Source organism: Abramis brama (assembly GCF_963993115.1).
Source record: "Abramis brama genome assembly, chromosome: 6".
NCBI lineage: Eukaryota > Metazoa > Chordata > Actinopteri > Cypriniformes > Leuciscidae > Abramis > Abramis brama.
In genome coordinates this window covers 45,441,340-45,576,684 of record NC_139968.1, presented here as the reverse complement: position 1 = coordinate 45,576,684, position 135,345 = coordinate 45,441,340, and the positions used below count along the sequence as shown (strand labels likewise).

Below are 135,345 nucleotides of genomic sequence, written 5' to 3'. Positions count from 1 at the left end.
AACATGGTGGTTATAATCTAAGATAAATCACTTATCACTTATGTAAAAAGAATTCATTACATTTGGTTATCTGTATCAGAAATTGAAAGTTCTCTTACGAGAGGTTCTCTCGTATTGCGTAAGTTGCTTACGCATCGGGAAAGTCTTCTTTCTTCGAGATCTGAAGCCAAAAATTATCCTTAATTTTGTATTCATTGTCAACGCAGTGCGGCAGCCAGCAGACCATGGCAGGCTGTATGAGCGTGCTCATTGGCTGCTCAGCGGCAACTGCTTAAGCCTACCAGTGAGCCCTGAGTGATGTCACATCCAATGAGGGCGCTTCGCGCCCTCCACACCCCTCTAACCGTCAAGATGGGTGTGGCCAGTGTGTATATAGGCAGGGCTCACAGGCTGAAATTCTGATTTTCTTGTCTTCAGCGAAGCTCTTCGCATCGCTGGATCTTGAGAGCCGCCGCCGTCGAAACCAGCAACCAGCAAGCCTAGGACAGCGCCTGAAGAAGCCGGCCGCCTTTGCCGCCTTCAGCCATCCGTGCCTGCTACGCTATCCGGCGACATATCCTTTTATTACTGCTGTGTGTGCTCGCCCTGCGACACACACTATCTCTCACTGTTCTAAAAGAGCACGAGGCGTTTTTGTCAAAACGCCTCGTTTTTTTCCTGCGGCTCGTGCCGCGCCCCGCTCAGCAACGGAGACCGCCACCTCTTCTGCGCTCTCTGCCTGGGCCGCGAGCACGCCGCCACCGCACTCTCTACGGGCGGCTGCCCCGAGTGCTAAGAACTTTCAATGTCGACCCTGCGGGCTCGACTTGAAGTTTTCGACCAAGCTGTCGCTCCGCCTGTCCCTGCCGGGCCGCGCAATAGGAAGCGCCGCTCGCAGAGACCACCGGAGACTGATATGACTGAGGAGCTCGCCGGAACCTCTCCCTCGAGCTTCTCTCTCGCTCTCTCCGCCCCCCCTCCCGGCCGCTCAACCGCCGGCTCTCGCCCGCGCCGCCGCCGCGTCAGGGGATGAGGCGAATGAGATGGACACCCTCCCTCTGTTCGAGCCGCGCTACTGCGCCGCTCACAAGGGATGGCAGAAGTGGACGGTCTCGGAGCGAGCTTCCTCTCCCTCTGTTCGAGCCGCGCAAACTGCGCCGCTCACAAGGGATGGCAGGAACGGACGGTCCTGGAGCTCTCTTTACGTTACAAGAAAGCTACTCCGTCCTCGCGCGGACCTACCTCAATTTCTCACACATTTCTCAGTCCCCTCTTAAGTTCAGGCGACTGGAATTGTTCATATTGCAGTATACGAGCCTGTTATAAATACACTGTGGCTCAGTGGCAGAATATTAGGCTTTTTGTTGCCACGGCTACTGCAGATGTTTACCTCGCAGCCAACGATATATCGGTATATCTACCCGCTCGCCTGCGCGCAACCACCGTTCTCACGGCGACCCAGAGAAACCTCAAATGAGCATAATGTCCGGTTGCACAGCTCACGCCGTATGTGTTTCAAATGCAGTGAATGTGCCCACGTTTCCGTGTTCACCCCTGCACACAAGCACTATAAATCCTGTGTCTCTCACAGAGCCCACTCTCATAAAGTAGGCAGAAGCCGCTCGAGTGTTAAAAGTAGGTCACGTGTCCACCTCACCGTGCCCACACCTACTCACTGCCCGCTCTGTCACACGGCCTCTCACGACCGGTCATGTTTTAAATGTAAATTCTGTGCCCGCCCTCGAGCGCTCACACATACTAACGAACATTTCGCCCCCGACGCCGCCCCTCACACTATATGTTCCCCGTCCAAAGCCACCGGGACACTGTGTGTAAAACGGCCAGCTATCGCTGTGTGCGATCCACCGTATCTAAGCACCGAGAGCGCGCGCGCTGCGCCCGCCCCTCCTTTTCGAGCTCTCGAGCCCGCGATGCGCGGCGATCAGAGCCCGGAGGCCATTCTGCCCCTGGCTGCACACGCAAGAGCGTGGGAAGCTCTTCCAGGCGCATCAGAATGGGTGCTAAGCACAGTAAAACTAGGCTATACTCTGCAGTTCGCTCGCCGCCCCCCGCGCTTTCGGGCGCGTACCGAGACGAGAATGAATGGGGAAGTAGCACATCTACTTCGAGCAGAAATAGCCACACTTCTGTGCAAAGGGGCTATAGAACCGGTTCCCCCTTCTATGAGCGAGTCGGGCTTTTACAGCCGATATTTCCTCGTTCCCAAGAAGGACGGAGCTCTCAGACCGATTTTGGATCTGAGATATTTGAACAAAGCTCTTATGAGAAGACCGTTCAAAATGCTCACAACCAGGCAGATCCTCGCGCAAATTCACCCGAGGGACTGGTATATCTCTCTCGATCTAAGGACGCATACTTTCAGATCCAGATAATACCCCGTCACAGGCCATTCTTGAGATTCGCCTTTGACGGTCAGGTATATCAATACACCGTCCTGCCGTTCGGCCTGTCTTTGGCACCCCGTACATTCACGAAGTGCATGGACACGGCTCTCGCTCCCCTGAGAGGTCAGGGGATGCGAATTTTGAACTATCCGGACGATTGGCTGATTCTAGCACAGTCAGAGGCCGAACTCATCGCCCACAGAACAGTGCTTCTCAGCCACCTGGAAAACCTGGGGCTCACGGTCAACTGGACCAAGAGCTCATTAGTGCCCAGTCAATCAACCTCTTCCTGGGTTTGGATCTGGACACTGTGGCAATGACGGCCCGCCTATCGCCACGGCGCGCGCGCTGCGTTCAACGCCTGGCTGCGTCTTTCCAACCGGGCAGCACCGCACCTCTCAAGACATTTCAGAGGATGCTGGATTGTATGGCTTCAGCTGCAGCAGTGCTTCAGCTGGGTCTATTGCGTATGCGCCCGCTGCAACGCTGGTTGAACGCCCGAGTGCCTCACAGAGCCTGGGCTTCCGGCGGCATTCGAATCAGAGTAACTCAGAGCTGCGTTTCAGCACTGAAGCCCTGGTTAGCGGCCGACTGGTACCAGCGGGGAGTGACAACGGTCTCACACCGCAAAGTTATCTCGACGGACGCTTCCACCTCAGGTTGGGACGCTCTTTTCGAGGGCAAACCGGTCTTTGGCCTGTGGTCAGACCAAGAGAAACGCCTCCACATAAATTGTTTGGAGATGATAGCGGTCGACATGTCACAACATGTCTGTGGTGTCCTATGTGAACCGACAGGGCGGTGTCAGGTCCAGGAACCTGTGCAACCTGACAGAATGCCTTCTCGTGTGGGCTCACCGCTCGTTGCGCTCGCTGAGAGCCGTGCACGTGCCGGGCCATTTGAATGTCGGCCCAGACAGACTGTCCAGAGACATTATTCCCCCGGGAGAATGGTCCCTGCACCCTCATACAGTCCAGTTCCTCTGGCGCCTATTCGGCGAGCGGAGGTCGACCTCTTTGCGTCGAAAGACAACGCTCACTGCCCGATATTTTTCTCAAAGCGAGGACGCGCTGTCCCAAACCTGGCCCAGCCTCCCGCTGTACGCTTTCCCTCCGATCTCCCTGTTACCACAGGTCATAGCGAGGATCAGGGAAACGCACCACCCAGTGCTTCTCATAGCCCCGCGTTGGGAGAACCAAGTCTGGTACCCAGAGCTAGTGAGGCTGTCGCACTCACCCCCATGGCCGATCCCGGTGAGAAAGGATCTCCTCTCTCAAGCCGGTGGATCGATCTGGCATCCCCATCCGGAGCGATGGTCTCTGCATGCATGGATAATCAACGGATACATGTTGACCTGCCAGAAGGGGTTGTGAACACGATCACACAGTCTAGAGCTCCCTCCACGAGATGGCTCTATGCATCTAAATGGTCAGTGTTCTCTAAATGGTGCGCTACCAAGAGCTTCGATCCACGTACATGTGGGGTCCCGCGAGTGCTCTCCTTCCTACAGGAGCTGTTGGATAAGGGCAGGTCCCCTTCCACGCTCAAAGTGTATGTGGCGGCTATCGCAGCGTTCGCTGAGACGACGCGCAGCCGGGCAATAGGAAGGAACGAGCTTATTATCCGTTTCCTCAGAGGAGCTAGACGGATGAATCCCCCGCGGCCCCCTCGGTTCCTATCTGGGATCTGTCCTTGGTCCTGGAGGCCCTGAAGGCTTTTCCCTTTGAACCACTTGAATCCGTGGATCCAAAGTACCTTTCGCTCAAAACCGTTTTTCTGATAGCTCTGTCTTCAGTAAAACGCGTGGGGGATCTGCACGCGCTATCTATTAGCCCTGCATGTCTTGAGTTCGGACCAAATGACTCAAAGGTCATTCTCAGACTGAGACACGGTTACATCCCCAAAGCGATTGGAACCCACTTTAGGGCACAAATCATCTCCCTTTCGGCTCTGCCAGCATCCGATAACGGGGACAGTGATAACCTCCTATGCTCTGTTAGGGCGCTGAGAGTTTACATCACGCGCTCCGCCGCTTTCAGGCGTTCCGAGCAGCTCTTCGTTTCTTTTGGCGGACACACCAAGGGTCTCGCCGCCTCGAAACAGAGCCTGTCCAGGTGGATAGTGGACGCGATTGCAGCAGCTTACGCCTCCAAACACCTGCAGTGCCCTTTGGGTATCAGAGCCCACTCCACTAGAGGCATGGCCTCTTCGTGGGCCTGGTCCAGCGGAATTTCTATTCACGATATTTGTATGGCAGCGGGCTGGGCCTCCCCATCGACATTCGTGAGGTTTAATAACCTGGAAGTTCCTGCCTTGCAGGCTAAACTATTATCAGTATAAGTGGCATGTATGCTCTGCCCAGTCGATTATGCGCAGACTACGTTCACATACTGGTGATATTTCTGGTATGGCACCAAGGGAAGGAGTATTTTGTGCTCAGACCGGCTGTGCCGCTCTGTTCCTTTATTCCCCGTTACGCGCTTGTGTACTGGTGCTGGCCGCTGGCCGCCCGCCCTACACTCTGTCGCGCTGGGATTATTCTCCCAACAAATAGACTGTGAAACCGCTCTATTTCTTTCCCTAATATGTGCTTATGTACTGTGTGGGCCCGTGCTGCCGGCCGCACTATTTACATTGATATGTATAGACCGGCTGTGCCGCTCTATCTATCTACGAAGTGAAGTGCTTTGTACATGTGTTGGCCCGTTTCTCCGACCGGCCACCTGTTTTCAGCGTTATGTTTTCCCCGGTCTCCCTGGGATTCATGTGCTGGATGCTCGGCGCGCACGGCGTTGACAAGGGGTTCCCGATGCGTAAGCAACTTACGCAATACGAGAGAACCTCTCGTAAGAGAACGTACTCGGTTACCTAATGTAACCTCGGTTCTCTCTAGAAGAGGGAACGAGTATTGCGTAACCTGCCGTGACGCGCCACAAGCTTTTGCGCTTCAGACTACGAAAACCAGAATTTCAGCCTGTGAGCCCTGCCTATATACACACTGGCCACACCCATCTTGACGGTTAGAGGGGTGTGGAGGGCGCGAAGCGCCCTCATTGGATGTGACATCACTCAGGGCTCACTGGTAGGCTTAAGCAGTTGCCGCTGAGCACATACAGCCTGCCATGGTCTGCCGGCTGCCGCACTGCGTTGACAATGAATACAAAATTAAGGATAATTTTTGGCTTCAGATCTCGAAGAAAGAAGACTTTCCCGATGCGTAAGCAACTTACGCAATACTCGTTCCCTCTTCTAGAGAGAACCGAGGTTACATTAGGTAACCGAGTACGTTCTAATGAAACTATCTACAGAATCTGTATCTATAGATATCAATAGATGTACCAAATAATTAATTGATTAACCATTAAGTTCAGTTGAGTTAAATAATAGACAAATGTATTTAACTGATACTTTGTGATTTTGTGTATTGTACTAACACAATTGAAAACATGCTGAAATGCACTTTTGATGATCTATTGAAACTTTGCCAACTGCTTGTGAAAACTGCATCAATCATTTTTCTGGGTAACTCGGGCTCATTTTAATGCTATAGTCTTCAGTTAACAGACTGATCTCACAGCAAACCAAAAGGAAGTGGAATTTTGTTTCTGCTGAGATCAGCCTCTGCTCTCAGAACATCTGAAACTGGAACTTCAGATCGAAGGATTTTGTCAATCTTTGGAAATCTGTAATATTCTTGTATTTGAATGACACAAAACACAGAAATATCTTCAACAACAATACAGAGATAATTTTCTAAATAGAGTAGGTTACTGTATCAAAAGTACAGTTGTAGCGTCTGACGTCACTGATGTGATGAATAAATTAGATCAAATGACGGACTGGAATTTTTTTCAGTGAATGACAACTTATGTTATAATAAGTATAAACAAAAAAAGTTATCGTACGGGTTCAGAAGCCTTGGAATGTAGGCCAAGAGCTGGATGAAGTTTATTGTTCTGTTTTGCATTGCACAATGTTCTCATTGGTCTTTGAAACAAGCCTCTGAAATGCAATGTAGGCTATCTGTATGTATATTTATGAATGTGAACACATTTTGTCCAGTAGTGAACTTCAATTTTTACGTGTTCAGGGAGAACACTGCATAGGCTCCCTCAATCAGAGCTTGTGTAGATTTATGGAGTAAAAAGTCTTGACTGCTTCATTTTAGTGTATATTTGCATCATTTTACTATTACACATCTGATCAATCTTGACATGCTTTAAGAGTGTGTCGCTACGTTTGCATCACTATAAGCTTAAATTAAATTGTCAACCTTTGGTTGTTAATTCAGATTTAAAAATGCTAAACTATAATAACATTGGCTGAGAAAATAGAACTGATGTGTAAAAATTAATGTGAAATGTAGCCTTTTATACAAGTCAGTTATTCTTCTTCCTGTTGTTCAATGCCCCTTTTGAACATAAATATAAGAGCATGAAATAAGTAAAAGAAGTAAACCATTGTCTGCTGTTGGCTAATATTTCATAAACACTGCACAAATCATTGAGGAAACTTTGCTGCATAGACTATATTTGTGCCTTAATTTGATTCTTACCTGAACTCGACGCCATTTCAACACCAGCACCTTGAAATCAAAACAGAAAGACAAACGCCGAAAGATGAGACTCACCTGTGCCACGCCTGCAGAGGTTAGAAAAAATTAATTTGACATTTTTCTGTCTATTCATTTTTCCGTCTATTCATTTTTCCATTATTAAACCATAAATGTAATACGGAAGATGCAGTTTATTCTTCAACTCTGGTGAATTGAATAAGTTAACAAATGAATAATAGAACAAACTCATTTTCATTATTCAAAATTCTTATTTCATATACAGTACTGGTCAAAAGTTTGGAAACATTACTATATATATATATATATATATATATATATATATATATATATATATATATATATATATATATACTATATTGCATCAGTGAATTCAGGTGTTCCAATCACTTCCATGGTCACAGTAGTATAAATCAAGCACTGGGCATGCAGACACTTCTACACACATCTGTGAAAGAATGAGTCGCTCTCAGCTCAGTGAATTCATGTGTGGTACCGTGATCGGTTTCCACCTGTACAATAAGTCCATTCGTAAAATTTCCTCACTACTCACTACAATATTCCACGGTCAACTGTTAGTGGTATTATAACAAAGTGGAAGCAATTGGGAACAACAGCAACTCAGCCACGAGTTGTGGTAGGCCACGTAAAATCAAAGAGCGGTGTCAGCGCATGCTGAGGCACACATTGCGCAAAAGTCACCAACTTTTTGCAGAGTAAACAGCTACAGCCCTCCAAACTTAGTGTGGCCTTCAGATTAGCTCAAGAACAGAGGAGCCGAGTTGTTGTTCGCAAGAACAGCCCTTACGAAAAAGAAGTATACTTAAAGTTATTTTTATGAAGTATACTTAAGTAATGTTCAAGTATATTTTTAAGTATACATTTAGTAAGTATACTAATGTCAATATGTGATAGTAGTAAACTTGTAAGTATACTATTTTAATACCGCTTGGGACTAAATTGGCCAACTTTTAGTAAATAAAAGTATATGTTTAAGTGTACTATAAGAGTAACAGTAGTAAACTTTAAGTGCACAACTAGTTCATAATTACGTTTCTTCATTTGTACTGCAAGTGAACCTAAGGATATACTAGTAGTTTACTATTTTAATACTTGTAGCATCTTTGAAATATACTCTCAGTAAACTACTAGTTTAGTAGTTTTATACTACAAGTTTTCTTTAAGTGAAATTAACATCATACTTATAGTTTACCATTTACAGTGAGGAGAACAAGTATTTGATACACTGCCGATTTTGCAGGTTTTCCCACTTACAAAGCATGTAGAAGTCTGTAATTTGTATCATAGGTACTCTTCAACTGTGACGGAATCTAAAACAAAAATCCAGAAAATCACATTGTATGATTTTTAAGTAATTAATTTGCGTTTTATTGCATGACATAAGTATTTGATACATCAGAAAAGCAGAACTTAATATTTGGTATAGAAACCTTTGTTTGCAATTACAGAGATCATACGTTTCCTGTAGTTCTTGACCAGGTTTGCACACACTGCAGGGATTCTGGCCCACTCCTCCATACAGACCTTCTCCAGATCCTTCAGGTTTCGGGGCTGTCGCTGGGCAATATGGACTTTCAGCTCCTCCACAGATGTTCTATTGGGTTCAGGTCTGGAGACTGGCTAGGCCACTCCAGGACCTTGAGATGCTTCTTACGGAGCCACTCCTTTGGTCTAGGGGTATGATTCTCGCTTGGGATGCGAGAGGTCCCGGGTTCAGATCCCGGACGAGCCCCCATTTGTTACGATCTCTTCTGAGTCGCAACAAAAACAAGGGAGTCACCACACACCACAGCTAATTAATCAATGAATTTATTAATTCATGTAAGACAAAACGACATTAAGAATCAGTATAAATGACAATCAGTGTGTCAGTAGTTGTGTGCAAATGTATATCACTCATGAAAAGTAACGGTCCAACCATCCCACGGGAGATGGAACAAAAGGCGGCGGTGATCTCCCATATCCCTCACATCTCTTCAGTTCTTCAAACCGACAAGAGTTCCAATATAGCGCAAACGAAACCTGCACAAGATCAGCCCAAACTCAGCCCGCCCGCTCTCCTCTCTGTCCCAGTCTTTAATAGAGCGTCATAATTACGTTCAGGTGTACAACCATACACTTCAGCCAATCACCTGCAACTCAGAGATAACAGGTTAATCACTGAAACCGTCACACCTGGCTGTGTGTTTCGGGTCGTTGTCATGCTGGAAGACCCAGCCACGACCCATCTTCAATGCTCTTACTGAGGGAAGGAGGTTGTTGGCCAAGATCTCGCGATACATGGTCCCATCCATCCTCCCCTCAATACTGTGCAGTCGTCCTGTCCCCTTTGCAGAAGAGCATCCCCAAAGAATGATGTTTCCACCTCCATGCTACATTTAGAATTGATTGTGATTTATTAAGGGAAAACTGCGTAGGATGTGCGTGCGCACGGTTTTATAAATCCGAATATTTCTGTGCGTACGCACATCCTATGTTTCATCCGTACGCCACTTCTGACGCAAATCCTACGCAAAGTTTTATAAATGAGGCCCCAGGAGATTGTCTTGACCAGGACCACACCCCTAAATACATTAAAGCAACTGCCATGTGATTGGTTGATTAGATATTTGCATTAATGAGAAATTGAACAGGTGTTCCTAATAATCCTTTAGGTGAGTGTATATTAGTCTGATGTACACTGAACAAAATTATAAACACAACACTTTTATTTTTGCCCCCATTTTTCATGAGCTGAACTCAAAGATCTTAGACTTTTTCTATGTACACAAAAGGGCAATTTCTCTCAAATATTGTTCACAAATCTGTCTAAATCTGTGTTAGTAAGCACTTCTCCTTTGCCGAGATAATCCATCCTCCTCACAGGTGTGGCATATCGCTATGCTGATTAGACAGCATGATTATTGCACAGGTGTGCCTTAGGCTGGCCACAATAAAAGACCACTCTGAAATGTGCAGTTTTATCACACAGCAGCTGTATATTGTGTTGGAGTATTTATTAGTCTGATGTAGTATCAGGAGTGATGTGAGGTTGGATGTTCTGATCCGTTTGATGTGTGGGTCTCTATCATTTCTCAGGATAACTGAGAATTTTAATGATAGTCCTTAGTTAACAGACTGATCTCACAGTAAATCACCAACAGGAAGTGAAATTTTGTGTCTGCTGAAATTGGCCTCCAGAATATCTGAATCTGGAAAAGGATTTTGTCGATCTTTGGAAATGTTCTGATATTTTCTTATGTTTGAATGACACAAAACACAGAAATATATTCAACTACAATATTCAGAGATAATTTTCTAAACCTAAACCCTAAATAGAGTAGGCTACTGTATCAAAAGTACAGCTGTACAGCGTCTGACGTCACTGATGTGATGAATAAATAAACTGAAATTATGGACTGGAATATGTTTCAGTGAATGACAACTTATGTCAGTCTTCTCCTCAACCAAAGTTATCGTACAGGTTCAGAAGTCTTGAAATGCCGGCCAAGAGCTGGATGGACTAGTGTATTGATCTGTTTCTCACACAAACCTAATGGAAATGGTTTCACAAGTCTTGGAATAAAGTACATTGCTGTATGTACTGGTTTAATGTTGCTGTTTTTAGGGGGGGGGGGGGGGGGGGGGGGGGGGGGTTTAATAAAAAGTGTAGTATTATTATTAATCATAAAATGATCATCATTATCATCCATTTTTGCTATATGAAAAGTAGCAGTTTAAATGTTTTGTGTTCAGTATATATTTTCACAGACCTTTCATATAGTTTAAAAGACTTAAGGCCCATTCACACCAAGAACAATAACTATAAAGATAACTATATTAGCGTCTACACCAGCGGACAATATCAGTCTTTTTATTTTAAGCGTGTGCTTGTCTGTCGCTTTAAATTTAATCTCGTTACAGAAGGATGGATTCTGATTGGCTGTCAATGTTTTTATCGTTCATCAGCTGGATAAAATTATTCTGAAAGTGATTCCAGCGATGTTGTTTCTCTGTGCCATTATCGTTAAAGCTGTGTTGTGAAGTCTGCTATTCTTTAATATGGAGAACAATTTTTAGAACTATATCGTTATCGTTATCGTCCTTGATGTGAACGGGCCTTTACCCATAATGTTTCATTAAAGGAACACATACATTCACATCTTCATTTCACTGCCAGTGATTTAATTCACTTACTTTTAGGACGATCAAAGTTTGGACTTCTTCTACCTGCTGCTGGAAAAAAAAATCACACTTTTAACTATTTATTTAAGTACACTTAAAAGAAATGATTTACAGGGAAATATACTATAGATGCAGTCAAATACATGTACAAAATCATGGACCAGTGGCATACAGCAGATCTTCACAATATTAAGCGTCACTCAGTTGTTATGTATGCAAGTAAGATATGACGGCTGCCTATAATAGCAGATAGAGCACAGTACTTAATTGGCAACAGTACATTGTTCCTTGTTCACTTTAGAGTACCTACTGCCATAAATAATAAATACCTACTGCCATTTATTAAATAATAAATTAATATTTATTAATTGTACTTTTTAATAAAAGTATTTTATTTACACCATTGCTGAGTAGTAACCAAAGACAGTCTCAAAAACACGCTTTGAAATCGCTGGTGTTTCTGACGTCACAAACTACCTTGTAACCAATCAGATCAACGTGTGATCGTCAACCAGTGGATCTCTGAGCTGAGTGAGTGAGTGGAGGCGGGGCTCATTTGCATATTCATAGAACCGCGTATACTAAATGAGGCAAGGGTGTGACATGAAGACATTTTTTTTCAAGGAAAAAAATCAAAGATGAGTTTTAAGGAATAAAACTATTGACTACAGGGGGACTTTAAAATCAAAGAGAGATTTGCAGGTTTGATCTGTCTCACGTGATTTTTTTCCCCCAAACTAGTTCAGCGGAAATCCCGCCCTGAAGCTAATTTTATTGTTTAAGTTTACAGTGATGGGTAGGTTTAGGGATCAGTGTTTGGTGTAGGCAATCAGTACAGTGATTGACATGACCAATGAAATCTTTAGAATTAGCTGCAGGGCGGGATTTCCGCTAAACTGGTTTGGGGGAAAAATCAAGCATCTGTCTCTCCTCCTGCCTGTGTTTTTGTTTTTTACATGTCGTGCTCGCACTGACAGCTGTTTCTCATGCTTTTCTGATGTGTTTCTATTTCTACCCCTTAAGTGTTTTGTCTGTTTGACTACATGTTTATTTTAATTGTCTTGTTTTTGATTTTTGTTCTTTTGTTCATTCAGCCCGTTTTCCTTTGCCAGTGATTCCTGCTACCTCTGGCTAGTGACTTGCTCCAATGAATTATTTTTATCTGTTCCTGTCTACGCTTTAACATGTGTCAAGTGATCGTCTGTCTGGGTCTGAAACTCTGTCTGTTTTTATGGACCGTATAAACTGGCTGCCGGCTCGGATTTGGATTCCTGTTCCTGTTTTTGTAAGCTGTCTTACCTGAGGGACGTGCTCATCTGTTTGCTTCCTGACCTCTTCCTCTGTTATCTAGTCGCCTGTATGGACTTTGATCTTTTGCTGGGACAATGATTGACTGTTATTACTCAATAAATTTTGAGTAATAAAAACTACTTGAGATCCCCGACAGATGTTTAAAAATCAGGGGCTTAAGCCACTAAAGTAGCTACTCACCAATAGCAGACACTGAGAGTATAAATATTAAATATAACAGAGATAATAAATTACTGCAGTTGCATTGCACAATATTCTCCTTGAACTTTGAAACGAGCCTCCGAAATGTAATCTGTATGTATATTTATGAATCTGAACGCATTTTGTCAGGTAGTGAACTTCATTTATCACTTGCTCAGGGAGAAGGGAACACTGCATAGTCAATCCTCAATTGGCGCTTGTGTAGATTTATGGAGTAAAAAGTCTTGATCAAACTCAACATGTTTTAAGAGTGTGTCGCTACGTTTGAGTCACTGTAAGCTTAAATTAAAATGTCTACCTTTTGGTTGTTAATTCGAATTTAAAAATGCTAAACTATAATAACATTAGCCTAGATAACAGAACTGATGTGTAAAAATGTATGTGAAATGTAGCCTTTTATATATGTCGCTTATTCTTCTTCCTGGTGTTCACTGCCACTTTTAAACATACATATAAGAGCATGAAACAACTAAAAGAAGTAAACCATTGTCTGCTATTGGCTAATATTTCATAAACACTGCAAAAATCATTGAGAACATTTTTCTGCATAGACTATATTTGTGCCTTAATTTGATTCTTACCTGAACTCGACGCCATTTCAACACCAGCACCTTGAAATCAAAATGAAAGATGAGACTCACCTGTGCCACGCCTGCAGAGATAAGAAAGAAGTCATTTTACATTATTCTGTCCATTAATTATTCTATTATTAAACCATAAATGAAATACCGAAGATGCGGTTTATTCTTCAACTCTGATTAACAGAATAAGTGAACAAATGAATAATAGAACAAACTCATTTTCATTATTCAAAATTCTTATTTCATATACAGTAGCGGTCAAAAGTTTGGAAACATTACTATATATATATATATATATATATATATATATATATATAGATTAAGATAAAATAAATAAATAGATTAAATTAAAGGAATTTAACCTTTACATTCTTGTCATGCAGAAAGACTTTTGTAAGAGGTTTTGTGTCCTTGCATGATTCAGCCAGAGGGTGGCGCTCTAATGCTGAATAATAGGCTCTTACCTTTAGTATTCAACTTATCCTGAAGATCTTTGGTGCTTCTCAATACTCGAATTGATGCTTCCTCGTTTCTCCCTCTGCCTATTTGTCTTCTTAATAGTGCTGTCAATCGATTAAAAAAATTAACTATAATCATATAATTTTCTCTGTGATTAATCACAATTAATCGCAGTTAAAAGTATTTATGTTTTTTATCATTTAATAATTTCACAGTTAATCTACAGATTAATGTAGAAACAACATAAAGACAGTATATTTCCTAATTGAAGGGCAGTATCACTGATACTAATACAGCTACTGATGTCTCGATAAACATGACCCCCCCATTTTAAACATTTATTAGGTTTCAAAAATAAAACAACATTTAATTTAAGTGAACTTAAAACAATCCTCACATAAACCCATAATTTATGTGAGGTGCATAAATACATTTTTCACATAATTTTCCAAACTCCCTGAAAACTGCAGTTGTCAAGCCCCTCCTGAAAAAGAACAATCTGGATTTTTTTGTTTTGTTTGTTTTTTAGTTTATTTCAACAGGGACAATGTGCAAAAAAACATTCATTAAAGATGCTTTGCACCAGATTTAGCTTGAGCTAGTTTCCATCTGCAGTCCCCGAGCAGGTGAATTACAATACAAAATGTACAATATAAAATGTATTTAACCACTCAAATACAACTATTAATTCATTCAACCATTCACCCGTTACAGCCTTCAGACCATATATTAAGCAACTATAGATATATAGATATATACAACTAACATATATATAAGACCATATTAAGCAACTATAGACCGATCTCAAATCTTCCTTTCAAGATCAAGATCATGGGCGTCAGTTTGGTTTGAGATGTGCTGGGGACAGAGACACATTCGGTAGTGCATTTTCAGAAGTGCTGGGTACAGTGACGCAATGACGGTTTGAAAGACGCTGTCCTGATCAGTAAGACTCACTTACTGATGTAAATAGATAAAAATGTATACAAAAATCTGATGATGTCCGATTCGTTTTATGAAGAAGAAAGCCTTAAGTTTTCAAAAAGCATTAGACATATGACTCACTATTCTGCTTCACAAGTACCATGTTGACAATACAATATGACGTGGTTTAATGTACCTAAACAACGATCTTCAAATTTCTCTCATATTGCTCCTCATAACCACTGAAAAAGGTCAAAAAATCGAACCAAAAGTAAAATTATTATGGACGTAATCTGACATTAAGCGTTTCTGCTTCATTAGAGCCTATTGTAAGGAAAAAGCTTAACATGGTTAAACATCTACCTAAACAACGATAAATGATCCCCAAATATCTCTCTCATTTTGCTCCTCATAACCACTGAAAATTGTCAAAAAATCTAACCCAAAGTATAATTATGTATTTATGCACTTTATCTGACATTAGGCGTGCTTCACATTTTCAGCAGGACAGCGGAGCGGCTGTGGGTTGACTCCCCACAGTTCTCATGGGCTTTATAAGTCCTAACGTGAAAAAGCTTTACGTGGTTTAATGTACCTAAACAACGATCACCAAATTTTACTCTCATATTGCTCCTCATAACCACTGAAAACTGTCAAAAAATCTAACCCAAAGTCCAATTATTATTATTAAAAAAGTGGTGGGTACAAAATAACTCATGACGAAATCTGGAGAGTTCGCGTACCCTCGCCCCCACCGAAATCAACGCCTATGTTTTCGACGATAACCCACTACTCCCCCACAGCGCCCCCACCTTCTCATGAGGGCGCCTGCTCTTGCCTGTTAGTCCTCTAAAATGTTATATAACATTGAGGTAATGCAGAAATGATTTAGAAACGCACAACAGCAGCTATATATAGTAAATACCAAAAAAATAATTGTAAAATTTATTTATTTATTTATTTATTTATTTTTTAACCATCGCTTTGACGCCCCCATGGTGCTGCGCCCCTATGCGCCGCGTATAGCGCATACCCACTTTTTGTGCCACTGTCCATACACAAAACCCCCATGAGTAAAGTCATAGCTTTTGACTTTATCACATCAGACATGTGACACTTCGCTCACAGCTGATTGGTCCAAGTTGCAACCTCTCACCTGGAACATCACCTGTCCCGCACCAGGTTAGCCGTGGAGTGTGAGTCACTATGGCGATGAACACGCTAAAAGCCAAACCACTTTCATGGTGCCTAAACCCAGGGTTGACGCACACTAAACTGAAACACACCTGGCTATCCTCCTAAACCGGCTTCATGGTACTGGCCCCGGGTTGAAGTTATGCAGGCTATCAACTGAGAAAGGAATGACAAAATAATCACAACTGAATCACACTTTATTATGCCACCACAGATACATTTATACAAGTTTTCAAACAAAACTATTTTAAAAGACCATCAAAGGAAGACAGAAGTAGCCTACTATATAATTAAAACAAGCTTGATGGATTTTGGCTCATTTACTCTGAGCCTATAGGCTTACTAACAATAAGCCACTGGCAAATTAGTGGCTGTAATCATTAAATTATATCACTTACATGAACAAACAATTGAGTATACATAAACAGTTATAAAATAAATAAATAAAAGCTTAACTTCGTTCTTCGCTGAAATTACTTTACAGAAGACAGTTTATGTAGAGGAGCGTGCACTAATATTTTCAGTGTCAGTTTAAACACAAAACAGGAAACTCATGAATATTCATGAGGGCTCCGCCCAGCGACCCATATCGGTGCATGTCTCTTTAAATGATAATGAGCAACTTCTCATCCCCCTCACCCCTCTGTGGGGCGTCTCGACACAAGACACGTAAAGCGATGCCTTGGCGGACAGTATTGACCCCTTCAATGTAAACATCGAAAGCCTAGGTTGGGTGTACGCGCAGGCATGGGGTCAGAAAAATGGCGCAGCCAATAGACCGGCACTGTCTTTGCCACCACAGGAATGGGAACAGTACCATAATAAACTTGTTTTAGCTAATGGCGATTGTCTGCCTGAACATTAGCAAGTGGCCAGATATTCACTGGCCCGCCATAAACAGCTATCTGGTGGACAAGCCGAGTGTTTACACATGCAAAAAACTAAGAGCCTACAAATCGCTAGACGCTTATAATTACTTAGTCTGTGGGCATGTCCAGACGGTTTTATATAGCAATATAGGCGATGACTTTTGTGTGTTAAAAGCGGAGGTTTTACCGAGCCAGCGCCAAGGGAAAAACACCACTATGTACCGAGCCTGAGTTGTGATCAACAAGCGGGAAGGCTACATCCATACTGCAAATTGCACCTGCAAGGCAGGGTAAGTATTTATCATTGGAGACGAAAGCACCAGTTATCGTGGAGATGCGTGGAAATCGCGTCAGTGTGTGATGAGGTCAAAGGAAAGAATTTTTTTTTAAATACTCGGACAAGTCATTAAGACACATAACACACGGTTAGAACAGGCATATGTAGCAACATGTACTTAGTAGCCTACTTTTAATTTTTCATAGTAGGCATATTAGTAGTATTTAGTATTTTGTCTGTAGCCTATGTCTTATGAATGTAAGTATGTCTAGTAGTATGTCTTACCTGCACACCCATTTGATGAGAGCAAGTGTAATTTCAAAACCCACTCATAACATGAAGGATAGTGGTTTGACATGTAAATTATATGCAATTTATTTCAGGCTTGGGTCATGCTGCAGTCATGAAGCTGCAATTTTATTCAAAATTGAAATCTGTGTTAGAATGGGTTAGGCAGAGAAACCAGCAGTCACTTCTGGAGAGTCCAAGTGCAAAGACTTAAGCAGGAAAGAAGTCGAACCAGCTCCATTAAAGAAAATCAGCTTCCAGGAACGGTCAGGAGTAGGTCTAGTGCCTCGGCCACAGGCATGTAATAGTTGACAGAGCATAAGATTCCTTTTGCCAAAGTTCATTTAGTTTATTTTCGTTACTCCTCCCAAGTTTTTTGACATTGTAATGTCACATAAGGGTCAAGTTTGTTCTACAGCCATCTTACACTGTAATGCATGCATTAATGCCATAGGCTACTGTATAGTGTTATGGTAGTTTGATTATGTGTATATCCCAACATTCTGGAAATAAGAGTCTCTAGATTGTGTACTAACCATTTAAAATGATATGTTATTATACAAATTGAGGGAGAGAAAGACAAAAAATGTTGTTGAAATGTGACTATACTGTTGTAAATGTTGTTTGTTTTTTTTACTTTATTTTTTATACATTTTAACAAATGACAACAACGAACTAAACATTCCTTGACAACCACGGTGGCCCAAAGAAAAAGAAAAGAAAAAGAAAATACATAAAGCACTATACAATAGTAGAATGAAAGAAAAGAAAGAAGAAAAAAATATATATATCTTTTTCTTCTTTTTTTTATACAACAGGGAATAATTAAAAGTTTCACACCAATCAGTTCAGTTCACCCTCAATGCCTCCATATATATACTGTCTAATAGGTGTCCACCTTTGTATGAAAGTGTCCATTTTCAGTTGGAGTTGGGCAGTCATATGTTCCATTCTATAAATAGATATACGTTTTTCTCTCCATTGACTCATTTTGGGTGGGTGTGGTTTCATCCAATTAATTGGAATGGTTTATATATATCAGAATATATCTCTGGTCTTGACTACAAAAATCTTGGGGTATTCCTTCAAGCAAAAAATACAGGGGATTAAAAGGCAGATCTACATGCATAATTTTCATAATCTCATCCTTAACCCCTTGCCAGAATGTAAATAATTTTGGACATTCCCAAAATATGTGTGTGTGGTCTCCTACCTTCCCACACTCCCTCCAACATTTATCTGCTTCTGGATTATCCACAAATTTTGATATCACCTGTGGTGTTCTAAAAAACCTGATTTTTGTTTTCCAGTCAAACTCTTTCCAGTTATGACTGTTGATGCCTTTATGAACATAGATATCATATAATAAAGGCTAGATGTCTCGTGCGCGCTGCTGGCCAATGGAGGTCGACTTCCGCACGTGGCGGCCATCTTGCCACAGGCAGCTCGCTCACTCGTTTAATGGTGCATGTACTTTTAAATAACCATAACTTGCTCAATTTTCTAATGATTTTCATCTTTTAAAAATAGCATCCCATCTAGAGGGTAAAAACTCAGGGCTATCTGCCTGATATGGTTGCCACTCCTTTCAGTTTCTTCTGAACTGTTGTCCACACCCTCAGAGTTTGCTTAACCCATATATTTGTTATTTTCATCTTTTTCTGGGATTGAGGTGTCATAAAGGCTAGTATTGATAAAGGGGCATTTGGTACAGAGCTCTGTTCTATGCTAACCCATCCTGTTTCAACATCGTTGTTAATCCATGCCACTATCGATGTTAGCTGGGCAGCCCAATAATAATATCTTAAATTAGGGAGACGCAGTCCTCCTCTATCTTTTCCTAAAGTCAATGTTTTTAATTTTATTCTGTGTCGTTTATTCTGCCATATGAACTTTGATACTAGTTTTTCTAGCATATTAAATGTAGTTGCAGGAATCCATACTGGGAGGGATTGAAATAAAAAGAGCAATCTAGGCAAAATATTCATTCTTACTGTCTCAATCCTACCAAACAGCGAAAGTGGCAACACTTCCCACTTTAATAAATCCTTTTTAATGGTATTAATTAGTTTATTATAATTTGCCTGATACAACTGTGGAAGTCTAGGTGTAACAGTAACTCCTAAATATTTGAATCCCTGTTTAGACCATCTAAAAGATGTTCTATTGTTTAGTTCTACGGGCCAGACTCCAGTGATCATAAGTGCTTCTGATTTGGTTGAATTGATTTTGTATCCAGAAATGGATTCATATACTTCAAGGCAATCAAGAAGAGCTGGTATTGATGCAATTGGATTTTCAATAAATAATAGAATGTCATCTGCATATAAGGCAATCTTGTGACTGTTTCCCTCATAATCAGTTATTCCTTGTATATACTGATTACATCTTATGCTCTCGGCCAAGGGTCCAATGCTAAGTGCAAACAAAACCGGGGACATAGCATCTCCCTGTCTTGTTCCCCTCCCAAGATCAAAAAAGCTCTGAACAGTGGGCGTTCACCCTAACTCTTGATTTAGGATTATGGTAAAATGTTTGTATCCATGCAACAAATCTGTCATGAAAGCCCATATGTGTCAGTGTTTGTTTTAAATATGTCCAATCCAGTCTATCGAACGCCTTCTCCGTGTCTAAACTAAGTAACATGGAAGGGACCTGTCTCTTTCCTGCAATCATCTGTATGTTCAGAGCTCTCCTAACATTGTCGGCACCATGACGTCCACTAACAAATCCTGTTAGAATTGGAATAGAATTGGAACAAATCCTGTTAGAATCGACACAGAATTGGAGTTAATTCATTTATGAAAGCTTTATAAAATTCTCCCGGGAAGCCATCTACTCCTGGCGATTTGTTATTTTTGAGTTTGCCAATACTTTTCTGAATTTCTTCCTCTGTTATGGGATTAACCATTGTTTCAGACTCCTCTTTCGTAAATCTATTTAATTTAACAGAATCCAAAAAGTTTTTAATTTTTCTTTCCTTGTTTGGCTGTTTATCCCCTTCGTATAGTTTTTTATAGTAGTCTTTAAATGCATCTGCAATTCCTTTAGGTTGTGTTGTATTAATAACTGTATTTGGATGTCTAATTTTCGGAACAACTCTAGATTGGGCTTTGCGTAGTTGGAAAGCAAGCAGCCGACTTGCTCTTTTACCAAATTCATAATATTTTCTGCTTGTATACCTGAGAGCCCCCTCTGCCTTGGGTCATCAGGTCATCTAGTTTCTAGTTTCTGTCTATTTTGTTTCAATAGCTATAGGTTTTGTGTTCACATTCTAACCTTCTTATTTCTTTCTCCAATTCCAATCGTTTAAGTTCCCTTTGCTTTTTTATTTTGGATGTAAGTGCAATAATCTTTCCCCTTATTATTGCTTTCTGTTGTAAATGTTCTATAGTTTATAGTTCTATAGTGTTCTATATTTATTACATGGCTTGGTTGAATTCCAATGTAGAATGCGGTGTGTTATTTCTTGATAACAGACGCTGCTAAGTATATCACACCGTTGCCATGAAAAACAGAGCGTTGCTATGGACGCGGAACGGACTATTTTCTTTGGCGGAAGCAATACAATCGTTTTTAAATCAATAAACTCCTTTTTAAATCAATAATTCTTGTCAAATTATTTATTTATTTTGTAGGTAGCCATGTAACAACCCCGTTCCCGTTCAGCCTGTCGTGGTTGTTATTCGCTATAACGACCGCCTCTCTATACATTATCCCTTACATAATTGTCTAGTTCTCCTTCCCCAGTGTTGACAGATGATGACATCCAAGAGTTGCAGATTATAGCCCCTGGTGCTGCTGTACTGACAAGTCTAGAAAATAGTGAAACAGACACAGCATCCGATACTGATACAGAGGAACACTCAAACTTGCCCGAGCCCTTGACTGCTTTATTTGATGGAACACTCAGGAAACTCTTACCACAAGAATTGCAGATGAAAAGTGAGGACACATTTCACACACTGAAGAATAAACCACAACCTCATCAGTGTGAAAGGCTGGAATTTGTCACACGACAACAGTCAAGCTCAAAGGATTGGCAAACCTACTGGGCTGATCGAATTACAAGTACTAGGTTTTATTGTGTGGCTACAGCTGACAATATCAGCAACACCTACCTGAGTGAGATAATGCAGTACAACCAAACACAGCTGAATGTCCCATCTGTTCTCTGGGGTAAGGCCATGGAAGAAACTGCAAGACAAGCCTACACGTCCCTTATGGTCGAAAACCATCAAGACTTCAGTGTAAGTTCCTGTGGCCTAGTGGTGCGGCCTTCTGAGCCACACCTCGGATCGTCACCAGATGGCATGGTAAGATGTACCTGTTGTGGCAAATGTTTGGTAGAAATGCAACGCATCCTTAAAAACGCAGTTTCTGCAGGAGAATTTGTCAAAGGCTCAACATGCCTTCATTTCAACTGTGTTGCCTGATATCCTAACAGGAAGACATGACTCTTCCTTGCGGCCACAGTCAGTCTGAAAAATCTGTGAAAGGCCAGATTTCGGGAAAATGATCAACTGGTGAAAAGTGTTGACTAATTACCATTTCACTCATGTGTTCTGTTGTATTTCCTGAATGTATTTTGTTGTCTGTATACAGATGCACTTGTTTCTTGTTTGTATGCAGATGCACAAACATTTTTAAGACATTTACAATTCCATTTCATCATCCAGTAGCTTTAATAAAACAAGTGACAGTAAATGTTACACTCTTCCATAATATGATTTACTTTAATGGAACATGTCCAGAAACAATGGTACATTTTGACAATATACAAAATACATAAAAGTATAAACTGTAAAATAGCATTAATCATTAAATATTTCAAATTAATGACTTTTTTGGGAACTCTGCTTTTAGGAACCACACTTTTACAGAGGTTTGTTAGTGCAGCGCACACAATCACTGCAACATCTAGCATATCAACCTGAGACACAGGAATAACAGTTTGTAAAATCTTGAAGTTTTTCCACCGACCAATGACTCGTTCAACATGAGTCCTAACCCGAGACAGTTGTCTGGATGTGTCTACTTCTTGTGCAGACAGTTGCTTTTTCCCTTTAGTAAAATGAGGGATATGAAGAGTGGCACCGCAAGCTGCAAGCTCATCCCGTATTAAAAATCCCCTATCAGCTAAAGCCTCGTCCATAGGCTCCAACACTTTGTAAAAGAGTCTGCTAACAGACTTTCTCAGAATGGCATTTTCTTATGCACACGTGTTTCTGGAACAAAGCAACAGAACAGGAATTCACCCATCCTCCATGAGATGACGGAAGCAGAGATGCTTGAGCTAGTGCGGAAGATGAGCATCAACGACTGTTAGAAGCTATGGCGTTAGAATTGCTTTGCAGAGCTATGCTGTAATAAGTGTGTGGAAAACGATTGCAAAGATAGAACCTGAATTCGACTGAATTCAAGACTATATAAGACGCAAACAAAGGAGGATATATTGCTCTTCCTTGCAAATGCCAATCTGGTACTCCAGCGGTTACTAGATGCAAGAAGCATGCTAGCTTTAGCTATTTTTTACATCTGTTAGTTAGTACTCATTTATAATCTGTAACAAGTATTCTTTTCATTTGATTATTTTAATAAAGTTTGTTAAACATTTATTATAATCATCTGACTGGACCTTGGATTCTTTGAGTACCGTTTTCTTCTGCCTGAATCAGGAAGTCCTTTGTGGAGGAAACGCACGAGGGGTGAGCATTCTTTTTGATAAAAGAATAATTACCATGTGTCCTGATTTGATCATATAGCCTAGCCAAAGAGGCAGCATTTAACATGATTGTTGTTATATTGCAAAAAAGATTTAAGAAGTACCGCAAAAGATAGACTTATAATACTGGTGATATCTCTATTATTTTTCATAGTAGAATATTAACTTGTATAGACTGATCATCTAACTTCTTAAGGGCACGACTAAAGGATAGGCTCTTTAGTTACCGCAAGATTATCTCTATAAACTTTGAGCATGGTTTTAGGATAATTGGGAACGGTATTAATCGTGATCCATTGCAACTTCCAGGAAACCTGACTCTTCTGTGATCTGTTTATCAGAAACCCACCCACCCTGGAGACAAACATGAAATTGCCCCAGCAGGTGAGATGGCAATCAAATATTTCAATGTATTATTATTGTGTTTGTAATTAGACCAGGTCTGGGCCCTTGCAGTCAAATTACTACGTCGAGCATAAACATTTCTGTGCAGTCGTCTATGCAGCGGCATTTTTTGAAGTGTCGTTTGAACGTTTTGGGCATATTTTTAAGTATAGCTCCCTTATTTGGCCATTTAATTAATGGCTTGAGGACCACAGACATTACAGAGATCCAGCTCCGATAAATATTTGAAACAGTGCTTATTGTTACATGAAATCGATATGCCAGGTCAGTGTTACTGAGGCCCATCCTTCATTTCATCAAGACCATCAACAATTGGTCCTCTAGAGGAAGGGCTTGGAGACTTATCTTAATACTGCCATCTAATTTTTTTAGGAGCCATTCAAAGATTACAGAGGTCAGTCCAGTGAAAAACAGTAATTGTCCAATGCTTCTCTTAACGTTGCTGTATGAAAATTTGGCTTTCTGTAATTCATGCCTAAGTTCTTCATTCTCACTGCGTAATTTAAAACAGTCCTGCTGCAGGTTGATGTAGTCTTCCTGCAGATAATGATGTCTAAAGCAAAGATCATCATATTCCTGTCTCAGCTTCCTCCTCCTCTTGAACAGAAAACAAACAGACATATAGAAGTTCTGTGAAAAATGATGATAACTTTGGAGGGTGTAGCTTGTGGTACCACAGGGCTGGTGTATTAGACTGCATTAGTTTTAGTTTCATACCACTGCAGTGATCAAAGGTGCAGTGATCAATGGTACAGTCTTGTTGTGTTTCAGCCATGGAAGAAGCAGGTTGCATGTCAGGGCGTTTATCTCTCTTCCTTTTCCTGTGATACCTAAAGGAAAACAAGAGGAACAATTAGTGCTGTGTGAAACCATTTAATCATTGTCTAGTTAAACTAGGCCTGCACAATATTGCTGTGATATTGAAATGTTATCATAGAATTTAATACTGTATGTATGCAATTGTAATCTTTTTAATTAGATATCAGATTCTACATTGAACATATGGCCAATAACACCATTGAGGTCTTAGTATCTCCTTATGCTTATGCACTGACAAACATCAGATCAAATGAGTTTTGATTGAATTTAAACAAGGTCCACAGTCCATATAAGACAGAAGGAGAGAGAAATACACGTGACTCAAGAGAGGGCTAGTGAGAGGAGTTCAAAGACATTTTGATAAGGATTAGACTAGATGGTCTAGACCAGCGGTCCCCAACCTTTTTTGCGCCACGGACTGGTTTAATATCAGACAATATTTTCACGGACCAGCCTTTAAGGTGTGGCGGATAAATACAACAAAATAAAATGATACGACCGGCATAAAAACTGGGGTATTTTTTTAAATATAATAATAAACGTGAATCCAAAGTGTTGCCTACTTGCAACTTTATTAGCAGCGTCCTCGTAACATCGCGCCTAAAGACAACTGAGAAAGCCTGAACACAAACAAAATGCCCCCAAAAGAAAAAAACTCCATGTTTTCGGTGTTGATGCGTTCATGTAACATGTGGCGCTGCCAATAAAGCACCTAAAAGATGTCACAACGAACCGGCAAAATTAATGATTATGAATATGTAAAATATAGCAGGAGACATTTTAATTGTTTACTAATAAATAAGTGTTTTCTGTGTCAGTGTCGGCTGAAAAGATGAAGTTGACGATGCTGACTTGCGTGAACGCGCCAGAGAGAAATGCACATTTCATACGAATTACATAAGCAGAGAACAGTCAGTTTTCTTTCGTTTTGAATTGTTCTGTTTAAAAGTAGACATTTCAAGCTTTCTATATATGTCTCAGGTCTGTGAGGCAAGTAGGCTAACTTATCACTGAGTTTCAGTTCATATTTATTAAATCCAGGCAATTGGTTGATGAAACATTAATTAAAATTAAGATACAATTAATACAAAAGAAATTAAATTTAAAGAAAGGCTTTGTGCTTTCTGTTTGAGGTCTCAGTGAAAGTTTTAAAGCAGTCTTTTAGTGGCGCTTTCAGAGCGCTCACGTCCGTAACGGAGAACTGTCCCGTTTGTAACATTTTTTTTTTTTTGTGAAATAAATTTCTAAAAAAATGTGACTTATAGTCCAGTGCGACTTAGGCTATAGGCCTATATGTTTTTTTCTTCTTCATGGCACATTTTCTGACTGATGCGACTTATACTCCAGAGCGACTTATAGTCCGGAAAATAGCCTACGGTAAGTTATTTATTCTTTCTTTCTGGTATCTGTCCGCGGCCCGGGGTTTGGGGACCCCTGGTCTAGACTACTGCGCCAGTTTTCTGGACGTTCCAAGAGAGAAACAGATAAGCCTTATAGATAGATACTTTTTTTTTAATTTGTATCTTTGCATTTTTGTCTTAGGTGTCTGGCTTTGTTTTGTGTACACAAACAAGGAGGGCACAAAGTCAGAACTACTGGAGTCAAGTGATGCCTCTCCTACAAAAAAAGAATTGCACACATTGATTATAACGCTATCTACTGTTGTAAACAGTAAACAGTGTTGTAAAGTTTGTCTGCTATCTGTAGCATGACACAGGTCACAATTAATGCCAGATATCAAACTTCACCTCACTATTAAATCAGTCTACACTTTACAGAAAACATTTGTTTTCTTACCATGGCTTAAATCTACCATTATTGTCACAATGTTGGCGCAAGCCTGCGACTAACTACTAGCAGCTGGCTACGTCTGTAGCATGACACAGGTCCATGACATTTATAAAACTATTAACCTGCATAGCTTAACGTTATAGGCTAGTGTACAGAAAACTGTTCATGCAATCCAGGCTTTCGAGTTTAATCTAACAGAAAGGGATGATAAATGATGACTTTACCTGATATGAAGTGAGCACTACAAACACAAGCCTCTTTGATCGTAGCATTGTCCCAGTTTGCCCGTTTAATAGCTTGCAGTCACAGATGTTGTCATTTTTTTTTAAACAGATGAGATCCTGTAGGAATCCTGAAAAACTTGACTCCACAACTGGTTCAATTTTCACAGTCCATGATGCAACGAGTAGGCATTTTTTTCTTGACGAGAAATTCTCTGGTTAACACACAATTCAATGGGATGGAATGAACTTTCTGACCCCGACCTGCGCACTGCGAACTGCGAATTTTCCTGTGACGTCAACTGTGAAGGGGTCTATAGACCACATTTCATTAAATATTCAATGTTTAAGAGATCTCAAATGGCTGGAAAATACAAATTAAGCCCTAGAAACCCGTTACCACTTGGAATTTTACCAGTGCTGTAGTTTTTCTCACCTCATTAATTAATGTACATATTGTATTTGTTTGGCCCTTGATGGTCCCACTTTTAATCACACCGACTCAGCCTTGGTCTTCACTCCAGCTCTGCCTTGGTTCTCACTCACACCGGCTTTGAAAATGTAAGCACGGTAACATAGTGTATGTAAAAATTAACACTAAGATGAATTAGTGCTAAACAGGTTTTCATTGTCAGCTCATGTTAGTACTAGCAAAATATATTTGTAATTTGTAAAAATTCACTCTGATCTATGTAAGTGATGGTAAAAAATCTTTCAAACATAATGTGAAGATGTGTTTTATTCACGTCAAATGCAAAATGTGCAGGTAACAATAAAGCTTACACCGTGTCTACACCTGGCGTGATCGTTAGCTCTCACACCGAGTCGGAACAGCTAAAGGCTGTCTACAAGTGATGCAACAAAGCGCCCCTTGTAAAGTATTTGTCCTTCATGTCAGAACAACATAAACAGAACGAGGCATCAGTTTACTGTCAGAGATTTGTTGCTTGCACCGCATCCAGTGTAGACAGAATCATATTATAAAAGTTTTTTTGTTTTTAGTCGCGCCGCTAGCGTCAGGTGTAGACGATGTTTTACTCTATTCATCTGTTCACCAGCCATTTTAAGAGGAATGGATGAATTTAAATGTCGTAGATCTGACAGGCTTTGACTGCATGGCACCACACAAGACCCTGATCACAAGCAATCAACTATGATCACAATAAACTTATTAAAACACACGCATATATTTGAGAATCTGAATATCAGATATTTCACATTCTAGTCAACAAGTTTATGCTTTGTTACTCTCATTTACCAAATTATTATTTATTTATTTATTTAATTCCAACTGCTTGTCCTTGCATTAATTGTATGTCACACATTCAAGACAAATCCCTAGGCAGAAAACTTTAACTGAGTTAGATGGATGCCCTTAGTGAAAATAGTCAATACCTCATCTTACATGAAATTGAACATGGAAAACAAACACATTTAAAATGCCTATTATAAATGTACTATAGTAATTAATACTATGACACTGATTTGGGAAACAAGCCTTAATGACTTGTTTAAGACTTGCGTTGAGGACTTGACAACTGGACTTGGACTTGCCGGTCTTGACTTGGGATTTGAGTACAAAGGCTCAAGACTTTCTCTTCTTATTCACTTTGTCTTTCCTGTTGTTTCTGTCTCCCCATTCCTCTCATTCCTCTTTCTCTCATGATCCTCTATGTCTTTAATATCTCTTTTAAATTGTTCTTCTCTCTCTCTAAATTCCTCTTCTCTTCTCTTCTGATTCTGTCTTTCTTCCTCCATCATCATCTTCATTGTCTCTTTCACTTGTTTCAGTTTCTGATCATATTCATCCCATGTTTCCTGTTCTTTCTTTCTCTTTCTCTCATCCTCTTCTTCTCTTTTTTGTCTTTCCTGTTGTTTCTGTTTCTCCCATTCCTCTCGTTCTCTCTTCATCTCCTCTCGCATCTTTCTCTCCTGTTCCTCTCTTTCTTTAATGTCTCTTTTATATCGTTCTTCTCTTTCTCTAAATTCTTCTTCTCTTCTCTTTCTTTGATTTTGTATTTCTTCCTCCATCATCATCTTCATCCTCTTTTTCTCTTCTTTGTGTTTCTTCATCAGTTCTTCTTTCTCTCTGTTCAGTTGCTCCACTCTTTCTGTCTGAATCTTCATCTGTTTCTCTTGTATTTCTCTTTCCATCTCTCTGAACATCTTACATGAGTAGTAACTATCTCCGTTTTCTTTCACCATGTCGTCTATCTTCTGCAGTAGATCAGACACCTGTGTTCGGTCTCCAGTCTGATTATTATTGAACACATGGAATCTGTTTCCACACGCTTCAATGAGGTTTCTGATCACAGATCCAGGTTTTCCAAGCCACTGTTCAACAGATTTGTTCTTCAGATCATCTCCTCTGGTGAAGAGCACCATGGTATACATTAAAGAGTTTTCACCAAACATCTCTTGAATGATCTTCACTGATTTTTCCTCCTCTTGAGTGAATCGTCCCACTGGTATCAGTAGGAGAAACACATGTGGTCCAGGCAGGATCATAGAGATGGAGTTGCTGATTTCTCTCTGGATTTCCTCATTAGTAAGTTCAGTACCAAACAGTCCTGGAGTGTCGATCACAGTAACGAGTCGGCCGTTGATTTCAGCTCTTTCTCTCTGACACTCTTTAGTAATAGATTCATGAGATGTGTCTGATATAAATGCTTCTCTTCCTAAGATGGTGTTTCCAGTTGCACTCTTCCCAACTCCAGTTTTTCCCAGCAGCACAATCCTCAGATCATCTTCTCTTTCTCTGGAATCTAAAGATAGATCAAATAAAAATATACTGAATATAACAATATATTGCATTTCTAGAAGATTGTTCATCATCCAGGTCATCAGAGAATATTGTGTATAATTTATACTGAAGGATCATGTGCTAATCATTTTATTTCCTCTGAACTCTGCATATAATGTTATTTTTTTATCTCACAAATCTGTCACCAAACTAATTAATCCCTGCAGATTTTCTGATCATTACCTTTTGACTGAAACCACGTCTCTAATGAATGGATTTTTGTCTTCATTTCTTCAAATGTCTGCAGTTTTTCCATCTGTAAATCCAACAATGTCTCTGTGGAGAAACAAACACCACTATTTGCCTCCACCATCTGCTCTAGTTTCTCCATTAACACGGACACTTGTGTGTCGGGTTCAATGAAATGACGTCGTCCTCCAAAACTCTCAATGACAGACTGTGTTTCTTCATTTAGTTCTGCTGTCCTGTCTTCTGAATTCTGGTATATGAGGATCATGGTGTGTTTGTTGATTCTTGAGCTGAATATCTTCTGGATCTTCTCCATTTCTGCTCTGTCTTCATTATTAAGTGGAGCATCAGGAATGATGAGGATGAACACATGAACTCCAGGATCACAGAGAGACACACAGCGGAGTGTCTGACGCATCACTTCCTCCTCTGAGATCTGAGTGTTGAACAGAGCTGGAAGCTCCACCAGAGACACTAGACGTCCATGAAGCTCCACGTCTCTCCTCACACACCCTGAGCTGAGCGCTGATCTTCTGTCTCCCTGGTTCAGGATCAGGTTTGATATGAAGGATCTTAATCTTCTGTCACTCCCACACAGAACCAGATTCAGCTTCACACCCTCTGGAACTGTCAAAGGAATAAACTAGGTTAACAATCTGGTTTCATCTTAAAAGTAATGCTGCATTCACATCATGTCAGAATAACTGCAATCTGGCAACAAGAAGTGTTTACAAGCTGTGATTCTTGCCATAGCGGCAATACTTACTAATAGGAGTGTAATGGTTCCCAGAAAAAAATCAAACCGTTCCGTTCTCTGCGCACTTGCGCAGCGGTTGATCTCAAATCTGGACTCCATTTCCCATAATCCCTGTACCTGGTACTGATTGCGTCTACACCTGTTCCCTATCTACTCTACTATTTAAAGCACTCTCTAACACTCATAGTTTGCAAAGTCTTGTTTCGCCCTGGCTGACGTTACTGAGGGTTCTCTTGTTATTTTTGCCTTGCCTGTGTTCGACCCTGGACACTTTACCCTGTTTCTAACCTTTGCTGCCTGTCTTTTGTTTCTGCTTTATGTACCGGGATATATCCTGTGATCGCTTGCTGCCTGCCCTGATCTTGTGCCTGTTTTGTGACCACATCTCTGGCTGCGTCCGAAACCGCATACTTCCCTACTATATAGTATGGAAAAAGCAGTAGGCGAGCGAATAAGTATGTCCGAATCCTTAGTATCCATAAAAGAGTAGGCGAGAATTACCAGAGTGACGTACTAATTATCGCGAGATTCGGGCGTACGTATACTTATAGTGCGTCCGAATATGCCTACTTTCCTACTATATAGTAGGGGAAAACAGTATTTCAAAGGAAGTTCCCGGATGGCTTACTGTTTCAGGCCCGATTTTCGAGTTCTCGACCGATGGCTACTCTTCTATCCCAGGAGGCCACGCGAGAGGATACGTCATTATAAAACATCGCAGAGATCAGCGACGCGGGTGCTTTCAAATGTGAGTAAACACGGGTCCTTTTGTTAAAATTTCATGTGTTGAACTAATGTAGAGTAAACTGTTGAATTGTTGAAGGTGTAAAGACGTTACACAGTAGCCTATAGTTGTGATTTTGCAAACACGTTTTATTATGTAAAACGTTTGCTGACAGGGGAGCTCCAGTAAGGACACATAAGTTATGTCTCTAAAGTGGATTTATATAAACCATTTACATCTTAAAGACGCTTATTTTAAATGCCTATTTACATCTGACAGGAAAATCTTCAATAAGTATTGCAGAAGAGCACATCACAACATGAAATAGACATCTGTGATCAATGTGCGCTATTATGTAGAATAAATCTAGTAAGTAATAAACATAAGTTATCTATTTTATTTGTCCATTACTGTTGATAAATTGAGGAACATTTATGTTGGATAAAAAGTTAAAACAACCTCAAAATGTAAATGTAGTGTTGAGCTCATATCACAGAGGTAATGTGAATCTTGTCTGGATGTTACAGGGACAGATGAACAGATGTGTGTTTATCCGGTGGAGAGTGGCTCATGAAGCTGAATGCTGCCATCAAAGGATTTGAGTGAGTATACTACAGAAATGAATAACAACAACTATTTAAATCTTAAGTTGTAGTTTATTTAATTATTGTAATTTCAAACAGAGCTATTACAGCACTTTTCTGATTCTTGATTTCTGTGCATTAGCTGCACAGCTTTTGTGGTGGAGCAGGACCTGCAAGGGAAGATGATGGCGGCATTTGTGAAAAAAAAGCGTTTTTGATTTCTAAATAATACTGAAATCAAATGACATTGTGCGGTTAAAATTACTGCTTTTGTGTTATGTTTGTGCATTTTTGTGTGAGCACTGAGGATGAGGAGCCCAAAGCTGAATCCTGGAGATGGTGCCATGGACGAGAGCCTCCATCACTCCACCTGCCCTTATGAGACCCTCCATCACTCCACCAGCCCTTACGAGACCCCCAATCACTCCACCTGCCCTTATGAGACCCTCCATCACTCCACCTGCCCTTATGAGACCCTCCATCACTCCACCTGCCCTTATGAGACCCTCCATCACTCCACCTGCCCTTATGAGACCCTCCATCACTCCACCTGCCCTTATGAGACCCTCCATCACTCCACCTGCCCTTATGAGACCCTCCATCACTCCACCTGCCCTTATGAGACCCTCCATCACTCCACCTGCCCTTACGAGACCCTCCATCACTCCACCTGCCCTTACGAGACCCTCCATCACTCCACCTGCCCTTACGAGACCCTCCATCACTCCACCTGCCCTTACGAGACCCTCCATCACTCCACCTGCCCTTACGAGACCCTCCATCACTCCACCTGCCCTTACGAGACCCCCAATCACTCCACCTGCCCTTACGAGTCCCTCCATCACTCCACCTGCCCTTACGAGACCCTCCATCACTCCACCTGCCCTTACGAGACCCTCCATCACTCCACCTGCCCTTACGAGACCCTCCATCACTCCACCTGCCCTTACGAGACCCCCAATCACTCCACCTGCCCTTACGAGACCCCCAATCACTCCACCTGCCCTTATGAGACCCCCCATCACTCCACCTGCCCTTACGAGACCCCCAATCACTCCACCTGCCCTTACGAGACCCTCCATCACTCCACCTGCCCTTACGAGACCCCCAATCACTCCACCTGCCCTTACGAGACCCTCCATCACTCCACCTGCCCTTACGAGACCCTCCATCACTCCACCTGCCCTTATGAGACCCTCCATCACTCCACCTGCCCTTATGAGACCCTCCATCACTCCACCTGCCCTTACGAGACCCCCAATCACTCCACCTGCCCTTATGAGACCCTCCATCACTCCACCTGCCCTTACGAGACCCCCAATCACTCCACCTGCCCTTATGAGACCCTCCATCACTCCACCTGCCCTTACGAGACCCCCAATCACTCCACCTGCCCTTATGAGACCCTCCATCACTCCACCTGCCCTTACGAGACCCCCAATCACTCCACCTGCCCTTACGAGACCCTCCATCACTCCACCTGCCCTTACGAGACCCTCCATCACTCCACCTGCCCTTACGAGACCCTCCATCACTCCACCTGCCCTTATTGCCTCAGATTGTGAAGCACAACACATCACGCAACAACCTCAGGCACGAAGGAACGGCTCACCTCGGGCGGTCAGCTGATTCATCAGAATAAAGCTTTGTTTCATGTGTTGACTTGTATATGCATTTATTTATTGTGTGATGGTGACATTCATTCTTTTATTAATATTTCTCATTGTTGTCAGTAAATAAAATATAATTATTTAATTAATGCTTTATTTAATTGTTTGAATGAAAATGTAGATATGTTCACTATATACACATCTAGAGAGTATTCATGCACAGCTGTGTCATATGACATACATTACATTTTGTTTTATTCAATTATATCATTTTCAGTAAAAAGTAATATAATTAAGTATGGGTCAGCATTTATCGTTGTTGTTATTGTATGTTTTGGGGTGGGATAGCAATGCAATTCATTCTGGGGTAATATTAATTTTTAATAGTAATTATACTTAAAATTTTCGAGTATAAAATCAACAGTTTTCTCCAAAGGCGAATTTTCGCTCAGCTGCCCTTTGTGCAGACATTACAAACGCTGAGGAAAACCGTTCTAGGTAGGGCTGTCGAGTTACTGATGTTATAAGGTGTGTGTGTATGGGTTTGTATCTATGGTTTGCATACATAATATGAGATTTTTTACACAGGAAAAAAACCTACAAGGTTGAATATCTTAATATATATTTTCTTAAATAATTCATTATAATACATTTAAAAAATGCATTTTTTGTTATGTATAGGCCTGAGGGATGAAACGAGAGTTAAATTCAACAGGAAAAAGAGGAAAACTAAAGCAGTAAGCCGCTTTTGCTTGTGGATGAAAATGTTTGGATATAAAATAAATTAACAACATATTCAAGAGATGACAATTTTGGGATTCTGTAATAAAAATAAATAATATCGTTAAGGATAAGACGGTGGGTCACATTAGTAGGGTTAAATATAAGAACTTAAATCAACCCTAAATGTATTCACAAAATAAATGGACAGCAGTTTCTTCAAAAAGACCACAAAATGAGCAAGTTTAATCAATATCAAGATATTTACAGATAGATGAATTAAACTTCCTCCTCTGAGAGCTGGAAGCTCTATTACAGTAATCTGCCGTCCATTAATCATCCCCTCTCTCTTCACACACACTTTGCTCATCTCTTTCTGAAGGAAAAGTTTCTTTTGTTTATTTATTGTCCCTCTAAATATTTTAGACACTGTGTTCTTGAGTGTTGTATTATATCCACACAGCACAATGTTCAGCTTTGCTTTTCCAGAAGTAGTCACTGAAACAATATTTAGACACAGATGACTCAGTTTAGCTTTGGTACAAAATCTACACACAGATTGTTGTCTAATGTTCGCAGTGTCTCAAGCCTTGCTTTGCCTGTATGACAGAGCTGAGGCACATTTAGTTCAGGACATGCAGTATAAGGAGACATTGGTTCACGAAGTTCAAATATCCCAATCCCACCTCTTCATCCCAAAACTTTTCTGTCACATTCAACTGTCCTCAAAATAAAGACTGTCAACTGACCTAAATAAATCTGACCTTTACTGTAAGAATTACTTCCCACTTTTGCTGTATAGAAAAGAATCACCTAGATGTTCCATCTCAGTTTGTTTTCCAGAGGAAAGAAATCATCCGGTGGAAATATCCGGGTTTGCAAAGAAATAAAATGGTATTATCAGAATGATCATGTTTGGGTGAACAGTGACAGTATTACTCAAACTGTGTTCAGCTGAATACTCTGTCTTTCTGTCAGTGTCTGATACTTTATTTTAAAGGTTTAATGTACAAAATGTTTAGAAGCTTTTCAACCAAAGCAAAACAGATTACTAAAAATAATAAGTAACTGTTACAGTGCAGTAGAGGCAGAAAATGACAAGGTGAAAAATGAGAAGCACTACTGTATGACTGTAACTATCAGAGGACAAAATAATGTAGTTTCTTAGAGGTATTATCCAGAAAAAAGACTTTAACAAACCTCCTCCATCACCTCCTGTTTTTGTGATCTGACTGAGTTTTCCACTCCCTTTGTGATCAGACTTCACTGGATAATCCACTTTTGTTCCATCATCTTCATCCTCATACATGTTACAGACGAGAAATTCTTCATGTTCTTCCTGGAGCATCTCCTCTGTCCTTCTGATCATCTCAGAGTGCCATCCTGCGTTTCTTGCATCAAACTGAAGATGTCTTCCTCCACACTCCTTTATTAAATTATGAATAGCGTTATTTACAGTCTTATAAATCATGAATGTGCATGGCTCTCCATCAGTGGTCAGCACTATGGTGTGTTTAATGGCCTTCTCACTGAAGAGGTTCAGCACAGTTCTCACTCTTCTCAGGTCCTCATCACTGAAGTCATTAAACTGCAGGACGAGTAAGATCACATGAGGTCCTGGAGCAGACAGAGACACACACTCTCTCACTCTCTGTGTGATCTGATACTGTGAGAGATGTGGCTGGAGCAGGTGTGTGTTGATGACTGTGACGTATCTCTTCTCCACCGTTCCACTGATTCTCACACTGTGCTGCTGTAAATAAGATGAAGGAGCTTCACTGTGAAACGCTTCTGTTCCCAGTATGATGTTTCCCACTCTTCTGTTTTCTATTACATTCTTTCCCAGCAGAACAATCCTCAGATCACTCACTGAAAAAGAGCACAGACACACACACACACACACACACACATCTGGTTCACTATCTTTGTGGGGATTTTCCTTAGACTTAATGGTTTTTATACTGTACAAACTGTATATTCTATCTCCTTACACTAACCCTACCCCTAAACCTGCCCATCACAGAAAACTTTCTGCATTTTTACATTTTCAAAAAAATATAATTTAGTATGTTTATTAACCCATTTTCCTCATGGGGACCGCTGACTGGTCCCCACAATGGAGGTGATCTCAGGTTCTCTTACGAGAGGTTCTCTCGTATTTGCGTAAGCTAGCTTACGCTACGGGAAAAGTCATCTTTTCTCGAGATACTGAAGCCAAAAATTATCCTTAATTTTCATTTATTGTCCACGCAGTGAAGCAGGCGGCTAGCAGAGCTAGAGCGAGCAATACTGCGCGCTCATTGGCTGCCGCGCGGCAACTGCTTTAGCCTATCGGTGAGCCCAGCGTGACGTCATGCCCAATGAGGGCGCGCACGCCCTCGCGCGTCACAGCCCGCCAGAATGGGCGGCGTCAGAGCGTATATAAGGAAGGCTCGGAGGCTAAAACTCTGATTTCTGTCTCTTCAGCGAAGCTTACTGCATCGCTGCTCTCCGAGAGAAGCCGCCGCCGTCGAAACAGCATCGAGCCAGCTTAGGACAGCGCCTGGAGAAGCCGGTCGAGTTTTCGCCGCCTTCAGCCTGCCGTGCCAGCTCAGCTATCCGGCGACAAATATCCTTTTCTCTGCTGCTTGTTTTGTGTGTGTGTGTTTCGCTACACGCGACACTAAAAGAGCAGAGGCGTTTGGTTCAAAATACCTCGTAATTCCTGCGGCTCGTGCCGCTCTCACCTCAGCGATAGAGACCGCCATGTTATCTGCGCTCTCTGCCTGGGACGTGACCACGCTGCCGTTGCCATGGCTTCGGGCGGCTGTGAATTCTGCGAAGAACTGCCGATGTCGACCCTGCGGGCTCGACTCGCCTTGTTCAACGCTGACCCCGCTCCAGTCTCAGCGCCGCGGAAGAAAAAGCGCCGCTCCCAGAGACCACCGGAGCCCGAGACCCGAGTCAGGCTTTCGCCGGAGCCCCTCCCGCGAGCCTCGCTCTCTCCCTCTCCGCCCCCGCTTCCCGACGCGCAGCCGCCGGCTCTCGCCCTCGGTGCCGTCGCCTCAGGGGATGAAGCGGAGGACGACGCGCTTCTGGACAGCTGCTCTCTCCTGGCATCAGACAGCGAAGAGTGGACCGGTTCTCACCGCTCCGCCTCTTCCTCTACACGCGAGTCTGGTAGGACCCACGCCAGTGTGGACGCAGAGCTTCTCCGCCTCCTCACTTTGGCCGTCGAACACCTGGGTCTCGAATGGTCCCAGCCTGCGGTGCCCGCACCGAACAGGCTCGACGGGTGTTTCCTACCCAGCCGCAGCCACTCGCCAGCGTCCAGACCAGCGCCCTTCCTGCCAGAGCTCCACGCGGAGCTCTCTAAGTCTTGGGACGCTCCAGTTTCAGCCAGACTCCGCTCTCCAGCATCGTCGACGCTTTCGCACGTGGATGGAGCCGAGGCTAAGGGATATAACCACATCCCCCCGGTTGAACAGGCGGTCGCAGCGCACCTTTGCCCCCCATCCGCGAGATGGCGTTTAAAGTCTGCCCTCCCGTCTAAAGCCTGCAGGACCACTTCCGCCTTTATCGGCCACGCTTTCTCCGCCGCTGGTCAAGCCGCTTCAGCCCTGCACACTATGGCGGTGCTTCAGATCCTACAAGCCGACCTCCTCCGCCAGCTGGATGAGAAGGGCTCGGATCGGACCGCTTTTACGGACCTGCGCAGCGCAACGGACCTTTCCCTGCGCGCTACGAAGGTCGCAGCACAGGCTATCGGGCGTTCCATGGCCTCGCTCACCGTCACAGAGCGCCACCTCTGGCTCACGCTCGCTGACATGGGAGAATCCGAGCGGTCCGTCTTCCTCAACGCCCCGCTCTCCCCCACCGGCCTCTTCGGCCCCGCTGTGAGTGGCCTCGTCGATCGATTCTCGGAGGTACAGAAGGCCTCGCAGGCCATGAATCTTTTCCTGCCTCGCCGCTCGAGCTCCGCTGCAGGCCGCTCTCAGTCTAAACAGCCTCCTGCACGCAGCTCCACTCAGCGCTCGTCTCGACCTCCGCCTTCGCAGCAGCGTCAGCGTGGCTGCCCCAGGTCTCGTTCGACCAGCCAGCAAAGGCCGCCTCCCCCGCGGGGCCCCCGGCCTAAGATCTCGCTGAAACCTGAGCCTGCGAAATCCTCCTAGCGCGCGCTGGGAGGAAAAGACGGTTGAGTCCCGCCGAGGCCGGACCGCCGTCCAAACTCATCTGCCTTCCTCTGCCAGTCCCCTTAGTAAAGGCTACTGCAGTAGTGTTCTCCGCAGCCAACGAGCCAGTTTTAAAACTCTCTCGCCTGCACCCAAACGCCGTTTTTACGGCGACCCAGATAAATCACAAAATGAGCATAATGTCTGGTCACCCGGCTCATGCCGGCAGTGTTATGAGTGTAGTAAATATGCCCACTCCCAAGTGTTCATGTCTACACACAAGCACGATCTCCCCTGTGTATCCCACAGAGCACACTCACATAAAGCGCGCGGTTGCCGCTCGAGTGTTAAGTGTAGGAAATGTGCCCACTGTCCAGTGCTCACTCCCACACACTGCCCGCTCTGCTTCACAAATTCAGGGTTTAGATCACATAAAGCCCCGTGCCACCGGCCGTGTTTTAATAAAGAGTTCCGTGCCCGCTCCTCAGCGCGCACACTCTCCTGTAATCACTCTCATGCCCACCCCGCGTTCGCGCCTCGGGCTGCCCACTACAGCGCGCTCTCAGTCTCCAGAGACCGTGTCTGTGAGCACTGCTCAGCCGGTTGTTGCTATCAGCGAGCCCCCGTTTCCCAGCACCGACAGCGCGCGCGCGCTGTCACCGCTTCGGGTCCCGTGCCCCGCGCAGAGCAGCGGGCGGGACCTAGAGGCCATTCGACCCCTAGCTATGAGTGCAGATGCATGGAAAGCTATTCCGGGCGTGTCGAAAGGGGTACTGAATACAGTAATACGGGGCTATTCGCTACAGTTCATTCGCCGCCCACCGCGGTTTCGAACGCGCGTCGAGACGGTGGTGAGCTCGGAAGCAGCCCATCTGCTTCACGCAGAAATAGCGAAACTATTACACAAAGGGGCCATAGAGAGAGAGTTCACCCTTCTTTAACCGAGGCAGGCCGTTTTACAGCCGTTATTTCCTCGTTCCCAAGAAGGACAGAGCGCTCAGACCTATATTAGATCTGAGATATTTGAACAAAGCTCTCATGAGGCGGCCGTTCAAAATGCTCACGACCAGGCAAATCCTCGCGCAAATTCGCCCGAGGGATTGGTTTATTTCTCTCGATCTGAAAGACGCATACTTTCAGATTCAGATTATACCCCGTCACAGGCCATTCTTGAGATTCGCCTTCGACGGCCAGGTATATCAATCCACCGTCCTTCCGTTCGGCCTGTCTCTGGCACCCCGTACATTTACGAAGTGCATGGATGCGGCTCTCGCTCCCCTGAGATCACAGGGGATGCGAATTCTGAACTATCTGGACGATTGGCTCATTCTGGCGCAATCGGCGGAAGTGCTCGCTTCCCACAGGACGTTGCTTCTCAGTCACTTAGGAAGCCTGGGTCTTTCGGTGAACTGGACCAAGAGCTCTCTGATCCCCAGCCAATCGATCTCCTTTCTGGGAATAGAACTGGACTCGGTGGCCATGACAGCCAGGCTGTCAACACAGACACCTCGCCGCGTCTTTTCAAAAAGACAGGTATTTCTCCCTGAAAACCTTCCAGAGGATGTTGGGCCATATGGCTTCAGCTGCAGCAGTTCTGCAGCTGGGTTTACTGCGAATGCGCCCGCTGCAATGCTGGCTGAATTCGAAAGTGCCCCGCAGAGCGTGGGCTTCAGGCCGCGTTCCGGTCAGAGTGACTCAGGGCTGTGTCTCAGCCTTGCAGCCCTGGCTGGCAGCCGAATGGTACCGACTAGGAGTTACGATGGGGGTGATTTCACACCGCAAAGTGATCTCGACAGACGCGTCCAACTCAGGTTGGGGAGCGCTTCACGAGGGCAGACCGGTCTACGGCCGTTGGTCGGACCAGGAGAAAAGCCTTCACATAAACTGTCTGGAGATGTTGGCGGTCGAGAAAGCGCTGAAGTACTTTCTCCCATACCTGCACGGGCACCATGTGCTAGTCCGCAAGGACAACATGTCTGTGGTGTCGTATGTGAACCGTCAGGGCGGAATCAGATCCAGAACCTTGTGCGCTCTAGTAGAGCGCCTTCTGGTATGGGCTCAGGGCTCGCTGCGCTCTCTGAGAGCCGCGCACGTGCCCGGTCGCCTAAACGATGGACCGGACAGGCTGTCCAGGGACAATGTTCCCCCCGGGGAATGGGCTCTACACAGCCAAACAGTCCAGACGCTGTGGTGTCGCTTCGGCAAAGCAGAAGTCGACCTTTTCGCCACGAGCGAGAACGCTCAGTGCCAAAGGTTCTTCTCAAAAAGCGAGGACGCGCTGGCCCAAATCTGGCCCAACGTCCCATTGTACGCTTTTCCCCCAATCTCTATGCTGCCTCAGGTGATAGCAAAGATCAGGGAAACGCGCTGCGCGGTGCTCCTCCTAGCCCCGCGCTGGGAGAACCAGTTTTGGTTCCCAGAGCTGACGGCGCTGTCAGGAACAGTCCCGTGGCCGATTCCAGTGAGGAGAGACCTTCTCTCTCAAGCCCGAGGCTCAATTCTGCATCCCCATCCAGAGCACTGGTCTCTGCATGCGTGGGTGATCAACGGATATTCGTTGATTTGCCAGAAGGAGTAGTTAACACGATTGCGCAATCCAGAGCTCCCTCAACGAGGCGGCTCTATGCGTCTAAATGGTCTGTGTTTAACAAATGGTGCGCGGAAAAGAGTCTGAATTCTCAATCCTGTGGGGTTCCACAGGTTTTGAACTTCCTTCAGGAGCTTTTGGACGCGGGCAGGTCCCCCTCCACGCTCAAGGTCTATGTTGCAGCGATCGTCGCGTTCGCCGATTCGGCGCACGGCCGCACATTGGGAAGGAATGAACTCATTACCCGCTTCCTACGAGGGGCCAGGAGGTTGAACCCTCCACGGCCACCTCTGGTACCCATATGGGATCTGTCTTTGGTCCTAGAGGCCCTAAAAGCTTATCCCTTCGAACCCCTGGGCTCTACGGAGTTGAGATACCTGACGTTTAAAACCGTTTTTCTGTTAGCTCTGGCTTCAGTGAAACGCGTGGGCGACTTACACGCGCTGTCAGTTAGCGCGGCGTGTCTTGAGTTTGGACCTAATGACTCGCTGGTCATTCTCAAACCAAGGCACGGCTATGTCCCCAAGTTTTGGGTACCCCGTTCAGAGCCCAGGTTATTTCCCTCTCAGCTCTGCCGTCCGGCAGTGGGGATTACAGTAGCCTTCTTTGCCGGTCAGGGCTCTAAGGTGTTACGTCACGCGCTCCGCCGCTTTTCGGCGCTCGGAGCAGCTCTTTGTTTCATTTGGGGGCCGCGCTAAAGGTCTCGCCGCCTCGAAACCGACGCTATCCAGATGGATAGTGGACGCTATTGCTGCAGCTTATGCGTCCAAAGACCTGCAGTGCCCTCTGGGCGTACGGGCTCATTCCACCAGAGGCATGGCCTCATCGTGGGCATGGTCCAGCGGGATTTCCATTCAGGACATTTGTACGGCGGCGGGCTGGGCCTCCCCCTCTACATTTGTCAGGTTCTATAACCTGGAAGTTCCCGCCCTGCAGGCTAAACTTCTGTCAGTCTAAGTCGGGTCTATGTCCTGCTTATGAATGCGCAGGCTAGTTACTCGATTTAGCTCTCCTGGTCGAGCTGCACCTCAGGGTACGTCAGTGATATGTAGACCGGCCTCGCCGCTCTATCCCTTTTCCCTATGAGTGCTTATGAACATGTGTTGGCCCGCTCTGCTGGCCACCTGTTCTTCCACTTTTAAGACCCCCCGGGCCTTCCGGGGGTTTATATGTGGATGCAAGGCGCGCACGGCATTGACAATGGGGTTCCCGTAGCGTAAGCTAGCTTACGCAAATACGAGAGAACCTCTGGTAAGAGAACGATACTGGTTACTCACGTAACCTCGGTTCTCTCTAGAAGAGGGAACGAGTATTTGCGTTCCCTGCCGTGCTCGCGCCGCAAGCTCATGTCGCTTCATTCGACAGAAACCAGAGTTTTAGCCTCCGAGCCTTCCTTATATACGCTCTGACGCCGCCCATTCTGGCGGGCTGTGACGCTGTTTATGAATGCGCGCGCGCCCTCATTGGGCGTGACGTCACGCTAGGCTCACCGATAGGCTAAAGCAGTTGCCGCGCGGCAGCCAATGAGCGCGCAGTATTGCTCGCTCTAGCTCTGCTAGCCACCTGCTGCACTGTGTGGACAATAAATGAAAATTAAGGATAATTTTTGGCTTCAGTATCTCGAGAAAAGATTACTTTTCCCGTAGCGTAAGCTAGCTTACGCAAATACTCGTTCCCTCTTCTAGAGAGAACCGAGGTTACGTGAGTAACCAGTATCGTTTTACTATCCTAGTGGGGACATTTCAAATCAAATCAAATCAAGTATATTTGTATAGTGCTTTTTACAATACAGATTGTATCAAAGCAGCTTCACAGTATTAAAATAAAATAATACAACAAAGTTTGTTTCTAGTGGAATTTATTGATTGATAGAATAAAATTAAATATCCCCAAAATATCCCCAACTGAGCAAGCCAAAGGCAACAGTGGCAAGGAACCGAAAAACTCCATCAAGTGACCTTAATGGTGTCCTAAAACTCCATCAGGTGACCTAATGGAGAAAAAAAAAAACCTTGGGAGAACCCAGGCTCAGTCGGGGGCCAGTTCTCCTCTGGCATTTATGAACTAGAGGCCGGATTGTAGTTTGAAACTGTGAGATTAACAATATTATATGAATGCCTGGCTGAAAAGATGCGTCTTTAATCTAGTTTTAAACTGGGAGAGTGAGTCCGAGTAACGAACAGTATCAGGAAGGCTATTCCAGAGTTTTGGAGCCAAATGTGAAAATGCTCTCCCTCCTTTGGTTGATCTGGATATCCTAGGTATGACCAAAAGCCTCGAATTTATTGATCTTAAAGAGCGCGATGGATTATAGGGTGATAGAAGATCCGTTAAATAGACTGGAGCTAAGCCGTTTAGGGCTTTATAAGTCAGTAGCAATATCTTATAATTAATACGGAACTTTATAGGTAGCCAATGTAGTGATGATAAAATCGGTGTTATATGATCATATTTTCTTGATCTAGTAAGAACTCTAGCGGCGTAAAATATCCAGGCTTCGTGGTGGCATGTTGGAGCCGGCGTAAACGAGACCATAGCTGATCGCGGCCTCGACGCTCGTGACCGATGCTGAGTAACGCACGGAGTAGACGAGGTCGGAGTCAGCGGGTTAGTAACGTTGATCACTGATTTGTGTGCAATTGCATCGGCGCGTGATGTTTCAAGAGCTAACCGCCGGTCTATCAGCTCGGCTTTTCTCACTAAAAGGTCGTGGATCTGTTTCTCAACAGCTTCCAGCTCAGACTGCAACGCGTGTAGCTCAAATGTATCCTCACCTGCACCAAAAGGTAGACTACTTACATCTGATATATTCGCCATTTTAACAGATGGACAGTAAGTTAAGTTAGCAACGACGCTACCAGCGATGCTATCAATATTAATACTAATTTATGGCTTAAGTCTTGGATATAATCCGTCTTTTTAGTGGTACGGGTGTGGAGTAGACGCACGATAGGCGAAAAAAAAATGTTTGTTTATAAATGAGTGCGGAGAAGACGCGTTCAGCCGTGATCCACGGACGTAACCTATAAGAGTATCCAGCGTTGGATCACTAGGCTTGAGACACGTCTGCTCAACAGTCCGCGTTGTAACTATGAGGTGAGGAAAAATAGAAAATGTTCGTTGTAAGTGAGTTTAAAGAGAAATCAAGAATTATAAATCAATCGATGGAGCTCCAAAGACAACAACGCGTTCAGACGCGACGCATGACACATTTGGTTTCCACAATGTAATATAAACCAAACGCACACACACACACACACACACACACACACACACACACACACACACACACACGTGGGGTTTTCAGACAAATCGATTTTTATACTGTACAAACTGTATATTCTGTCCCCTTACACTAACCTGCCCCCTAAACCTGCCCATAACACACATTCTCTCACACACACACACACACACACACACACACACTAACCTGTAGGGATGGGTACCGAAACCCGGTATTAAACGGGCCCTGGTGCTGAATTTTGAAATACCGCTGGATCGATAAGCTCTGACGTTATCGGTTCTGCTGTCGGTACTGGAGAAATTAAGAAAGTGCTATTGCTATTAAGAAATTATTAACTTGCTAATTTAATCTCGCCAGCCACTTCTATCTATAATAATATTTAATCATTTGACTGTGATGCATTTTTGCTAAAGAGAGAGAGAGAGAGAGATCTTTAACGCGGAGCGACGGCGCGCGCAACACAACAGCCCTGCTTAATGAGTGACGATGAGGACAGAACTAAACATTCAAACGGTTAGGCTACACTTTAGATCTTTGATATTAAACTAATTTTATTTTAGATTTAGATTTTGGCTTCCAATGATTATAAAAAAAGATATTTGAGGTATAACCATTAAAAACTAAAGCCGCATTCTCTCCAGCGCAACTTCCTACCCTTCACAGCGGTGCGCTGCGGTCATTTCTCCCTAAAACCCAAACGTAACGTCAGAATCTGCACGATCGGTGATTGTTGTAAAATGTGGTCTAGGCTATACTGTTGCTAAACTGCGGGACGCGTTTAATAATAAAAGGTTATTAAAAGTACCAAAATTGAGCAATAGACGCTGTTCCGGTCAAAATGGCCGTCTTGGAGATTCACTTAAACAGTTTATTCACTTAAATACAGTTTATGTCTTAAATGGGCGTAAATAGTTGGGAGAAAATATGATGCGTAATAATGATTATCTGCATTTGGTCTTAAAGAGGCAGAAGTCTAATAAACCTGCTGACGATTGCTCCATTAATGTGAATCAAACAACAAAAGGCAAAGAGAAAATCAGCCGCAGCTCTTGAATTAATAATTTTGGCTTTTATAAGCTTTAATCTATATGATAAACTATGCAGTGTTATTTTAAATCTGACTTTATTAGATGTCTTTTTAGCCCATATTACTCCTGAACAGTAATGTCAGACATTACTGAAATTAAAGCACTGGGTATATAATTTATATATTTGTTTTATTGTATACTTTTTTTTTGTTTATCCATGTGTTTGTACTTTGTTTTTGGTGTCCTATGTCTTCTGTATATAAAACACAAAAGCCAGCACCCTTCTACATAACATAGCCTACATGTTTTATTTGTTTTGTTAAAGCATTGCTTTTTCTTTTGCTATAGATATTTATTTTACATTTCAAAATATAAAGCAATATTAATTATGTTCTAAATTATTTTTTTCCTTTTTTTTAATATAACAAAAAGAACCGATAAGAATACCGTTAAAGTACCGGATCGATAAGGAGTATCGGTAAGAGTAGTAATACCGTTAAAACCTTAACGATACCCATCCCTACTAACCTGACCCCTAAACCTGCCCATAACACACATTCTCACACACACACACTAACCCGACCCCTAAACCTGCCCATCACACACAACTTTCTGCATTTTTACATTTTGAAAAAAACTCATTCTGTATGATTTATAAGCTTGTTTCCTCATGGGGACCTCAATTTAGGTCACGCACACACACACACACACATACACAATAAGCTTGCTACGATACTCTGTGTTACACGTGTTCAGCCGTAACACCGGGTACATCACTTGCCCACCATGGCACTGCTCCCCAACGTCTTTTTAAATTTTTTTCTGCATGAAAATCCTTTCCGCAGCAGGAGCCAGATCTCAATCATCACGAGAGTGAGGAGCTGACTGACGAGACCATGGCAGGAGATCTGGTTTCAATGCGAAATCTAAAAGCACTTATTTGGCAATATTTTGGATTTAAATACAATGCTAATACTGAGCCTGCAAATGGTTAGTTGTTTTTTTCTAGTTGTGTTTTTATTAGTGTTTTTATTCACTTTGGTACTATTTTTACAGTAAGATGTGCATTTTCATAACTCTTAGTACAAAAATTCAAACTGATGCATCTCTGGCTCTGTTTACTGCTGTTATTAAGATGCGTTTTGGTCGATCGGATCTCAAGTAGACGAGACAGACACATTTCTATTTACACCTGGTGTTTTAATCTGTCTCTTTTGTCTACTTTCAACCACTTCTGTCCAATATTCTTTGAGGCAGGGCCGGCCTGAGGGCATAAGCGAACTGCTTCAATCAAGTTTTTTTAATTTTTTTTTTACATATTAATTAACTTAAACAAGTGACATAAATGAATGAATGAATAATTCAAGACAAGAAAATTCTGATTTCATGATCAATATACCTGCCTACAACTGCTGCTGTGTCTGCCAGTGTTTGAGTCATGCACATAACCTCGCGTGCATAGACAATTCGTGCGCAAAGTCACGGTGATATTAAGCCATGTCACAAAAATTTGATTTGCCTCACATGATTGACATTTAAATCAATGATTTATCCTTTAAATTGAATGATATTCAGACCAGAACAAGAATAAAAAAATAACTATAAACAAGCCGAAATGAAATAATTTAAAGCGAAAGTGAAAGTAAGCGGCGTTGGGCTCACGTATCTCTCTCATTAGAATCAAAATGTTTCAACATTCTGTAACGGATGACAGACCAGGATGTAAATGCAATAACGCTCTTTATTAGAACAGCACCAATGGTCAGACAATTACTCAGATGGTCACAACTCAGCGGGAACAGACGGGCGAACACAAACGCTGATGGAATGGTGGTGCAGGGACCTCGGTGGACAACAGGTGACGGTGCTCAGACCCAGTAAGTAATCCCTTGGTGATGGTGCTTGGTGATCCAGTGACGAGTGCAGAGAGTCCAGAGAAGAACACGACGAAGACACGGGGAATCCAATCAGACACGGGGAACACAGGAACAGGCATGGAAAACACACTGGGAAACCACAACGATCTGACAACATGAGACACCAGTTACAGACTATAAATAAGGACAGACAATTGAAACCAGCTGGCGCTACTGATCACTGATGATCAGTGACCACGCCCACAGACACACATACACACACACAACAGCACGCAAGACGAGAGAGAGACAATGAATTCGTAAACCGTGACAGTACCCCCTCCCCTAGGAACGCCTCCTGGCGTTCCCCGACGGACTTACCTGTCGATTGTAATCATCGATAAGGAAGTGATCCAGAATGTCTCTAGCAGGAACCCAACTTCTCTTCTCCGGACCGTAACCTTCCCAGTCCACCAGGTACTGAAATCCGCGTCCCCTCCTTCTCGAGTCCAGAATACGATTAACCGAATATGTTGGTTCCCCATCTACGAGACGCGGCGGGGGGGGGGAACCGGAACTGGCGGATTAATGCGTGCATGAAACACAGGTTTGATCTTAGACACATGGAAGGCGGGATGAATTCTCCTGTACGCAGGAGGAAGTTTGAGTCGGACTGCCACCGGACTAATGATCTAGGTGACAGGAAATGGGCCAATAAATTTGGGAGCAAGTTTGTTAGATACGGATCGGAGAGGAATATTCTTAGTAGAAAGCCACACTTTTTGACCAACGACGTATACGGGAGGCTTCGACTGGTGGCGATCGGCCTTAGCCTTGGTGCGCGATCCCACTTGGAGAAGAGTCTCACGGGCTCTAGTCCAAGTGTGACGACACCTCTCGACGAAGGCGTGAGCGGAGGGGACCGCGACTTCGGATTCCGTACTGGCAAAAACTGGTGGCTGGTAACCTAAACTACATTCAAACGGAGTAAGGCCCATGGATGACACTGGTAACGAATTGTGGGCGTACTCCACCATCGAAAGTTGTTGGCTCCAGAAGGAAGGATTCTTGGAAACCAAACATCGCAACACTCTCTCCAGATCATGGTTGGCTCTCTCCGTTTGACCATTGCTTTGGGGATGAAACCCCGAAGAAAGACTGACAGTCACCCCCTGTAACTTACAAAACTCTTGCCAAAATTTGGACACAAATTGGGGTCCCCTGTCGGAAACCACGTCTATCGGGAGGCAATGTAAGCGAAAGACGTGATCTACGACCATTACCGCTGTCTCCTTGGCTGAGGGTAATTTGGGCAAGGGAATAAAATGAGCCGCCTTTGAGAACCGGTCCACGACAGTCAAAACGACAGTCTTGCCCTGGGAGGGCGGGAGGGCGGTAATAAAATCTAGCGCAATGTGGGACCAGGGTCTCGAAGGGACAGACAGCGGTTGGAGTAGACCATCCGGGGGTCGATTGGAAGTCTTGCCAGTGGCACAAACCGAGCAAGCCAAAACAAAACTGCGGATGTCGCGAGCCATTAATGGCCACCAGAATCGTTGCTTAACCAAAAAACTGGTGCGATTGACACCTGGATGATACGCTATGCTGGAACAATGACCCCACTGAATGACGTCGGACCGATACTCCTCTGGCACAAACAACCGATTCGGTGGGCAGTCGGGCGGAGGCGTTACCCCTTCTAAGGCCTTTATGACCTTCGATTCGACCTCCCATCTGAGAGTGGAGACTACTAACGTCTCGGGTAAAATACACTCGGGAGTGGACGGGCATTTGGATTGGTCAAAAATACGAGATAAAGAATCGGGTTTGATGTTCTTGGAACCCGGGCGGTACGAAAGAGAAAAGTCAAAACGTCCGGAAAAAAGTGCCCACCGAGCCTGCCTAGAGTTGAGTCTTTTAGCAGTTCTGATATATTTTAGGTTCTTGTGATCGGTCCAAACGATAAAAGGTACCCCTGAACCTTCTAACCAGTGACGCCATTCCTCCAGCGCTAACTTGACTGCCAACAATTCTCTGTTACCAATGTCGTAATAACACTCGGCAGATGATAAACGATGAGAAAAAAACACGCAAGGATGCATCTTGTCGTCTGTGGAAGAATGTTGGGAAAGAACTGCTCCTACCCCCACCTCTGACGTGTCGACCTCCACCACGAACTGACGTGATGGATTAGGGGCAACGAGGATGAGAGCCGAAACGAAGCGGCTTTTGAGTTTGGCGAATACAACTTCCGCTGTATCGGACCACCTGAACGTCGTTCTGGGGGAGGTCAAGGCGGTCAGAGGTGCGGCTAGTTGGCTAAAGTTGCGAATAAAACGCCGATAAAAATTGGCAAACCCCAGAAACCTCTGTAGGGCCTTACGGGAATCCGGGCTTGGCCAATCTATCACAGCCTTAACCTTGTCAGAATCCATACGCACTCCCTCAGACGAGATGATGTAACCTAGAAAAGAAACAGACTGTGCATGAAAAACGCATTTCTCCGCCTTGACAAAAAGCCCATTCTCTAGCAACCTCTGAAGCACTCGTCTGACGTGCTGCACATGTTCCTGGAGAGAAGATGAAAAAATCAATATGTCATCCAGGTAGACATATATGAATCGGTCAACCATATCTCTCAGCACGTCATTGACGAGTGCCTGGAAGACCGCTGGGGAGTTGGACAGCCCAAACGGCATGACCAAGTATTCAAAGTGCCCCCTAGGGGTATTGAACGCAGTCTTTCATTCATCACCCTTCCTTATGCGAACCAAATGATAAGCGTTACGTAAGTCCAATTTTGTGAAGATGGATGCTCCCTGTAATCCCTCGAAGGCTAAAGACATCAACGGCAAAGGATAACTATTCTTTACCGTGATGTTGTTCAACCCTCGGTAATCAATACACGGTCGCAGAGACCCATCCTTCTTCCCCACAAAAAAGAACCCCGGCCCCGCTGAAGATGAGGAAGGTCTGATAAATTTGGATGCTAGAGAATTAGAAATATATTTCTCCATAGCCTCCCTCTCTGGAACAGAAAGTGAATATAACTTGCCCTTAGGCGGAGACTCACCTGGCACTAAGTCTATGGCACAGTCATAGGGACGATGTGGAGGAAGAGAAGCAGCACGAGACTTACTGAACACTTCACTCAGGTCCTGGTACTCCTCGGGCACGTTAGACCAATCGACTCTGGGGTTATGTTGTGACAACCAAGGATGACCGAGTACGACAGGTGCGAGGGGTGAGTTCATGAGGAAAAAGGTTATTGTCTCTGTGTGGTTGCCAGAAGTGATGAGAGTGATGGGTTCAGTAGAGTGTGAAATGCTAGGAAGTATTTGTCCATTGAGAGCCTTGACAGAAATCTTGTACGATAGAGGGGAAACAGGAATGTGAAGACGGTGAGCCAGTTCTGAGTCCATAAAATTACCCTCTGCCCCCGAATCCAGTAAAGCCTTGGTGTCGTGTGTGTGGGTTGCCCACCTTAGTCTTACCGGAAGGAGAGTAGATGATGATGATGAAGATGAGGTCTTCTCGGCGGAGATCCCACCCGATAGTAGCCTCATAGTTACTACCGGGCTTGATCCTTTTACCGGGCATGAGTGGATGAAGTGACCCGCCTTCCCGCAGTACAGACACAGTCCTTGGGATCTCCACCGTTCTCTCTCCTCCCGGGAAAGCCGAGTTCTACCCACCTGCATGGGCTCGGGATCACAAACGGGGCTGACCGTGTCCAGGTAGTTGGAGCGCAGGGTCTCCGTGCCGCGAGACGGAAGGTTCAGTTGTAAGCGACCCATTCTGTTCAGCCGAGCATCAACTCGTAACGCCAGTTCAATAAGTCCATTGAGACTGCGAGGAAGGTCCAGCATATAAATCTCCCTCTGGACACGATCAGCCAACCCATGCAGGAATCTATCCCACTGCGCCTCCTTGTTCCAACGGCACTCTGCAGCCAGGGTGCGGAACTGAATGGAATACTCCGACACCGAGCCGTTACCTTGGCAGAGATCGGCGAGTAGTCTGGCCGCCTCCCTACCCGCCACCGCACAATCGAAAACCCTTCTCAACTCCTCGGAGAGTGCCTGGAACGAGGCGCAGCATGGATCTTGATTCTCCCACACCGCCGTTCCCCAGAGAGCCGCTCTGCCAGACAGCAACGTCAGAACAAATGCCACCTTGGTCTGTTCTTGATTGAACGTCGATGGCTGTAATGAAAAGTGTATAGAACATCGAGTCAAAAATGCTCTGCAAAACTCCGGTTCACCTGCATATCCCTCTGGTGTCAGCAGTCTTGGTTCACACAGCTGTTGCTGCTCTGGTGGTGTGGGCTGAACGGGCAGTGTGGGTGGCGCAGTGGGAATTCTTAGTTGTTGAAGCTGTTGGGTAAGCTCGGACACCTGCGTCACCAGCGCTTGGATCGCACGTCCCGTGTTGGAGATGCTTTCCTTTTGAGTGTCCATTCTCGCGATGCTTCGAGCCGCAAACTCGTCCCACGTCGTAGCACCTGCTACATCCATAATGGTCAGATCGTTCTGTAACGGATGACAGACCAGGATGTAAATGCAATAACGCTCTTTAATAGAACAGCACCAATGGTCAGACAATTACTCAGATGGTCACAACTCAGCGGGAACAGACGGGCGAACACAAACGCTGATGGAATGGTGGTGCAGGGACCTCGGTGGACAACAGGTGACGGTGCTCAGACCCAGTAAGTAATCCCTTGGTGATGGTGCTTGGTGATCCAGTGACGAGTGCAGAGAGTCCAGAGAAGAACACAACGAAGACACGGGGAATCCAATCAGACACGGGGAACACAGGAACAGGCACGGAAAACACACTGGGAAACCACAACGATCTGACAAGATGAGACACCAGTTACAGACTATAAATAAGGACAGACAATTGAAACCAGCTGGCGCTACTGATCACTGATGATCAGTGACCGCGCCCACAGACACACATACACACACACAACAGCATGCAAGACAATGAATTCGTAAACCGTGACACATTTGCAATGTATTTGGATGGTAAACTGGATGGCTTTGTACTTCACTCACGTTCCAATATTGATGGAAAAAATCATCCTCTTCACACGCGCAAAAATGTGCTGTGCAAAAAAAAAATCACAGTGGAGCAGAGCTTACTGTGAATGTACGTATTGTACTACTGACTATTTAAACAGAGCAGTGTAATTTTTATATGTTAGGTTGACTATTTTATTATTATATTTTATTACGGCTATAATGAACAGGCTGCGATGTCAAGATTGCAATGCTGGAATATGTTGTGTGTGTGTGTGTGTGTGTGTGAGGCGCGGGCGCGATCGAACAGTGGAAACATAAAAACATACTCCATCATGTTCATACAAGACATTCAAACTGCAAAGTGTTGCAAAACGTTGGAGGATATTTTGCAAATAATGTATTTAATATGTTTTGTGACAGTTTGTTTTCAGAAGTTTCGAAGAGGTAGTAAAAGAGTAAAGAAAAAGTTACAACTTTTTAAGTTACAAGTATCTATTTTTTATTAAGTATTTATATTGTATTAATACATAACCTCATTGTCATTATAGCGTGACATTTGTGTCAATAATCGTCAAACAGGTGACTCCGCATGGTGGGAGGGGGCCCCCAAATCAAATTCTGCTTAGGGCCCCCAAAAGGCTCGGGCCGGCACTGATTCGAGGGGAGGGTCTATCGGGCTGTGCCAGAGTTCATTTTCATCTGTACTTCTGAACCAGCTGTTCAATTTCTGCTGTTTTTACTCTTTTTTTTGCACATACTAATAAGGTATTAAAGGTCCCGTTCTTCGTGATCCCATGTTTCAAACTTTAGTTAGTGTGTAATGTTGTTGTTAGAGTATAAATAATATCTGTAAAATTATAAAGCTCAAAGTTCAATGCCAAGCGAGATATTTTATTTAACAGAAGTTGACTACAAAAAACGGCTGGATTGGACTACACCCCTCTACTTCCTTCATTAGTGACATCACCAGAACCGTGTTACTTCCTCCGCCCACAGGAACACAGGCGTATTGATGGTGAAATGTCAACAGACGGTTGATGTTTATCTATAATCGGATACCGCAAAAGTTTAATTCGAAGTTGTTAGTTTGCTCTGTCCATTTCACCACGGACTGTTTTTCTAACCTGGGATAATATCAAGCAGGCTTCTCTCAGCGTTTCATACTGACGAAGGGCGCAATTTCAACTATATTCCAGCAAGCGGTAAGTACAAGTAGTGATTTAATATGGAAGTAGCGATCAACTTCACATCGTTTCTCTTAGTAGGATGAAAATAATCTTACTTAAACTGTGATTAATATACAGAAAGTGATCACAGAACAATCCCTTTCCAATCGCCCAAGCTGTTAATCACACAGCGCGAGTTTATCTGGACACTTGCCAAAACTCGTTATGAAATCAATGACGCTGTTACACTGCACAACGAATCTCTTACTGTATTTATATGCCTCATGTTTGCATTGGTGAAATCATTAGTGAGTGCAGAAACTGCGTTGCAATGATAAGATCTTTTTTCACGCGATCAACAGGCTGTCATCTGCTCAATGCTCATCATCACTGCAATTTTTTATGTGATTGAAATAGATCTAAATACTTAAAAAACTTCTCACGATTCGTTAATCCCGATAGCTGTAATAGTAAAAACGTATAATAGCTGTAATAGTAAAAGTTTTCCAGATAGTTCCACATGTAATGCCAGATATTTCATATGCAAGCATTTCAGCCAATCACAGCAGAGGGCGTTTACACTGAAGTCTCGCAGCAGACATGACCCTTCAAACAGAGTGTTCAAACCAGGGAATGAAATCAGGCTAGGAAATATGCCTTTTATTTCTAAATTATAACAATTTTTGATCTAAAAAACATACTAACATGATAAGGGCACCCCTGGAAACATGATAAAATAATAAAAATAATCCATGGAATGGGACCTTTAATAAGGTGTGTACAGAGTTAGTTTTTTTAATACCACCGTCGTCTTAGGTTGTGTGTGTGTGTGTGTGTGTGTGTGTGTGTGTGTAGATCGTGCCTAAACTAGCAGAATGAAAGTGTCAAAATACAGATGAATCAAATAAGATCGACTCAGAAACGAGTCAGTGAATGCATGCGTGTCACCGGATCCACAAATCTTATTTGTTGCATGCACAAATTCTGACCTACATCAAGGATTTTTTCAAAATCGAGGTTTAGTATTTACAACTATGTCTCTATTTGTACAAAATGCTGCAAATTCATGTAATTCTGGATTTTGCTCACACAACTTATTACTAAAAAGTATTTGTTTAAATGTAGTAATGCACATATAGATAGTTGTTCACACATTAAAGCTGCTCTAAGCCATGTCATGCGTTTTTTAGGCCGAAACATTTTTTGTCACATACAGCAAACATCTCCTCACTATCCGCTAGCTGCCTGTCCCCTGAACACACTGTAAAAAGAACGCAGTCTCTGTAGACACCACAGGCTCCACAAATGGCAACAAAAACAAACTGGGCTCACCCGCACCACGAAACACAACAAACTTTTCCAGCCAATAACCGACAAGAAGGATTTGGGTGTGGGGTTTGGGGGGTTAGTGCGCGGATGGGGGGGGGGGGACAAGTATTGTCAAACCGTTTTGTTTGACAATACTTTAAACGTCAACAAGAAGTGACGTCATCCAACATCACCTACAGCGCCTTTAATAATCAGCACCAGGCAGTAGTGGTTTTAGGCAAGGGCGAACCGGGCAATCGCCCGGGGCGGCATTTTTGGGGGGGCGGCGCCGTCGGCACGAGCAGAAAAAAAAAATCTGCGCCGCGAAGCGGTTTTCTATTATCTATCATTTCACTGTGTGGGGAATTGGCAAATTTGCGCCCCCTGAAGCTGCAGGCGCCCTGTGCTGTGTGCTTGCTGAGAAGATGCCGTGCACAGCCACAGAAGCTGTTTGTTTGAGAAGGGGAAAGGGGAGGGGGCGCGGAGGCGCGGGCGCGGATGACAGTTCACCTCTGGGTCTCTCCCAAATGGAACGGACAGGGGGGGGGGACGGGGGATCCATATAGTTATCTAAGTCAGACACACCTCGACTTTCTTCCAAATAACGCACATTTCATTCATAATATTATAAATACAGGCCTCTATATTTCCTGCACATTTTTGTTTTTCTGAATGGCTAATAAAAATAGGTAATACAAATCGATTACTTGGTCACCACCACCAAGGTGAATTTGTTTAGTCTTGACTTCTGGTCGTGATTCGTGACTCGTGAGTGACAGTTGGTATGGTGGGGATCAGGGGAAATCTGTTGATTGTCGATGTCGAGTGCCAAATAAGAGATGGACAAGAAAGGTCAAAGCCATCAGGTGCCAAATTTATAAACGAGCGAAAGATAAAGGTATGCAATGCAACTATGTTTTCTCTGTATGATTACGGTATCCATGTCATGAATGAAGGGGAAATATTAATTGGTGGGTATAACTCTTATTTGTTAGCCTTTTTGCTATGATTCTTGCTGTGCTTAATAATTCGTTTTAACTCTAACACGAAATCTAATTTCACCATAATGAATTTTCGTCTTGTTTCCAGTCCAAATATCAAACATTTACTTAAATAAAGATGCATAACGTTATTTTAACAAAGTGGTAAAATGACATAAGATATTAAGTCATGTTTTCTGGGGAAATATTTTTTTTTTAAATGGGGGGGGGGGGGGGGGGGGCGCTCGAAGGGGGTCTCGCCCAGGGTGTAATTCAATGTAGAACCGCCACTGGCACCAGGCCTATTCATTTCAGTTGCTTGTGTGTGGGTTGTGAAATGCTTGAAAACCGTGAAAAGAAAGTCTCAAAATCCAAATGAATCAAATGAGATCGACTCAGAAAAGACGTAAATGAATGAACGCGTGTCACCTGATCCACAAATGCACATCTACTTTGTTGCATGTGCAAATTATGATGCGCTAATACAAAAGAAAACATTTTTATTCACAAATCAGTCTCTATTTGTACAAATTGCTGCACATTCATTTAATTATCATTTCTCTGTGCCATTATCGTTATAGTTGTGGTGTGATCTCTGCTATTCTTTAATATTGAGAACATTTTTTAGAACTATATATTTATGGTTATCTTTATAGTTATTGTCTTTGGTGTGAATGGGCCTTTATCCATAATGTTTCATTAAAGGGACACATAAAAGTTTCAAGTTGACACATCTTAATATCACTGCTAGTGATTTAATTCACTTACTGTTAGGAGGATCAGAGATTGAACTTCTTCTACCTGCTGCTGGAAAAACACACACACACACACACACACACACACACACACACACACACACACACACACACACACACAGAGGTCTTTAATCCATCAACAATTACACACTTAACACAATCATTCAAAAATGTATTGTCACCAATTAAATGATAGTCATCTCATCTTCACAAACAAACCACTATTTATATGCCATTTCTACATAAATTCAACCATGTTTCCTGTGGTTTAAAAAAAAATATATATATATATATTCTACCCTTATTCTTTATTCAACGAATACTGTAAACAGACCATAACATTATACATAATGTCCCTGATTCAATTTTCAAAAAGTTCAGGGGCTTTTAACTAGGGTGACCATACGTCCTGTTTTACCCGGACATATCTGGCCAGGATTTCGAGATCGCCCAAAATGCTCGGGATTCGTCTTTTGCTTTCTACAGTCACCATTCATTATGTTTACATTATTACGTTATTTGACACTGACACGTACGTGCCAGCTTTGCAGGTCATGCATTCTGATTCACACGGATCCCGATCGAGACGAAAACACAGGAATTTTCTTAGCAATGCTTACACGCACATCAACCGATCACTTGTTTAGCGTTCATGTAAACACTACATTCAGATTAACCAATCGGAATTAATTCAGTACTACTGAATCAAAAGGTGTACATGTAAACAAAATGAATGGCGACGAGAAAGCAAAAGCCGAATCGCGGATATTTTGGGCGATCTCGAAATCCCGGCCGGACATGACCTGGAATATGGTCACCCTATTTTAACAATAATCAGGGGCTTAAGCCACCAATAGCTACTGACCAATAGGAGGTTAGGAGAGAACAATACGTCTGTTTTTATCTTCTGAATCTGAACTATTCTGAGAAGTGTCTTAAGTCCGCGGTCTTTTATTTCACATTTAATAGCGCTCATTATAATCGATCTTGATGAGGAGCTAATGCTAATATAATCGCTATTTGCTAATGTGCGCCATGCCTGGGCGTGGCCTAATTAACTCCTCCCCCATCAAGACCATTATTTTTAAAACAGCTTTTCATTTTCTTATTTTTTTATTCTAATGACTTTTTATTTTCATGAAAGTGACACTGAGAGTATAAATAATAAATATAATATAGATAATAAAGTACTGCAGTCGCATTGCACAATGTTCTCATTGGTCTTTATATGGAGCCTCTGAAATGCAAAGTGTAGGCTATGTATATTTACGAAATCTGAACGCATTTTGTCCAGTAGTGAACTTCAATAATCACGTGCTCGGGGAGAAGTGAACACTATAGGCTCCCTCAATCAGCGCTTGTGTAGATTTATGGAGTAAAAAGTCTTGACTGCTTCATTTGAGCGTATGCATTCTTTTACTATTATACTACAGGGCCGTTGAATGCTTGAATCTGATTGGTTGACGAACGCTCTAAGGTGTGCATTATTTTCAGGGAAACGCACGGCTAAAGTAGTTCCAGGCAGGTCTTGACCGCATTACAGTTCCATATCACTTCGCGTAGTCAACTGTAATAACGGAAAATAGGATACAATTCATAACAAGAAAAAGCATTTAGCCTCATGCGCTTGATCTGCAGTTTTCAATGTCTAGCTTCACAATCAATGGAAACATGCAGTTTAATTTTAATAAATAAAGTATATAGTCGTATATAATCAATAGAAAATTAAACTGAATATAGGCTAAATAAATGGATAGTCCTGCAGCACGGATTTTTATTGCAGATAATTTAACAAATAAATAATTATTGATAGGCCTACTTGTTAAAAGGGCGTTGTGTTTCATTTATTTGGCTAGTCTTCTGTCATCTGTCAATAATAGAAAAAAAAGAATGAACGAATTAATTAAAACGAATTGAATTAATAAATAAATAATAATATTGACGCGCATGATTTCGGTCTCATTATTGCAACATCTCTTTCTAATAACTGCATTAATAGCATAAAGCCTATGAATGTAATTTGATTCTTATGACTGATCATGTCCAAACGCATGTTCAGCGCGTTCAGTCTGTGTTCAAAGTCGGTGTTTAAAATCTGCTGCGATGAAAACAGTCAGAGAGTGTGTCAGCTAGTCGTGTGTCCCAGCATTAGTCTGCTATCAGTGGCTCAAACCTCCGTTACTAACTCTAAAATAACGTTTTGGAATTAGCAACAGAGGCATGGGATTAGATGCGTAAGAAATTAGTCCTACATACAACAGCGTTTTAATGACAAAAACTTTACAAACGTCTTGAAATAGCCTACATAATCTGAACAATGTTTCGAGGTGTGGTAACTGTAGTATAAGCGGAATAATTGACTTCAGGCCGTTGAATTATTAGAAAAATAATGCACACCCGAGATGTAACGGCCACTCCGTCAATTATTCCTTACTTACACTACACATCTGATCAATCTCAACATGCGTTAAGAGTGTGTCGCTACGTTTGCGTCACTATAAGCTTACATTTATGTCTAGCTGTGGTTGTTAATTCGAATTTAAAAATGCAAAACTATACATAGGCTACGCCTAGATAGCACAATTGATGGGTTCAAATGAATGTTAGATGTAGCCTTTTATATAGCCTACGTCGGTTATTCTTCTTCCTAGTGTGCAATGTCATTTAAACACATACGAGCGTGAAATAACTAAACGAAGTAAACCATTGTCTATTGTTGGCTAATATTTCATAATCACTGCTCAAATCATTGAGGAAACATTCCTTCATAGGCTATGCTTGTGCCTTAATTTCATTCTTACCTAATCTCGACGCCATTTCAACACCAGCACTGAAATCTAAACCGAAAGAAACACGATAAAGCTCATCTGTGCCAAGTCTTTATTTATAAACCACGGTGCGCTTCCTTATTTAACTCTGATGCATAGAAAAAGCATATAGTACAAACATTTAAATGATCCAAAATTCGTATTTCATTCATATATATATATATATAATAAATATATTACTGAGATAGAATTTAAGTTTCAGATTCTAGTCATGAACACTTCTGTAAGAGGTTTAGTGTCCTTGCGTTATTCAGCCACAGGGTGGCGCTCTAACAGTGAGTAATCCGATCCTGGAGGGTCACAGTCCCAGAGTTCAGCTCCAGCCTCCTGCAACATTATTACACGAGTTATCCTGAAGATCTAGAGTGTTAATGCTTCCTCGTTTCTCCCTCGGCCTGTTAGTCTTCTTAATAATGATTATAGGATATTAGCCTGTGCTTAAAAGACTCGTGTGTTCTGAGTTCGGTTACTGATGAGACTCAATCAGGATTAATGCCAAAAAGACATATAGCAAACAATACCCGACTTGTTTTAGATTGATTAGACTATAGCGAGTTGGTTAATGACAGTCTTGTTCTCTTTGTATTTTTTACAAACCTTATATAAAGTTTATTTTTCTATCTCTCATAAATCTTGGGTTTGATGATCCATTCTGCATATTTATAAGAACTCTTTACAGTAATCCCTTAAATCAGGTGTTTCAGTTTTTCTTCTTCAAGAGGAGTTGGTCAGGTTTATCCCCTTATGTATTTACTTACAGTCAAGTATCTGTCGACACGACCCTGTTTTAAAAGATGAATCACAGAGACCGATTGCCGTCAAACACATTGAATTTTCCTCTAAATCTTCTGTTTTAAATGTAGATCTTGATAAATGTGAGCTGTTAAAACCTGTTCTTCTCTCTTTAGGATATTCCAGTTCAGTCACAGGTGAATTATCCTGGAGTAAAGATGATAAAGTCAGAGGCAGACTGAACTTTGACGCGGTTGTTGAAAAAGCTAGAAGGAAATTCAGGAGATTTCTCTCTGAGAGGACGAACTGAAGAATGACGGACCCGCTCTCGCTCTAATATCCTGGATTATGTGCAGAAGCAGAAGAGGCATTAATAAATATTTAAATATGAATGTGCTGGTCTAAACTTTCTAGATTTTCCTTCCCTAAATAATAGGGGAGACCGGGGACAGTTGCAACATGTAATTTTTCTCCAATCAGAAACAAGCTAGAGTGATGACACTCATACTGCACATGCACAGTTAGTTATAATAATATTTTTAAAATAAATAATACTATAATATCATAGCAGGCCTAAAACAGTTAATATTTTCAGAATTCTATGCTCATTGAGACAAAAAACTTAAGTTAATTAATGAAATTTAAGGTATTTTTAACATGTTGCAGCCGTCCCTGGGTCGAGGTCAGTTGCAACATCTGGCTTCTTTCCATTCAAACAAATACTGTGAACGATGTGTCATATGTAATCATCTTTAAATGGTATGGGTAATTAGCAGACAGATGCAAGTTTAATATACATAATATACAATATATATTTGGTTGGTCTAGTCCAAATCGTCTCTAAGTAACTGAGAGAAATGCAAAAAGTGTTACAACCGTCCCCGGTCTCCCCTACTTTTAGGATATATTATCATATTCTTCCCAATCTTGTTCTCTAAGGTGGGAATTCTCCCTTTCTTGTTGTTATGTAACTAACATCACTAAATTGCACCATAAATGATCAAACTTTCATGAAAAAGTGTTTTTGGCTTGGCACCTATAACTTATAAACATAATTTTAATCCTCACAGTTATTTAGTTTTTTTTTTTGGAATAATTGTGATATTCCTCATACAAATAAGTCTTGCGGCTCTACTTTTCCCAGATTGGGTCAATAATAATATTATTTTGGTCAATTAATCAATGGTGATGGACACTTATATTCCTGTCCAGAGTTTTTGAGCAGGTAATATAATATAATATAATATACAGTGCTATGCATAAGTTTAGACACCCATGCTAAAGTTGACTAAAAAGAGGAATAAAAAATCATCTTTTGGAAATTGAACTTAATGCCTTAATTTAAAAAATTTGGAAAAATCCAACCTTTAAGGACACCAATTTTCTTTGTGAATGAATAATGTATCGTAAATAAATAAATGTTTTAAAACTAAAACAGGTTTTAAAATTATTTTAAAACCTGATCCTCTGCTTTCTTAACAGTTGTACATATTTTTATTCTACATTATCATCGTTTCAAACACAAGATTATTGTAATATGTAATGAGAATATTTGGTTTAATCCCCGAAACACAACAGTATGAACTTCTTTAATTTAGCACTTTTGACCATCAGTTCATTTAATAGCAAACAATGCAAGATAAATACACTTACATTACGTAACTTATGTAACATTAAATCCATAACGTTTGTATTGGGATCTATCTAGTGTGTTATCAGAAGGGTGTGATGAAGTATGACACATCCAGTGCACAGTTTTGAGAAATCTCTCGCCACGAGTTTCAACCCATGTAAATATCTCTGTATTGTTTCATGCTAGAGTTGTACAAATAAAGGTACTTTCTAACCTCTTCACACAGATCTATGTAGGCCTCCACTGTTGCTGTAGCTTGCATGCGTTCCGGATCTGTTCTGGTTATGCAGTTTTTCTTTGACTACCATGTGAATCGACAATCGACCTTGTGGATAAAGTTACTGCAAAAAAAAGTAATGCGCATGTGTGTGACCTGCGCATGCAATGTGTGGAATATCCGGCAGTGCGCATACAGTACACATGTACTCTTCTGATGACGGAATTCGCATCACGCACGTAAAAAGTGAAGATATATAAGGGTGAGTTACAGTAATGTGTCTCTACCATGTAATCACATGTCATACTGTAAAATGCTGTATTTGATGCCATCTGTGTCCCTTCTTCTGATGCATCTCTGGCTCTGTTTACAGCTGGTGTTAAGATGCGTTTTGGTCATTTGGATCACAGGGAGAAGAGGAAGACACCTTCCCGTTTACACCTCTTGTTTTCTCTGTCTCTTTTATCCACTTTCAACCACTTCTGTCCGGATTTCTTCAAGGGGAGGGTCTATTGATGGGTAAAATCTATGGGCTTTTCAGATCTTTGGATCTATGTTAAGCGATGCATAAGGGTGTAGTGTAACGACATTCCTCTCATTCTCTCTTCATCTCCTCTTGTATCTTTCTCTCTTGATCCTCTATGTCTTTAATATCTCTTTTATATTGTTCTTCTCTCTCTCTAAATTCCTCTTCTCTTTTCTTTTGATTCTGTCTTTCTTCCTCCATCATCATCTTCATTGTCTCTTTCATTTGTTTCAGTTTCTGATAATATTTATCCCATGTTTCCTGTTCTTTCTTTCTCTTTCTCTCATCCTCTTCTGCTCTTTTTTGTTTTTCTTCTTGTCTCTGTTTCTCCCATTCCTCTCGTTCTCTCTTCATCTCCTCTCGCATCTTTCTCTCTTCATCATCTCTTTCTTTAATGTCTCTTTTATACTGTTCTTCTCTCTTTCTAAACTCCTCTTCTCTTGTCTTCCTCTCTTTATAATGATTCTGTATGTCTTCCTCCATCATCATCTTAATCCTCTTCTTCTCTTCTTTGTGTTTGTTCATCAGTTCTTCTTTCTCTCTGTTCAGTTGCTCCACTCTTTGTGTCTGAATCACCTGTTGTTGTTCTTGTATTCCTCTTTCCATCTCTCTGAACATCTTACATGAGTAGTAACTGTCTCCGTTTGCTTTCACCATGTCGTCTATCTTCTGCAGTAGATCAGACACCTGTGTTCGGTCTCCAGGCTGATTATTATTGAACACATGGAATCTGTTTCCACACGCTTCAATGAGGTTTCTGATCACAGATCCAGGTTTTCCAAGCCACTTTTCAACAGATTTGTTCTTCAGATCGTCTCCTCTGGTGAAGAGCACAATAGTGAACATTAAAGATTTCTCACCAAACGTCTCTTGGATGATCTTCACTGATGTTGCTTCTTCTTGAGTGAATCGTCCCACTGGTATCAGTAGGAGAAACACATGTGGTCCAGGCAGGATCATGGAGATGCAGTTGCTGATTTCTCTCTGGATTTCCTCATTAGTAAGTTCAGTATCAAACAGTCCTGGAGTGTCGATCACAGTAACGTGTCGGCCGTTGATTTCAGCTCTTTCTCTCTGACACTCTTTAGTAATTGATTCATGAGATGTGTCTGATTTAAATGCTTCTCTTCCTAAGATGGTGTTTCCAGTTGAACTCTTCCCAGCTCCAGTTTTTCCCAGCAGCACAATCCTCAGATCATTCGCACTCTCCCTTGAATCTAAAGATAGTTCAAATAAAAATTAAAAACAGTATATTGAATTTTAAGTGAAGATTGTTCATCATCCAGGTCATCAGATAATATTGTGTATAATTTATACTGAAGCATCATGTGCTTATCATTTTATTTTCTCTGAACTCAGCATGTAATATGTTTTTCTCACATGTCTTTGTAAATCTTTGCAGCCATGAAAATGTGTTTAATCCCTGCAGATTTTCTGATTTATTACCTTTTGACTGAAACCACATCTCTAATGAATGGATTTTTGTCTTCATTTCTTCAAATTTCTGCAGTTTTTCCATCTGTACATCCATCAATGTCTCTGTAGAGAAACAAACATCACTATTTGCCTCAACCATCTTCTCTAGTTTCTCCATTAACATGGACACTTGTGTGTCGGGGCCAATGAAATGATGTCGTCCTCCAAAACTCTCAATGACAGACTGTGTTTCTTCATTTAGTTCTGCTGTCCTGTCTTCTGAATTCTGGTATATGAGGATCATGGTGTGTTTGTTGATTCTTGAGCTGAATATCTTCTGGATATTCTCCATTTCTGCTCGGTCTTCATTATTACGTGGAGCATCAGGAATGATGAGGATGAACACATGAACTCCAGGATCACAGAGAGACACACAGCGGAGCGTCTGACGCATCACTTCCTCCTCTGAGATCTGAGTGTTGAACAGAGCTGGAAGCTCCACCAGAGACACCAGACGTCCATGAAGCTCCACGTCTCTCCTCACACACCCTGAGCTGAGCTCTGATCTTCTGTCTCCCTGGTTCAGGATCAGGTTTGATATGAAGGATCTTAATCCATTACTCCCACACAGAACCAGATTCAGCTTCACACCCTCTGGATCTGTCAAAGGAACAAACTAGGTTAACATTTGTGTTTTTAACTGTTTTAAAAACCTTTCATGTCTTAGCTGAACTGAACTTATTCCTGTTGAAACATTGAAAAGAAAGTTCTAACCTCTCCCATGTGATCGTTGTGAAATCAAGTAAAAACAGGTAAAAACGGGTAGTGGCTTCGACAGGGAGTTCAAAGATCTTCATTTGAGATTTTCTACTTAAATGAAGGTGTCATCAGCCGGTCTGTGTTCTGTCATGAGCCTCTTGCTCTGATTACTGCAACTAAATCTACGATCAAAGTGCAGGCTGATTTCCAGCTGTGGTTCTCAAACTGAGAACAAATTACTGAGTTTTGCCGTTCGTTTAATTGTACTCAATCTTAAAATGCCATAAATACACACCATCCAATCAAATTACCTTATCTTTTGCAGTCAAAACTGACTGCATCCACACAAACCAGCAAATTGCGCTACATTAGTGCTGTTCTCGACAATATACCTTTGTAAAAGTGGGGATTTAGCACTTACTAGCAAGAAGAACAAATATAGACACAGACCTAGACATAGACATAGACATAGAGATTGATTCAAAGGTGCAGTGTGTAAAATTTATCACAGAGGATCTGTTGTCAGAAATCCATTATAATACACATAACTATGTTTTGAGTGGTGTATAAAGACCTTAAAAGATGAGCTGTTCTGTTTTTAGAGGCAACTTGTAAAGTAGTAGTAGTAACGTTAGTAGTGAAATTTGAACAGAGGACCACACGTATTATTTTGCACAAGAGCCGACAGAGCGTCAATCTTTGTCTGCAAAGAAAAGCAAACATGATGCAGTCAGACGAAGTCGGGACAGATTACTGCAGAAATCCCGGGTTAACATTGGTGTGGCTTTTTTTTCAGATGGAATATGCTGGGGAAATGTTTTAAAAATGATAGCAAAGTTGCCTGTTTTCTGCTGGACAGGTAAATTAGTCCAACTTTAGCAATGTAACATTAAGTGAAAACTTGTTTGGTTTCTTTGGCTACAAAATGGGCATAATCATGGCGAGAAGCAACGTTTCCCTATCAGTCGATCACTTCAGGGAGCCTTATCATCTTTGAGTATCTACAGAATGAGCCAATGAACGTTGGTGTGCATGAATTGCGTCATCCGCCCCGCCCCGCAGTGCGGGTATAAACACGGAAGCGGGAGCACACACTTTTGTCTGATTGGTCTCCCTGAAGTGATCCTCGGTTGGACGATTGGTTTCTCGGGGTGGGCCACGCTGGTTCTCAGCTTTCCGCCCCGGTGCCATTCTTCTCAGAGGTGCATGAGGAGCTTACTAGGACGTGGACGGTGCCGTATAGTACCAAAAGCCGTCCTAGTGGCTCCTCCCTCCTCACCACCTTCAATGGCGAAGCAGCTAAGGGGTATGTGGATATCCCGCCAATGGAGCGAGCCGTTGCGATGCAGCTGTGTCTGGCGTCCGCTTCCTCTTGGTGGGGTAATCCATGCCACCCATCCAGGGCCTGTAAGTTTACGTCCAGTCTAATGGCGAAGGCTTACAGATCCTGTGGACAGGCTGCTTCCACCCTCCAGGTGACGAAAGAAACCGTATGTTCCATTGATCAGGCGATGTCCAGGAACGCCACCTTTTACTCAGCCTGGCAGACATGAGGGAGACCAATAAATATTGGTTCCTGGACTCCCCCCTCTCCCAGGTTGGGTTATTCGGTGACAGTTGAGAGCTTCTCCCAACAGTTCTCGGCTGCCCAGTAGCAGATGCTGCCTCCACCTGTCCACCTGTATGCGTTTCCCCCAGTGAGCCTTCTTGCACAGACCCTGTGCAACGTCAGGGAGGACGAGGAGCAGGTCTTGCTCTTTGCGCCGTATTGGCCCAACCAGACCTGGTTCCCTGAACTAGTACTCCTCGCGACAGCACCTCCATGGCCCATTCCTCTGAGAGAGGACCTGCTCTCTCAGAGACAGGGCACCCTCTTTGCATAAATAAAGCTTAAAACTTATTTGTTGGTATTGCTTCACTACTGTGCACAAAAAGGTGTAATTTGGTCATTCAAAGGGTAAATGCCTATTACAAACATTTCATCGTTTTACCTCAAACTCAAATGATGGCTATCAGTACTACAATGGCAAACTAAAAAGACAAGTAGGTAAGATTTGAGCAGATTGCTTATCTAATAGAACAATGTTGAGAGGACTCTTGATCCTTCCCTGACTATTTCTCTATAAACTTCATCTATTATGTCATTTATAATGGACTGAGGTAAAAAAACGGTGACAATGTTTCTCTTGTTTTGGCCACCGTAGCTTCTTCAAAAGGGAGGGGTGAGAGGTGGGCTGAGCCGTTGGTTGCAATTCGCAACCAAACTGCTAGATGCTGCTAAAATCTACACACTGCATCTTTAAGACTCAAACTCTCACAGAAACATACCCTGTGCAAGTTCTTGTTTTTAATTTTGATCATATACAAGCAAGAATGAAATGTTTCCATAATATCCACACAATTTCAAATGTGACATTAGCCGCTTTCCGACCGGAGGAACCTTTTCACAGTTCCTAGAACTATTGGCTATAGTACCCGGATGTCGGCGTGTTCGCACCGCAGGAACTAGGAACGATTTTAGTTCTAGGAACTCCATTTGTAGGAACTAATTTAGGTCCTACTTCAGAGTAGGGTCTAAACCAGCGCTATAGGAACTATCCGTGACGTTAGTGTACGCTGATTGACCGAACGCTCGCGGAACACCAGCACCCGCCATTTTTAAAACAGCTAGAATGTAAACACATTGTAGCCTATATATTTACTCCATAAACTAACTATACAAACATGGAAAACAGTGATAGATGGGTCTCTAAACCTTAAATGCTGAAGAGAAAATCCAACGCAACTTTGAGGGGACCAATCCAAACATGATTATGTAGGCTAATAACCTTTTTTCATATACTGTCTACTTTCTATAACAGTTCTATCTAATATGATATTAAACAGTACTGTTAGACAGATCGCTAACTAATAAACACAGAGAATGCGAGCATTGTTTGCTCTGGCGTTTTCAGCGCCGCCAAAATAAAGGTCCGTCGCGCCTTCAAAATAAAAGTCACCGTGCTTGCGTCACTCCCTTACCCCTCCTACCAGTTCCTATGGCCACTTGGCCAGTGCGAACGCAAACAGCAAACCCGAGTTTGGGGGAGAGTAGTTCTTAGAACTGTTTAGAAGTGGACAGTTCCTAGAACTAAGTTCCTAGAACTACTTGGTCGGAAAGCGGCTATTGATTTTATACAACAGTTCAACAAACAAAAGGGTAATATTAAAGGGATAGTTCGGCCAAAAATGATATTTAAGCCATGATTTACTCACCCTCAAGCCGTTTGAGATGCATATGTCAATCTTTTTTCAGATGAACACATTTTCAGTTATTTTAGAAAATGTCTTAGATCTTTCAGTGGTTATAATGTGAAGCTATGGGGTCCACCTCCTTCAAGTCGCAAAATGTGCATGCATCCTTCACAAAAGTAATCCATCCAGCTCCAGGGGGATAAACGAAGGCCTTCTGAGGGTAATCCGTGCGGTTTTGTCGTAAAAATATACATATTTAAAACTTAAAAGAAAATAACTGGCTTGTTATAGTGCATAGTGCAAAGAAAGTCACAGCATAACTGCAGCACACAGGGGTGTTTTATGAACGAATCTGAGCCAATGATTCAATGACCCATTCATAAATACAGCCACTCGATGACTCACTCATAGAGACAGTAACTATTTAAAAGTATCACTTCGTTTTTACCATCATTGCATATTTCTCTATTGAATTTTCATTTTTATTTCAAGCATTCTTTATTTTATAAAGGTATTTATAAAAGCACTAGCATAGCCAGAAAAGAGTCTCTGGGTTTGCATAAGAAAAACTGGGTGTGCCACATTTATTGTCAGATTAATGTGCAAAAAAAACAGACTCAGACAAAAAAATAGACAGGGCTGATGTGTAAAACTATACTCGGACTCGGCACATAACCATAATACTATATCAAATATAACTCGGGGCTCGACATTAAGCCTTTTCATGTGCTTGTCCTTCGAACAAGTAAATTGATTATTCACTTTTTCAAGTAAAAAATGTAGGTTGTCTGTAACGGTCACCAGCTGGAGTGCCCTTGAGAGCCACCAGAGGGCACTCCACATCAGACACTCACGTTCACTCTCAGACTACAATTCCCATACTCACTGCCCGTACTCATCATCTCTGATCACTCATCACATTCACCTGTACCTCATTATCACTTATTGCATTCACCTGTGTCCCATCATCCTGTTAGTCTCAGTCTATTTATACCATGTTCATTCATTCACTCACCGCGAAGTCTTGTTGTACTGTTAGTCTGCATTTCCGAGCGGTTTCCCTGGTTTCTTGTCTTTTGGTTTGTTTGGATTTCTTGCCTCGTTCCCTGGATTACTCTTTTGCCTCTGGTCCCTGCCTGTTTTGTTTGTTTCTTTGTTGGTTTGTTTGGACTGCCTACCTGTGTTTTGACCTTTTGCCTGTACACTGGATTACGCCTCTGGATTACCCTCAAATAAAGCTGCATTTGGATCTTACCCTTGTGTCTCGGAGCAGTTCGTGACATTGTCTAGAATTTTTTTTAATTTATTTTAAATATAATTTTATATAATAAATATATGCTTAATCTTTCATTTTAAATTCTTAAATTTGATCGATATTTAACTAGAATAATAAGACACTATATGGCTGTTACCAATCAAATGAAATAATTTACAATGAAAAATTACAACTGCATTAAATAATGTTATGAGATATTTTTTTGAATATACAAATATGAAATATTGTAAAGAATGATACTTTTAAACATTAAACTAAACCACCAGTAGGTGGCGGCAGGTGACCGTCTTAATGAGTGAGTCATTTATTCAAACGATTCGTTCAAAAAGCTGAATCATTCAATAATGCAAAGAGCTTATGTGTTCCGGTGAGATGCGTTATGGATATGCTATGATCTTTGTTTGGAACTATTTTCGCTGCTGAAATAGAACAAGAACAGTCAATATTGTGTCTAAAATGTAAGTGACTTAATATTAATTACTTGTTTATTTAAGTTGTAGAATTTAAAATAATCTTGACTGTTTTTCTACCCCATCTTCCTACCACAATGACCATTTGGAGTTCCCAAAGACACAGATAGTGATCAAGGCCTGTAGGCCAAGATGTTTGTACTTTGGGGGTCTATGACTTGTTACGCCTTTAGTACAAATGGGGGAAGTTGTAATTATCTGATTGGTCAGTTTGAAAGTCTCACAATTGGGTTTTAGTCACATGGTCAAGGAAAGGATAAAAGAAGATTGTAACTGTTGCTCTGTCTCTTTGGTGCTCTGGCTCGCTTATTCTCTGGGTCCCTTTCTTGGGGCTTTCTCTCTTTACCTCCTCCTTACTCACTCTCTCTCTCTCTCTCTCTCTCTCTCTCTCTCTCTCAGGTAACATTTTTCATATATGCTGGGTACAATTAATAATATAAGTTATCATCATCTCATACATCTATTTTGTAACTATTTTAAGTGTAACCATAACCATATTTTGTACTAACCGTCAGTCAGGTCATGCACATCTGCCATGCTTGTGGTTTTTTAACACTTTACATGCGTTTGTAGTTCTGAACTGAATCCTCCAAAGCACAGCGGGTTGAGTGCAATATTAGCCATTATAGTGAGCACGGATCCACACTTCCAAAATCTACTGGAAATAGTAGACCATCCCAGGACTTCTGACATACTCTTTTCAACATACTATGTGTAACGAGATATGTTGTTATGGGAAGAAGGAGGCAGGAACTGGCAAACATTCAAACGTTTTAATAAAAAAACAAATACAAAAATGAAAGTAAAAGACAGCAGCCCCTCACGGACGACTGCTGTCACAATAAAACAGAAACAAAAACACAACATAAGTCTAGGCCTGTTCCTCTCTCGTCATCCTCCCACGGCCCTCGACCTCGTCGTGCTCGCCACATACCCCCATCGCCCCTCGCAGGCCGGGGGGCACCCACGAGACTGCGCCTACTCCCCCTCCCCCCCTCCCCGGGGGGACCGGTAACGGCAGCTGTGGTACCTGGGCTGGGGGTATGGACAGACGAGGTGAGAGACATGGAAACGGAAGCATGAGGAGCGACAGAGACGAGAGAGGGGAGAGAGGAAAATAAATAAATCTTGATCTGGTTCCGGGACACACTGCCGCTCGGTCCTTAACCAGCTGAGAAACTCACTCGCGGTGCCATGCGATGGTACTGGACATCTGTTGGGGGACGGCTTGACGCTCCTCCGCCTCCTGGTGGACGGCGATGGCTCCTCCGGTCGAGGGCAGCCGGCAGCGAGTCTCCCATTCCCTGCTCCGCCCCCATCATGGCCGACGGCAACAGACCCCGGCCCACGGCGAACGGGACTCCTCCGCTCCCTCTCGGATGGCAGCCACCCCTCCTCGACCCAGGAGCACGGCAGCGAGCTCTCCGTCCCACCAGAACTTCCATTGCTCCAGCACCATCTCCTCGGGCAGCAATCGGCGGCCATCGCTCCCTCGTACTGCCCGACCTCCTCAGCACCGCGATCCCCCCCAGCAGCGAGGGCTCTCCGACAGCGTGTCCCTCCTTCCTCCCAGGTTTCGGCACCAGTGTAACGAGGTATGTTGTTATGGGAAGAAGGAGGCGGGAACCGGCGAACAATCAAACATCTTAATAAATAAATAAACAAAACAAAAATGAAAGTAAAAGACAGCAGCCCCTCACGGATGACTGCTGTCACAATAGAACAGGAACAGAAACAAAAGTCCAGGCCTGTTCCTCTCTCGATCACCACTGTCGTCGCTCCTCCTTTTATGCTTCCACTCCTCCGTGAGAGATGCGAGACCGGTGCGTCGTGCTTGTGTCGCTCATTATCAATCACGCCACCGGCCTCGCGCCGTTCTCCCAAGGCCCTCAACTTCGTCGTGCTCGCCACACTATGCTTTCAGACACATTATTCTAATCTCACATCTGATGGATAGTATGGACATGGGGATACAGGGTTAGTGACTGTTATTCTGAAAGAGTCACTGAATTATTGTCTTAATCAATTCATTTAGATTATATATTTTTTTCTCTCCTTGAAATTGGTAAAGGGTGTTTATCAATGTATGGTACTGTACTGTAATAACCTGTAAGCTTATTACTGTATTCTCACAAATATGCTTTATTTAGAAAAGTAAATGAATTCACTCACCCAGTGTCTTGATCTTCTCCTGTAACTCTTTGATTTCATTATCTCTCGCACTCAGTTTCTCCTCTAGTTCATGTCTGACTCTCTTCTCTGGAGCGCTCATATACATCTGAAGTGAATAGGGTTCAGTCTTCATGTTCTCTATACAATCCAGAATCTTTGGGATCTGTCCAGAGTTTCTATCATCCTTTAACCCCATCACATAGTACCAACTCCCATAGAGACTCACGACGCTCTGAGATTCTGTGGATGCTACAAAATCTGACACACTTTTGTCAACAGTGAGTTCAGTAGTGAAAAGCACCATGAAGTGCTCATTAGAGTTAAATATTCTTTTAATCTTCTCCATTTCTGCTTTGTCTTCATTAGTCAGTGAACCGACAGGAGTAACGAGGATGAAATGATGAACTCCAGGATCACAGAGAGACACACAGTTGAGAGTCTCCCGCATCACTTCCTCCTCTGAGAGCCGAGTGAGAGCTGGAAGCTCTATTACAGTAATCTGCCGTCCATGAATCTTCCCCTCTCTCTTCACACACTCTTTGCTCATCTCTTTCTGAGGTTTACACGGTTTCCCTCGAAATATTTTAGACACTGAGGTCTTGAGTGTTGAATTAGATCCACACAGGACAAAATTCAGCTTTGTTTTTCCAGAAGTAGTCACTGAAACAATATTTAGAGACAGACTCAGTTTAGCTTTGGTTACAAAAATATAACATTAAACATAATTTTACATTATATCGAAATAGTTCAACTAAAACTGACAATTCTATCACTATATACCCATGTGGTGTAACAAACAAAATTCACCTTTTTTTTAACACAAAAGGAGCTTTTTAGCAGAATCTCAAGGCTGCCTTTTCACAATACAAAAGTGGAATGGTGTTGTCAAATGTTTCTGCATGCGTGAAATTCCCAGTCAATTCCCATTGACTGGCCATGCTCCACCAAACAAGTTACTGTGCCATCCAGATTTTTTTCCCTGTCATTACCTGTCTTTACAACACTGTAACTTTCAACTCTTCCTGTCAGCATTTACTAAAAAATTTCTGGCCAGCACCAGCATTTTTGACCATTTTCATAAATCTTTCATGGCCCCGATAATTTATTATTTATGAATATCTGAATATGCAATATATCAAAAGTAAGACAGGGCCGCTGCTTTTAAACAACGCAAAACAAAAAAGTTTTATTCTAGCTTCATGCATTAACGTGGGTACATTTCATAAAAAAGCAACATTTTGAACAAAAAGCTGAGAATATCATGTTTTGTCAAAAAATACAAACATGCGTTAGCAATGCTTCTATCACTTGTTTTCTTTCAGAAGATGTGTAATAGCGCCACCTACCGTATAACAGTAATGTAAAAATACCGAAGGTGTAGAATGGCAGGTAAAAAGTTAAAGGACAGAAAATGTAGTTCATGAGCATATTACTTTGCTTAAAAGGTTTATTCTGAAAAAAAAGACTTTAACAAACCTCCTCCATCACTTCCTGTTTTTGTGCTTTGATTGTGTTTTCCACCCCCTTTGTGATCAGACTTCACTGGATCATCCACTGATGATCCATCACCTCCATCCTCATACATGTCACAGATGAGAAATTCTTCATATTCTTCCTGGAGTATCTTCTCTATCCTTCTGATCATCTCAGAGCGCCATCCTGCGTTTCTTGCATCAAACTGAAGATGTCTTCCTCCACACTCCTTTATTAAATTATGGACAGTGTTATTTATTACTATAGAAGTCCATTTTGATGTGAGAGACTCTCCATCAGTAGTCAGCACTATAGTGTGTTTAATGGCCTTCACACTGAAGAGGTTCAGCACAGTTCTCACTCTTCTCAGGTCCTCCTCACTGAAGTCCTTAAACTGCAGGACGAGTAAGATCACATGAGGTCCTGGAGCAGACAGAGACACACACTCTCTCACTCTCTGTGTGATCTGATGCTGTGTGAGCTGTGGCTGGAGCAGGTGAAAAGTGTTGATGACTGAGAGGTTTCTCTTCTCCACCATTCCACTGATTTTCACACTGTGCTGCTGTGAATAAGATGATGCAGCTTCACTGTGAAACACTTCTGTTCCCAGTATGATGTTTCCCACTCGGCTGTTTTCTGATACATTCTTTCCCAGCAGAACAATCCTCAGATCTCTCACTGAAAAAGAGCACAGACACACACACATTGGGTTTCAATGTTTAATGTACTTTCTAAAGATATAATGATTTTATACTGTACAAACTGTGTATTCTAGCCCCTAACCCAGCACTCGGGAACCTAAGAGCCACACCTCGCACTTTTATAGAAATCATGTGGCTTGCCAGGTCTTAGGCCCCGTTTACACGTACATGGTTATTTTGAAGATTTTACACGCAAACGGATAATTCGTGTCTGAAAACGATTCTTTCAAAAAACTCCGGCCAGAGTGGAGATTTTGGAAAACTTTGTTTGCATGTAAACTGAGAAAAACTGAGTTTTAGGCAGCCGACGTCACATTATGTGACTATTTTCGGGATTGGCTAACGTGGGCTTGAGCTTCTCGTTACACTGCTCTTGACGGCATATACACGGATTCGTGTAAACTAACACTTTTCTGAAAACTGACAGGTGTGCACAACGTTATTTTTGAAAACGGAGAGGGGTGAAATGTCCGTTTATGAAAATAGCCAGTCACGTGTAAACGTAGCCTCAGTTCAGTTCAGTTTGTTCATCCCTTAGAAAATTTGGTTTGCCCAGGTGCCACACATCACATTAACACAGATCTCACACATAAACATTCAAAACAAATAAATTAAAAGAACATACATAAGAGCTTAGTAAAAAAAAATGATAAAGTAAATGGGAGGGGTGGATGGGGGATGGGGGATCCAATTACCATCAATTCAAGTATCAACATATTACCAGTGGTTACAGACGATTTATCATGGATATAGCCTGGACCTGATGACAACGCAGTGCTGAAGTGCCAACTAGTCTCTCCCTATGGAGGATCCCTTTACCACTCTACAGATAAAGCGTTGTCGGGAAAATTTGTTTCGCGTTCCTACCCCAAAGCGACAAAATAAAATAAAATTCTTTATCAAAATTTATAAGGAAAGACAAGTACTTTGTTTAGGCTTGGTTTGTAGGGAATTCCAAACCTGCACACATATATTCAAACGCACATAACTATAGAACCCATTCTTAATGCGCATGTGAACGTCATCAGCGTTTCTCACAGGTTTGCGTTTAAAGTCTGTGTAGAGAGAATGGTGTCGTCTTGGCGGCCCCTAATTTAATAACAAATGATCGTTGCGACGGAAGCGAATCAATCAAAACTGACTTAAGCTGGAAAATAACTTAATTAAAGAACCGCTATAAAGCCAAAACAATCTCCGTTACCTTAAATTATACGCTTATCTCTGTAAAGCTGCTTTGAAACAGTCTACATTGTTAAAAGCGCTATATAAATGAAGATGACTTGACTAGAAGTTGGTATAAATGAGTTCTTAAAGGGGTCATATAATGCCATTTTTGTACAAGCTAATATGATTCTTTAGGGTCTAAATTAAAAGTTTGTAATATACTTTAATTAAAAATTCTCATTAATATTGTAAGAAAACACTAATTTTACCTGGTCAAAAACAGCTCTGTTTTCAGCACACCGTTTAAGTGCATGTGTCTTTAAATGATAATGAGCCTTGCTCGCCCCGCCCCTCTGTTCTGTGGGCGTACACCGTAACACAATAACCTTAACGCGTTGTTCATTATAAACGTGGGATTATGAATTATATTGAGAACGTCGTACATAGAAAACATGCCGTAATGTACCCTGAGTGTAAACCTTAGCCACATTCATCGTGAAGCGTGCAGCAAGCGATTTGCAAATATTAATATAAATATTAATATAAAGGTTAATAAAACGTTACACCCACTTCTTCTGGAGGTGCAGCAGGAACACGAATAGTTGGTACCGATCGTTTTTTCAGGAGCAGCTTCTTAGCAAAACCAGCTTTATACTGACCCTCGTTTGTAAAGCAGTCTGGTGAAATGATTCGCGCAAACATGACAGCATTGACATTGATCGTGGGGAATATTCCCTTCGAAAACAAAACTCAGCCACTGCGTCTTCAGCTGTACAGATTTAGGAACATCAAAATGATGCTGTGTTCATTATTACACCCAAGAACAGAACACCACAATCGCTTAGAGCCATTCTGTCCATAGACAGTGCTCCAGTCCAGTGTATCAACCAGGTATCAACAATGACGCGCAGACTATGATTGGCAGCTCGCTCACGAGCGAGGGCGGGTCTGTGTTGAAATGCTGCTGTCAATCAACAATTGTGGGTGGGGCGTCCGACCGTGTGACGTCACTAGGTTGAACGGCTTGATTTGAGACAGGAGGAAACATATAAGAAAAAAAAAAAAAAACACAGGATGGATTTTTATCATTTTATGATGGTTGTGTACAGGCACTGCCAACACACATTTCAGTACAATCAACTTGTAAAAGTGCATGTACCATTATATGACCCCTTTAAACAGGCACGTGCACACATAGACATCAAAGGGGGCTTGAGCACCTGCCCTTTTTATTTCTGGAGAGAAAGTGCCCTTTTTTCTGGGGTGCTTTTTTTTTATTTTTGAAAAATAATATACAGGGTGGGCCATTTATATGGATACACCACAACAACATGGGAATGGCTGGTGACACCAAAGTCCCGTTTGTGGCACACCAGTACATGTGAGGGGGCAAACTCCTCAAGATGGGTGGTGACCATGACATATACTAATGTGCCACAAACAGGACCTCAATATCACCAACCACTCCCATGCCACCACGGTGTATCCATATAAATGGCCCACCCTGTATATTCCTGTTTGCGCACAGCTTCCCTGTCAAACAAATATATTTATTGAAGAATAGTATATCTAAATATCAGGTCAGGAGTTCTGAAGCGCTCCCTCTCTCTCTCTGCGTCTCTGCGCAGTGGTGCACATCGGCACACATCATACACACACACACACACACACACACACACATGTCTGGTGCACTATCTTTGTGAGGACTCTCCATAGACGTAATGGTTTTTATACTGTACAAACTGTATATTCTATCCCCTTACACTGCCCCTATCCCTAAACCTACCCATCACAGGAGACATTCTGCATTTTTACATTTTCAAAAAAACTAATTCTGTATGATTTATAAGCTTTTGTACCCATGGGGACCTCAATTTAGGTCCCCACGGTGACACGAGTCCCCATGAGTCTGTGTGCATTCAGGTTTAAGTCCCCACCGGTGTAGAAAAACATGTCCACACACCTGCAGGCAGCATCAGCCCCTCCCAGCAGTGTTTTTCTTGGCTTGTGCTGAGGTGAGTGGCACTGGCGATGAACAAAAGATTAAACTACCAGTACCTCGAAATTCGAGCTGTCGTGCTGCACGCGGGAGTGAACAACATCAGGCTGCGGCAGATGTTTGGGCTCAGTCATCTGAAAACTCTTAGTCATACTCCATTATTCATCCGTTGTCCACATGACTCCACATTTACAAATAGGAATATAGAGGGTTTGACCTTGATGATTATCAAACGATGCTAAATCATCATGCTATTTGATCAGGTGGTTGTGGGGGGTTTCTTTTCTCATCTCTATTAGTCTGCAACGTGTTACCATTCGTTAATGGTAAATCATTAGTGAAACCCTTAATAAAAAATAAATAAAAAAGGAAAACTAGTTCACATAGGGCTACACTGCGTGATTCTTTGCACGTCTTATACACCTCATGGCAGCCCACATGTCTAACGACTAGATCTGCTTGGGGGAATACATTTACATTTACATTTAGTCATTTAGCAGACGCTTTTGTCCAACTAAGTTGGACTAAGTTAAGCGAGTCATAGTGAAGAGGCAAAAACAACGCAAGAAGTGCTCAAAATACGAAGTTCAGGCATTATTCAGAGTCCGATAAGCGAGGATTTAAAGGGAAAGGTTTTTTTTTTTTTTTTATGAGGTTAAGTGCTCACGGAAGAGAAGGGTTTTCAGCTGTCTTTTGAAGGTTGTCAGGGATTCTGCATTCCGGATGAGGGTGGGGAGATCATTCCACCAGTATGGAACTGTGAATGAGAATGTTCTGGAAAGTGATTTTGCGGCTCTCTGTGATGGAACCACGAGACGTCGTTCTTTGACCGATCGTAGGCTTCTGGTAGGGATGTAGATTCGTAGGAGCGAGTGAAAGTAGGAGGGAGCTGAGCCTGTGATAGATCTGTAAGCAAGCGTCAATGCCTTGAACTTGATGCGAGCAACGAGAGGTAGCCAGTGCAGAGAGATGAACAGAGGAGTGACGTGGGCCCTCTTGGGCTCGTTGAAGACAAGACGAGCTGCAGCGTTCTGGATCATCTGTAGAGGTTTAGTTGGACATGATGGAAGTCCAGCCAGAAGAGCATTGCAGTAATCAAGCCTAGAAATGACCAGGGCCTGGACGAGAATTTGTGTTGCATGCTCAGTTAGGAAAGGCCTGATCTTCCTGATGTTGTGCAGTGCAAACCTGCATGATCGAGCTGTCTTTGAAATGTGATCTGTGAAGGTCAGCTGGTCATCAAATGTTACCCCAAGATTTCTGACCGACCTTGATGGGGTGATTGATGATGAGTCTAGCTGGATAGTGAAGTTGTGTTGTAGAGATGGATTGGCAGGGAGGACGAGAAGCTCAGTCTTTGCCAGGTTGAGCTGCAGGTGATGTTCCTTCATCCATGTCAAGATGTCCACCAGACAGCTTGAGATCCGTGCAGCTACTGTGGGGTCATCTGGGGGCCATGCGACCCTGAAGGACCTGTGATGCCCAGTGTTGAGAGGGTGGACATGAGGATCTGATGATTCACAGTGTCGAAGGCAGCAGACAGATCCAGGAGAATGAGGACTGAAGATTTGGAAGCAGCTTTTGCGATCTATAGGGCTTCTGTGACCAACAGTAATGCAGTCTCAGTTAAATGCCCTTTCTTGAAGCCGGATTGGTTGACATCCAGCTGGTTGTTCAGAAACAAGAAGGATGTTACTTGGTTGAAAACAGCTCTTTCAAGTGTCTTCGCAATGAATGGTAGGAGAGAGATAGGTCTGTAATTCTCTACAAATGATGTGTTTAGCGTTGGTTTTTTAAGCAGTGGAGTAACCCGAGCCTGCTTGAATGCTGTAGGGAAAGTGCCAGTATGGAGGGATGAGTTGATGATGTGTGTGAGTGATGGTAGAAGTGTGGGAGAGATGGCTTGTAGAAGGTGTGAGGGGATAGGGTCTAGAGGACAGGTGGTAGGATGACTGGAGAGGAGAAGTGTAGATACTTCTTCCTCGGTTAGCGGAGAGAAGGAGGGGAGAGGGTTATTGGCTGTGGAAGGGGTCGGTCTGGGTTCCTGTGTGTGTGGAGCTGAGAACTGACTGCTGATAGCTGTTGTTTTGTTGGTGAAGAAGTTCACAAAATCGTCAGCAGTTAAAGAGGAGGCGGGTGGTGGTGGAGGTGGACAGAGGAGAGAGTTGAATGTCTTGAAGAGTGATCGTATGTTAGAGGAGCTGTTGATCTTGTTGTGGAAGTAGGAAGATTTTGCAGCATGAATATTTACAGAAAAGGAAGAGAGGAGAGATTAATACATACTAGGGGTGGAACGGTACATGTATTCGTATTGAACCGAAACGGTACGGGCGTCACGGTTCGGTACATAAATTTACACGGAGAATACACGGTATAAAAATAAATAAAACTCGCGTGCAAATTAATGATGTAATGCGGAACTACTGTTAGATACACAGGTTCTTTAGGGACACCTAATCTGTAGCTCCGCCTTAGCTCTGAAGCAGGCTGCGAGGTAAAGTTTGCAATTTGCAATTCTGGAATAGGCTATGTTGTGTGTGTGTGTGTGTGTGTGTGTGTGTGAGAGAGAGAGAGAGAGAGAGAGAGATAAAGAGAGAGAGAGGCGCGATCGCGATTGAAAAGTCTGTGTGTGTGTAAACATAAAAACATACTCCGTCATTTTGTTTATGCAGGACATCATTCAAATTGCAAAGTGTTTAAGTTACTGTTTATTAAAGTTTTAAGGAAAACAAATATATTAATCTGAAATGTAGCAAATTAATTTTCAATTCATTCAGGTACAATTACCAAACATATCTCAAGGTATTTTTGTCTTTTTAGTAATTGAATTAATAAACTAATTATATAAAACTTATGTCAGTGCACTACAAATAAACTGGTTCTATGCCTTTACTTTATTAATAAATCTTATTTAAAAAATACAAGGCTTAAGACATTTATTTTCCTTTGGTGGTCCAGCCTGAGACATGCACAAGCCTTCTGCATTTTTGTTTTGCTTTTCCCTCCATTGTACCGAAGTCGTACCGAACCGTGATGTCTGAACCGAGGTATGAACCGAACCGTGACTTCTGTGTACCGTTCCACCCCTAATACATACTCAGGTCAGATGTGTCTTTTGATTTGCGCCATTTCCTCTCCGCTGCCCTGAGTTCGGTCCGGTGTTCACGAAGAAACTCAGATAACCAGGGGTTAGAGGGAGTAGCGCGTGCTGGCCTGGAGGAGAGAGGGCAGATAATGTCTAGAGAAGAGGTTAGAGTGGAGAATAAGGTGTCCGTTGCGGTATTCACATCCAGAGATGAGAATTGTGAGGGTGGGGGAAGAGAAGATGACACGGCAGAGGAAAGATGGGAGGGAGAAAGTGAGCGCAGGTTTCGTCTGAAAGTGACTGGTGGGGGGGTTGGAGGTGCAGGGGTAGAGAGTTGTAGACTGAAAGTAATGAGGAAATGATCTGAAACATGGAGAGGTCTTACCAAAATGTTGTCTGTGATGCAGTTGCATGTGTAAACCAGGTCCAGTTGGTTGCCTGATTTGTGAGTATCTGTGGTGATGAGTTGTGTGAGATCGAAAGAGGCTAGGAGAGAGATGAAGTCTTTTGCATGCGGCTTTTCAAGATGAATGTTGAAGTCACCGAAGACTAGAAGTGGGGTGCCGTCCTCAGGGAAAGAGGACAGCAGCACATCCAGCTCCTCTACGAAGTTACCCAGCTGACCTGGGGGGCGATAAATGACTACAATATGGATCTTCATGGGAGTTGTAAGTGTAATAGCATGATATTCAAATGCGTTGTTGTTGCATAGAGAAGAGAGTGCTGAGTATTTCCAATTGTTAGAAATGAGAAGCCCTGTACCCCCACCTCTCCCAGACTGGCGAGGGGAGTGAGAGAAGGAGAAATTGCTAGAGAGAGCAGCGGGGGTTGCTGAGTCTTCTGGACAAATCCAGGTCTCAGTCAAGCCCAGGATACTAAGAGTAGAATGAGATGCAAAGGCTGGAATAAAGTCAGCTTTATTGACTGCTGACTGACAATTCCATAGACCCACAGAAAGAGAGAGAGGTGTATGTGAGGATGAGAGACTCTTGGCTCTTCAGAGAAGCTGCAGTACATATGTTTTGCCATCTATGCCATCTCATAGATCATCTATTGATCTATTCCGCCAAGACCAAACATACAACAATGTCATACCCATTACCATCCCAATAACTCTGAGAGTTGTCATACCTCAAAAAGAGATAGATATACATATTTATATATATTTTTTGTCATTTATAATCAAGTTATTAATTGATAATCATTATTTTTGAATGACGACTTTTTCATTCAATTGAATGACGATTTATTTTATTGTTTAATTACTAGAGAATAAGATTGTCTGCACCTCTCACTGAGAGGAAGAACATGTTATCTGTATGTGTTGGGGAACTTTCCTGTTTAGAGCAGAGTGTAACGCAGTTTGTTGTTATGGGAAGGAGGAGGCGGGAACATTTAAAGACTGCTGTCACATCAAATAAAACATAAACATCAAATAAAATCCATGCCTGGCCTTTCTCGATCTCCACTGTCATCGTTCCTCCTTTTATGCTTCCACTCCTCCGTGAGAGATACGGCCCTCAGCCTCGTCCTGCTCGCCACAGCTTGACCAATTTCAACATTGACAAGGCTGGAAGCTGTGAATCTAATGTAGCTAATTTTCTTTTTTACAGGTCCTGTATTGGTAAAGTGAACAACTGGCACCCTGGAGAGCCCCCTCCGTGCCTAAACCAGGGTCTTGGTGCCATCCGGATAATCTATATGTGGCTATTTTGTTGTTACAAGAGCTGAGTGCCTAAGGCAGGGGTGGATTGCTGGTGGTCTTTTCATTACGATTGGTGTGTGTGTACGTGTGCGTGAGTGTTGATGCACAGGTGTACGGAATGCTGACTTGCCGTGGATGCCTTATTGTGCCCTTTATTCCCTCCTGTCACACCTTTCAGAATCATTCAAACTTAAGCTTAGTGACTTTAGGGAAATGTAAAATTGTTGTGGAAATGTAGGGGAGCGGCATACAAATTCCTTATGAGTCTTGAAGTTGATTTCATCTTCTGCCTGATGAAACTTGAATGAATCTTTTTTTCAATTCATTATAATTCTGACTCTTGTCTTCAGTTGTCTGCTCTTCTGACTCCAGGTTTTCATTCATCTAATCTGCTCCTTGGGTCTTTAACTGTAGATTCCCCTACACTATAAACTGTATAGTGTAAGTCACTTATACTGTAAGTCAAACCTCAAATCAGTCATTGTTCACCCACTTAATTGATAGTAATGCATGCGAAGTCGATTCTATAGAGACTGTATCTATTCCCTAAATTGTGATTTCAATAATCTACTATAGGATCTTGAAAAAATCTGATTGTGATTAAACCAGAAAATCAAAAAAAATGTGAACAAAACCAATTTCTAAATCTTGGGCTCCTAAACATTAGATACTTCTCAGTGTAACCAAACACACACATTTGAGGAAATGATTAGCAGTATGGGCATCACTTTCTCTAGTACATTAGAAACTGTTGCGCTCTAAACTATTTTAATCTGATCGGATTAAAATTTTATCTGGATTTTATCAGATTAAAATAGTTTAGAGCGAAAAGTAATGCACCATGGTACAACAGTGCTACACACACTATCATGAGAAAAACTCATAATCTAGAGTGCAAATGGAGACAAACTCACTTAGAGGTCTTTAGAATCACGTGGAAAGACAGTATTTCACATTATGAAAAGGCTCTAATAGCAGCCAGGGCTCGGCATGTCCTCAAACTCAGAAAATAACAGAAACAATCCAAGTGTCACGCTCTGCTAAGCGTGGTAGGTGTAAAAGCACGATGAAGACGATTAATGTAGAAAAGGCTTTAATAACAAAACTCACATAACCAAACTCAAACAATGACTAATAAAATTAGAAACCATGGTGACAAATTAACAAACTAACTCAGGCCGGGTGAAGGTGAAAATAAAGTTCAAACACAATGAACTGTCACAGTACGCCCCCTCATGGAAGGCGTGACCTTGCGCCGTAACAGAAAGCAGAGGAGGAGGTTTGGGAGGCGGACGAAGAGTTGGCAAAGGGATGGAAACAGGTGGGCATGCGGAACGGAGTGACCAGGGGGGTGCGGATGGCGGTAGGAGCCATTGAGGTGTTACCAATGAGAGACAGTATGGTACCCAGAGATTCGTCCAGGTGGCGACCCAAGGCAGCGTTGCTGAAGGGAGGAGCCAGGGTCGTGCAGATATAACAGTTTTACTCTGGTTGTGTTTGTTCTCTATTCAGTGAAGACGACGCTGATGAAAGAGGTCTCAGGATCTTTATTCTGAAGAAATACAGAGCACAATACATTTTTTTGGGATACACGTCTCTCCCCTTCAGTCTGCTCATACAGCATGAAGAAAGCATCACGCTCGTCAGATGAGCGAGAGAGAGCACACCCGACCCCGTCAGCAGCAAATGTGCTTCTAAAGATGGCGCTGTTCGAGGTATCATTTGCGTCACCAATATGTGCCTCATATAAAACAATATTCTGCATGAATGTTTCCCACTAGAATTATGTACATTGTACCAGATTACAACTCAGCACACAAATATAAAAACACAAAAAAATTATAATTAAGTTTTGATGAAGTTCACTAACAATCTTCATTATGTTACGTACGAGGATGGCAGCAAATATAGGCATGGAGTCATAGATCTGTTTCAATCATTTATCTGAAACCCATTTGAATTAAATTTACAGGTCACTATATCACAGTTGTTATTTCTTTCAGGTCTTAAACAAAAAGGTTCACATTCAAATCAACTCAAAACATGTTAACATTACCACGGTAACCTGAAACCTGATGATACATCTCACTGTCCTTTAGACATGGCCATCTTGATTGGCCTGCCGCACACGCACGAACTTAGTGTCTCTGTCACTGTCCCAAAAGTTTGACGGCGTGAAAATCCTGGAAAACATCCAACAGTTCGACAGCGCGAAAATCCTGGAAAACATCCAACAGTTCGACAGCGCGAGATATGTACAAAGAAAGGGATCCAAAAAGTGAGAAGACACACGGTCCAACCATGTCCCTGTCCGTCATCCCACCGAAGTCGCGCTTATCCAGAATGTTCTCCTCCCAGAAGTCACGCGCTATCGCGTGTGATCAAGAATGAACCAATCACAAAGCACAAGAGGATGAAACATTGATAACATCTTTACCACTGTATATTAGTTATTCTTATGTTATTGCAATGTACTTAATCAAACAAATAAATGACCTTATGACAAACTAAAATACAGAATCATATCAAAATAAAACAAAACATTAGAGAAATAAAATATAAATGTGGGTTCATCACACCTTCCCCCTTAAAAGGGAAAATTTTGATCCCATAGATCAAAATTTTCAGACAGGTCTATCAATAACTCTCTAACACCGAGATAGACAATCAGCAATAACATTATCTTTACCCTTAACGTGCTTTATCACAATGTCATACTCTTGCAAAATTAAACTCCAGTTTAACAATCTTCTGTTTTTGTTCCTCATCTTACTCAAAAACACTAACGGATTGTGATCAGTATAAACAATGAGGGGTTTCTGACACGTACATAAGTAAACATCAAACTGTTGTAGTGCTAGAATCAAAGCTAATAGCTCTTTCTCGATGGTTGAATAATTTCTTTGATGCCGGTTGAACTTTTTGGAGAAATATGCAACAGGGTGCTCAACACTGTCACTTTCATCCTGTTGTAACAACACCGCACCCGCGGCATCATCGCTAGCATCTACGGCCACGGAAAATGGTTTATTAAAATCAGGAGACTGAAGCACAGGGTAATGACACAACATGGACTTAAGTTTGTCAACTGCCTTTTGGCAGGATTCACTCCAGACAAACTTCTCTCTTTTCTTAAGCAAATTTGTCAGGGGTAAGGCGACATCAGCAAAGTTCTTGCAAAACTTGCGGTAGTATCCCACCATTCCCAAGAATCTCCTCAAAGCTTTCTTATTTGTGGGAACAGGAAAGGCCAATACCGCCTGGATCTTAGCATCAACTGGAACTACCTGACCTTGACCAATAACATGTCCCAGATATGTTACATGAGCACATCCAAATTCACTCTTAGCCAAGTTAACTGTTAGGTTGGCTTCTGACAATTTTTCAAACAGTCTACCAACATCTTTGAGATGACTTTCCCATGTTTCATTCCCAGTAACCAAATCATCTATGTAAGCACTAGTGTTGGGCAAATCTTTGATTACTGAATGAATCATTCTTTGGAATGTGGCTGGTGAATTTTTCATTCCAAATGGGAGAACCTTATATTCGTACAGCCCAGAATGTGTGACAAAAGCAGATATTTCTCTACCTCGTTCAGTTAATGGAACACACCAATAACCTTTTAACAAATCGATTTTAGTGAGGAACTTTGATTGTCCCACTTTGTCAATACAATCATCTACCCTTGGGATTGGAAAAGCATCTGTCTTGCTAACAGCATTGACTTGTCTATAATCTGTACAAAATCTTGTATACCATCAGGCTTGGGTACAAGCACACACGGAGAGCTCCAATTGGAGTGTGATGGCTGAATTATGTTGTTCTTTAACATGTAAGCCACTTCCTCTTCAGCTAGCCTACATTTCTCAGGACTCATCCTATACGGATGTTGTTTGATTGGTTGAGCATTACCCACATCAACATCATGAACTGCTACATGAGTTCTTTTAGGAACATCAGGAAACAAATCTTGATGCCGAAGCACCAAGTCCATCATTTGAGCTTGTTGCCAAGGCTCTAAATGTGACATTTTCACGTCAAGGTTCTGCAGAATCTCAGAATTGGACAATTTACAGGAAATGATTTCGGGTTTGATGGAGGGTTCCTCCTCCTGACAATCATCATCTACAGAACTTTCATCCTGGCTAACAACTGAGACAATCTGCACAGACCTATCATGGTAGGGTTTCAACATGTTGATGTGACATAACTGTCTGGCCTTTCTCCTATCTGGAGTTGTCACAATGTAATTGAGGTCATTAACCTTGGAATGGATCTCATAAGGTCCATGGAATCTAGCCTGTAGTGGATTGGACTGCAGTGGGAACAAAACAAGCACTCTCTCTCCTGGCTTAAATGTTCTTGCCCTAGCCTTACGGTTGTACCAAGTTTTCATCTTCCCTTGAGTAGCCTCAAGGTTCTCCTTGGCTAGTGCACAGGCTCTATTAAGTCTCTCTTTGAAATTAAGGACATAATCCAACAAATTAACATGAGTGTCGTTGTTAGTCCACTGCTCACCCAGCAGGGCTAACGGTCCTCTTACCTGGTGTCCAAAAACCAGCTCAAAAGGGCTGAAACCCAGAGACTCCTGAATCGACTCTCTAGCCGCAAACAACAACAAATGAACACCCTCATCCCAGTCCTTCTCATTCTCAAAGCAGTATGTCCGAATCATGGTTTTCAGGGTGGAATGAAATCTTTCTAAAGCACCTTGGCTCTCAGGATGATATGCACTGGAAGTGATCTGCTTGATTCCCAACTGGTAAATAACCTGCTGGAATAATCCGGAGGTAAAATTACTACCCTGATCCGATTGAATCTCTTTTGGCAGACCAAACAAAGTGAAAAACTTTATCAAGGCCCTAAAAACGGTGGCTGCTTTGATATTTCTGAGTGGAATTGCTTCAGGGAACCTTGTTGAAGCACACATGATAGTCACCATGTACTCATTTCCAGTTCTTGTTCTGGGTAAAGGTCCCACACAATCCACAATAACCCTTGAGAAAGGCTCACCAAAGGCTGGGATAGGTTTCAGTGGTGCCACAGGAGGGTCTAACTGGTGTTTACCCACCACCTGACAAGTGTGGCATGTGCGACAGAAATTTGCAACATCTTTGCGCAAACCTGGCCAGAAGAATTGCTTCATGATCTTGTTAACAGTCTTGTTAACACCAAGATGACCACCTAGAGGTAAGCTATGTGCCATAGTAAGTATGTCCTTCCTATAAACTTTAGGTACCACAACTTGATTAATAACTGCCCAATCTTCATTGGCAGGAATATCAGGAGGACGCCATTTCCGCATCAAAACCCCGTCTTCCAGGTAAAAACCAACTGGCACTTTGACAATCTCGTCATCAGGGAGAGCTTTTTCTCTCAAGTCAGCAATCTCAGGATCAGTGCTTTGCTCAGTGATTAATTGCTTTCTTGACAAAGATAAACCATCAGACACATGCAAATCGTTCCCATCTTCTTGTGGCGAACTACTAACACCTTGATCAAAGACTGCTCCAAGAAAAGTATCTGACAACTCATTAAAACATGAACTCTTACTAGAGCCACTATCTAACCTATGACCTGAACGATCAAGGTCATGCTTCAACAACGTGCTAGATTGCACAGAGTTCTCCTCTTCTCTTGCCTGGTTGGCCATAGCTCGAGTCACTGCACATGAAGGGAAAAACTCCAAGTCTAACTTAGACTCATCTTCAATGCTCGGCTTAGAAGTTAACTGAACAGAGGGAACGACTTTTCCACCAGCTAAGTCATTGCCGAGTAAAAGAGAAATACCTTTGACAGGGAGGCTGGACATAAGCCCTACTTTAACTTGTCCTGTTACTAAGTCTGACTTCAAAAACACAGAGTGCAAAGGTACGGTCACAATTCTCCCCTCAATGCCCTGAACAAGAATGAAGTCCCCTATCGCAATGTCTTCACTTTCACAGGAGGACAATGCCTCTTTCAACAAAAGCGATTGGGAAGCCCCAGTATCACGGAGAATTCGAATGGGTTGAGAAGGAGAATTTTCACTTGGAGAAACAAATCCCTCTGACACGAAAGGAAGGAACTCTTCCCTCAGAAGATCAGACGACTCAGCCTTTTTAGCATCATAAGGACAAAATGATTCACATGAACCAAACTCGATAGGCATTTCTGTGACAGACTTCACCAAAGCATTAGGCGAGGGCCCCTTTTCTCTCTTTCTTTGAAGAATTAGGCACTCCGACAAGACATGACCTGGTTTCTTACAATAATGACACGTAGGACCCGTAGGCACCTCCTTCTTGGTGTCACTAAACTTTTTCTTAACATCAGCACTTCTGTCTTTAACCTCTGTGGTCTGGGCTGAATTAAGTTTACCACCACTCTTCTTAGGTGGATATGGCCTATCATGAGACCCAAACTTAGACTTATGAGTGAGTGAATACTCATCTGCCAGCTTAGCAGCTTCATGTAGTGTGGACGCATCTTTCTCATCCAGGTACGACTTAATATCATCCTTAACACACCGCTTAAATTCTTCAACCAACATCAAGTCTTTCAATTTCTTGAAATCACTATTGACTGCTCTAGATGTACACCAACGCTCAAAGTACACCTCCTTATCATGAGCAAATTCAACATATGTCTGACTATCAATCTTTCTGAGACTCCTAAATTTCTGTCTGTAAGCTTCCGGAACCAACTCATAAGCTGACAAAATGGCTTGCTTAACCACATCATAGTTTGAAGCGTCATCAACAGACAAAGCTGAATAAGCTTGTTGAGCTTTTCCTTTTATAACACTTTGCAGCATCAAAGGCCAATACTCAATGGGCCACTTCAAACTCTCAGCCACTTTTTCAAAATGCTGGAAATATTTGTCAACCTCCAGCTCATCAAAAGGAGGAACTAACCTCACTTCTCTGCTAGCACTGAATTCGTTTGTATTTAATGGATCTGCTTTTCCTAGCTTTGCTAACTCAAGCTGTTTTTCTATTTTTTCTCTTTCCAGCTCTATTCTTTCTCTTTCAATCAGCATCCTTTCCTTTTCCATCCGTTCCTGTCTTTCTCTTTCTCTATCTTCTCTGTCTCTTTCCAATTTCAATTTATCCAGTTCAAACTGTCTTTCTTTTTCTCTCTCATCAGCACGTTCTTTTTCTCTTTCTCTCTCCAACTGAATCAGTCGTATTTTCAACTCTATGTCTGAGCCACTTCTAGGTTGAGGCTCCACATCAGACGCTCCAAATTGAGCCAAGTCTTCACTTGTAAAAACACCCTCATCATGATAATGTTGTGCTATCACCTTTACAATCTTTTCTTTCCTGCAACTTACATTCAAACCAGCTATTTTTAGCACCTTAGCAACTTCCACTAAATCAGTTTTTCTCAATTGCTGCAGACCCTTAACAGTAGGTAATTCCAAAAACTCTCTTACTGCTGCTGCCATAATTACGAGAGAAGGAAAAAAAAATATATATATATATATATATATATATCACTTGGATTCAATAAATGCTAACTTAATGCAAATGCAAATGACTCGTCACAATGGTAAACATCCCGGACGAGCCCCCAATTTTGTTACGTACGAGGATGGCAGCAAATATAGGCATGGAGTCATAGATCTGTTTCAATCATTTATCTGAAACCCATTTGAATTAAATTTACAGGTCACTATATCACAGTTGTTATTTCTTTCAGGTCTTAAACAAAAAGGTTCACATTCAAATCAACTCAAAACATGTTAACATTACCACGGTAACCTGAAACCTGATGATACATCTCACTGTCCTTTAGACATGGCCATCTTGATTGGCCTGCCGCACACGCACGAACTTAGTGTCTCTGTCACTGTCCCAAAAGTTCGACGGCGCGAAAATCCTGGAAAACATCCAACAGTTCGACAGCGCGAAAATCCTGGAAAACATCCAACAGTTCGACAGCGCGAGATATGTACAAAGAAAGGGATCCAAAAAGTGAGAAGACACACGGTCCAACCATGTCCCTGTCCGTCATCCCACCGAAGTCGCGCTTATCCAGAATGTTCTCCTCCCAGAAGTCACGCGCTATCGCGTGTGATCAAGAATGAACCAATCACAAAGCACAAGAGGATGAAACATTGATAACATCTTTACCACTGTATATTAGTTATTCTTATGTTATTGCAATGTACTTAATCAAACAAATAAATGACCTTATGACAAACTAAAATACAGAATCATATCAAAATAAAACAAAACATTAGAGAAATAAAATATAAATGTGGGTTCATCACAATTACATTTTACAATTTTTCTTAAACCAGCTACAAAAGAGAACAATGTCACCATGGGGATGAATGATGATGACCGAGCCGATTGGGACGATGATGATGTCTGACCCAGGTGGAGCCGGTAGGCCGAAGGAGTCTAGTGTTCGTGAGCCGGGTGGTCCCCGGTGAATGGCTGAGGTGGAGACACGGGATCAGCTGCCAGAGGTGGAGCTAGGGGATCTCCAAGAAGAGTCGGAGATGGCTTGCAGGATGTTCTGAGTGAATTCTCGCCACAGAGAGAAGGCAGAGGATGAACGTAGCTGACTGGAGACTGGGCTGGAAATGGAAGAGGAGGCTGGGCGGGACCAGCCAATTTGAAGACAGTACTACTGAAAAGGTAGGGATTAACTCCCTGGGGTCGACAATCACGCCGGCGTGATTTGCTCGCTTTTTTTCAAACGAGACTCCAAATACTCTGTTGACTTTGATCTTACAAACCAGTTTCATACATCAATCGATCCTGTTAAGTGTGTATTATTTTTGTGTATACTCACAATAAAAACAAAGTGTTGTGCTTTTTGCCAAATAAAGAAAAATAAACATGATGTGAGTTCTGCTTTCTCTCTGTCAGTGTAGTCCATTCTGAAATGTGTCCGAAAATGAACAATAACTCAGCGAATACTCAGTCAAACAGGCATACAGACACACGCATGAAGCTTGAATTCTCTTCTTTTAAATGAAGTAATTTTTATAAAAAACAAATATTCTCAGTTTATGTAATCTGTATGAAAAGAGAGAGATGTCAGTCGTTCTCATCTCAGCTCATTATGTTTTAATGTGACCCCGCCCACGGAGAGCGCGCGCTATTCAAACGCAAATGACTGTGAGGCAATCCACGCAAACCTGTGAACGCCCCCATATCAGCTCGAGAAAACACATCAAATTTATTCAGATCATTGTACTTGTTTACACCGTCTCGCGGCGCTGTGAGGAATAATACTATCGTAATAATAATAATGGAAAATGTACCTCAGAAGTGCTGGTATTTCGAGGAGCAACGGATCCTGAGAATACTGTAGTAAGTTTTTTCATTCTCAAGTGAATCGCGTTTCTGTGTGTGAATGAATGAACGGCAGAGATGCGCGCTGTTTACCACAACTCGCAAAAAGACGGTTTAAATTTGAATCGTGTTTCTGTGTGTGAATGAATGATCCGCTTTTAGCAAACTGTATTGCTATACTGAGTAAAAATCGACTGAAATATGTTGAAATAAAATGTATTTGTATAAGCAACGTATTAAACTGCAAATTAACATTTATATTTCTTATATAAACGAAAGACCTATGTTACAGACATATGAAAGAAAACATTTCGTTGACTAGTTTTGGATAGATTATACATTTTTACTGTAAAATATCTGCCACCTCAAATAAGCTTTTGTTTGCCAATTTTTGCTCATATGTTAAATATAGTATGTTTTGTCAAAAATAATCAAATAATATGTTATTATGTGTTTGTTCCAATGTAGCCTAGGCTATATTCAAAGTAATGTACCCTTAACTTTGAAATATGTATGATAAAATGTATACTTTAGTTTTTACAAAGAAAGATTGCACTTGAATTGTTGTTGTAATTGTAACCTTTTTAATAAAAAAATATATTTACAAGGTAGATGTAAACAAACTATTAAAAGGTAAATATAAGCCTTTTCTTTAAATAATTTTTATTGTGTTTTATTAGTGACAAATTTGGGGAGAGGATACATAGGGGAGAGCGGGGCACAAAGTAACGCTTTTTGACTTTCTCAGTTTGTGTAAATCTACTTATGGTTCAGAGTATTTATTTTTTCCCACATTAATTTCCCATATGTCTACTACAATTATGTGTTTTTGTTTTATTAATACAGTATATACTTTTTTCTTGATATACCCCGGAAGAATGGAAGTGAAATGTGACAACATGCCCCATAGGTGGGGTACATTGTAACATGTGTGGGGCACATTGTAACATAACATATGACAGCTTAAAATGTTATCTGATCTAATAAAAAAAATATACAAAACAAACTAAAATATTTTCTAAATAAAATACAATTAAAAAACTTTTTCATATAAAATAATGGCAATTTTTAATAATTAAATATAAACTCATTTTTGAGTTTTGACTACGAACACATGAAAACACAGCTATACAACATAGTTCAAAACAAATAAATAATTAGTCATTTCTGAACATTGACTCTCAGTCTTTATTCACCTTTTTTCTCACATTTTCTCAATAAGATTAATAAAAGTATAGAATATAATAGCATATTTCTAATAGGGGCTCATTGTAACGCAGTGTGACAACATGCCCCGCCTGCACAACTGGGATTTAAACCCTGCTAGTGTCTTCTGCTAGTTAGCGAAGCATTAAATAACTATCTCAACTGTTAAATAACATCTTAGAGATTAAAATAATATCAGATTTGTCTTATTTTAAATAAACACAAAAAATAGAGATGAAAAATTAACTTAAGTAAGAAATTTACTTTTGCTATGGTTTAATAAATGTCTATGGATATCTTCCAAAAAAAAAAATTTTGGCGGATTTTTTTTTTCTATATAGTGTTGATATGGCAACTAGTAAATACACAAAGTTTCGTCATCCAAGCATGTGCGGAAGTATTTAAAACAAGCGTGTTACAACTAGCCCCGCGGCTAGTGATAGTTAGCGGCTAACTGAAAATACAGTATGAGAATTAACTGCACAATTACTAGACATGTTTTCCTTGGATATTATACAATTTGCAAGCACAATTTGTGAAAAAAAAAAAAAAAAATGAGATGCTTCCAACTGTGAACCAATTTGGTAGAATATATATATATATATACATATATATATATATACATACATACATACATATTGCTCTTGCATTCTTTCATGTGGCTCAGTGACACACCTGAATGAATGGCTCATTAAGTTTGCGGGCCCCATTGTCTCCTCAGATGCGAACCACTAAATATGCATGATGGTGTTGGATCGTTGACGACAACTCGCATATTGCCTTTCCAAACAGAAAGTGTCTTGCAAAATTTAAATCAATGTATTGTTTTATGTGAATGATTAGGCAGGATGATTTTCAGATCATTTTGAAGAAAAAACTCTAGGCGACGACATCCATTAGTCAAAAGTCTTATTGACACATATTTAGTATGTGTTTTGTGGCCTTATTTCAGAAACTTTAGTTTTTAGTTTTTTTACGGAAGCCCTGAACCGCAAGGTGAGAAAAAAAAATAAAGAAAACTTATCTCGTTATTTCGACTTAATAAGTCGTTATTTCGACTTAATAAGTTGTTATTTCGACATAATATCTCGTTATTTCGACATAATATCTCGTTATTACGACATAATAAGTCGTTATTTCGACATAATATCTCGTTATTTCGACATAATATCTCGTTATTACGACATAATAAGTCGTTATTTCGACATAATATCTCGTTATTTCGACATAAATATCTCGTTATTTCGACATAATATCTCGTTATTTCGACATAAATATCTCGTTATTTCGACATAATAAGGGGACATTCTAATATGCATTAAGCTACATTTAGCGTTCTTATAATGAGTTTCTATGGGAGGAAAATGCTTAACGTCAAATTAAACGCTTTGCGTTCATATTCTGGACTTATCTGATTTTTGTAGTAGCCTATACTTTATTATGATTTTAGTATCATATTGATTAATAAATGCACGCACAATTATCCGTGAACTTGATAAATGTTGCAGATATGTTTTAGGCTACTATCCACAAACAAATTGCTTTCAATTATGTGTGCAAAATTCAGAATTCAACGAATGCAGTGCAACAACAACAATAATAGTTAAATTAATATTAGTATTATTAATAATAATAATAATAATAATAATAGTCGCAGTAGTGCTAGGCTAAGGCAGTGCAAGCCAAGTCAAGTAAAACAGAGTTTCTTTGCGTTCATAGTCTGGACTTATCTGATTTTTTTGTAGTATACTTTATTATGATTTTAGTATCATATTGATTAAGAAATGCACGCACAATTATCCTTGAACTTGATAAATGTTGCAGATATTTTAGGCTACCCATAAACAAATTGCTTTCAAATGTGCAAAATTCAGAATTCAACGAATGTGCAGCAATTTGTACAAATAGAGACATTTTTGTGTATAAAATACATTTTTGTTTTATTTTGTATTAGTGATTATAATTTGCGCGTCCATTTATTGACGTCTGAGTCGATCTCATTTGAGTGTATTCGGCAATTTGCTTAATGTGGAATTAAACGCGTATATTCTGAGCTCATCAGATTTTGTTGTACATATACTTTATTAGTATGATTATTTACTGTGTTTGGTCTGTTAGTAAATATGTTAAGGTTTGTATTCATTTCGATATGCCACTAGAGGGCAGAATAAGACCGGGAATTATAGAATGCATTGTAGTTATGTTGACCTACTGTTTTCATAACACTGGATATTCTACTAATTTATACTTTTCTAAAACGTTGCATATTAATGGCAAATAACTTATTTGGCAATTACACATAGTTTTGTGCTAGTTTTGTTGTCAGTATTGCTCTTTCAGCCAGCTTGATAGTTTATCTATTAGATTTGGTTTATTTGTTAACTTTACACAACTCAATCGCAGATAGCCTATTTTGCTTCATGCTTGGTCATTATTGGCCAGATCAGAAACTATGTTTTACTTGACTTGGCTTGCACTGCCTTATACCACTACTGCGGCTGTTATCATTTTTATTATTATTAGTGTAATTGCCAAAGTTAATTACCATTAATATGCAACGTTTTAGAAAAGTATAAATTAGTAGAATATCCAGTGTTATGAAAACAGTAGGTCAACATAACTACAATGCATTCTATAATTCCCGGTCTTATTCTGCCCTCTAGTGGCATATCGAAATGAATACAAACCTTAACATATTTACTAACAGACCAAACACAGTAAATAATCATACTAATAAAGTATATGTACAACAAAATCTGATGAGCTCAGAATATACGCGTTTAATTCCACATTAAGCAAATTGCCGAATACACTCAAATGAGATCGACTCAGACGTCAATAAATGGACGCGCAAATTATAATCACTAATACAAAATAAAACAAAAATGTCTTTTATACACAAAAATGTCTCTATTTGTACAAATTGCTACACATTCGTTGAATTCTGAATTTTGCACATTTGAAAGCAATTTGTTTATGGGTAGCCTAAAATATCTGCAACATTTATCAAGTTCAAGGATAATTGTGCGTGCATTTCTTAATCAATATGATACTAAAATCATAATAAAGTATACTACAAAAAAATCAGATAAGTCCAGACTATGAACGCAAAGATACTCTGTTTTACTTGACTTGGCTTGCACTGCCTTAGCCTAGCACTACTGCGACTATTATTATTATTATTATTAATAATACTAATATTAATTTAACTATTATTGTTGTTGTTGCACTGCATTCGTTGAATTCTGAATTTTGCACACATAATTGAAAGCAATTTGTTTGTGGATAGTAGCCTAAAACATATCTGCAACATTTATCAAGTTCACGGATAATTGTGCGTGCATTTATTAATCAATATGATACTAAAATCATAATAAAGTATAGGCTACTACAAAAATCAGATAAGTCCAGAATATGAACGCAAAGCGTTTAATTTGATGTTAAGCATTTTCCTCCCATAGAAACTCATTATAAGAACGCTAAATGTAGCTTAATGCATATTAGAATGTCCCCTTATTATGTCGAAATAACGAGATATTTATGTCGAAATAACGAGATATTATGTCGAAATAACGAGATATTTATGTCGAAATAACGAGATATTATGTCGAAATAACGAGATATTATGTCGAAATAACGACTTATGTCGTAATAACGAGATATGTCGAAATAACGAGATATTATGTCGAAATAACGACTTATTATGTCGTAATAACGAGATATTAATGTCGAAATAACGACTTATGTCGAAATAACGACTTATTAAGTCGAAATAACGAGATATTATGTCGAAATAACGACTTATTAAGTCGAAATAACGAGATAAGTTTTCTTTATTTTTTTTTCCTCACCTTGCGGTTCAGGGCTTCCGTATTTTTTCAATAACCATGCATAAACATTATTCTCTCAAAAATACAAACATGTACATACATGTTGCTCACATATTATGGTAGCCCTGTTTGTGCTAAATAGTGTAATTACACCTTTGCCATTAATATGTTTATAAGCAACTAAAAAGCACAAATGTCAGGGCATGTCAGAACATCTCAAGGACCCCAAATACACCTCAGACCCCAGAGGGTTAATGGCTCTTGGAGTCCCAGTTTCACTCAGACTGATGGGATTAGCGTCTATGCATTTTAAATGATAGTGTTATGCTGATTGGGCCTGTTTCTCTTGATTGGCCCGAATTGTTGAGCAGCCAGATAACCTGCCTAACTGGTTTTCACTTGATAGAATCAAATCACTGAAAGATTCATCCCTACATTTGCATGCTTTGTTTGAATTTTGTCTCCACCTCCAAAAGTCACTCCCCCTTGGAAGGTATATAACCTACAATGTATAATGTTTCAGTTAGACTTGATGAACTACAGACTCGGAAGTATAAATCTCTTCTGCTTATAAGATCCATCTCAAGTCTCCTGGTCTTGCTTCGATGAAGGAATAAAGAAAGTTTCCAACAACACTAACTTTATTCTCATCTGAATTATAAATAATTTATTTCTGTATAAAATAATACTACCATTAAAAACACATTTGATTTTCTTTTTTAATCAATGTAGAATGTGTAACTTAAAAATAAACTTAGTTTATTAATAAAATTAGTGCTCTGTTTGAGGACAATAAATGAAAACCAATGCAATATGATGAATGTCCAGAAGATGGCACCCACAGACAGTTTTTTAAATGGGGTTGGATAAATATTTTTTGCTTTTAAACTGTGTGTGTGTGTGTGTGTGTGTGTGTGTGTGTGTGTGTGTGTGTGTGTGTGTGTGTGTGTGTGTGTGTGTGTCTCATGGCACACCTGCATGATTTTCCAACAGCAACACCCATTGTAACTGCCAGAGTTAATGCAGGGAAGTGTATTTTGACATGGCTGACTTTTGGCTACTACTTTTGACAATGTGCCTTATAACAACAGTAAAGAGCGTGGTTAAAGACGTGCTCCAGACCGGCAGGATTTACAAACAAAGCTGGACTATTTACGACCCTGTGCTCAATCACCCAGCGGGTGGAAACAGACTTTTCAACCACTGTAAGAACACTGGGCCAGGACGAGTGGATTCTATTCCAAAATCAGGAAAGAGCACTTAGAAAGACCCTGGACACGAAACACTTTGGGGATAAACATAACGTATGGATTCAGATCCAAATAAAAGCATTCAAATGTGTGTGTGTGTGTGTGTGTGTGTGAGTGATTTTGGTTGGGTTACAGTTTGACAAGAGTTTACAGTTTGACAAAAGCACAATGTTGTGTTTTATCGCGAATGTACACAAATATAAGTAAATACTTTGCAGTTTGAATTACGTCCTGTATGAACAAAATTATGGAGTATGTTTTTATGTTTCCACTGTTCGATCGCTGGGCCAGAAGGCTGAACCCGCCTCGACCCCACTCTGTGCCTATCTGGGACCTCTCCACAGTCCTGGAAGCCATGAAAGGGGCCCCATTTGAGCCACTTCAGTCTGCTGACCTGAAGCCTCTCTCGCTCAAAACTGCTCTCTTGCTGGCACTGGCTTCAGTCAAGCGAGTAGGTGATTTGCGAGCGATATCAGTAAGCGCTTCCTGCCTTGAGTTTGGGCCCAACGACTCCATTTCGCTATCGGCTCTTCCCTTGCCAGAGGACGAAAGAGACGTGAATCTACTCTGCCCTGTCAGGGCTCTCAAGGTATATTTGAAGCGTTCAGAACAAGTTCAGACAGTCAGAACAGCTCTTTGTGTGCTTTGGCAGCCGCACCAAGGGGCTCGCGGTCACAAAGCAAAGATAATCGCACTGGATAGTGGAATCCAAGGGCCTTCACTGTCCCATAGGTGTCAGGGCTCATTCCACGAGAGGCATGGCCTCATCGTGGACATGGTCAAGTGGAATACCTATTGAATATACCTAACACCTATTATTAAGTATGCAGATGATACTGCTTCAGTGAGCCTTCTAAATGATAGGGGGGAAGAGCATGGACCGGTTTTGGATTTCTTTTTAAACTGGTGTGAGAAATCAAATCTCCTCTTAAATGCCTCCAAAACTAAGGAGATGGTTATTGATTTTAGAGTGAGAGAGCAGGATATAACCCATCCTACATTAATTAATGGGGAACAAATTCAATTAGTAACAATTTACAATTACCTTGGTATAGTCCTAGATCATAAACTCAAATGGGATGTGTGGACTGATTATATAAGAAGGAAGGCACAATAGAGGTTGTATTTCTTATAGAAATTACTGTCTTTTAATATCCATAGCAGAGTGCTTTATGATTTCCCCCCCCAGCTTTTATTAAAAGCGTTCTGACATTTTGTTTGAGTTGCTGGTATAGTAATGCTTCAGTGGCTCAGAAGAGATCGCTAAGAAAAGTAGAAACAATTATACAATTATTAATATTAATACAATTAATATATACAATATTAATACAATTAATTCCTTAAAGCTGCAGTAGGTAACTTCTGTAAAAATTTATTTTTTACATATTTGTTAAAACTGTCATTATGTCTTGACAGTAGAATATGAGACAGATAATCTGTGAAAAAATAAATCTCCTCAGGCTCCTCCCAGTGGTCCTATTGCCATTTGCAGAAATACACCGCTCCCGGTAAGATACAACCAATCAGAGCCAGGAGGAGTGTCTTAGCAGTGTCAATCATACTTGTGTACGCGCTGATCACCCCCCTCTCTCGCACAGCGCCTACAGTTGTTCAAAATCAAGATTGCCGCAGCTGTGCTAATGAGGGACAAACAACCAAAACTGCCAATTTCTCGAGTGGCACCTGCTCATAAAACAAAGACAGGTAAACGGAAAAAGACCGATGACGATAAACAAGCCTGTCGGAGCCCATTGACTCAGTGTCAAAACTCTAGCCGCATAACATACAGATAAAATGTCACGCACTGTGCAAAGCAACAATTGAAACCTGCTAATTCACTGGCTTGTCATGTTGCTGAAATAATGTACTAGCAAACCTTATTTAGCATTACACATCGCTAGAATAATTACTTACATACTGTAACGTTACCATTATATTATCTTGCTAGCTATTTATAACTTATAGAAAGAGTGCAATGTTATGAAGTTACATTACATGTATTGCAAAATACGTAATGATTTGAGGACCAAGTTTGTAGTCAAAGTATGGGCAGGCCATAGTCAATGTAAAGAATATTGTTGATGTTTCGTCCCTACCAGTGAATGTGCGATAACTGTTTATCCGCCGTCATCAGTGGCCCTGCATGTTTACTAGCCTGCGCGTTCACGGCAGGCTCTGTTGTGGGGGAGGAGCTGTGGAGGGAGGAGCTGTGGAGGGAGGGCTGTAGCGCAGCAGAGAGCGAGGGGGAGTGACCTAGCCTGGGTTTCCCCATGCTGCCTTGAGCGCAGCGCAATTTTATTCACGCTGCTAGGATAGCCTGGACACCATGGACCAGATTTTTGCCTCAGCGAGGGGACCAATCACAGAACGGGGAGGGAGCAGCAAGACGATGATGACGTCTATGCGACACACCGAAGCAGTTTGTTTATATCTATGGATCCAACATGGCATCAGACGTGAAGTTACCTTTCGATGCAGCGTTAGATAGTGTTCTGAGTAGTTTAGAACGCAAGTTTATTTCGTCTTCTTCCTCGTCGTATTTCTGTCGCTCTACATACGTCATCTGGTATAATTGAAACGATTGGCTATGAGCTACGTACAGGCGCATTTGATAGACATTCGTATAGCCCAATAAACGGCTCTGGGCATTCGTAAACCACGCCTCAAATACGAGAAAATGAACATGTGGTTCCCAGACCACGTCTCAATGAAAAAGAGGTCTGACGTTAGCCAGGCTATGAGTGACCTGTAAGTTGTGCTTGTTAAAATTTTCAGGCTAAGTCAACATTTTCTAAAAGCTCCCTACTGCAGCTTTAATAGTGGTAAAGAACTGAAACCAGACAGGGTGAAAGACGGATGAAAAACATGTTACAACCTCCCTCTGGTTGTCTCTTGATAAACGGATGTTGGCAGTCTGGATGTTGAACCTAGCCTTTGTGTGTTTGTGGAATAAATACTGCTTGCGATTAGATTCTCGCCACTCCTTTTCCCTGGTAACTATAATAGTTGTATGTACAAGTTTTGATTAATATTATTTTTAATAATAATATCAATATCCATTTTTGTAATATGAAAAACAGCAGTTTGGAGAAAAAGTCAAACGATTTTAGAACATCATGATAGTAACTAAACTATGACTAAACTAAAGTATTTTCATTTTTGGGTGAACTAATACTTTAACTGATACAAAACAGAATATTTTGTAATCACAATACTATTCACTGACCTTTTTATAAAAAGAAAACATAAATGTTTCAAGTTGACAGCGTAATATCACTGCCAGTGATTTCATTTACTTACTGTTAGGACGATCATATTTTGGACTTTGTGTTGCTGCTAGCAAAAAAAATCACACAGACACACACATACAAACAGAGAGGGAGAGAGAAAACAGGTTTAGCCATTTTACATTAATTACAACAACATTTCCCAGATAGCAAGCAATCATTGAAGCAATGTTAAGTCAATGATGATGCATCAGCACTAATTGCATTAAATCTACGTTACAAAGTGATGCCAGTTCATTTCTGATATCTTTCATCAAAATTTCAATGCTGAACCAACATACTTTAAAAACATTGAAATGAAAATATCAACCAAAATGATGGTTTGGATTAAAACTCTGCATTGTGTCACCTAGCTATGTACCATTTTGAAAATACTTTGTGATAGGTTATTCCTTTCTTTCTTACTTACTCATCTTCTCATACTTGGTGTATGTCAAAATTGCACTTAAACTCATACGTAATAATCTATAGGGGTGTTAAACTGAGCTCCTGGTCTTTGGAGTGGTGGATCTCTTACAATAATTTGTTGAAGTAAATCAGTTATTTTGAGAAAGTAAAAGAGTAAAGTGGTAATCATAGACAACAGATTTGATGTGCATTGAAAAGTTGTATATGTAAAAATGCATTCAATAAACTAAACAATTAAACCATTGCCTACTGATGGCTAATATTTCATAAATACTTAATCATTAAGGAAATTTTGCTGCAAATATTTGTGTCTGTTGATTCTTACCTGAATTCAACGCCATTTCAACACCAACAGCTTGAAATCAAATCCAAAAGTAAAATGCTGAAAGTCAAGAGCTCATCTGTGCAACGTCTGCAGAGGGTGGAAAAATAGTGATTCTGTATTTATTTGAGTGAATAACGTGTAATTTTGCACACATTCATTGAAATACGAAAGATAGGGTATCTTCTTTAATTCTGACGAATATAATAAGCATATACAAACTCATTTTCATTATTAAAAATTATTTCAATAAAAATCATAGAAATTATATACAACTTGTTTTTAATAAGCCTATATAGGCTACTGTATAAATAGCGACTCCTGGCCATAAACTTGGGGCAGATTATAAGAAAAAAATTATTAATGGAACTAGTAAAAACTATTTTTTTAAATAACAAACTATAAAAAACCTTGGCCTAACAGATTTGATGTGCAATTAAAAGTTTTATATAAATGTATGCTTTTTACGTCGGGTGCTTGTTTCTTGATGTTCATACAAATGTTTGAATAAGAGCAGTGAAATAAGAAACTAAACGAAGTAATTCCTTGCCTAGGCTGCTGTTGACTAATATTTCATAAATACTGCATTAATCATCGAGGAAACTGCTGCTGATATTGGAATGTAATTTTATTCTTACCTGAACTCGACGCCATTTCAACACCAACAGCTTGAAATCAAAATCGAAGGAAAAATGCGGAAACAAACTGAGCCTCACCTGTGCCACGCCCTGCGTCTGTAGATCAGTGCAAGACGAAACATTTTGCTTTTTTAATATTTCCAATAATTTTGTTGAAAAACACTCTTATCAGAAAAATTTCTGTTAGGCTTATGTATATTTTGTGTATAGTTAAAGCTGATGCGCTATTATTAAGCAATATCTCATATTTGTTGTTGAAAACGAAAATAAGAATGTCATTCATTACGTTTTACAGTGAAATAAGACTTCCGTGTCTTTATTAAAATCAGTACATTAATGATTTATCCCTCATCAATCCGCGACCCGAAATTGTTATTTGTTATTTGTTATTTGCAACGCGCGTTATTTGACGCGCGGACATGTTAGGTTGGGGAAAAGTGATTCCTTACTTATTTGAGTGAATTAAGAATGAAGCTTGCAATTATGCATTTTAACCCAGAAATGAAATTCGGAAGATGTGGTTCTTCCGTAGTTGTTCTGATATTAGAATGGGGAGATACAAACACATATTCATTATTCAAAATTATCATCATATAAAACTTGTTTCTAGTAGTAGGCCTAATGCAGTAGTGGCTCCTGACCATAAAAGATTAAGATTAGATTAAGATTATTTAGATTAAGTCAGGAGGATTAGGCCTTAGTTAAATTAGGATATGTAAATAGCTTTTATAAACGTGCCTTACAAAAAAAAAACAAAAAAAAAAAACATTACTGGTGTGCATGTTGAGACAAAACAATGGCACTTACATATTTTAAGATTTGTCAATGCAAGTTGCAAGTTAAAACAGCTCAACATCTAGAAAATATTTACCAATGAGCAAGCGATTAAGAGATGAGAATCACTGTAATCTAATCTAACCCGAATTCCGGAAAAGTTGGGATGTTTTTTTTTTTATTTGAATAAAATGAAACCTATAAGTCTTTCAAATCACATGAGCCAGTATTTTATTCACAATAGAACACAGATAACATAAAGTTTTAAACGGAGAAATTTTTACAATTTTATGCACAAAATTAGCTAATTTCTAATTTGATGTCTGCTACAGGTCTCAGAATAGTTGGGACGGGGGCATGTTTACCATGGTGTAGCATCTCCTCTTTTGTTCAAAACAGTTTTAAGACGTCTGGGCAACGAGTGTCTGGAGTTTTGGTGTTGGAATTCGGTCCCATTCTTGCCTTAAGGGTTCCCGCTGCTGAAGAGTTCATGGTCGTCTTTGACATATTTTTCATTTAATGATGCTCCTCTCTCTCTCTCTCTCTCTCTCTCTCTCTCTCTATATATATATATATATATATATATATATATATATGTGTGTGTGTGTGTGTGTGTGTGTGTGTATTATGTTGCTCTAAAACCTTTATATACCTTTCAGCATTCATAGTGCCTTCCAAAACATTCAAGCTGCCCATACCGTATGCACTTATGCACCCCATACCATCAGAGATGCTGGCTTTTGAACTGAACTCTGATAACATGCTGGAAGGTCTCCCTTCTCCTCTTTTGCCCGGGAGACACAGTGTCCGTGATTTCCAACAAGAATGTCAAATTTGGACTCGTCTGACCATAGAACACTTTTCCACTTTGAAATTGTCAATTTCAAATGAGCCTTGGCCCACAGGACACGATGGCGCTTCTGGACCATGCTCACATATGGCTTTCTTTTTGCATGATAGATGGCACGGCGGAGTGTGTTTACCGACAGTGGTTTCTCCATTTAGTAATGTCACTGACACTATCATGCCGATGAGTGATGCAGTGTCGTCTGAGGGCCTGAAGACCACGGGCATCCAATAAAGCTCTTCGGCCTCGACCCTTACACACAGAGATTTCTCCAGATTCTCTGAGTCTTTTGATGATGTTATGCACTGGAGGTGATGAGATTTGGAAAGCCTTTGCAATTTGACGTTCAAGAACATTGTTTTTAAAGTATTCCACAATCTTTTTACACACTCTTTCACAAAGTGGAGAGCCTCTGCCCATCTTTACTTCTGAGAGACTCTGCCTTTCGACATCCCTTTTATAGCTAATCATGTTACAGACCTGATATAAATGAACTTAATTAGTTGCTAGATGTTCTCCCAGCTGAATCTTTTCAAAAATGTCTTGCTTTTTCAGCCATTTATTGCCCCCCTGCCAACTATTCTGAGACCTGTAGCAGGCATACAATTAGAAATGAGCTCATTTAGAGGATAAAAGTGTAAAATGTCTCAGTTTAAACATTTGTTATGTTATCTGTTCTAATGTGAATAAAATATTGGCTCATGTGATTTGAAAGTCTTTTAGTTTTCATTTTATTCAAATTTAAAAAACGTCCCAACTTTTCTGGAATTTGTGTTGTACTTTTTACATGTCTTCTCCATATGCACATATGAATAAACCCCCATGAGTAACTTTTAGCTCCACCATTCAGACAGTAGGCTAAATGTGCAATACTGTGCTGGATCATTTTAGCCACTTGTAATTCCTTTAACAATATAATTGTTGTGGTGAGCTTGTAGAATAGGACTGAAACGCTGTGAAAGTGCTGCAGGGTTGCTAATTTCACCTTCTACCATGTTCCTAACCATATGGAGCACTGTGTGTTTTGTGAAAAAAAGATAAAGAATGTTTACATGCATGTCAAAAACATCAACTTTTCTCATTGTATTTTAATACTAATGTTCAGGGCCTGTACCATGATGGTAGATGAGCAAACTCAGGGTTACAGGATTAGTTACAAGACAAAACTAAACCAATCCAACCAGGCTTTGTTGGTACCATGACACTGATCATCAACTTTCTGTGTCAACTCAGGCTTTATCCTGAGTTTAGGTGTGACATCAGTAGCGAACAGCCAATCACAGGCTGAGAAAGAGAGAAACTGTACATTTACAGCAAGAAGAAAACAGCCGTCTATGAAAGAGGACAACTAAAATAAAAAGTCTTGCTATATCAGTGCAAGTAAAAGTTGTGAAGTTAGTTTATACAGTTGATAAAGGTATAGGCTAGAGAGAATTGAACATTTAAGCTCACGTAGTCATATTATAGCTTCATATATTGATTCTAAAGCGTATTTATATTACCTTTTATTTATTCTTTTAAACTGTGTGTAAAAATAATTGCTAAACTAAAATTGTACATGTGATCTATTAATAATAACATAAATCAAAATTATCTAAATCATACTAAATTATTATTCTATATAAGCATTACTAAAAGCCAGATGATTTTGTCTTTAATATCATTTGCTGTAGTGATCTTTAATTTGGAGTAGAAACAGGTGGAGTGACTTTATTCTTTGCTCACATCTGATTGGTCCAAGTTCGGTTTGCAACCTCTAAACTGGAACATCATCTGCACTCTCAGAAAAAAAGGTACAAAAGCTGTCACTTTGGTGGTACCTTTTCAAAAGGTACACCTTTGTACCTAAAGAGTACATATTAGTCCCTCAAAGGTACATATTGGTACCAAAAGTAAAAAACCTAAATGGTACATACCCTAACCCTTTTGAAGGGTACTGTCCCAGTGACTACCTTTTTTTCTGAGAGTGTGTCCCGCACCAGGTTAGCCGTGGAGCGTGAGTCACTATGGCGATGAACACGCTAAAAGCCAAACCACTTTCATGGTGCCTAAACCCAGGGTTGGCGCAAGCTAAACTGAAACACACCTGGCTATCCTCCTAAACCGGCTTCATGGTACTGGCCCCGGGTTGAAGTTATGCAGGCTATCAACTGAGAAAGGAATGGCAAAATAATCACAACTGAATCACACTTTATTATGCCACCACAGATACATTTATACAAGTTTTCAAACGAAACTATTTTAAAAGACCATCAAAGCAAGACAGAAGTAGCCTACTATATAATTAAAACAAGCTTGATGGATTTTGCCTCATTTACTCTGAGCCTATAGGCCTACTAACAATAAGCCACTGGCAAATTAGTGGCTGTAATCATTAAATTATATCATTTACATGTACAAACAATTGAGTATACATAAACAGTTATAAAATAAATAAATGAATAAAAACTTAACTTCGTTCTTCGCTGAAATTACGTTACAGAAGACAGTTTATGTAGAGGATTGTGCGTTAATATTTTCAGTGGCGGTTTAAACACAAAACAGGAAACTCATGAATATTCATGAAAGCTCCGCCCAGAGTCACCGGAAATCTCAGACACTGAATATTTCAGAACACATGACTGTGCCCTATTAGCATAGACCCCGCCCCCGAGTGAGCTGTACACAGTGTGTATCTCCTTGCCAGAGCAAACTAAAACCTATAAAAATAAAACCTAAAAATAACCTGCAGGGGATATTCTTGGTGTTCAGCTCAGCAGGACTACATTTCAAATGCCAACAGCCTGATTATTCCCTTATAATCTCACAGAAAATATGTTTTTGTTTCTTAACAGTTACTTAGACAGACTAGAGCAAACCCTTTATTTAAACCTTTATTTTGCCTGATCGACCAAATGGTTGAGCACAGAGGAGTACCTAACTTAACTCAAGCTGATTGAGTCATCCCTACCATCTGGTTGAGGTATGTTATGCCAAAAAAATCCACTAGATGTCACTGTGTCAATCAACAGCACTTGTCACAACACTTCTTCTAATATGGATGTCAGAAACAAGTAAATCACTCCTGCCATGTGAACTGTTCTTGGGGAAATTTTGCAAGGTAAGCATTTTTTTTTTTTTTTTTTTTTTTTTTGGACATATTACACTGTAAGAGCCCATTTTCTTTGTCAATGCCAGAAGCCAAGTGTTGACTAATTACCATTTCACTTATGTGTTCTGTTGTATTTCTTGAATGTATTTTGTTGTCTGTATACAGATGCACTTGTTATTGTTTCTTGTTTGTATGCAGATGCACAAACATTTTTAAGACGTTTACAATTCCATTTCAGTATCCAGTAGCTTTAATAAAACAAGTGACAGTAAATGTTACACTTTTCCATATGATTTACTTTAATGGAACATGTCCAGAAACAATGTTACACTTTGACAATATACAAAATACATAAAAGTAGAAATTGTAAAATAGCATTAATCATTAAATATTTCAAATGAATGACTTATTTAGGAAATTTGTGTTTGTAATTAGACCAGGTCTGGGCCCTTGCAGTCAAATTACTAGGTCGAGCTTTAAACATTTCTGTGCAGTCGTCTATGCAGCGGCATTTTTTGAAGTATAGGTCCCTTATTTGTCCATTTAATTAATGGCTTGAGGACTACAGACATAACAGAGATCCAGCTCCGATAAATATTTGAAACAGTGCTTATTGTTACATGAAATCGATATGCCAGGACAGTGTTACTGAGGCCCATCCTTCATTTCATCAAGACCATCAACAATTGGTCCTCTAGAGCAGTGGTTCCCAACCCTGTCCTGAAGGCCCCCCAACACTGCACGTTTTCTTTGTCTCCCTAATCAAACACACCTGATTCAACTCATCAGCTCATTATCACATGGGTTAATTGAGCTGATGAGTTGAATCAGGTGTGTTTGAGTAGGGAGACAAAGAAAACGTGCAGTGTTGGGGGGCCTTCAGGACAGGTTTGGGAACCACTGCTCTAGAGGAAGGGCTTGGTGACTTCCCAGCAAGTAATTTTGTCTAATAGCCGTCCAAACACAGCCCTGACATCTAGGCTAAAACAAGGCTAATTTTGGGCTGTCAGTGAACATTTAATAGACGACTAAATGAAGCCCAAGAATAGACTAGACATCAAATAGACAGCAAATTAATTACTACATATAATAGACAACAAAATACAACTTAAGGATTCTGTTTACTCAAATACAACACACATACATGACAATCCATCCAAAATAAATATATAAAACTTTTATTAAGAACAATATAAAAATTAACAACTTAAGATAATAACAAATGAAAAAATATAAAATTATGACACATTAATTATACAATTACAATTATGAAAATAAAATATTATAAATACAATAAAAAGTATATAAAGATTATAATAACAAATATTGGAAATTAACTTAAGATAATGAAAATATAAAGAATGACAAAATAAAATATTTTAAACAAGTATAGCTAGGTATAACTTGCATAACTGTAAAGTTTGGGTTATTTATTCTCTTAACTCTCAACAGTGAATAAATTATTAATTGGTTTTATTTCTAAAGTATTTTAAAGTGTTTTTAATTGTTTTCTTATAATGTATTTTTATATTGCCTTGCTGTTGAAATGTGCTATACAAATAAACTTGCCAAGTTAAAAAGTCCTATTTTCATATCACAATGATCTAAAGAAAAGAGTAAAAAATATTTGTGGCTTTCATAACACATTGCACATGTTTCATGTTTACCCCTTTGAATTCAGATAATTCGAGTTTAAGGGCACATGGAAACGGGTTACAGTTCACTGTACACTTTTACCCGCTAAAATGTCACGATTCCAACAACAACAAATATGAGCACGTTAAAACGAAAACACAGATACTTACAAGACAAAAGTAGGAATGTCTTTTACCTGTTCTCTTCGACCGACAGATAAGTGAATGCAATGCCCCGTCTCATTTAAAATGTTTCAAAATGGAGGAAATGTTTATCACGTGAGCGTGAGAACAGTGATCTCTAGCCTACTAATTATCAAGTCTTGCGTTGCCAGTAGTCATGTCTCAGTAGGGCTGTTGCCATCTAGCGGTTGAGAAATGTAATTGCATTTTTATTTTATTTAAAATCAAAGACATTCAAATAATATCGTAGATTATGTATGAATGTTATGTGTGACAGCAAACATGAAGCTGTGTGGGCGAAAAACATTTTAAGACTATTTTGGCCGTTAAACGTTGACTGCTGAGTGCCTCGATTTTGCCAGGTGGGCTAAAAGCAGACTACACATAGCCCGTCCAATTCAGAGCTAAATCTACAGATCGACCATGTCATGAAATGAAACTTGCACCTTGTAGATTTTATTACCAATGCGAACATAATGGGATATCAACCATCTCATGCGCTGCCTGGCCAAAAAAACTACAATTAATCAGTTTTGACTATAAGTGGGCTACAAATAGCCGGTCTGACTACGAGCTAAATCATGGCTATGCACAGCCTACACACAGAACATGTCAAACCCGCGAACAAAAAGCGAGAAAACAGCGAAGAAATCGGCATAGTTGCATAATGCTGCTTTAATGATGTCTAAAGCAAAGATCATCATATTCCTGTCTCGACACTGGGCGGTCCCCTTCAGCTTCCTCCTCATCTTGAACAGAAAACAAACAGACATACAGAAGTTCCGTGAAAAATGATGACAACTTTGGAGGGTGTAGCTTGTGGGACCACAGGGCTGATGTATTAGTTTTGGCTTCACGTTTAAGAGATTATTCACACCACTGCAATGATCAATGGTACAGTCTTGTTGTGTTTCAGCCATGGAAGAAGCAGGTTGCATGTCAGGGCGTTTATCTCTCTTCCTTCACCAGTGATGCCTAAAGGAAAACAAGAGGAACAATTAGTGCTGTGTGAAACCATTTAAACATTGTCTAGTTAAACTAGGCCTGCACAATATTGCTGTGATATTGAAATGTTATCATAGAATTTACATGAAACGAATGAATTTACATGAACAAGGAATTAAAACGCTGTAATTGTATTTTTTTTAATTAGATATCAGATTCTACACTGAACATGTGGTCAATAACACCATTGAGGTCTTAGTATCTCCTTATGCTTATGCACTGACAAACATCAGACCAAATGAGTATTGATTGAATTTAAACAAGGTCCACAGTCCATATAAGACAGAAGGAGAGAGAAATACGCGTGACTCAAGAGAGGGCTAGTGAGAGGAGTTCAAAGACATTTTGATAAGGATTAGACTAGGTGGTCTAGACTCTAGACTACTGCGCCAGTTTTCTGGACGTTCCAAGAGAGAAACAGACAAGCCTTATAGACAGATAGATAGTTTTTTTTTATTCGTACCTTTGCATTTTTGTCTTAGGTGTCTGGCTTTGTTTTGTGTACACAAACAAGGAGGGCACAAAGTCAGGACTACTGGAGTCAAGTGATGCCTCTCCTACAAAAAAAGAATTGCACACATTGATTATAACGCTATCTACTGTTGTCATAGTGAAAGTGCTAATGTAAAGCTTGTCTGCTAAGTCTGCTATCTATAGTCTGTAGCATGACACAGGTCACAATTAATGCCAGATATCTAACTTCACCTAACTATTAAATCAGTCTACAGTTTACAGAAAACATTTGTTTTCTTACCATGGCTTAAATCTACCGTTATCGTCAATGTTGGCGCTAGCCTGCGACTAACTACTAGCAGCTGGCTACGTCTGTAGCATGACACTGGTCCATGACATTTACAAAACTGCATAGCTTAACGTTATAGGCTAGTGTACAGAAAACTGTTCATGCAATCCAGGCTTTCGAGTTTAATCTAACAGAAAGGGATGATAAAGGATGACTTTACCTGATATGAAGTGAGCACTACAAACACAAGCCTCTTTGATCGTAGCATTGTCCCAGTCTGCCCGTTTAATAGCTTGCAGCCACAGAATTTAAGCCACACAGCCACACAGAATTTAAGTGTCGTAGATCTGACAGGCTTTGACAGCACGGCACCACACAAGACCCCGATCACAAGCAATCAACTATGATCACAATAAACTTATTAAAACACAAAATACATTTATTAGCATATATTTCAGAATCTGAATATCAGATATTTCACATTCTAGTCAACAAGTTTATGCTTTGATACTCTGTTACCAAAAGAAGAAAAAAAAAATCCCACTATTTGTCCTTGCATTAATTGTATGTCACACATTCATCCCTAGGCAGAAAACTTGAACTGAGTTAGATGGATGCCCTTAGTGAAAATAGTCAATACCTCATCTTACATGAAATTGAACACAGTAGACAAACACATTTAAAATGCCTAATATAAATTTACTATAGTAATTAATACTTATTTGGGAAACAAGCACTAATGTGTTTAATAAGTTTGTGTTTAACTTGTTAAACACTTGAATCTTGCGTTGAGGATTTGACATGAAAACTGGACTTGGACTTGCTGGTCTTGACTCGGGATTTGAACACAAAGGCTCGAGACTTTCTCTTCTTATTCACCTTGTCTTTCCTGTTGTTTCTGTCGCCCCATTCCTCTCATTCTGTCTTCATCTCCTCTCGGATCTCTCTCTCATGATCCTCTATGTCTTTAATATCTCTTTTATATTGTTCTTCTCTCTCTCTAAATTCCTCTTCTCTTCTCTTCAGATTCTGTCTTTCTTCCTCCATCATCTTCTTCATTGTTTCTTTCACTTGTTTCAGTTTCTGATAATATTTATCCCATGTTTCCTGTTCTTTATTTTTCTTTCTCTCGTCTTCTTCTCTTCTTTGTTTTTCTTCTTGTCTCTGTTTCTCCCATTCCTCTCGCTCTCTCTTCATCTCCTCTCGGATCTCTCTCTCTTGTTCCTCTCTCTCTTTAATGTCTCTTTTATATCGTTCTTCTCTCTCTCTAAATTCCTCTTCTCTTCTCTTTCTCTCTTTATCATGATTCTGTCTTTCTTTCTCCATCTTCATCTTCACTCTCTTCATCTCTTCTTCATGTATGAACTGAAGATCTTCTTTCTCTCTCTGTCTTCTTTCTCTCTCTCTTTTAAGTTTCTCATAATATTCATCCCATGTTTCTTTGTCTATTTTTCTCCTTCTCTCATCTTCCTCTTCTCTTCTCTTTCTTTCTTTATCTTGATTCTGTCTTTCTTCCTCCATCATCATCTTTAATCTCTCTTTCTCTTGATTATATTCATCCCACATCGCCTTTTCTTTCTTTCTCTTTCTCTCTTCCTCTTCTTCTCTTCTTTGTCTTTCCTGTTGTTTCTGTTTCTCCCATTCCTCTCTTTCTCTCTTCATCTCCTCTCGCATCTTTCTCTCTTTGTAATGATTCTGTATTTCTTCCTCCATCATCATCTTAATCCTCTTTTTCTCTTCTTCATGTTTGTTCATCAGTTCTTCTTTCTCTCTATTTAGTTGCTCCACTCTTTCTGTCTGAATCATATTTTGTTGTTCTTGTATTCCTCTTTCCATCTCTCTGAACATCTTACATGAGTAGTAACTGTCTCCGTTTGCTTTCACCATGTCGTCTATCTTCTGCAGTAGATCAGACACCTGTGTTCGGTCTCCAGGCTGATTATTATTGAACACATGGAATCTGTTTCCACACGCTTCAATCAAGTTTTTAAGTGCAGGTTCAGGATCTCCCAGATACTGTTCAATGGTTTTCTTCTTCAGATCGTCTCCTCTGGTGAAGAGCACCATGGTGTACATTAAAGAGTTTTCACCAAACGTCTCTTGGATGATCTTCACTGCTGTTGCTTCTTCTCGAGTGAATCGTCCCACTGGTATCAGTAGGAGAAACACATGTGGTCCAGGCAGGATCATGGAGATGGAGTTGCTTATTTCTGTCTGGATCTCCTTATTAGTAAGTTTAGTATCAAACAGTCCTGGAGTGTCGATCACAGTAACGAGTCGGCCGTTGATTTCAGCTCTTTCTCTCTGACACTCTTTAGTAACAGACTTTTGACATGTGTCTGATATAAATGCTTCTCTTCCTAAGATGGTGTTTCCAGTTGCACTCTTCCCAACTCCAGTTTTACCCAGTAGCACAATCCTCAGATCATCTGCTCTTTCTCTGGAATCTAAAGATAGATCAAATAAAATTTAAAAACAATATAATACATTTCAAGTGAAAATTGTTCATCATACAGGTGAATTTATACTGAAGCATCATGTGCTGATCATAATTTTTCTTCTGAACTCTGCATGCAGTGTTATTGATTTATCTCACTAATCTGTTTAGACTTTTGCGATCATGAAAAGTGTTTAATCCATACAGATTTTCTGATCATTACCTTGTGACTGAAACCACGTCTGTAATGAATGGATTTTCCTCTTCATCTCTTCAAATGTCTGCAGTTTTTCCATCTGTACATCCATCAATGTCTCTGTGGAGAAACAAACACCACTATTTGCCTCCACCATCTGCTGTAGTTCCTCCATTAACATGGACACTTGTGTGTCCGGTTTAATGAAATGACACCATCCTCCAAAACTCTCAATGACAGACTGTGTTTCTTCATTTAGCTCTGCTGTCCTGTCTTCTGAATTCTGGTATATGAGGATCATGGTGTGTTTGTTGATTCTTGAGCTGATCTTCTGGATCTTCTCCATTTCTGCTCTGTCTTCATTATTAAGTGGAGCATCAGGAATGATGAGGATGAACACATGAACTCCAGGATCACAGAGAGACACACAGCGGAGCGTCTGACGCATCACTTCCTCCTCTGAGATCTGAGTGTTGAACAGAGCTGGAAGCTCCACCAGAGACACCAGACGTCCATGAAGCTCCACGTCTCTCCTCACACACCCTGAGCTGAGCTCTGATCTTCTGTCTCCCTGGTTCAGGATCAGGTTTGATATGAAGGATTTTAATCTTCTGTCACTCCCACACAGAACCAGATTCAGCTTCTCACCCTCTGGAACTGTCAAAGGAATAAACTAGGTTAACATTTGTGTTTTTAACTTAAAAGTAATGCTGCATTCACATTATGTCAGAATAACTGCAATCTGGCAACAAGAAGTGTTTATAAGCTGTGATTCTTGCCATAGAGGCTGTTACTAATAAGGATGTAATGGTTCCCGGAAAAATATCAAACCGTACCGTTCCCCACACCTCTCCGTTCGATACGCATTTGTGCCGCAGTTGATCTCAAATCCAACGACCTATAATATGCTTTGTTGAAAAAACAATGCGTAAAACAAAGTTCTGTTAATGTATGTTTAAATTGTCGATGGATATGCTTTGCATGCATTTTACAATGGAGTAGATGTCCAATCAACTGTTAGGATGTAAATCTGTTGCTGACATCACAGTTCCTCACGTATTGGTGTGTTGCAGTTAGGGCAGCACAATTAATCGAATTTGTAATCACGATTATGGATGCCACCATTACGTAATTGTTCAAAGCCACGATTACAAAAAAAAAAAAAGCCGCTTACATTATTCTGCGTGGTGTGTTCCTACCCAGCACAATAGGAACTACCAGAAGCTGAAATAAAAAGTCTCTCACCTCAGAAAAACGGACTTTCCTGTCCTCTCATTCTCAGCCGCTATACTGCAGTAGCACGCACTCTTCAATTGCACGCGCAAATGCGGCGGAGCGCGCTGTAGGCCTATATCGCTTCACTATATAAAGCGCAAAAGAAACTACAACTTACGTTTTATATTATAAAAAAAACAAGTTGTCCAGATTCAGTATCTGCGGTCAGATGATGTTGTCAGGCTATATCAGTGTCATTATTCTATCATTATTTTCATAACTTGTAACGAAATAAAGTCTCGCACCTCAGAAAAAGGAAATTTCATGTCCTGTCATCGTACTGTGCTCGTAGCGTGCACTCTTTAATTGCACGCGCAAATGCGCCGGTGCGCGTTTATCACTTCACTAAAGCGCAAAAGAAATACGAGCATGCAACATCGTAAATTAGTAAATCACGAAATAAAAGTAAAATACCAATAAATTATGTTATTGGTTCGTCATGTGTGTTGCATGCAGGTATGATGTTCATTCTATTTATCAGGAGCAGTTTCCATGTTTCTTTACCAGTTCTTGTAATATTGTGTATCACCATGGTAGCCTAACTGTTATTTGTTTCCATGACAAAATGCCACTTACTGGTTATTTTGTATATTTTTATATGACTGTGGTGGTTATACCATGTGGTTATATGACATACCAAGATTGTATTACCAAAAACTAGTTTGGGACTGCTATTTAATAGCTTAACCTCGTAGTGCCTACTGTTTATTTATCAGTATTAGTCATATTCTTACAATCTTTTTGTATGTTAAGTAAAGGCTTGTGTGTCAACAATTTTTGTGTAAACAAATGTATTATAATAGGCCTATATAATTCCTAAAAAGGTGGGTCGCAGCTTGATGACCATGGGGATATGTGGGTCCCATGGCCAAACTATTCAAAACATCATTCAATGTAAATTGTGATAATCGTAATTAATAATCGCAATTACAATTTCAAGGGAATAATCGACAATTATGATTTTTGTCATAATCGTGCAGCCCTAGTTGCAGTTCAGCAAGGTAGGCGGGAGAAGCCCCGATACAGCCGTGCCGACATCATATAAATATCCCGAACATTCTGGCTTCCCAATATGTTACAACAGTGATAGTTTTAAACATTCTTCAATGCGAGTGCCGTATGCTCTACATGACCAGTCATTTACGCCGTCATCATCCGGGTGTTGATAGCGCTTGAGTGCAGGTGAGATCTGAACACCACACGCTGCTTTCTGTGTTAAACAGGCACTCTGTGCTAAATCAGACACAAAACAATAATGAAAAAGCTGATCAGGGCTATACATAAGCCCGGGGTGTGAGAGACATTCGGGACAGTTGATCAGGTGAACTGTCACCATCCCGATCAGGGCCGTTCTGCGGCTTCATGACAGTTTATCATTTGTGTGTGTTTTTAATTTGTGCCAATTTATACATTCAAGCGCAAGAAGACACGAAAGAGAACTTGAGCCAGCTGTTGGAGAAGTTCTGTGTGCACACTCACTGAAGCACACACACTGACAGCTCACGAGTACTGAATAGAGTTCTCTTTCAAGTCTTCTTGCGCTTGAACAGACAAATTCGCCCAAAAATGATGTCCATAAACATGCCTGTCTTGGCAAGTATCCTAGCAAACATATTATGTCTTAAGTGAACGTAAACAGTACAGAAGGACAACGCATGTGTAGTTTCAGTATATTGGATCGGTGCATTATGTCTTAAAGTGACAGCAGCCTAATATTCCTGTTTTTAATGTTACTCAAACTACTGTAAAACTGTTACGAATCAAGCCTCTGTGGTTCCCCTTGCTCACCACCAGAGGGTTCCCTCACCTGAGTATTGACTCTCTTTCCCTGGATTTCCCATAATCCCCGTACCTGGTACTTATTGCCTCCACACCTGTTCCCTATCTACCGGACTATTTAAGGCATACTCTCACACTCATACTCTGTGAAATCTTTTGCCCTTGCTGACATTACTGAGCGGTCTATTGTTATTTTTGCCTGGCCTGTTTTTGACCCTGGACACTTTACCCTGTTTCTAACCTTTGCTGCCTGTCTTTTGTTTCTGCTTCATGTACCTGGATGTATCCTGTGATCGCTTGCTGCCTGCCCTGATCTTGTGCCTGTTTTGTGACCACATCTCTGACCACATTTGACTAATACTGATGATCAACCCCTGCCTGTCTGTATTACTGCTTTTACTATTAATAACTGACTCAACTGACTCATTACAAAGACCTAACTAAAAAACATGAAAGCACTGTTTATTTTATTTGTATTTTTGCTCTATTGAATTTATTTGTGCTCTTGCTTGTCGTTTGATTATTTGTTTTTATTTTCTTTATTTGTGTTTGACAGTAATCCCTTTTTACCAGAACATACAGTAGCACATACCAAACTGTACCTTAACCGTGACCCTAAAACCGGGATACAAACCGGTACTAAGTACTTACAATTGCAGGGTGCCTTAATTTGCTTCGGGCCCTTTTACTTTTCTTTTTTTGTTGTTGTTGTTATTTTGAAATTGTAAATTATGGAAATAAAAAAAATCTTCCTTAAAATATCAAAAAAATGTGTAATCTTTAACTTTTGGAAATCAGATCATCTTTTACCCTGCTATTGACCGAAACAGATATTGTGACATGGTGTGCCCAAACTTTTGCATGCTACTGTAAGTGTTTGCACATTAACACAATTTCTGTTGCTTTGATTCAGTAGTCCAGCACACTGAGTTTTGAAAGTCAGTGGTATTAGTGGTATATACAGTAGCAAGCCAATTACTACTACATAAAGTGATGGAAAACAAAAAGTACAGCTTAAGTAATATAGAGCTCTTCAGGTGCTCAGAGTCGAAGTTTGGGATCCCTGACATGTATCCCACTGACCTTACATTTACATTTATGGACATTTACAAACATAAAAAGAAGAATGCAGGAGCTACTTAAGTAAGTTACTGAAAGCTGGAATACACTACACGACTTTTACAATCTGAACAGATTTTAAAACACTAGCCATCATACACTTGCTGACTTTGTAAATGGTTACATAGGAAAAACTGGGCATCATACACTAAACAACTGAGGATAATACACTACATGATTTTCTATGAAATCTGTTTGAAATCTGGCTCTGAGTTTCGGCAACTGGCATCAACTTGTCCAGAAGGTCGTGTAGTGTATCCCAACCTTCAGAGTCTGGTGATGTGTAGGATCTTAGACTTTACCCAGTCAACATTTGCAAAAGATTTAACAATTTATTCAGAAAAGTAAATGAATCCACTCACCCAGTGTCTTGATCTTCTTCTGTAACTCTTTGATTTCATTATCTCTCGCACTCAGTTTCTCCTCTAGTTCATCTCTGACTCTCTTCTCTTGAGCTCTCATATACATCTGAAGTGAATAGGGTTCAGTCTTCATGTTCTCTATACAATCCAGAATCTTTGGGATCTCTACAGATTTTCTATCATCCTTTAACCCCATCACATAGTACCAACTCCCATAGAGACTCAAGATGCTCTGAGATTCAGTGGATAATACTAAATCTGACACACTTCGGTCAACAGTGAGTTCAGCAGTGAAAAGCACCATGAAGTGCTCATTAGAGTTAAATATTCTCTTAATCTTCTCCATTTCTGCTTTGTCTTCATTAGTCAGTGAACCGACAGGAGTAACGAGGATGAAATGATGAACTCCAGGATCACAGAGAGACACACAGTTGAGAGTCTCCCGCATCACTTCCTCCTCAGAGAGCCGAGTGAGAGCTGGAAGCTGTATTACAGTAATCTGCCGTCCATGAATCTTCCCCTCTCTCTTCACACACTCTTTACTCATCTCGTTCTGAGGTTTACACGGTTTCCCTCGAAATATTTTAGACACTGTGTTCTTGAGTGTTGAATTATATCCACACAGCACAATGTTCAGCTTTGCTTTTCCAGAAGTAGTCACTGAAACAATATTTAGAGACAGACTCAGTTTAGCTTTGGTACAAAATCTACACACAGATTGTTGTCTAATGTTCGCAGTGTCTCAAGCCTTCAACCAAAACAAAACGGATTACTAAAAATAATAAATAACTGTTACAGTGCAGTAGAGGCAGAAAATGACAAGGTGAAAAATGAGAAGCACTACTGTATGACTGTAACTATCAAAGGACAAAAATGTAGTTTCTTAGAGGTATTATCCAGAAAAAAGACTTTAACAAACCTCCTCCATCACCTCCTGTTTTTGTGCTCTGACTGTGTTTTCCACCCCTTTTGTGATCAGACTTCACTGGATCATCCACTTTTGATCCATCACCTCCATCCTCATACATGTTACAGACGAGAAATTCTTCATATTCTTCCTGGAGTATCTTCTCTGTCCTTCTGATCAGCTCAGAGCGCCATCTTGTGTTTCTTGCATCAAACTGAAGATGTCTTCCTCCACACTCCTTTATTAAATTATGAATAGCGTTATTTACAGTCTTGTAAATCATGAATGTGCGTGTCTCTTCATCAGTAGTCAGCATTATAGTGTGTTTAATGGCCTTCTCACTGAAGAGGTTCAGCACAGTTCTCACTCTTCTCAGGTCCTCCTCACTGAAGTCATTAAACTGCAGGACGAGTAAGATCACATGAGGTCCTGGAGCAGACAGAGACACACACTCTCTCACTCTCTGTGTGATCTGATACTGTGTGAGCTGTGGCTGGAGCAGGTGTGTGTTGATGACTGTGACGTATCTCTTCTCCACCTCTCCACTGATGCTCACACTGTGCTGCTGTGAATAAGATGATGGAGCTTCACTCTGAAACACTTCTATACCAAATATACTATTTCCCACTCTGCTGTTTTCTGACACATTCTTTCCCAGTAGAACAATCCTCACTGAAAAAGACAGACACACACACACACGTGGGGTTTTCAGACAAATTGATTTTTATACTGTACAAACTGTATATTCTGTCCCCTTACACCAGGGGTGTCAAACTCATTTTCACTGAGGGCCACTTCAGCATTATGGCTGCCCTCAAAGGGCCGGTTGTAACTGTAAGACTTTTAAAATGTTAATATATTGTCTCTTTATTTGATTATTACTTATTTAAGTTACAAATATTGTATATGCATTTGCAGGGGTGTTTCTAGGTTTTAAAAACATCAGGGGATGAGCCCGAAACATCAGGGGCTGGGTAATAATGATTTGATACAGAGAATAATGTATTATTGTATATATGCAGGGGCAAACTGGCTCAAAAATTCAGCCCTGGCACTGTAGCCACACCCACAGTCATGTGTATTAAAATGCGAGGTAGTTAAGGGGGTTCGGGGACATGCTCCCCAAAGAAAATTTGGATTTCTCGGACCTACATATGTGCATTTTAAGGTGTTTAAAGGCCAAAAAATTTGGATAACAATAGCTTTAAAAGCATGTCAGTGGGCAGTAGCATAAATTATTTGTCAAGATAACAGATTCTTAAAAATGAGAATGAGGATAAATATTGCAATGAATGATCCACACTACAAAATGGAAATGCAGAATGTTTCTGCTTATTGTTGACAATAAATAATCACATATTCCAAACAGGAATGGCCTTAAATGAGAAATCTTTCAAGGATTATTTTGCATAGATGTTACATTTCAATCAAAAACCAGTGCAATATTTTTGTGTCCAGAGGCAAATGAGCAATTTATATTACCATTAAAGATTGGTTTCAGCAACTTGTTTCTTTCCTGAGTTAATAATGTTTTTGGCAATAATCAGTTTAAAGTTCAATTGTTCACTCATAAAGACAGTCACTTGTCGCCACCTACTGGCTTAATGATGCAAGTGGTGCAAACACAGACAAGCGTAGTGATACAAATGGTGAAAAGGATAATACTGGTACATATTATATTAAATATTATGTAATATATTTAATATATTTAAATAAATATATTGTTATATTAAAATAATATAAAATATCAATATATTATTCTTCAATCAGTTCTATGCAGCAGAATCAGATTTAACAGATTTATTTTTTGACCAATTGTCAAAATAAAGTATAGTCCTACACAGCTATTTTTATTAGAGCATGAGCAGAGCAGGGAGAGGACCAGTGAACGAGAGGATCGTGATTCGTGTAATTTGAATTTTTTTTTCACGGCTATACACACCATGGCTATACACATGTTACAGCACAGTAAGTTAGTGCTATTGCAAAAAGAAATTTCATGTCGGCACGTTTTTTTTTTGCGGACTTTGCCTGTCCGGTGAGCGTGAGCAGAGCTCGCAACACAAACACACACACACACACACACGGAGGTTGCTTGCGGAACATTGAGCAGAACGCGCTGTGAACACGGAGCGGAGAGCACAGCGCACACACACAGTGGAACACGCTTCGAAGTTCTGCATCTTCGGAAGCAGACTCGTCATAAAACGCGCTGAGCCAGAGTCAAACCATCGCCGAACACGGAGGGGCGCGGCGGCTTTTTAGTATCTTTCAGCCAAAAACCGAAAATGTTATTTTCGTCCAAAGATTTTCGGCAACCTAAATTTCATTGCATCCCTAATTTTAAGACACCCATATGCTCTCGCGGGCCATAGAAAATAATGTGGCGGGCCGGAATAGGCCCGCAGGCCTTGAGTTTGACACATGTGCCTTTCACTAACCTGACCCCCCTAAACCTGGCCATCACACACACACACACTAAACTGACCCCCCTAAACCTGCCCATCACACACACACACACACACACACACACACACACTAACCCGACCCCTACACCTACCCATCACACACACTAACCCTACCCTTAAACATACCTATCACACATACACACACACACACACACACACACTAACCCTACCCCTAAACCTACCCATCTCACACACACACACACACACTAACCCTACCCCTAAACATACCCATCACACACACACACACTAACCCTACCCCTAAACATAACCATCTCACACACACACACACTAACAAGACCCCTAAACCTACCCATCTCACACACACACACACACACACTAACCCTACCCCTAAACATACCCATCACACACACACACTAACCCTACCCCTAAACATACCCATCACACACACGCACACACACACACACACACACACACTAACCCTACCCCTAAACCTACCCATCTCACACACACACACACTAACCCTACCCCTAAACATACCCATCTCACACACACACACACTAACAAGACCCCTAAACCTACCCATCTCACACACACACACACACACACACACACACACTAACCCTACCCCTAAACATACCCATCACACACACGCACACACACACACACACTAACCCGACCCCTAAACATACCCATCACACACACACACACACACACTAACCCTACCCCTAAACATACCCATCACACACACACACACACTAACAAGACCCCTAAACCTGCCCATCTCACACACACACACACACACACACACACACACACACACTAACCCTACCCCTAAACATACCCATCACACACACACACACACACAGACACACACACACACACACTAATCCGAGAGCGAGGAGCTGACTGACGAGACGATGGCAGGAGATCTGGTTTCAATGCGAAATGTAAAAGCACTTATTTGGAAATATTTTTGATTTAACCACAATGCTAATACTGAGCCTGCAAATTGTTAGTTGTTTTTTTTCTAATTGTTTTTATTACAGTTTTTTTTTTAATTCACTTTGGTACTATTTTTACAGTAAGATGTGCATTTTCAAAACTCTTAGTACAAAAATCCAAAATTATCACACTTGTTGTAACACAGCTCATCCTTTCAAAACCTGATCCTATGCTTTCATAACAGTTGTACATATTTTTATTCTACATTATCATCGTTTCAAACACAAGATTATTTTAATATGTAATGAGAACATTTGGTTTAATCACCGAAACACAGTATAAACTTCTTTCATTTAGTACTTTTGACCATCAGTTAATTTAATAGCAAACAATGCAAGATAAATACACTTACATTACCTAACTTATGTAACATTAAATCCATAATGTTTGTAATAGTATCTATCTAGTGTGTTATGAAAAGGGTGTGATGAAATATGACACAGCCAGTGCGCAGTTCTGAGAAATCTCTCGCCACGAGTTTCAACCCATGTAAATATCTTTGTATTCTTTCATGCTAAAGTTGTACAAATAAAGGTACTTTCTAACCTCTTCACACAAATCTATGTAGGCCTCCACTGTTACTGTAGCTTGCATGCGTTCCGGATCTGTTCTGTTCATGCAGTTTTACTTTGACTACCATGTGAATCGACAATCGACCTTGTGGATGAAGTTACTGCAAAAAAATGTAATGCACGTGTGACCTGTGCGTGCAATGTGTGAAATATCCGGCAGTGTGCATACAGTACGCGTGTACTCTTCTGATGATGGAATCACGCACGTAAAAAGTGAAGTATACTTTGGCCTTTATAAGGATGAGTTACAGTAATGTGGCAGTCTCTACCATGTAATCACATGTCATACTGTAAAATGCTGTATTTGATGCCATCTGTGTCCCTTCTTCTGATGCATCTCTGGCTCTGTTTACAGCTGGTGTCAAGATGCGTTTTGGTCGATCGGATCACAAGTAGACGAGACAGACACATTCCCGTTTACTCCCGGTGCTTTAATCCGTCTCTTTTGTCCACTTTCAACCACTTCTGTCCTAATTTCTTCAAGGGAAGGGTCTATTGATGGGTAAAATCTATGGGCTTTTCAGATCTTTGGATCTTAGGCCGGCGACACACTGGCTGCGTGGCGTGTCTGTTTTTATTTCGGCTCCCATGTTTACAGGTTAGAGCTTGCACACTGCCTGCGTGACAAGCCTTGTTTAAGCTTTCGCCTGCGCACACACGTCCCCAAACGGTTGAGCCGTTTATACTTGACGCGCTCGCCGTTGTACTATTCTTTGAAACGACAGGGGTGACTCAATTGTCCTCTTAACCATCAGGAATCAGCGGTGAGAAGAAGAAAGCTATACACACATGACAATGTTTATTTTAGTACACCACCACCAATACCTCACTACAAAATGAATCGTGTAAAACCCAGTAAACTGAGATTATTACTCGTGACAATAAAACAAAATATATGGATATGAGAATGTGTACAATATAACTAAATTAACGATCTCTTACTTATTTTCTAATTTCACTAAACATTTAATTAAGTATCGTGAACATTTATTAAACATGGACCTTTATGTTCATTCAAAAATCCTTTTTATGCTATTGTATGATCATTTTTTTAAATGTAAGCAACTAATTTAGACGTGCAAACTGGGAAATATGCCCAATGGAAACGCGTCAATTCCGCGAAAACTCCCATTTATCGCAAAAAAAAGTTTTTGCGCTCGCATGAGGAGCTTTTTCAGGCAATTCGAGTGAAATGAGTGAGAAACACCCAGAAGTGAGTGAGAAACACCCAGAAACACCTCATATGAGCCGCTCTCAAGTATAATAAGGGTCTTTCCTTGCTATTAATGATTGGATAACACACATACGTCTCCTTTGATTAATAATAATGGTTAATGCGGTGGCTGGGATATATAAACCTACCAAAATCCGTTGCCATGATTTTTGGAATGATTTATCGCGAAAGAAAAAAATGACGCTTTAGTTGCTTAACATCGGTTAATGGAAACGCCCTCATTTCGTGATAGTTTTTTATCGACATTTAGAAAAAGAATTGCAATCTGACTGTTTTGTCTCCGTTGTACTCTATCTCTCTGTTCACAAATAGCTAATCTCTCTTTCACACAGGCACAGACACACATATAGTGGTGGTTATAATCCAAGATAAATCACTTATGTAAAAAGAATTCATTACATTTGGTTATCCGTATTGGAAATTGCTATATCTATAAAGATAACTATAAAGATTACTATATAAGCGTCCAATATCATTCTGTTTATTCTAAGTGTGTGTTTGCCGCTTTAAATGATCGACAGCAGGATGGATTCTGATTGACTGTCAATGTTTTTATTGTTCATCAGGATAAAATTATTCTGAAAGTGATCCCAGCGATATCGTTTCTCTGTGCCATTATCGTTATAGTTGTGGTGTGATCTCTGCAATTTTTAGAACTATATCGTTATCTTTATAGTTATTGTCCTTGGTGTGAACGGGCCTTTATCCATAATGTTTCATTAAAGGAACACATAAAAGTTTCAAGTTGACACATCTTAATATCACTGCTAGTGATTTAATTCACTTACTGTCAGGACGTTCAAGGATTGGACTTCTTCTACGTGCTGCTGGATAAAAAAATCACACACACATACACATTCACATACACACACACACACACACACACACACACACACAAAGAGGTCTTTAATCAATCAACAATAACACACTTAACACAATCAAACAAAAATGTATTATTTTATCACCAATTAAATGATAAGAGTCATCTCATCTTCACAAACCACTATTTACACACCATTTGTACATAAATTCAACCATGTGGTTTAATATATATATATATATTCTACCCTTATTCTTTATTCAACGAATACTGTAAACAGACCATAACATTATACATAATAACCTGAGTCAATCTTCAAAAAGATCAGGGGCTTTTAACAATAATCAGGGGCTTAAGCCACCAATCGCTACTGACCAATAGCAGGTTAGGACAGAACAATACGTCTGTTTTTATCTTCTGAATCTGAGCTATTCTGAGAAGTGTCTGAAGTCCGTGGTCTTTTGCTTCACATTTAATAGCGCTCATTATCGATCTTGATGAGGAGCTAATGCTAATATAATTGCTATTTGCTAATGCGCGCCGTGCCTGGGCGTGGCCTAATTGACTCCTCCCCCATCAAGACCATTCTTTTTAAAACAGCATTTAATTTTTTTATTTTAATGACTTTTTATTTTCATGAAAGTGACACTGAGAGCAGGCACGGCGCCAGGATTCCAGTTTTGGATGGGCCAGACCAATTGTGGGTGGGCCTTAAATTAAAAACGTTAAAAACAAAAAACAAAAAAAACGTTATCCAATCACTGCTTAACCTAATAAAAAAATATTGACTAATATAGCCTACTGTTATATTATCTGTGCGTATACATAATATAGATTTTAATAGCTTGATGCTCTTTAAATATTTTGTTGCATTGTTAAAAGTTTCGGTGCATAGGACAGACCTATCCGCGATCGCTCTCCATGGTTCTGACCAAAGAAGGAATTGGAATCTCCGTTACGCATCATACCTGGGCTGCATTTTCCTATAACATTGTCTCTTAGCGCGCTACGAAGACTCTTAAGGTATAACTTAACTAAAGGTATACTACCACTAAAGGTATATCATTGCTAGGCGTCTTCAGGGCTATCATCCACTCGCAAGGCAGAGGCGCTGAAAGGCAGAGGCGCTGGTGCCCTCCTAGAAACGGCGCTGTTTTTGGTAAAACATGATTTTGACGACTTCATTAAGTTTTGTTTTATAGAAAACTCTTTTTAAAAGATTTTCGTTTTGTATAAATTGTATCTTAATTTTGATCAATGTTTTATCAATCAATTGCCCGTATTTAATAAATAAGGCGCCGACACGATCACTTGCATTGCATGTGAACTGGAAGGCGCCGAAACTCAGCTTGTGCCTCACAGATTTGAGAAATATAGGCTATATATTACAGAAAGCTTGAAATGTCTACTTTTAAACGAAAATATTAAAACCAAAATAAATAGGCTATAGGCTACTCTCTGATTATATAATCCATATGAAATGTGCATTTCTCTCTGGCGTTCATGGCGAGTCCACATCGTCAACTTCATCTTTGCAGCGACACAGAAAACACCAGTTTATTACTAAACAATTAAATGTCTCCTTGCTAATTTAGACACATTCATAATCATTACTTTAACCGGTTCTTTGTGGCAAGCTTTATGCGTGCGGTCATAACGCTTATTATCCTGTAGGCTATAGCCTATTTAAAGCGGCGATTTGTCCACGAATGGCTTAAATGAACAACTACTAGTCGAAAATTAGTCGGAGGCAGCCCTTATTCCACATATTTTCGATCCAGCAGGCCATTCTGGGTTGAGCGAGCGACCCTACGGAATGAGCGAGCGGAGCGGGATATTCAGAAATGCGCTCTCCACTCACGAGCTCTGATCGGAACAAACCCGAACTGTCTGCTGAACTTGCGCAGAAACATCAAAATAGACATAGCCAGCTTTTTAAAATAGTTTTTAAAACTAAACATTTAGACTATTTTAGTACAAATTATGAGCTTATTAACGATTTTTTTTTATAATTCTTGACAAAATTAGAATATATTAATTATTATTTTTTAGTTATTTTTTGGGTGGGCCTGTTGAAAAGTGGGTGGGCCTAGGCCCGTCAGGCCCACCCATGACGCCGTGCCTGACTGAGAGTAGCCTATAAATATTACATATAATAGAGATAATAAAGTACTGCAGTCGCATTGCACATGTTCTCATTGGTCTTTATATCGAGCCTCCGAAATGTAATGTATCTGTAGGCTATATATATTTACGAATCTGAACGCATTTTGTCCAGTAGTGAACTTCAATAATCACGTGCTCGGGGAGAAGTGAACACTGCTTAGGCACCCACAATCGGAGCTTGTGTAGATTTATGGAGTAAAAAGTCTTGACTGCTTCATTTTGTCGTATATTTGCATCCTTTTACTATTACACTACACATCTGATCAATCTCAACATGCTTTAAGAGTGTGTCGCTACGTTTGCGTCACTATACGCTTAAATGTAAATGTCTAGCTGTGGTTGTTAATTCGAATTTAAAAATGCAAAACTATACATAGGCTACGCCTAGATAACACAATTGATGGGTAAAAATGTATGTGAGATGTAGCCTTTCATATAGCCTACGTCGGTTATTCTTCTTCCTGGTGTTCAATGCCACATATAAACATAAATATAAGAGCGTGAAATAACTAAACGAAGTAAACCATTGTCGATTGTTGGCTAATATTTCATAATCACTGCACAAATCATTGAGGAAACATTCCTATGTTTGTGCCTTAATTTGATTCTTACCTAAACTCGACGCCATTTCAACACCAACACTGAAATCAAAACCGAAAGAAACACGTTAAAGCTCATCTGTGCCACGCCTTTATTTATAAACCAGAAATGAAATGGCATACGGAAGATGCGCCTTATTTAACTCTGATGAATAGAAAAAGCATATAGTACAAACATTTAAATTATTCAAAATTCTTATTTCATTCATATATATATATATATATATATATATATATATATATATATATATATATATATTAATGAGAAAATAATTTAAGTTTCAGATTCTAGTCATGGAACACTTCTGTAAGAGGTTTAGTGTCTTGCGTTATTCAGCCACAGGGTGGCGCTCTAACAGTGAGTAATCCTGGAGGGTCTCAGTCCCAGAGTTTAGCTCCAGCCTCCTGCAACATTATTACACGAGCTATCCTGAAGATCTTGAGTGCTTCAAGTTAATGCTTCCTCGTTTCTCCCTCGGCCTGTTAGTCTTCTTAATAATCATTATATGATATTAGCCTGTGCTTTGGTCAAAAGACTCAAGTGTGTTCAGAGTTCGGTTATTGATGAGACTCAATCAGGATTAATGCCAAAAAGACATAGCAAACAATACCCGACTTGTTTTAGATTGATTAGACTATAGCGAGTTGGTTAAAGATTACAGTTTTATTCTCTTTGTAGATTTTTACAAAGCTTCTACAAAGTTTATTTTTCTATCTCTCAAAAATCTTGGGTTTGGTGATCCATTCTGCATATTTATAAGAACTCTTTACAATAATCCCTGTTCCTTAAATCAGGTATTTCAGTTTTTTTTTTTTCTTCAAGAGGAGTTGGTCAGGTTTGCCCTGGATACTCTTAGTTATTTACTTGTAGTCAAGAATCTGACGAGCTGCCACGACTCACGCATTCACCGTAAGACTCACGCGACTGACACTTCTCACGCTCTCACGACACACATCCATTTTCTCACGCACAGAAAAATCGAGGCAAAGAGGAGACTAGACAGAGCAGATTACTTATGATAATAAAAAAGCTCTCAGATTCTGTCAATTTTATTACGAAATTCAAACAATAAATACCGTTTTGGCGCTTGTAAGTGACAGATCCCTAGCGCACGTGACACGATCATCTCTACTAGCTAATAAATGAACACAAATGAACAATGTTAAAAGAAACAGTAGCCTACAACTTACCGAAATATATATTCATCATACATAATATCGACCAATCAATCAAACAAACAAAGGGGTCAATAAAACAGCAGGAGAACAATTGTCACATAACATTTAGCCTACCTCAGGAAAGCCATCTGACGAGCACGTTAGTTGGCTACAAAAAAAGAGCTAGCCTATAGAGAGTATTTTGCTAAATGTGTGTACTATATTACATATTTATTATATTTTTACTTATATCATTAAATAAAGTTGTTAGCCTATTATAATAAAAAAACGCATATTTAATTTGAGTTATTTTTAACCTTAAATAATACTGCCAGCTGATTGGGCTCTCTGTATGTGTCACGGTTGTTGAATGCATTGTTTCCTTCTTGCCTCGTGTCGTTGTTGTTTATGTGTGAGTGGGCGTTGTCCCGCTCACGTGTCTGTCAGCGCTCCAGCTGATCATCATCATCATCAATCACTGTTCACAGCTGCGATTCATTTCCATTCCCTATATATACTCACACCATTCTCTGTTCCAGTGTCGGATTGTTTGTTGAGGTCCTGTGTTTGCCGTGTCTGTGTTTCCCGTGGAGTTGCCGTGTCTTTGTTCGCCTGCCGTGTCTTCCTGCCGTTCCTGTTCTTTGTCATTGGACTCACCGCACTCCAGCACCGGGATCGGGATTCATCACCGTCACAGCACCAGCGCACCACAGACCATCAAGTCCCTGCACGAGCCTGAGTCGCCGCCCTCCGTTGTTCTGAACTGTTTGTCTGACCCTTTTGAGCTTAATAAACACTTTTGAGAACCTGCAACTGTTTCCAGTTTTGTCCGATCATGACAGAACAATCCGACCAATCCATGGAAGCAGCAGGTGCCGCCGCCGCAACAATGGATGACTTTGTTCGTGCAAGTATTCAAAGGATGGACGCTCAGGACCGTCATCAAGGGGAGGCGGCGCGCGCGATTCAGGCTCTCGTCACGCATGTGTCCGAGCTGACCCAGCGTTTTCAACAGCTGCAACCTCCCGCTGCGCCAGCCGCACCGCCCGTCCCTCCCACACCACCGATGCCCGCCTCCCAGTCGGAACCTCGCCTTCCGACTCCTGAGCCATACTCTGGTGAGCCTAACTTTTGCCGGCCGTTTTTGACTCGATGCGGCATGCATTTTGCACTCCAGCCCCGGACATTTGAGAGAGAGGAGATGAAGGTGGCATTCGTACTCACTCTACTGACTGGGAGAGCGGCACTATGGGGGACGGCGGTGTGGGAGAATCAAGAACCATGCTGTTCCTCGTTCCAGGCGCTCTCTTCGGAGATGAGAAGAGTTTTCGACCGCGCGGTCGCGGGAAGAGAGGCTGCCAGGGTCTTGTCTGATCTACGCCAGGGAGAACGATCTGTTTCAGATTACGCCATTGAGTTCAAGACCCTGGCGGCCGAGTGTCGCTGGAACGAGGAAGCGCAGTGGGATAGGTTCCTGCATGGGCTGGCCGACCGCGTCCAGAGGGAGATCTACGCCCTGGACCTACCCCCCTCACTGAATGGACTCATCGATCTGGCGCTGAGGGTGGACGCCCGACTAGCCCGGGTCGGACCACGCGCTCCACCCAGCCTGCCTCGTGGGGGGGTGGAACATCAGTGGTCCAGTGGCATGGACACGGCCGGTCCCTCCGATCCCGAGCCCATGCAGGTGGGTCGAGCTCGACTTTCCCGGGAGGAAAGGGAGAGGCGGAGATCCCTTGGCCTTTGCCTGTACTGCGGGAGAGCGGGACACTTTGCTAACAACTGCCCGGTAAAAGGTCAAGCCCGATAGTAAGTATGAGGCTACTATCGGGTGGGATCTCCGCCGAAAAGTCCTCATCTACATCCACCATCCTCCCGGGAAGACTTAGATGGTCTGTCCACGATCATCACTGCACCGCACTGGTGGACTCTGGGGCCGAAGGTAATTTTATGGATCGCACCTTTGCACGACAGTTTCAAGTCCCACTCAGAACACTTCCCCAGAGAATCACTGTACATGCACTCAATGGACAGTCACTACCAACCATCTCCCAGGCCACCGAGAACATTACACTCATCACCTCAGGGAACCATGCAGAGACAATATCATTCTACATCACGGACTCCCATCACACCCCCATTGTCTTGGGTCACCCCTGGCTCCATCAACACAACCCCCGCATTGACTGGAAACAGAGAACCATATCAGCCTGGAGCGCTGAATGTCATAGTTCTTGTCTTGTGTCTGCCTGTTCTGTTGTCTCTGTTCCTGTGTTGCAGGAGGAAGCAGTGGATTTATCAAACGTGCCCGCGGAGTACCGTGACCTGAGGGAAGTGTTCAGTAAGTCAAGGGCTGCTTCTCTCCCTCCGCACCGTCCCTACGACTGTGCTATAGATTTACTGTCAGGTAAGTCTCCGCCTAAGGGCAAGATTTATTCACTCTCGGTTCCGGAGAGGGAGGCTATGGAGAAATATATTTCTGATTCTCTAGCATCCGGGTTCATCCAACCTTCCTCATCTCCAGCGGGGGCGGGGTTCTTTTTTGTGGGGAAGAAGGATGGATCGCTGCGACCTTGTATTGATTACCGGGGGCTGAACAACATCACGGTAAAGAATACTTATCCTTTGCCGCTGATGTCTTCAGTCTTCGAGAGGTTGCAGGGAGCATCCATCTTCACAAAGCTGGACTTACGTAATGCTTATCATTTGGTTCGTATCAGGAAGGGGGATGAATGGAAGACTGCCTTTAACACCCCTAGGGGGCACTTTGAATACTTGGTCATGCCCTTCGGTTTGTCCAACAGTCCCGCAGTCTTCCAGGCACTCGTCAATGACGTGCTGCGAGACATGATCGATCAGTTTATTTATGTTTACCTGGATGACATTCTGATTTTTTCCTCGTCTCTCCAGGAACACGTGCAGCACGTCCGACGAGTACTCCAGAGGTTGCTAGAGAATGGGCTTTTTGTCAAGGCGGAGAAATGCGCTTTTCATGCACAGTCGGTTCCTTTCTTAGGACACATCGTGTCGGCTGAGGGTATGCGTATGGATCCTGACAAAGTTAAGGCTGTGGTAGAGTGGCCAAACCCAGATTCCCGTAAGGCCCTACAGAGGTTTCTGGGGTTCGCCAATTTCTACCGGCGTTTTATTCGCAACTTTAGCCAACTAGCCGCACCTCTGACTGCCTTGACCTCCCCCAGAACTGCGTTCAGGTGGTCGGAAGCAGCCGAGACTGCTTTTTCCAACCTCAAGAGCCGCTTTGTTTCGGCTCCCATCTTAATCGCCCCTGATTCCTCACGTCAGTTTGTGGTGGAGGTCGACGCGTCAGAGGTGGGGGTAGGCGCAGTTCTTTCACAACGCTCACCTTCAGACAACAAGATGCATCCATGCGCGTTTTTATCCCATCGCTTATCACCAGCTGAACAAAATTACGACATTGGCAACAGGGAGTTGTTGGCGGTCAAGTTAGCCTTGGAAGAATGGCGTCATTGGTTAGAGGGGTCCGGGGTACCCTTTATTGTCTGGACGGATCATAAGAATCTGGAGTACATTAGATCCGCTAAAAGGTTGAACTCCAGGCAGGCGCGGTGGGCACTTTTTTTCGGCCGATTTGATTTTACCCTCTCGTATCGTCCGGGTTCCAAAAACATCAAACCCGATTCTTTGTCGCGTATTTTTGATCGATCCGAACACGCACCTACTCCCGAGCGTATTTTTCCTGAGACCCTAATTATCTCTACGCTCACTTGGGAGGTCGAATCGAGAGTCAAGAAGGCTCTAGAAGGGGTAACGCCTCCGATCCGGTGCCCACCGAACCGCTTATTTGTGCCGGAGGAACTACGTCCAGACGTTATTCGGTGGGGCCATTGTTCTAGTCTAGCCTGTCATCCAGGAGTTAGTCGCACCCTCTATTTGGTCAAACAACGATTCTGGTGGCCGCTTATGGCTCGCGACGTTCACGATTTTGTTTTGGCTTGCTCAGTTTGTGCTATTGGTAAGTCGTCTAATCGACCCCCAGATGGGTTACTCCAACCGCTGTCGGTGCCTTCGAGACCCTGGTCCCATATCGCTCTAGATTTTGTTACCGCCCTCCCACCCTCCCAGGGTAACACGGTAGTTTTAACCGTGGTGGACCGATTCTCGAAGGCAGCCCACTTTGTTCCCTTGCCCAAATTACCCTCAGCCAAGGAGACAGCGGTTGCAGTCGTTAATCACGTCTTTCGGTTACATGGCCTCCCGACAGACGTGGTTTCCGACAGGGGTCCCCAATTTGTGTCCAAATTTTGGCGAGAGTTTTGTAAGTTACTGGGGGCGACGGTTAGTCTGTCTTCCGGGTTTCACCCTCAGAGCAATGGTCAAACTGAGAGAGCCAACCAAGATCTGGAGAGAACCTTGCGATGTACGGCTGCCAGGAATCCTTCCTCCTGGAGTCAGCAACTGCCTATGGTGGAGTACACCCACAATTCGTTGCCAGTGTCAGCTACGGGCCTATCTCCTTTTGAGTGTAGTATAGGATACCAGCCACCGGTCTTTCCCAGTCTGGAATCCGAAGTCGCGGTCCCCTCCGCTCACGCCTTTGTCCAGAGGTGTCACCGCACATGGACAAGAGCCCGTGAGACTCTCCTCCGTGTGCGGGCGCGCATCAAGGCCAAGGCCGATCGCCACCGGTCTAGGCCTCCCGTATACGTCGTCGGTTCCAAAGTGTGGCTTTCTACTAAGAACATTCCGCTCCGCTCCGTATCCAATAAACTGGCTCCTAAATTCATTGGCCCGTTTTCTGTCACCAAGATTGTTAGTCCGGTGGCAGTCCGCCTCAACCTCCCTCCAGTGTACAGGAGAATTCATCCGGTATTCCACGTGTCCAAAATTAAACCCGTTTTTTTTTCCCGCATTAATCCGCCTGCCCCGGTTCCCCCACCGCCGCGACTCGTAGATGGGGAACCATCCTATTCGGTCCGTCGCATTATGGACTCTAGGCGGAGGGGACACGGATTCCAGTACCTGGTGGACTGGGAAGGTTACGGTCCGGAGGAGAGAAGTTGGGTTCCGGCTCGTGACATCCTGGATCACTCTCTTATCGATGATTACAATCGACAGGTAAGGGAGTCTGGGAACGCCGTGAGGCGTTCCTAGAGGAGGGGGTACTGTCACGGTTGTTGAATGCATTGTTTCCTTCTTGCCTCGTGTCGTTGTTTATGTGTGAGTGGGCGTTGTCCCGCTCACGTGTCTGTCAGCGCTCCAGCTGATCATCATCATCATCAATCACTGTTCACAGCTGCTATTCATTTCCATTCCCTATATATACTCACACCATTCTCTGTTCCAGTGTCGGATTGTTTGTTGAGGTCCTGTGTTTGCCGTGTCTGTGTTTCCCGTGGAGTTGCCGTGTCTTTGTTCGCCTGCCGTGTCTTCCTGCCGTTCCTGTTCTTTGTCATTGGACTCACCGCACTCCAGCACCGGGATCGGGATTCATCACCGTCACAGCACCAGCGCACCACAGACCATCAAGTCCCTGCACGAGCCTGAGTCGCCGCCCTCCGTTGTTCTGAACTGTTTGTCTGACCCTTTTGAGCTTAATAAACACTTTTGAGAACCTGCAACTGTTTCCAGTTTTGTCCGATCATGACAGTATGTTTACAGCATTAGGTGAGTTGTTTTTTTCTTGAGAAAAATTAACGCCTATCTTGTGTAGCTAATATTTATCCAAATGAGTCAATATTAAATCAAATCACAATAACTGAATTGAATTGAAAAAAAAAAAAAAAAAAAAAACGTAGCTTACCAGAAATTGTACCATGTAAACATTGTAACATGTTGTCACTAAACCTAATAAAATTCAGTTTAGTTACTAAAATGTTAGTGACAATCACAATACAGTTATTGTGATGCAATTTTATTTATTTTTTTTACATCGCCCCAATCCCCCCTAACCTTCTGTTTTAAATGTAAATCTTGATAAATGTGAGCAGTTAAAATCTGTTTTCCTCTCTTCAGGATATTCCAGTTCAGTCACAGCTGAACTATCCTGGTGTAAAGATGATAAAGTCAGATGCAGAGTGAACTTTGATGCGGTTGTTGAAAAAGCTAGAAGGAAATTCAGGAGATTTACTGATGAACGCATCTGAAGAATGACGGACCCGCTCTCGCTCTAATATCCTGGATATCGTGCAGAAGCAGAAGAGGCATTACATCAAAAACACTGGTTATTAATAAATATGAATGTGCTGGTCTAAACTTTCTAGATTTTCCTTCCCTAAATAATACTTTCAGAATAAATGATCCTATTCTTTCTAATCTTGTTCTCTAGGTTTTTTTTTTTCTTAGTGTTATGTAACATCACTAAATTGCCCCTTAAATTATCAAATTTTCATGAACTAGTGTTTTTGGCTTGGCTTTTTTTTTGGAATAATTGTGATATTCCTCATACAAATAAGTCTTACTGCTCTACTTTTTCCCAGATTGGGTCAATAATAATATTATTTTGGTCAATTAATCAATGGTGATAGACACTTATATTCCTGTCCAGAGTTTTTGAGCAGGTATAATATAATATAATATAATATAATATAATATAATATTACAGACCTGTCACTCCACCAGAGTTTGCTGTTGTAATGCTATTCCCTATGGAGCAGTAACTCAGATCCCAGTCTTCTTCATCATGAGCTCATCCGTTTGATCCCATGATTGGGAATATTAATTTTTTATCCAACTCTTCTGGCCGGAACAGGAGATTTAGACAGTTATTTCACACACTGTGTTCTTCTGGAATGGCCAGTTTGTCGACATTGCATGGAAGAAAGTGTGACTGTTGTCTAAAATATTTAATAACCAATAAACAATGTATCTTACAAATGACTTGATATTTTGTATCCTGTGTGAAATAAAAGTTCCTTGATATTGCCTCTCTGAGTTCCTTCTGTGCTGAAGATGAATCTGTTTCTCATCTCTTCTGGGAATAATCACACAAGTGTGTTTTTGTGTCTTTATACGCACATTCTCATCACAATCAGTTTTATTTGTTATGCAAAAAGGTTTTTTTTTTTTTTGGTCATCTCCTTTACATCCGGCAACTCCAGAGCCCTTAACACTGTCTCACGGTGTCATTTCAATGATATTTTCCTGGAATTGAATTGTCGATTATACTGACACCTGACACAGATTTTGGTTCTGGCAATTATATAATTAAAAAGAGGGAAAAAAGAGGAGGCGAGAAACGAGGACCAGGGAAGCTTTCCTGAGGAATCATGCGCGAGGATACAGGCCCTGTCCCAAATAACACCATAAACACTCGCGGTCTTCCTGCGCGTCCACACTTTCCTGACGTAACGCTGCTTTGATCCGGTCCTGAATGACACTCTTCATATCCACTCACAGGCTTGTGGACTTACAAGGGCTGCCGTGTGCCATCCGTTATGTCCATGAGACTACAATAATGCCGGAAGTGCAGTGAAGTGTGCTATTTGGGACAGGGCCATACACAGGTCGACAGGTGTATCATTTTCTCTCTTCATATGGGGATGGAGCTAGAACGCAAGGAGAGGAAACGAGGATGTACAGATAAGAAATTAGCTGGTCCAAGTGTGTTTAATTTTAGTTTTTGTCAGTGTCTCTCCAGGAACTGAGTTTGACACACACAGAAGTCAGTCGGGTCAGTTTATGTCAAGTGGATGAATATTTAGTGCACT

General features: G+C 41.2%; 3 protein-coding genes across 4 annotated transcripts; all 3 read right to left on the bottom strand.

The window, feature by feature from the left end:
• Window positions 1–26,948: 26,948 nt before the first annotated feature.
• Window positions 26,949–58,556, bottom strand: LOC311085324 (GTPase IMAP family member 8-like). Its single transcript, XM_084117800.1, has 5 exons — window positions 58,501–58,556; window positions 55,713–55,751; window positions 34,795–35,463; window positions 29,194–29,826; window positions 26,949–28,972 (listed from the first exon to the last, which is right to left on the bottom strand). The coding sequence occupies exons 1-5, from the start codon at window positions 58,514–58,516 to the stop codon at window positions 27,813–27,815; spliced, it is 2,517 nt and encodes an 838-aa protein (XP_083973926.1). The 5' UTR covers window positions 58,517–58,556; the 3' UTR covers window positions 26,949–27,812.
• A 2,250-nt stretch (window positions 58,557–60,806) lies between these two features.
• Window positions 60,807–101,384, bottom strand: LOC311085323 (uncharacterized protein). 2 transcript variants are annotated; one of them, XM_084117799.1, is made up of 7 exons: window positions 101,327–101,384; window positions 100,692–100,778; window positions 99,972–100,004; window positions 72,439–73,113; window positions 70,963–71,622; window positions 63,082–63,711; window positions 60,807–62,852 (listed from the first exon to the last, which is right to left on the bottom strand). In XM_084117799.1, exons 2-7 carry the CDS (start codon window positions 100,705–100,707, stop codon window positions 61,705–61,707), a joined length of 3,162 nt encoding a protein of 1,053 aa, XP_083973925.1. In that variant the 5' UTR covers window positions 100,708–100,778; window positions 101,327–101,384; the 3' UTR covers window positions 60,807–61,704. The 2 variants fall into 2 exon arrangements, with proteins under 2 accessions (XP_083973925.1, XP_083973924.1); XM_084117798.1 differs by having other exon boundaries at window positions 99,972–100,007; window positions 101,327–101,374.
• An 8,636-nt stretch (window positions 101,385–110,020) lies between these two features.
• On the bottom strand, window positions 110,021–126,560 carry LOC311085322 (uncharacterized protein). The gene is made up of 6 exons (XM_084117797.1): window positions 126,513–126,560; window positions 123,703–123,741; window positions 117,690–118,349; window positions 116,771–117,430; window positions 112,263–112,892; window positions 110,021–112,049 (listed from the first exon to the last, which is right to left on the bottom strand). The coding sequence occupies exons 1-6, from the start codon at window positions 126,526–126,528 to the stop codon at window positions 110,518–110,520; spliced, it is 3,537 nt and encodes a 1,178-aa protein (XP_083973923.1). The 5' UTR covers window positions 126,529–126,560; the 3' UTR covers window positions 110,021–110,517.
• Between the last annotated feature and the right edge of the window lie 8,785 nt (window positions 126,561–135,345).

What these genes read in the sequence shown, in the direction of transcription:
- LOC311085324 (XM_084117800.1), bottom strand. An exon ending in AACAGGAGGTGATGGAGGAG is followed by an intron (nt 29,827 to 34,794) that starts GTTTGTTAAAGT and finishes TTCCTTTGACAG; the next exon opens with TTCCAGAGGGTGTGAAGCTG. An exon ending in GACGTGGTTTCAGTCAAAAG is followed by an intron (nt 28,973 to 29,193) that starts GTAATGATCAGA and finishes ATCTATCTTTAG; the next exon opens with ATTCCAGAGAAAGAGAAGAT.
- LOC311085323 (XM_084117798.1), bottom strand. An exon ending in AAAATATGATCGTCCTAACA is followed by an intron (nt 73,114 to 99,971) that starts GTAAGTAAATGA and finishes GCTCTTTTTCAG; the next exon opens with TGAGAGATCTGAGGATTGTT. An exon ending in GGAGAAGATCAAGACACTGG is followed by an intron (nt 63,712 to 70,962) that starts GTGAGTGAATTC and finishes TTCCTTTGACAG; the next exon opens with ATCCAGAGGGTGTGAAGCTG.
- LOC311085322 (XM_084117797.1), bottom strand. An exon ending in GAAGAAGATCAAGACACTGG is followed by an intron (nt 112,893 to 116,770) that starts GTGAGTGGATTC and finishes TTCCTTTGACAG; the next exon opens with TTCCAGAGGGTGAGAAGCTG. An exon ending in GACGTGGTTTCAGTCACAAG is followed by an intron (nt 112,050 to 112,262) that starts GTAATGATCAGA and finishes ATCTATCTTTAG; the next exon opens with ATTCCAGAGAAAGAGCAGAT.